Source organism: Choloepus didactylus, chromosome Y (genome assembly GCF_015220235.1).
Source record: "Choloepus didactylus isolate mChoDid1 chromosome Y, mChoDid1.pri, whole genome shotgun sequence".
Classification (NCBI taxonomy): domain Eukaryota; kingdom Metazoa; phylum Chordata; class Mammalia; order Pilosa; family Megalonychidae; genus Choloepus; species Choloepus didactylus.
The window spans coordinates 42210745-42353361 of NC_051335.1; the positions used below are offsets into that span (position 1 = coordinate 42210745).

The window sequence follows — 142617 nt, forward strand, 5'->3', positions numbered from 1 at the left end:
AGAGATTAGGAGGAGTCCTTTGCTTCCCAGCTTGTCTTCCATGGCTACAGTGAGTCTTCAGCTATGAAATGAGGAGATGGACATCTGGAAGACAGACAGCAGCTCCCATCCTGCTTTGAACACCAGCAGATGAGAGATGGTTACTCTGTTCTTCACTCTTTCAGGTGTGACTTCCTTTGAGCTAAATACTAAGAAGCAATCTGTTCTCTTGTCCTAATAATAAAATGACTGAATCAGGGAGCAAATGTTCTTGTTAAATTATTTGAATATGTATTTTCAGTAGTTATAATATATATCAAAAAGTTTGTCAAAGAAATTATGTTAAATGTATACTTCTCCATCTCCTTCCTATTTGAGGGAGCCTTACTTTTTGTGAGAGGTAACTCTCACCATCCTTACTGATACTTTTGTCCGATGTCACCTTGTCCTTAAATCAAATCATAATCACTTCCATTAGGGGTCAGCAAACTTTTTTTTGTAAAGGGCCAGATAGTAAATAGTTTTAAGCTTTGCAGGCCATGTGGTCTCTGTCACAATTACTCAACTCTGCTGTTAATGCCAAAGCAGCCATAGACAACATGCAAGTGAATGAGTGTGGCTATGTTCTAATAAAACATATTTACCAAAACAAAACAAAAAAAAACATTATCTACAAAAACAGGCGGTGGGCTAGATTTGGCCCTAAAACCATCCTTTGCCAATCACTGACTTAAACTGCTTATTTTTTTGTTTGAGAAATTAAAAATAAGTTGTGTTTGAATTATACTCCATTTTGGTTGACAGCCATATTCAGAAAGAATTATTTATGTGGTGACGTTGTATCTGTGCTCCAAATACAATTCCAAAGCATTTAATGACTAGCAGTATACTAAATTTTAGAGCACACATTCATCAAATTAGCTTTGTTAACCACTCTCCTGTGAGGATGCACCTGAAGTCCCAGCAATGTCTTTCCACTTTCCTTTCCTTAGCTTCTGTGGCTTTCATTCTGTCTTCAACCAAATCCTGAGGAAGGCCAGCAACTAGGGTTTGGAAGCTAGCACCAAGTCCGTTTTTCATCTTTGTTTTTACTTTTTGTATATTTAGGAATATTAGAACACCTGTTCCCTTATATTCCATTTCTTTTCTGTTTTTCAGGAAGTAATGCATTCCAGTGGTTCAAAATTGAAAATGTACAAAATGGTATTTGGTGAAATGTCTCTCCCTCCCAAATGCCAGTTTCTTTCCCTGCAAGCTCCCAATGTTATTAATTTGTTTATTCTTCCAGAGGGTATATTTTATGCATATATAAGCATGCAAATATATATATATATATCTTGGATTTGACTTTAGCAACTTTAATATTTCTCCACTTTTATGATGATCCTGAGGCCAAAGTAGTATGGAAACTCCTTTCTGGAACTCTTGCATGTGATAGGGATAAAAGCACTTGTAGACTTATCTGGAAGCAGGTTGTGGCTTTGTTGACTATTAAGAGGGCTCTTTCAGCCTTTGACTCTGATTGTCTTCTAATTTTTTCCTGCCTCAATGTCTAATTATAGAGCATGACACACAGTAATAGGAACCATCAAGGATGAGGGGGGATTGTGAATTGTGGCACAATGGGCTTTAGAGGAATTTTGCTCAAAGAACATCAGAGTCAAATGTTCAGGATTAATTCACTTTATTTGCTATGTGCAAAGCTGACATCATGCTTATTACTCAGGAAGTGATGGTAACAATAATTCAGATTATACTGATTATGCTTTGTCTGTATTGGTACAGTTTACATAATACGTAAGCACATAGAATCACCTGGAAGGAACTGCCTCGTGTCTGCATAGCTGCGTGTTCTAGGAAACTTGTAATTAGAGAAAATGGTTAAAACAAATCCCCCCAAATAGAGTACAATACATTTTATGTCCAACTCAGCCTTCCTTTAGGTCTGCTAACTGCTAAAGAGGAGGGGTGTGCTCGATTTTTATGAGGTTTTAGAAATGTATTAAAGTAGTTTAACAGGCTACCCATGAAAGAGCAATTGGATGAACATTTCAGTGGAAAGTCTCTAACATCCTCAAAATGCATAAGAACTAACACACTGCAGCTTTAATCTGCCACATCACACACATCTGTATGGCATTTGGAATAAACAGGGACTTCTGAGAAATTGGGACAAGGGATTTACCTTTTTATTCCTGGAATCTAAAGGAAAATTCACACCCCCTTACTCATCCACCCCTCTCTCTGCAGCCCAGGAAAAAGGACTGCGGTTCTCATTTCCTTTTATAGCCTTGGCCACATTTGTTGCATCCTCTGCTCTACTTTGGACCAAGCCAAGTTCTGTCTCTGGCTTGGGATAGAGCCAACAAGGAGAAATTGATTTGTCTAGAACCTTTTGAAATTAATGAGCACCTCTAGAACTGCCAGTCGTCAAGACTCCCTAAGTAATACGGGATCTGGTCTTGCTCACTTCTGAAGGAGTCAAAGCTCACCCTGATCCACTGGCTGGTACCTCATTCCAGTTCTGTTGCCTTCCTAGACACAATGGGCTACCTTGAATGGTGAGGGCTTGGCCTACACAGACTTCAGCCATCCACTAATGTTCAGCCAGATATTGTTTGTTGTTTTTTTTTTTTTTTTTGGTAAGGTGGCAATGTTGGGTTCTGGTTTAAGTCAAATAATGTGTGGTGACCCTTGGACATGACGAAATGACTTATTCGCTATTGTGAAATTCTGTCTGATTAAGACAGTGAAGAAAGCTAGCAGTCTTAAAAGAGTGGTGGCCCAAGTCTTTCTGAGGTAGCCAAAAGTAGTCGTGCAAACATCCAAATCAAATGGTAGCACCAGGTTGAATGAAATGGGACAGCAGACACAGCAGGGTGGGCCCATCTATCGGGCATGACGGGGTGACCAATGTCCAGTGTCCAGCCCAAACGAGGCTGCAAAGTAAAACATGACAGATGGGCAAAAGGGCACGGGCCCTCCTTCTTCAGGCTGCCCAGGTTTGTGAGGTGACCCCTGTGAGGCGGGGGGCAAGGGGTAGAGTGGCAGGTGCCACTTCACAGGCTTTTCATACGCACCTGGCAGCGGCTGACCCGGGTGTGGAGCTGTCCGGCTTTCAGCGTTTGAGATGCAGGCTCCTCCCCAAACTGCTGCCTCTCTTCCACTCTGGTGAGCCAGAAACTGTACTTATTGGCAAAGTAGTGACAGGTGCCCCAGGCACCACTGCACTCGATGAAAGGAGTGACCCGAAAGTCCTCTAGGCAGGAACCAGGTGAGACCAGGGACTGGCCTCCACCCTCCGCACCAGCAGCAGTGTGCTGAAATAGATAGGAGGTTGGTGTTTGGGGCTGCGCCCACCAGGGCCTGACATGGGGAGACGATGGGGCATTTGGCTACTACAGGAGGACGTGCATTTCCATTCTCAAGCACTGGTCTCTTGGCTCAGCCCCGGCATCTAGCCAGCAAACCAAAGGCTGTGTTTTACTAGAGGGGGCTGCTCATCCTCCCCTGGAGCAGCCTTCAGGGCCACCGGTGGCCCCCTGCAAGCTCCCTCGTGCTCTCCTAACCCATTATGCCCCAGCAGTGACTACATGGAAACCAGCGTTTCCCAAATTGCAGCTATCCCATTGAGTTTGGAGGTGTGTTAGGTGTCAAAAAAAATGTTTCTATGGACAAGTAAGTCTGAGAAAGGCTGGATTAAGGAAAAATCAATAGGTTTCTGACTGCAGCTCTTCTCAGAGCCCTTGTCTAATGTGCATTGTACTCTAAGAAAGGGAAAGGGCATGCAGGATTCACAAACTGGTTAAATGGTAGAACCACTCCTGCCCCAGCCAACCTATTAATAGCTCTTACTCTGAAGTTACCCTTATTAGAACTACTTTTATTTTTAACCTGTACCACACCTTTTAGAGTGACATATAGTGTTTGCTACCTGCTGAGTAAAAGTGGGCTGCATTGTATTTCACCTATATGTCCTGGCCCTAGCTTCAGAGGGCTTTCTCAGCACTAGATTTCAGGATTTCCCCATCAGTGCTGTTTTTAAGCCTACAGTCTCCAGTCACTCTACCCATAGAGAGCCAGCCCCCATCTTGCCATATCCCCATCCACTCTCTTCACCTTAGCTGGATTATTCTCTGGACCACAGGAGGTGGGTAAGAGGCCTAATATACAACCTGGGTCAGCGCTTGGCCAATGGAACAAATGCCCACACTAGACACATAGGGCCACCTGACTTTGCAGAACTTCAGGAGAGGAAGAGTCTCTGTATAAGTGACCTTTTTTGATAACTGAGGCATCAAAGTTTTTCTCATTTTTGATCCTCAGACAGGAAATTTGCTAAAATGAACACCATATTCCAGTACTTTATGAAACAACACTTATGGTGTCTTTTAAACTCTACAAGTTGCAGCCCTTGGTATGGGGGTCTTGAATAATCACCCAACACAAAAACGCGTTCCTGATGACAATCCTGTGTCATCTTGCAGGGTTCTTGGGCCTACTTTGAATAGTTTCTCCTTTTTGAGCAGGCATGTCTCATTGCTTTTAGGTGCCTTACCACACAGTTCAACTGCCCACCCTTTCACATTTTTGGGAAAAGCAGATATTCTAGTATATTAGAATTGCATGTAAATTAAGAGTAAAGAGATTCTGAGTGAGGGCTTAAGAGCTCTCCCATGAGCAGAGCACGTGAGATTTAGTACACGGCTTTTGTGCCTTTTCTTGTGGAAGCTCAGCGGCCTTTCTCCTTATTTTCTGGTCTGAGTGGTAGAAAGGACAGAATGCTAGGTGAGGAGATTCTGTATCATATTAGCATAAACTGCCCAGTTCACAAAGACAGAGCCAAACAAGGAAGTCCTTTACCCCAGGTAGGTACACTAATGTTAGGAAGTGAGTGGCTTTGGTATTGGTAATTGTTCAAAGACACCCCCTCACCATCACGCCCCTGCCCTGAAGATTCAGGGCCAGGATCCTTGCAATTCAGCAAAGAAGCTTTTTCCCTGGGAGTTATTCTGGCACTACACTGGACCTTTCATTTGATGCAATATTCCCAGATATTCACTGGATATCATGTAAGGTACCTGATGCCTCCTTGGCCTTACAGATGTTCTCAGCTCTTTTCTTAGCAAGACACCACATGCCTGGCCACTGCCTTCCCACTGAAATGGAAGGGCAGCAAAACTCCCAGCAAGGACATGGAAACACTGAATCTTTAGGGAGGAGATGGCAGGTAGCCAGAGAGGCCTGGAAGGGCAGTGGAACAGCATGGAGTACCATGCCCAGCCTGACCTATGAGAGTACGTCCTGGCCTTGAGTGGGGATAGCCCTGACCTGTTAGAGTACACCCACGCTCACGCTCTGGCCTGGCATTCCAGGCCTCCCTCACTGCCCACCCATATCACACCATGTTTCCTCCTTCCCTTGGTTGTGATGTAACTGAAGCAAGCACAGAGAAGACAATGGGGCCTTTGGCTATGATTCACACATATATGCAACCCTGAACCTCCAGGTGCAAACTGTTCCCTTCCACTTATACCCACAATGACCTGTCCTTGCAGAACTAGGCCCTCTGATCTTTAACTGAGCCCAGGCCAAGCACTAGTTTCCTGCCTTTCGAACCCTGTGATGTCCACCCCACGTCCCTTGAACCTGAGAACCAGTTAGAGGGGATCTCCCAGAGGGAGGGGAAGGGGAAACGCAGGGCCTCACCATAAGGAACAAGTACCCAATCCAGAGGCTGCGCCAGCCCAGGGGGCACTGTGGGATGGTGATGTCCTGGCTGTGCACAGCAATGGCTTGCGAGGGTGCCTCACACACAGAACAGCGGCTGATGTACTGGGGAATCTGGGCCTGGCCAATGGGCATCATGGGGATGGGGGCGGTAGTGGAGAGCCAGCAGGATTTATCATTGCACCTGGCATAGTGGCACACTTCGTTGATGTTGCAGTAGATGAAGGACATGGTGCTGAAGTGAGGCAGGCAGGAGCCAGCAAATCCTGGAAGGAGAGAAGGTGGGCAGGAAGTGGGCTATGATGATCTCCAGGGTCACTCGGGACTGGACTAGAAGGTGGCTGGGGTGTACATCCAACTGCATATACCAGACCAGGGCACTCCTCTCCTTAAAATCCTCTAACCCTGAACACATGCTGTGGTCTGTTGATTCAAGCTTTTTTAAACTGCACCAGGGAAGTTTTGATTAATGAACAGAATCTTCTTATAAATGGAATAACAACTCCCTAATTGATCTGCTTTGCAAAACCAGTATTTAGTAGACTGAGCCTGTGTTCAAGGGTCAGCACACCTGCAGACAATACAAGTAATTCTTGGGTAATCGTCATCATCCTGCAGACCATGGTATTATTACTAAAAATAACTGCTAACATTGAATGGATGCTTAATTTATGTCAAATGTTGTTCTAAGCATTTTACATTCAGTCCTTCGTTTAATCCTCACACTGCCCTCTGAGAGAGGCACTAGGATTAGCCTTCTTACATCAGGGAGGAAGCTGAAGTTTAGAGAGGCTGAAATACCTGCCCAGGGTACACAGCTAGTAAATGGGAGAGCCAGGGTTGGAACCCCAATCTGCCCGACTGCAGAGCTGGTGCCCATAACCCACTATACAACAGTGGGCCCACCAAAGGGTGGTAGGGGAGACAAGGCTGGCTCTTGATCCTTGCGGGGAATGGATGGCCAGGGCTGGTGGTCAGAACAGGTTACCTACCCAGGTTCTGGTTGTGGGCTTTCTCCTGCCCCTCCACAAACAGCAAGCTGTAACCCACCCACAGCTGGCTCATCCCGATGGGACACGGGCACCTGCTCCGACTGGCTGTGCTTCACCAAGGTGTAGCCCACGCTTACACCCTGGCCTGGCATTCCAGGCCTCCCAAATGGGCCCTGCTTTCCCGGAGCTCCTGAGAGGGAGAGAACATAAAAGAGATGAGCCTGAGGCAGCTAAGAATAACATCAGCTCCTTGCTTTGTGCCAAGCCTTGTGCAAAGCTCATTATATATGAGCTTTATCTCACTCATGCCTCACGAGAAACCTAGAAGATGGTACCACTAGTTTGTAGATCAGGGGTTGGGTATTTGGCTACAGAGTCTCCACTATAAACAAGTACACTCTCCTCATTCCTTCCCACAGCCACCTGGCCTTGGATTGTGTGAGTGAGGATGAGAGTATAGAGTAAGATACTTCTCAGGCCCTCATAGAGGATAACTAACTACCTGGAAATTTAACCAAAGGAGCAAAAAACAAAGTTAAGATTGGCAGTGGCAAAATCATGCCCTCCTCACCTGCCTGTGGCAGACATAACGAATCTATCACAACCCTCTGCTACTGAGCCTCAGAATGTTCTCTACTCAGGATAATTGATTTGCCATCTTGATGTACAGAGAGAGGTGAGTAGCAGCAGTATAAATAGCCATACCTTCTCTCAAATTTTGTTATCCTTTGAACTGCCCCCTTCCAATCCACGTCACATTTCCTGGGTAAAAAGGTGAGGTGTAGGGCAAGGGGCCACACTGTAGTATAGACTCATAGATCCTAAGAGCTGGAAGAGAACTCAGAAGAGGATTTGGAACAAGCATTCTTTCCCAGGCTCAGAGGGTGATGGGGGGTGACTGGGGTCAGAGTCCGGTTTTCTAGCCTCCTCATGTGCAGGTCAACTACCAGGTTAACTGATTCTCAGGTTCGAGCTCTTGACTCATGCCCAAGCCTCAAACCCTCACAGCCGCCCTCTGCTCCCTAGTGCTGACATCATCAGACCTTCAAATCCTGGAGGGCCCTGCAGTCCAGGAAGACCAGGATCGCCAAGAACCCCAGGAGGGCTGGGAACCCGCTGGGGCCATCTTTGCCAGGGATGCCAGGTAAAACTTTAGAACCCGCAAGGAGAGAAGGGCCACAAAGGGAACTCAATGTGGAGGATCTCCGGGAGCCCACCCCGGTAAAGGGAACTAGTGTGTCATGCCTGGGACTCACCAGGAGAGGGCACACTGGCTGTCAACTTGGTGAGCACACTGAGCTGCAGGGCTGAAGCCTGCCTTCTTAGTTCATGACGGGAGCATCCCTGCCCTGCGACAGCACTCTGAACTTAGCCTTTCTGAGCCACTTTGCACCATTTTCTTCCCCCTTCCTTTCATGTTCCCCACCACCGTGGGAAGTATGCAGGGCAACTGATAGCATCCCTTATCAGAAATGACAACACTGAGGCCCAGAGATACTCCTAACTCACTCTTGTTAGTGCAAAACCAGGACTAGAAGCCAGGTTTTCTGTCTCCCAGCCCAGGGCTTTCTCCATGGCCTCATGTGGCTCTTTAGCCACACCCCATATGCCCTCCATCTGCTCGGCAGCACTTTAGAGAGGGACAAGCTTTCAGGAGTAGCTCTTAGACTCTGCCCATACCTTCTCTCGATCCAACTGCAACCACTGCCCTGCTTGTCCTGCTGGTCCTTCTCCTAGGCAAGAAGCCTGGGAGCTTTGTGAAGGAGTAAACACCTGATGGAAGTGCCCCTTTGGAGCTGGGGTTCCAAGCTGATTGCTTCTACCCTCTCGACCAAGGCTGTCTCAGCTCCCCAAGAAGTTATTTTTATCTGGTGCCCCCCTCACCTTGTAGGCCTACAAGGCCTTGAACCCCAGGGTCCCCTGGGAGGCCAGGGATTCCATCGATGCCCGGAAGGCCCAAGGATCCAGGAGGAACCTGGATGGCTTCTGCAGTTGGTATTTGTCCAGGAGCCCCTGGGAAGCCAGCAAAGCCTGCAGGCAGGGGGGAAAATGAAAACATCAGGCTGAGACAGAGGAGGATGTCAGGGTGGGTCTTTCTGCCCAGCGATTGCCAACTTTTTGCCTTTCCTGTTTGTCCCCACAGTTCCCACTTGATACCTTCAGGATAGCTCTCACCATCCTTTAACATGATGCCCTCTTTACCCATCTATCTCACCAGTGGATTATTAGTATCTCCTTGAAGAAAGGGGCTAGGTCACATTCATTTTGCCTCCTCAGGACCCAGCATAGGGCCTGGTACATGGTAGGTAATCGGGAAATGTTTGTAACTAAGATGGTGGGCTGAGCCTTTGCTCAGGGCCAGGGCTCTTGGTTGATTCACTTTGGTCAGAATACAGTGCCAAGGAGTCTGAGAGATTCAGTTGGCATCACAACCTAGGATCTCAACCCCAGCTTACTAATGGAGGCTGAAAAAGCCAGTTTGCTTACTAATTCACTGAACAAGCATTTCTTGAGTGACTATTATGTGCCAAGCCCCTGGTCGATCTGGGAGTAGAGCAGTGAACAAGACAGACCCTTATGGAGATTACAGCCTAGTGCAAAGAGGAAAAATGCATAACTTGACAAACACCACAATCTCACTGCAAGTTATGAGAAGTGCCATGAAGGAAAAAGTAGTGCAGTGACAGTAGGGGGGCAGCAGATGGCAGTACGGGGTAGGGTAACTTGCTTTAGAGTGATCAGTGGCCTCTCATGAAAGGTGACATTTAAACTGAGACCTTTAAGGAGCTAGAAAGAGCTAACCATTCAAAGAGGAGGCAAGAGCGTTCCAGGAAGTAGAACTAGCATGTGCAAAGGCCCTGTGGCACGATGGGGCTTGGTGTATGGGGATAACCAAAAGAGGCCAGTGTCACAGGAGCACAGTCAGCAGCAAAGGGAAAGGATGATGAGGATGAAGACGAAGGCATCACATAGGGCTCTGTGGGCCATAGTCAGTTTATTCCTGTGTCAATGAAAGCCATTGGATGATTTCTGCTCTTACAAGATCTTTCTGGCTGCGGTGTAGAGGACTTACTTTGGGGGATGGGGTGGGAAGGTGCACAAGGGAATCAGGTAGACCACTCTGCAGGCCATTGCAGTGGTTCACATGAGAAGTGATGGTGGCTTGAACCTGGGTGGTAGTGGTGGAGGTAAGGAGAGATGAGTGGATGCAAAGCACCTTTAGGAGGTAGAATCCACAGGGCTTGTCAATGGATTGTGTGTACGTGTGTGTATACAGGGGTGTTAGTAAAGGATGGTTCTTCATTTCTGGATGGAGTGAATGGGAGGCTGGTGATCTGAGTGCAAACCCAATCCCCACTGACTCAGAAATAATGCAGACAGGGAGGTCAGTGGTGGGATCCTTGGCAACAAAGCATCAGTGTGACCTTCGGTCTTGGGAGCTGATGGAGGCAGAAGTATCTCCGAAGTGGAGAAATCCCTCCCCGGAGTTACCTTATCCAGTGGCATCAGACACCCAGGCTTTCTCATAGTGGTGACTCCTGAAGGAACCTTACCCACATGCCCCTTCCCATGAGCTCAGGGCCAGCCCAGCACATGCTCTCAACTCACCTCTTGGACCTGACTTCCCCTTCATCCCGGGAAATCCTGGATCTCCAGGTGGCCCAACCTTGCCTGGGGTCCCCATGAGGCCAGGCTAACCTAGCATGCCTGGCAAAGTCCAAAGGAAAGCAAGTCAGGGCCTGGCATGGCGGTGGGGAGGGCTGAGCAAAGGCAGAGGCGAGGTAGGCAGGAGTACGATCAGCTGGCCTCTCCTTCCAGGGCTGCAGGGAGGAGCCAGCTTTGCCTATGGAATGGAAAAGGGCCCAGCATCTGACCAAGCAGCCATACCTTTCAGCCCCAGTTCTCCAGGGAGGCCAGAGAAACCTGAGATTCCTTGGTCTCCCTTGGGCCCTTGAGAGCCAGGAATTCCAGGGAAGCCAGGGTCTCCAGAGTCGCCTTGATCTGAGGATGGCCGCGGGGGCCCAGGGGGCCCAGGAGGGCCTGGGCGACCTAAGGAGAAGATCAGAGATGGATGAGGGCAAGTGAGCAGGCAGTGACCACTGCTGAAGCCCTGTGGAATGACAGGAAGCCAGAGCCTGTCCCCAGTGCCCAGACTTTCCCAAACCCTTTTAGCAAAATGCAGCCAATACCCATCTCCTGAGGGATTCCCTACTGGGAGAAGTGATGTGATGCCAAGCAAGTATGTGCATGACCAGCAATAGAGACTGAGCTGTAAACAGGACCTCCCCAAACTCTAGACAAACGGTCTTGGCCAACCCACTTCGGGGCTTCCTGTCTTTACCTCGCTCTCCATCTAGGCCTGGTCGCCCGGGGTTGCCCGGCTGTCCTATGACTGAGGGCAAGGAAATGCCTGGGGCACTGGGGAGACCAGCCGGGCCTTGGAGACCTGGGAAGCCTGCAAAGAATAAGTAAATAAAATGGATGGGCTTTGCGTGCCCAGCAGAGGGCTAGCCTCTCAGAGGAAATGGAAATTCAAACAGAGAAAATAGAAGTTGTTAGGTAGGAGCCAGACCAGAGAATACCAGCAGAGGGCTCCTCTCCCCTTCATCCTACTGTCCCATCAGACAAACACAACTGACAAGAGCTCAGAGGCTCCCGGGTAGCAGCAAGGGCTGCATTATTTTATCAGGAGAGAACTGGGGAAGATTCTTGCTCCCCAACCTCATTGGTAATGGAAATGGTTGAGGCTGCTGCAAATTTCCCCCAAACCGGAAAGGAGAGTAGGCTTGACAGCAGTGCCTGAAATTTAAGCTTCCCAAAGTGCTTGTAAACCTACAGTAACCAGCAAAAAACATTTCAGAAGTTAGCAAGCGATGTTTGATGCTGCTCAAAGGTTATAGATAGAGGTAGAGTGCAGGCCCCGGCCAGTCACAACACTCTCCAGCCCCATCTAAACTGAGGCCAGCAAGTGTGTGCCCGTGTCTTCCAGAGTTAGAGGCAAACTAGTAAACCATTTGTCACAGATGATTCAAGATATTAGCTGAACGAATGCCTTCCAGAAAAAGTTGCCTATAAAACAAATTTCTCTGTACTAAATTCCCCCCTTTTTGACAAAAGAGAATAGCCATTTATTAAAGTAGATACAGAATACTTGTTTGCTCAAATCTTAACACTGTTTTACATGTTTTATATTTGCGGAACAATTTCTATTATAAAATATTCTATATTTGTGGAACAATTTCTGTTTTAATATGTTCAAAACCAAAAATTTCAGCTGATTACCGATGTATTTAATAGTCACATGTCAAATGCATAGGTGGTGATCTTGATGGGAAAATACATCAATGCATATATACAAATGTAGACGTTCATATTATACATGCAGCATGGAAGAAACATGTTGATTACTTTTACACATTCTAGGAAACATTCAAATGAAGATAAAGAGATTCAAACCGGTGACAAACTGTTCTGGTGGTTGAGTCTTCATTTTATTTTGTGAACGCAAATCCAAAACATACTAACGCTGAATTTTCTATCTTATGGTCATGTAAAAACACAGTCTCCAAATCCACAGAAGACGGTTAATTCAGGTGTCTTTTTAAATAGTCTAGTCTCTAATTAATTGATTGCTAGGGAAATCAAAGAAGGAAAAAAATAAAGTTGGAGGAAATTCTCCTGATTATTAAGGTCTAGAAAAGAAACAAAAGAAAAATTAGTTGCTAAGCCACACAGTGCTATTTATAGCATCGTCAGTTATGTCCTAATGAACTTTTGGAGAACTTTCCTTTTTCACAAAGGTAAAAATCTGAAAAGAAAAATATATTGTATATTCCTCCCCCCCCAAAAAAAAATATAGCTTTACGCATATATAACATACATATCTACATAAGCTGAAATTTTGCAAAACCAATAAACTCACACCATATATAGTAGAGTAAGTGTGGGCAGTATACAGGTTATAAAAAGTTCCATGGCAGTATATGGAACCTCTTCTCCATTATCTGTTTCTTGATCTTATAATGACACTGATATATTATCAAACCTGAAATAAAGGCGCTAGAGACATCAAGAAGTGCAAAAAGCTCAAGTATTTCTTTGATTAAGAATAAAACACCTCAAATGAGCAGATGAAAATGCAAGACACCATTCTTTTCCAACTCATTACAGGTAGAGGTGAATATGTTAGCCAAAGATAGTCTACATATTCAAGTGCAGCCTCTAAACATTTAGTGCACACATGAAAATTAGTAGCATAATTTAAAGTTATTTAGATAAAGGCATTGGAAGGACAGGGATTGCTCTATGAAGTTTTGTTAGGGGTAAATCTTCTTTTTACACTGACTGCCATTACCAAATCAGAGACAGATTCCTATGGTTGGGGGGTGGGGTATGGTATTTGTTGTCCTATTTTTAAACAAATTATTTTAACCAGATATTGAAAGGACACAAGAGAATGTTTATGTCATATGTAAAGAATAGTCCAGATACCACTCAACTGAAGATAGAGAAGATTAGCATTACCTTTGAATTTCCCTGTGAGCCCTTCACAGATTCTATTCCCTTCCCTCTGGCTCAGAGGCAACCACTCCTGAAGTTTGCCTCCATCATTCCCTTCCTTTTTTTTCATAGTTTGGCCATGTGTATTTGTAACCCTAAATGATCTATTGTTTGGTTTTGCTTATTTTTGAGCGTTTAGCAATGGAATCACACCCAACGTATTCTTCTGTGACTTGCTTTTTCTCCCCCCTCAACACAATGTTCTTGAAATTTATCCATCATGATGTGTGGTTCTTACTGCATTTGTAGTTGTTATTTTATTACCTCAGATAGCTAAAGGAAATGAATAATTTAAGGACCAGACACTCAAAGTCAAGCTTTGAAAACAGAAGAGGAAACGCCCCTTTGCTTCTATACATTCGCCTCTTCTCTGTCTCCTGTGAAAGAAACCACACAACCTTCCTGCAGGCTTGGACCCTGCTTTGAGCCCTCCCTCTGCAGAAACTGCTGGCTTTCATGAAAGAGCCGGTTGGCCAGATCAAAGGAAAGAGTAAACACAGAAACAGCAGATGCATCAATTTAAACTACTGCAGGAAATGAATTAACATATGAATACAGTTCCTGAAAAACACAGGAACATTATACAAACATAGGCCTAAACAAATAAGGGGTGGTGAGATCTCAGGCTGCAGAGCTATGAGGAAAGGAACATTTTGTAAATATGGTATCCCCAAGTAACATGTAATAATGTAATAGCCACCATTTCTTGAGCACGTACTATGTGCCAGACATTGCAATAAGTGCTTTTTATATACATTATCTCACTCCTCATTGGTTCCTCCCCAAACCTAATAAGGTAGGTTCCCTTATTATGCCCATTTTACAGAAAAGGAAAACTAAGGGTTCATCTAAGATAGAGGGACAAGTTAGTTCCTTGTTCAAGGTCATATAGCCAGTGAGAAATAGAGCTGGAATTTGAACCCAACTGGTGGGACTTCAGAGTTCATACTCTGAACCGTGACACTGCACTGAATTCATTTCCTATGTATACTGAGTGGGATATATATGGGTCTTCAGGACATTCCTAAGGAAAAGAAAAGAATCAGAATTCATTCCTATTATTTGATAGGTGGGAAAAGGGAGGCTCATAAGGGACTTCAGGTGATGTGGTGAGTCAGGGGAAGAGATTAGGGTAGACCTTGTTTTCCAGTAAAACCAACAAATACTGAGTGTGTGCCATCTGCTTGTCCTAGGGAGACATTTATCCTCTTAATCATGGATTTCTTCCAGCAGCCACAGTTTTCCCAGGGCCCAGGCCAGTGCCAACTACAACGGATGTGGAAGAAATTTTGGCAAACTTCTTGTTAAGTGGAGAAGCCCTGTCCCTGAGGACCATTAAACCCAGGCTCTGGTCAAGAGTGCAAGAAAGTCCCCAAGGTTAGTATAAAAGAGGGGAGTGAATTTGGAGGGTAGAGGGGACTTGAACTGGTCCCTGATATCCACTCACAGGAAAGCCCTAGGAATTGCCTACCGTCCCTTTCTCAGCAGTCAGTTCCACTGGGTTCTGAAATTCCCAGAGGTGTGAAGACAATGCACATGAATCACATGAACCAGCTGAACCCCAACCCTGGCTCCCCCAGCAAGGCCTCTCTTAGCTTCTACAAGGCCTGACTTGGGCTTACTTATCTCGGCCACCTTTTTGTCCTCTTAGACCTGGTTTCCCTGGGGCTCTGGTGTCTATTCTTGGAGAGCCCTTCTCACCTTTGGGGCCAGGCAGGCCGGCAGGCCCAGACACACCAATTATACTGGGTCCTAGGAGGAGATGCAGACGGAAGGGGACAGAATTCAGTGGGGGTGAGGCCCTCGTGTCTAATTCATTTGCTTGGGGGTCCAAGGGGCCTGCCCAAAAGACACCAGAGGCTGAGTACCGAAGGAACAGGAAGGAGAGCTCATTCAGGTAGGACAGACCCCATTCTCCTTCCTCTTCACATCAAGGGATCCCAAATTGAGGGTTGTTGAGGAGATCAACGGACTCAAAGATAAGGGACACACAGCAGTTGAGAACTCATGGCAAGCCCTTGCCAGGCTTCTAGAAGAGCTGTTGTTCTCTTCCTCATCTTTGGGGGTCTTCTTTACCTGGAGTGCCATGGGCACCCTTAGTGCCTGGAAGCCCATTCAATCCCTGTAAACCAGGAAGTCCAGGGAAGCCTGAGGGGAGAGAATGTCAGAATTGGCTTTAGCAACTCTGAGTTACCATGAAGCAACTTGCTCCAAGGACATTGCAAAATCCTCATTTTAAAGGTCATGTAGTCTTTCTTGAGGCATTACTTAATGTTCTAAGGTATAACAGACCATCCCTAACCTTCTTCCACTCTAGGTTCTCATAACTTTTATTATAGACCAATATAGCTTCAAGAGTAGAGCAATGATGGCTTCCTCCGGACTCGGGCAAGATGGCGGCATAGAGAGGAGTGGAAGCTAAGTAGTCCCCCTGGAACAACTACAAAAAACCAGAAACAACTAGTAAATAATCCAGAATAACTGTGGGGGGGACAAACGAGACCATCCACTCATCATACACCAACCTGAATTGGGAGGAATGCCCGAGAACACAGCATAAAATCTGTAAGTAAAACCTGCGGAACCAGGTCAGGAGACTCCCTCCCCCATAGCCTGAGCTGCAGAGCCGCGTGGTGCCACAGAGAAGCTCTCTCCCAGCAAGCGAATACAGCTCAGCTGAGCTCCTACTGGAGTTTTAAGTAGCAAGTGTGAACTGCTCACTACAGGTATGTATCCCCAAAAAACAGAGGCTTTGGGTGATGACTGACCTTGGAAAGCCAGAGGGTCACCTTGGACTGGGTCTGAAGGGGACTATCTGTTTCTTTTTCAGCTCAGTGGAGAAAGCCCCAGTCATATTCAGTTTCCAGGGCTGTGACTTGGGGAAGGGTGGAGACAGCACAAGCACAGAGCGAGACCATTGAAATGCTAATGACCTCCACCTGGGGGCTCTGTCTTCTCTAGGAGGAAAGGGATGGGGCCCTTTCCATTCAGAACCAGACCCCAGAGCCTGGGGGAGCACGGCCACACCTCCTCACACCAGTCAAGACTTATAGGCTAACAGGCATCACCTGCTGGGCAGAAAATCACAGTGACCTGAGGCATCAAAGGGTGGAGCAATTTTCTAAGACACACCCACAGGGAAACCAGATACTGAATATTTCTTCCCTCTGGGACCTGAGCCTGTTCTGGTCTGGGAAAACCTGATTTGGATAACCAAGGAAACCATGCCTAGACAACAGAAAATTACAACCTACGCTAAGAACAACAGAGTTATGGCCCAGTCAAAGGAACAAACGTACACTTCAACAGAGATACAGGAATTTAAACAACTAATGCTAAATCAATTCAAAAAGTTTAGAGAAGATATTGCAAAAGAGATAGAGGCTGTAAAGGAAGCACTGGACATGTATATGGCAGAAATCAAAAGTTCAAAAAACCTACTAGTAGAATCTATGGAAATGAAAGGCACAACACAAGAGATGAAAGACACAATGGAAACATACAACAGCAGATCTCAAGAGGCAGAAGAAAACACTCAGGAACTGGAGAACAAAATACCTGAAAGCCTACACGCAAAGGAGCAGATGGAGAAAAGAATGAAAAAATATGAGCAACGTCTCTGGGAAATCAAGGATGAAACAAAGTACAATAATGTACATATCATTGGTGTCCCAGAAGGAGAAGAGAAGGGAAAGGGGGCAGAAGCAATAACAGAGGAAATAATCAACGAAAATTTCCCATCTCTTATGAAAGACATAAAATTACATATCCAAGAAGCGCAGTGTACTCCAAACAGAAGAGATCTGAATAGGCCTACGCCAAGACACTTAATAATCAGATTATCAAATGTCAAAGACAAAGAGAGAATCCTGAAAGCAGCAAGAGAAAAGCGATCCATCACATACAAAGGAAGCTTAATAAGACTTTGTGCGGATCTCTCAGCAGAAACCATGGAGGCAAGAAGGAAGTGGTGTGATATATTTAAGATACTGAAAGAGAAAAACCACCAACCAAGAATCCTGTATCCAGCAAAGCTGTCCTTCAAATATGAGGGAGAGCTCAAAATATTTTCTGACAAACAGACAATGAGAGACTTTGTGAACAAGACATCTGCCCTACAGGAAATACTAAAGGGAGCACTACAGGGTGATAGAAGACAGGAGTGTGTGGTTTGGAACACAATTTTGGGAGATGGTAGCACAACAATGTAAGTACACTGAACAAAGGTAACTATGAATACGGTTGAGAGAGAAAGATGGGGAGCATGTGAGACACCACAGGAAAGGAGGAAAGATAACGACTGGGACTGTGTAACTTGGTGAAACCTAGAGTATTCAACAATTGTGATAAAATGTACAGATATGTTCTTTTACGAGGGAGAACAAGCAAATGTCAACCTTGCAAGGTGTTAAAAATGGGGAGGCATTGGGGGAGGGATGCAATCAGCATAAACTAGAGACTGTAACTAATAGAATCATTGTATTATGCTTCCTTTAATGTAACAAAGGTGATATACCAAGGTGAATGCAGATAAGAGGGGGAATAGGGGAGGCATGTTAGACACTTGACATTGGTGGTATTGTCTGATTCTTTATTCTACTTTGATTTAAGTTTATTTTTCCTTTTGCTGCTTCCTAGCTGTCATTGTTTTTTCCTCTTTCTTTTGCCTCTTTACCTTCTTTGACTCTCCCTCCTGCCTTGTGGAAGAAATGTAGATGCCCTTATATAGATAGTGGTGAAGGTGGTGAACACAGAATTGTATGACCTTGCAGAGAACCATCAGTTATTTACTTGGGATGGAATGTATGGTGAGTGAACAGAACCATATTAAAAAAAAATGGGTTGATGACAAAACCTCGAGGGCAATATACTGAGTGAAATAAGCTAGACACATAAGGACAATTATTGCAGGGTCTCACTCATAGGAACTAATTATAATGTGTAAACTCATAGACATGAAATATGTGGTATCAAGATATAGGATGAATCTTAAGAATGGGGAGTGGTTGCTTAATATGAGGAGAATGTTGAATTAGGATGAACTTAAATGTTTGGAAATGAACAGGGGTGTTGGTAGCAAGATGTGAGAATAACTAACAGTGCCGAATGGTGTGTGAATGAGGTGGAAAGGGGAAGCTCAGAGTCATATATGTCACCAGAAGGAAAGTTGGAGGTCAAAAGATGGGAATGTATAAAACTGAATCCTATGGTGGGCAATGTCCATGATCAACTGTACAAATACTAGAAATCCCTTCCATGAACCAGAACAAATGTATGACAATACAATTAGAAGTTAATAATAGAGGGGCATATAGGGAAGAACTATATACCTATTACAAACTATATACTACAGTTGGTAGTATTTCAACATTTTTTCATAAACAGTAACAAACGTACTATATCAATACTAGGAGTCAACAATTGAGAGGGGTTGGTTAGGGATAGGGGAGGTTTAGAGTTTCCTTTTTTTCTTTTTTCATCTTTCACTTTATTTCTTGTCTGGAGTAATGAAAAGTTTTTAAAAATTGAACAAAAATTAAGTGTGATGGATGCACAGCTGTATGAGGGTACCCAGGGGCAAATGATTATATACTTTGGATCTTTGGATAATTGTATGGTATCTGAACAATCTCAATAAAAATGAAAAAAAAAAAGAAGAAACCAAAACTCAAACCAAAAAAAAAAAAAAAAAGAGTAGCAATAACTAATTAGTTATTTTCAAGAATAAATCAGTGGCAATGCCACGACCTACCAGTTATCAGAGACTGGTTCTAGAGATTCACTGTCGTATTTCTAAGTCAGAGAAAGTCTACACATGCCAGGGCAATGACCTTCCTGTGAACTCTTCTCTCCATGGAGTCTATGTTCTTCTTTTCCCTTTCATACTTGTTCTTCTTCCTTCCTCTATTCACCCTCCCTTCCTTTTCTTCTTTACCCATTATCCCTCATGCAGCCCAGTCAGTGTTCCTGTTAATACCAGCTAGTGTCTCTTAAGATAAAGTAGCTGCTGCCCTTTTTTGAGGGAAGGACACTTTTCCCCCTTGCTGGATTGCAAATACACATAACTTTGTGTCCTAGTAGGCCAGGGGCTCCCTGGGGCCCACTTGCTCCGGGATGACCAGGAGAACCTGGAAGCCCTGGGTCTCCTCTAAGGCCAGAAATCCCAGGGAGACCTAAATGTGAAACCAAGACAGAAGATCAGAATGGGGAATGGCTTGATGCTAATCCTAATGCTTTCTGAATAAAGTTGTCATATGGCATGGTACCTGGGGCGCCAGAAAGGCCAGTATCTCCAGAAATACCAATTTTCCCATCTTCGCCTTTGTTTCCAGGGAAACCCGCATCACCATCTGGGCCATTTTTCCCTTTCACACCTACAACACCAAGAAAAATATTACCTGTTCAGGCCACATTTTGGGCAGTACATTCCCTCCTCGGGAGTGGGTGAACAGGAAAGTGAAACTACTTTGCACTGCTGAGGGAGCTAGATCTAGGGCTATTCAACCCAATGGAGAAAGTCTGAAAAGGATCATGGCAGCTGTATTCACATTTGGTAGGTGCCACCCAATTGAAAAGTAAGTGAACTTGTTCTGTGTGCCCCCAGAATGGGGAGGAGTGGGTGAAAATGTTCAAGAAGCGGACTTTAGACAACAATAAAACTAAGGGGGAGGACACCATTATCCAAAAGGTCTCTGCAGCCTAGGAGTCTTGAAGGAGGAGCAGGCTGGTTTGCTTGGGGGAAACTCTGGGCTGCCTGTGCATGGACACATTTCAGGTGGAATTTTTCGGCATTAGATGGAAATTGTAGAACTTAGAGTTGACCCCCAAACTTCCTTCCAACCCTCAGTGTGGAGGAGTGGGTTGGGGTCAGAAAGGTGGGCAATGGGGGCATTTCCCTTTGCTAGCAATGGAGGTCCTTCCCCGGCAGAGAGACAGACTGAGGCACACTTACACTTTCTCCTGGCATCCCTGGGAAGCCTGTTATCCAGGGGGACCTGGCCTTCCAAGAAGTCCTTTGATGGTGCTGGGGAATCCTGGAGCCCCAGGGAGGCCTGCTGGCCCAGGGCGGCCAGTCTCTCCTTTGTCACCTGGGAAAGAAGCAAAAGGGCTTAGAAAACATCTGCAGGCAAGAGAAAAGTTGCTTGCCAGGATGCAGGTCCTCTGGCTCACAGGCCAAGTATGGGCTTGGGGCAGTTTGCTGGGTGTTGGAGAGTGTGGGGTGGAGGGGAGAGAGGAGATGCCTTCAGCCTTATGGTGCACTGCTCAGAGCCAGCCCAGCTCCAACCTTGGGAAAGCAGCCTAACACTCATGTCCCACAATGGACCAGGCCCCTCCAGGGAAGCCACAGTCTGTAGTTCCAGAACTCAGCTCCACAGTGGCAGGCAAATAGTAAGCTCAAAGTCCAGGCACCCCAAGGCCCCAGGGAAGGCAGCCTCCATGGACTCCCTGTTGCCACCCACACTGCTGCTCTGGGGCGGCCTTTTTTCAGGAAGGAAGCTGAGTTTTGTCATACAACCTTTCTTGGCAATTCTCCTGCCCATTCCCTGCCCCAGCACCTCTGGGCCCAGGAAATCTATCTGATCCTGTGGAGCCCCGAGAGCCTTTGTCTCCTTTGAACCAAAGGTTCAGCATTGGAGGTTCTGGGCTGGGTATTCCAACTGGCCCTGGATCACCTCTGTCTCCTGTAAAGAGGGAAAGCAAGAGATCAGCATGTGAGAGCACTTAGACCCAGGCTCAGGTATGGGGTGACCTTCCATACCAGTTCTTCTCCTCACTCTTTTTCTGAGTCTTCAATTTTCTTCCCTTCCCCCAATCCCTCAACTTGGCAGTTCTGTTTATGCCTTCTCCTTCTACAAGCAACTTTCAACCCTTTAGACCCTACTCAAAACCCTCCTCCCATGATCATCTGGGAATGTATAGACAAGGCTTCTAACATGCAGTGTTAACTCAGAAATGACTGGACCTTTTGATTTAAAAGCACCTAATTCAAAAGCCAAAAATCTTACTATCTAACAGAGGGTTGGTATAAGACACAGGAATGACAGTCAACAAACAAAATGTACCTTTGGAAGCATGAGTGGCAGTTCCAGAATTCAATTCCCCAGCTTACCTTTTTCACCAGGGCTACCAAAATATGCAGATGTTCAAACTCTTCCTGCTGAACCAGGAACTCCCTTCAATCCATTTGCACCAGGAATACCAGGGAGACCTGGCATCCCTGGAAAACCTATCAGTCCAGTAGACCCCTTCTCGCCTGTTGAGAAACAAGAACTTCTATCATTATCCCATTTTATGCACAAAGAAATGGAGGCTCAGTGGAGTTAATTAACTTGCCCAAGGTCACACAGCTAGGAAGTTGAAGAGAAGGGATTTGAACCCAGGTTTCTCTAACTCCAAAGCCCATGCTCTTAGTCATTACACATTATGTCACTTCCCTAGACAGAGACGTGGCAACGCAAAAGAAAGAAGAGATAGGCACCTCTCTTGTGATTTGCCAAGTTAAAGCATGGGTGTGGTACAAAAATAAAAGACCAGGGCCAGGAGGCAGGGAGCTGAGCACTAGTCTTGGCTCTCCTGCTAACCAGTTGTGTGACCTTGGAGCAGTCACTTCTCTCTGCATAAGATGGAGATGCCACCTTCCCAACATCTGATAGACAGCAGGGTGATCACAGGAAGTGAGAGCTAACAGACTCCATGGCAAGGGTTGTGCAAATGAGTAAATCCACTGTGGCTGTTACTATCCTAGGCTTTACTGACCATGACATTCAGCCCAGTATTCTACCCAGCAAGCAGTGAGGATGACTCACCTTGGGTGAGGATGCTCCTTTAGTGATAGCTTTGTCCAACTTACCTTGCCACAAAAAGCCCTACCCACCTCCCTCCCTATTTCCTGTTCCTTGGCAGAGAGGAGGGGGCAAGCTGGGCAGCTTGGATGCTCCTTATTGTCACCCACTGGTGCCTTCCTGATCACTTCACTTACCCTTTGGACCTGGGAGGCCTGGCAACCCAGTGCCCCCTGGTAAGCCTGGGTTCCCCAGGGGGCCCATTAGCCCTGGAGATCCATGAAGGCCTTTCAGCCCAGGCGGACCTCTCTTTCCAGTTGATCCTGGGTGACCTGTCTCACCTCTTGGACCTTTCTTTCCAGGGTTTCCTGATTCAGTACAGGAGACAACCGAAGACAGCTGTCATGTGAGGCTCTGGTCAAATCTGGGCCACTGCCCATTCCCATGGCTTCTGGTTGGTTGGCTTGCTAGGCTTTGTAAACGGCCCTCTAATAATGGAATGTGCAGGCTGCTAACAGGCAGAGTTCCTGGTGGGTTGAAGCATTAGCACCTACCACCCAGAGTGCCACGCCAGAGGCTACTGCCTCCAATGTGGCACAGGAGCTGGCAGGTATAGCAAACCCCTTCTGATTACACCTTCTCCCTTCAGGAATGTGGTTCACACTTTAGCCTCTGAATGGAGCCCTGGGAAGCCAGGGTGGCAACCGGATTCCAGTTTCCTGATACTTCCAGTCTGAATCACTCCACAATGGTTGTTTCCTGAGCCATCCATGTAGTAGAGGTTAAAGCTGAGCTGTTGTTTCAGCCTCCCAGGGAGCCAGGGATACAGGGCTGCCCTTTTAATCCCTCATGCAAGCAGTTAAATCAGCCAGTTCTTTGGCATTAAAATTGAAAGACCCCGTAGTGCCAAACACTGTAGAAATCTCCAATGCCCATTTGGTTTCCTAGGTATTCATTTGGAGAAGTCTTCCTCACCACGCTTGAAGTTAGTCAATGGGATTAAGCTCCTGAGCTGCTGCCAAAGTGGAATGTTCAGGTACAAAGCAAAGAAATTAAAAAAACAAAGGATTAAATCAATGACAACAGAGGTATTTGGGCCCCCAAGGACCTAAGTGAATGACCGACTTGGCCTTCTATGGATTGAAAAGCATCAAGTAGCTGCAAGCCCAGGGATTCAAATGGGAGGCTGAGAAGGGGACCCCTGCTACAAGGGAAGGAAATTCAATGGAGCCAACCCCACGACATGAGTTCAGGGATGCCTAGCTTTGGAGGCAAGGCAAAGTTATAGTATATAGTCAGATAATTCTCCATGCAGCAAAGCTGGGAGTGTTAGCCTGTGAGCTGGTGTGCTGTATTTTCTCACTGGATGGCCTAGGTGAAGACCCCAGAATCACAGAAGGATCAAGTGGAGAAAAAGTACATTAGCATCTCAGCAAATAACTCCATTTCAGCCACTTGGCCAGAAAGGGGGGGGCGGGGTGGGATTATGTTGTCACTGAGGCTGAGTGAGGAGGGTGGCCATGGGTCCTCAGAGGCATGCTCATCCGAGAGACAGGCCACCAAGGCACCCACACTCTGCTCAAGTTCCTCCCCCAACCCAAAGTGGGCTCCCTTCTGCCCCACTGAAAGCAATGGAGACTGGGCTAGACTCATCTCAATAAGGGCAGCTTCTCTTAACTGGGGAAGGCAGGAAGGAGGCTGAAGCATGAAAAGGAGAAGTGAAGCTAGGGAAGAGAGGGCAGAGTTATTTGCTGTAATATTCTGTAAACAAAACTGCAGAAGTCTGTTCTGCTTGGCGTGGCAAGGGTGACTTGAGAGGTTAGGGAAGCCAGCTCTCATTCCAATTCTGATAATGTCACACTGATGCTACTGCCGCTCAGGGTGTCTGGGCCCAGAGCCTAGATTTTGTCTGTCAAGCTGGGGCTCCTCCTCCAAAGGACATACCTGGAGCACCTGGAAAGTCTGCTGCTCCTGGGAGACCGCGTTTGCCCGTGATGCCGAACATACCACCAGGGCCTGGGGGGCTTGGCTGTCCCATGTGTCCCGGTGTTCCAGGGCTGCCCTGCTCACCCTTGGGACCCAGCAAACTGGATATCCCAAGCAAACCTAGTGAAAGGAAGGGGCAGATGAACATAGCCTGGATCGAGAGCAAGGGCTGGGTCACCAAACCAACTTTCAACACAAGAGCTTGGCTCAGAACTCATCCCAGGTGCCACTATCTTCTCAGCTCTAGCCTTGTTGGCACTCCCAGCAGTGAACCAGTGGCTTTGCAAGAAATTTGACTATCGGTTATGGTCACTTCTGGAATTATTAAGACAGGAAAAATGGACTCAGAGCATTTAAGGAAAATTTCCAAAAAGGGAGGGACAGTACAAAACAGCATTTAATTTTAACCTCCCCTTCAGCAATCCAGAAGTCCCACTTCATGCAAGTATATCAGTTATACTGACAGGCTTTCTGTAGATTGTTAAATAAGGGGACAAAAGAGTCACCCTTGGGTCCTGGAAAGCCAGAGTCTCCAGGAAATCCTCTGTCTCCTGGCAATCCCTGGAGGCCTTGCTTCCCCAGAGCACCATTTTCAGCACCAAAGATGTCACCACAAGCTCCCTTGGGACCTGGTAAACCTGGACTGCCAACCTTCCCAGGCAAGCCATCTTTTCCAGGGAGCCCAGGAAACCCAGGCAAGCCCTTCTCCTCACGAGGTCCAGGAAATCCTAAACATAAAGAGGCAAAAATAAAAGGCCATGGATGTTTAGAAGCGATTTGTCTGAGTAGAGAACTCGAAGATTTTTCTAAAACAAAAGCTAACATTGTAATAATGTGTGTCACTTCTCTTGGAGAACAGGAATATCTGGTCCTGAGAGGCCTTGCCCAAAGGCCTCGGGAAGCTTATGTTACAGTGAGGCCCAGACTTCAGGCAGAGCTCAGCAGCCTGCTCCTGGGGCTCCCTTCTGGAGTTGCCTAAACTCTGCTATGATTCCTCCTTTCCTTCCTCTTCTTGGATGGGGAGAGGTAACTGAGGCTCCAATAAAACCCAGAAGTAGGTGACTCAAGAAGAACCTGCTGTAGAGCACTGGTGCTTTTTTTAACTTGAGCTTTTATTGGGATCACCTGAGTTGGTGAGGGGGCCTGCTAATTAAAACACAGATTGCTGGTTCCTACCCCTAGAATTTCTGACCCAGTAGTTCTTGGGGAGGGTCCAAGAATTTGCATTTCTAACAAGTTCCCAGGTGCTGCTGTTGCTGCTGGCCCAGAGGCCACACTTTGAAAACCACTGGTATAGTATAGAATAATAAGGCTCAGGTTAGAACAGCAGGATGTGAGAAAACGGGCAGAAATGGACAACTTCTCTCTCACTTACCTAAATCTGTTTGTCTGATCTTTAAGGATTTGATCCAGGAAACTGTCACAGGACTGGGAGTCAAACAACCTGGCTCCTAGTCCTAGCTCTGCCACTAGTGGCATCAGGGTCTCATTTTCCTCATCTTAAACATAAGGGTTTGTCCCAGCTGATCTCTAATGACACTTATTGCTCTGATACTCTGTCATTCTCTGGCTTTAAGATCTGTTTTGCCTGGGTATGAAATCAAACTATCCCATTTACACCATAAAGCAAACACAGCTTCCTGTAATTGGTGGAGGGCTACCACAACTCAAGCACATGCTTACACTAAAGGAGAAGCAGGCAAGGAGGAGCTCCTTTTCTTACCTGGCAATTCAGGGAACTGAACCAATCCTGCACTTCCCGGCTCTCCTTTAGCTCCACGCAATCCAGTCTGGCCTGGAGTCCCTGGGTAGCCACGTGCCCCTTTAGGGCCTGAAAACCCAAATGTATATAGTGAGGGGAAAGGAAAGCCAGTGTAGCTAGGTAGGATTTACAATGTTCTGTCAAGAGTCCTAGTCTCTTGGAGGGCCCCTTTGCCTTCCCCACACTGCCCTCTCTGGTGGCCATTCTATTTCCTCAATCCCCAAGACAGCCCTCTCAGGAGGAACATGGATTCTGAAATGCTGCTGGGCCACAATCAGCTTCCTTTGTCTTATGGCCCTCACAAGTCTGCTTGCTGGCTTTTTCTCTGACCCCATTCCATACCTGGGAATCCAGGAGCTCCTGGGAAGCCTGATGGACCATTTAACTCAGGAGTAATACACAGCAAGGTGATTCCTGTAAATGGTAACATGTTAACATCCGGTGAAGCCACGAAGGCAGGGCAGATTTCCCCCTTGCATGTTCCTTTACTTCCATACGATTCCACTTAATGGAACAACAAAGGTCTTCTCCCCACCCAGCAGCTGGGAACCCAGGTAGAAGAGTCTTGGCATTAGAAATTCTTGGGAGTTACTCCTAGTACAATTGTTTACAGAGGAGAATGCCTACAGTGTTCAAGTGCCAGGGTGTCACTTCCCAAATCATTGGTGACTGGTGGGCAGTCACTTACACGGTGGATGTTACCTAACAAGGTTTCCTAGAGGTAGCAGCAGCAAATGGCAATTTTGTCTGCTCACCCTGCCCTCAGACAGAGTCTCTCCCTACGATACGTGCTTGGGGTTTGTCCTAAGGATCCATTATACCTGTATGACTAAATTGGAGGGTTTAAAGCCAAGACCCCTTAGGTTCATGGAACTACTCTGTTCTTAGAGTGATGCTTTTCCGAAAACACTGGGCACTTTTGACACACTGCATCTGCAGTCTACTGAAAGCTATTGATTGTCCTTGGTCAGATGTCTCTGTATGTTTGTACCAGACAAACACTGAAGGCCACTCTCTTAGCCATGATAGACAAATAGTAACCTTCCCTCAGCTCCTCATGTGAAATTGTCAATTCTGTTACTCAGGGAGAAGGAGTAGTTAATTTTAAGGGTCAGGATGTCAAATCTGACATGCACAGAATATAACTGGTTCCAGATGGTGGGGCGAGATGTTTCAGGGCCCCATTCCCCGAAAGAAGCTTGGAACAGCCAGCAAGAACTAGCAGGAACGTCTTTTTCAAAGCTCCAGGAGAAAGTGGACTGCAGTAACAGGGCAAGCGCTGAATCAAGAAAAAGGCAATTTAAAAGTGGTAGGATCTCCTAGCACCCTACCTAGACCCTTGCCTGCCCCCCACCAGCTCAGTGTGGATCTGCCCTGCACTCCCAGTGCAGATCCTTGGTCCTGGTTCTGGAGGGGGCAGAGTAACCGTTTTGTATATACTGAGAGCATGTATGTCTGACCCAATCTGTCTGGTGGTGGCCTGAGGAACTCAATATCCCAGAACTTGCTCTGTGTGTAGAAGGCAGCTGCCGGAACTGTCCTATAGTGCTATGGTAGAGCAGTTTCTTAGGGAAGAGGGGACACTCATAGCCATGTAAATGGGGGAATTCCTAGGGCTATGTGCTCATGTCCAAGATAAGTTGAGTCCCACCAACAGAAAGGATTGGGGAGGGTTCTGCACTTTGGCCTGGAGCTATTCTGCAAACTCATTGTATGGATAAGCCTCAAGAAGAGCACATGCACAGGTCAATCTGCAAAGACTGGGAAAGGCATTTTCTTTCTTTTTTTCCCCTTCTTTTTAGCTCCTGACAATCAAGGAAATCTCTGACATAATACTAACTGGATACAAGCTTAAGGAATAGATGCCTCTGAACAGACACCTCTGAGTTTACATTCCACCAATAACACATTAAAATATCAAAATGTCCAGGTTTCAACAGGTCACAAAACATACTAACAAACAGGAAACGGTGGCCCAGGCAAAGGAGGAGTTTAAAGCATTAGAAACTTCCACAAAGAGGAGGAGACCTGGGGCATACCAGATGAAGACTTTTTTAAAAAGGTCCTAAATATGCTCAAAGAGCTAAAGTAAAACATAGTCAAAGTACTAAGGGAAATCAGAAAAACAATAGATGAACATAAATAGAATTTCAGTAAAGACATAGAAATTATAAAAAGGAAAAGAAAAGCTAATGACCACAGTAACAGAAATTAAAAATTCCCTAGAGAGGTTCAACAAAAGTTTGGAGCTGGGAGAAGAAAGAATCAGAGAACTTAAAGATAAGACCATTGAAATCATTCAGTCTGAAGAGTAGAAGGAAGAATGAAGAAAAGTGAAAAGAGACTGAGGAACTGTGGGATACCATCAAGTATACCAATATACATATTATGGAAGTCCCAGAAGGATAGGAAAGAGACAAAGGGGCAGAGAAAATACTCAAGGAAATAATGGCTGAAAACATCCCAAATTTAACAAAAGATATGAATATACACAAACAAGACACTCAACAATCTCCAAACAGAATAAGCCCAAAGAGACCCTCATAGTGGCATATTATAAGCAAACTGTCAAATGTCAAAGATAAAGAGAGAATTCTGAAAGCTGCAAGAGACAAGCAACATGTCACGTACAAAGCAGTCTCAATAAAATTAGGTGGCAATTCCTCATTGGAAATCATGGAGGCAAGAAGGCCAAGGGATGACACATTTAAAGTGCTGAAAGGAAAAAAAAAACTGCCAACCAAGAATTCTTTATCTGACCAAACTGTGTTTCAAAAATGAGAGAGAGATTAAGACATTCCCTGATAAACAAAAGATGAGGTGGTTTGTCACCATTAGACTGGCCATACGGGAGATGCTAAAGAGAGTTTTGCAGGTTGAAAGGAAAGAGCAAAAGACAATAGATCGAAGCTGCATGAAGAAATAAAGATCTATGGAGAGGGTAACGACATGGGTAAATACAAATGCCAATAATAATTGTATTTTTTGTTTGTAACTACACTTTTTACTTCCTACAGGATCTAAAAGGCAATGCATAAAATTTAATGATAAATCAGTGGTTTTGGACTCAAAATGTATAAACATGTGATTTGTGACAGGAACTACATATAGGTGAGGAGAATGGAGGGGTATAGCAACATAGATTGTAAATATATTGAAGTTGTCAGTATCAAAGCAACAAGGTTGTTTTAGATTTAGGACAAGTTTAAGTCACATGGTAAAAACAAACAAACAAAAAACATTGGAGAATATGCAAGCTCACAGAGGTGGAATAATTAGAGTACAGGTTTCCAGGCATGGGGGCAGGAGAAATGAGGAGTTAATGCATACGGGGTGCAGTGTTGCTGTTTGGGGAGATGGGGAAGTTTTAGCAATGGAAGGTTGAGAGTTCAGCAAAATTGTAAATGTGATTAATCCCACTGAATGGTATCATTGGTTTGGTTAAGATGGGAAAGTTTATGTTGTATATCTGTTCCCTCAATTAAAGGAAAAAGAAACAGCAACTAAAGAGACAATGACAATTAAAAGCAATACATGAGCCTGGATGGAATCTGACAAGGGAGGAGAAAAGGCTCAAAGGGACATTACTGGGACATATGAAAGAATCATAATATAGACTGTAAGCTCTATATCAAAATAAAGTTCTTGGACTTGATAAGTGCACTTAAGGTGGCTACACAGTAAATATCCTTGTGCTTAGGAAATGTACATGGCAATATTAAGTGTTCAAGGAATATGATACACACAATTTACATTCAAGTGTTCAGGAAATGGATGGATAGATAGATGGATGGATACATAGATGGACAGACAGATGAGTAATATGGCAAATGTGGCAAAATGCTCGAATTGGTGATCTGGGTATCTGGGGTGGGGTATACTGGAATTCTCTACATGGGCTTTGTATTATTTTTGTAACTGTCCTGTAAGTTTGAAAGTATTTCAAATTAAAAAGTTAAAAAAAAATAAAAATTTACTGACATGGTCCTTTCCCTAGCAAATTCTTTCTTGCTCATTCATAATGCAAATAAAAAGTCTGTAAGATCACAGTGGGGAGCTTTAATAAAATACTAGTGAACAAATTGTTTATTGGTTCCCTCAAGTGCTATTTATAAACAATTGCTATGCTAATTAAAATTAGTCTTGCCTATTCATTAAAACAATCCCTTCAGGTCTGCTTTAAGCCACAGAGCCAACAGTTCTAGTAAACTGCTACAGTTTTGCCTGTGCTTATATGTATATAACCTATGGTTCTTACTGTTTACTCAACTGGCTGGCATTCATCTTCCAACCGCACTTCCATTTTGCAGTATGAAGGCTTAATGGTATGTTTAGCCCTCTTGTTCCAATCCTAAACCAAGATTGGGAATTGAATAGTATAATATATTGGTTAACATGATGGGCTCCGATGCCAGACAGACCTGAGTTTGTATGCTAGTTCTGCTACTGACTAGCTGGGTGGGCAAGACACCCTCTCTGAGACTCATGTGTAAAATGGGAACTACCTATCTCATGTGGTATCTGTGAGGATTACATGAAATAGTGCTAATAGCACTTAGCCTATTGTCTGGCACTCTAGTAAGCACTCAATGAATAGGCATTGTTATCATCTTCCTTGAGGAGGAGTATTCAAAAGAGCTTGAGCAAGTCAATCTCCTGGTTTCTCTGTCAGTCAAATTAAGGACAGTACTTTGTAGTCTGGGCAGCAACTTTCTGCCTTCTAGACCTCAAGTTTCTACAGTCATATTTCCACAGGCAGAGAGACTGCCACAGGCCTGGATCTTCCTCCATAGATGGTCACACACCCCTACCTCCATCCTCCCAGACTTTGAGACAACAAACCTATTCCTGAGAGTTTTTCCCTTCTATGTACAAGCTCTAAGTGCAAGCACCTCATGGTGAGATGCTTCACCAGGGGAAAGTTTCTAACCCCATACGCAGTTCTGGCCTGAGTCCTCTGGACTGGGCTGAAGAACTGCCTCCATTGATAGTGACATGGAGAGGGACCCTGCAGAAAGACTCTCCTGCTCCCCAATATCTCAACATCCAATGTGCCAAACTTCACCATTGCAGTTCGATTGCTTTATGTTAAAAAAAAAAAAAAGAAAGCTGGGCAAAATGCAAATATCTCTGGGCTAGGTCCAAACATAAAGCCATCCTTCCTCAATTTATCAGAAATAGATTTCTTTTCCTTTGTGACAGCCTGATAAAATAAAGCCTTCAGAGGATGGGCCAATGACAGGCATTTGGAAAGGTTCCAGGACAGGAAAGATGATGATAAAAGGGAAGATGAATAGAAACCAGAGGCATTTGAGGACTTACTTCCCTTCATAACTTTGTAACAGGCCAGTCCTGTACACCACATCAGATTTGTGTAATACAAGCAAAGGGTCAAAATGGAGAGAAGGTAAGGACTTCAAGTCACACTGGTATGAGCTCTTCTGCTTTGTTGAGCCTTCTCCTCAACAAAGTAGTAATCAGCTCTACCCACGTTCTGTTGTGGAAATGAAATAAATGACCTAATTATTTACAATTCTCCCTTTTAATGCAAAAAATCATCTTCAGAATGAAAAGAAACTTTAGTTATCAAGCTTCTAAGGTCTCAGTTTGCTCTGGATCCAATGAATAAAGATCAGATATGCCTGGATCCTGCCAGGTACCTCTCAAAGTCAAGTTATGGCTCCAGTGAAGTTCAGAAAATGAATTTGCTTAAGGTAGAGATGAGGCAAGCCATCGACATGCATTGTGAGGGAAATCAGCCACTCTAGGAGGCTGCATGCCTACTTACTCCTGCACTACCCCCATGAGGTATGTGTTAAGGAGCCTCCAAAGCAATGTCAGTGTCAGCCTTTGCACCCCAGCCTCAGGATTGCCCCTACCCAACCAGGGGCTCCTGTGTGGTGCTCAGGCCAGTTTGAGTGTCTGAGACAAAGGTGAACCAAAAGGAAGGGGTGTTTTGCCAACACTATTGTCTGAGATCCTCTAGGCCTAGCTGGCTCTGAACTCCTTCTGTGACTGAGACTCCTTTACCAGCCTTCTCCCTGCAGTGGCAGTCACCTAGACCAAGCAAGTAAAGACGAAAATTAAATCAAGACAGAAGTTCCTTGAGGCCCAAGAGAAGTCCAGACAAGTCCACCAATCAAATTCTCTGTCTGGATCAAGGGGAGAGGGCTGGCACCCATACCGGACCAAGCACACAGTAGCTGTTTCAGTAATAAACAGGGTGACTGATTACTACCAGCATCTGGAGCAGAGCCTCTTTGGAAATAGCAGTTGGCTGCTTGCCCAGGGTTTGTAATAATTCACACCACTAGGTTGAAAGGCCTTTAATGACTGCATTCTTTTTCCTGGCAATGCACCTGTCCGAGCCTGGGTCGCCACTAGTTAGAGAGAGTACATTTAGGGGAACAGTGTCTTAAATCTTTCAGAGATTATCTGTTTTTAAAATTGCATGGAAAGGAAGCTAGGTTTGGTTGCAGTCAAGAGAAAGAGGAAACTAATGCTCTTAATTAAAATAATTTTTTGAAAGTTTTGGTACTGCAATAAGAACATTTCTGGCATAAGGCATCTCCCAGAGGATAGCTTACTATGTCACTATATTCCTAGAATTTTTTGTGCCCAGGAACTAGTGAAGTTTGGGATAAAATGGTCTGACAGGCTTCCATCTGTTGACTTAGCCTGTTTTCAAGCAGTCAAAATGTTGATTATATCCATATCCAGAAGATGTGGGGTGTGTTAAGTTTATCAGTGCCATGTTATTATAACTCAGTCAAACACCTGGTTGCCTGCATAATGGGTTGATGTAAAGTGAAGACCCAATTGGCAGAGGGGCAGTGGAATTGACCATAGGTGATGTCTCTGGGAACCGACAGAACTGGAACCACAGCTATAGCTTACAAGGACTTCCGAAGGGCTGAATGACTTTGATAGAATTCTCAAAGCTTTCACAGGAATTTATGAAATGAATTGTTTTAGGAATCTGAAATCATTTGTTTTTCACCTGTATCATCATACTTATTATACCAATTCATTAATAAGTAGATTTTAAAACAAATAAAATTTTATACGACCTAATATCCTAGGTCTTGTTTTTGTATCTTCTTCTTTTAAAAAAAATTAATTATTTTTTTTTTTTGGACATGATGGAAAGAGGAAAAATGGGTCTGAGAAATAGTTCCTTGGTTATCAGGAAGGTCCTTTCTTTTGCAAGTATATATTAGTCTGCTATGGAATACTGCACTATGCTAGGCATGTTGAGAAACACTGAGAAATATTACTCACTTTTCTTGCTATCAAGAGGCTTATTATGTAGTTGGAAAAATTCAAAGAATTAATGGAAGGAAATCTATAATTAGGTAGCAATGACATACTGTGGAGGTCAAGGGAAGGCTTAATGGAAGAAGTGGAACTTATGTTGAACCCTGAAAGATGGATAGGATGTAACTACACAGAGAAAAGAGGAAGAGAATTCCAGAAAAAGGCAACATAGGCAAAATCTTGGAGTTGGAAATGAATGTATTGTGCTTGAGGACAATGAAGAAGACTGGTATAGTAGGTCTTTTTTTTAAAAAAAAAAATTTCATTGTGTATGATACGATTGAAAAGGTTGGTTGTGTTTGGCAACTTTTGAGTTCCATTCCAGGCTTAGAAGTTTGGACATTATCCTCCATTCATTGGAGACCATTGGTGGCTTTTGGATTAGGGGAGTAACATGATGAAATTGGCGCAGAGATTAAATTGCAGCAGTGTGCATAGTAAATTTGAGTGGGGGAAAGTCTGGAGGTAGGAAATGAGAAACTATTCAGGAAGCTGTCATTAGCTTACCATCCATTTATTTCAACAAGCATATAGGAATTTGATAAGCTAAGCATGAGATAACAAAAGCTTAGTAGCCAAAAAGGAAGGGAACAATATAAGAGGCACTGCAAAAGAAAAATAAGAGATAAATCTCAGGTTTTTAAAGTTCAGATGACTAGAAGTGTGGCACCACTAACAGAAACATAAGTATTGGGATGAAAAGCTGTTCAGGCTGTATGGAAGAAGACGGGTTACTAGCATAGCACCCTTACAATCTACAAGGCATGACCACTATTCATTATAAATCCTGAAATTCAAGAAGAATAAAACGTTATATAAAGGGGAATCTTAAGGTATCAAATGGGGATTAGATTAGAAACAACTAGGTCTCTTCCCATTCTGAGATTCCATGAATTGAGAAAAGATTCTTCCCTGCTGGAATAATATTACCATTCAATTTAGAGGACACCTCGTTCAATCTCCCACTCATTGTTTTTTTACGGCATTTTTAGTAAATGGTCATCCAGCGTCCGCTTGAACTCTTCCAGTGATTCTGAACTCGTTTCCATCCAAGGCACCCTGTTACATTTTCAGACAGGTCTGTTAGGAAGTTCTTCACTAAGAAGAACTGAAATCTATACTGTTCTGCCCTCTAAGCTTACCCTAACACAATTATGAGCCTTTTCCCCTATGAAAACCCTTAAGAAGATTGAAAGTAGTAATTATAGCCAGCCAAGTCTCTTCTTGTGACATCTTTCACATATTTGGATCATCTACACTCTACAAGGGGTCAGTTTTCCATACCCAAAGCCATCAGATTCCCTGACTCACCTGGAGGCCCAGGGAGACCTTGTTGCCCTGGTAATCCATCTATTCCTTTCTCTCCAGGAAGCCCATGAGATCCAGGAGGTCCTGGCAGTCCAATTCCTGGGGGGCCAGTTGGACCATGATGGCCTTTTTCACCAGGAAGTCCTGGGAACCCCTTTTTTCCTGGAAAGCCGTGTACACCATCACCCTAGACAATGAACAAAAAAGAATTTGAACCAAGGAAAAGAGGTAACCAATGTGACTAACACTTTAATTTTCGCTAAAATTCTTCTCTATATAATACTCTATTCTATCAATCAACCTTTTCTGACTTTAATTAGTGGGAATGAACCATGTCAGCCCTGGGTGATTTAATAATGGAGAAGGTTGGAGGGCAGGAAACAGGAGGAGGATATTAGTAATCCTAGAGTTTTCAGAAAGCAGCTGAATTACTTGAAAGGAAAAACCACCAGGAAGCTGAAGCATTTTAAGTAATATAGTCAATTGTTATTAGAATTTATCAAATGAGGCCATGACCCATTCTTATAAAAAAGATTCCCATTTTACTGGAAGAACAAGCACAGAGAAAAAAGTGTCCTGGGTGTCTTAATGAGTCAGTTAGCACAGGCAGGAAAAGATGTTTCAGAATTCTATTCTATCCTGCCTCATGGTCCAGGATCCATGGCCCCTAAATTAGATGTGAAGATAATCGAGATAATAACACAGGAACGAGAAACTTACCAGAGGCTCTGGCAGACCTGGTAAACCTGGTATTCCATCTTTGCCTGGGGCTCCTATCTCACCAAGGGGCCCCTGAGGGCCAGGATCACCCGGCTCCCCTGGCACCCCTGATCCTGTACCGAGAGTTGGTTCTCCCTAATCTCCTTTGGGGCCCACAGAACCTGGAGGCCCAAATAAACCCTGACAGGAGGAAAAAAAAAAAAAAGGAATAATCAGGAGATGCAGACTTCATGGAATTCTGGCACCTAGTGTAAGATCTGACCTAAAGCAGACACTTGGTATATTTTGGCAGTGTCTGGGCCCTTTGTTATGTTGTCGTCTTGGATTATAATTGCCTATTTATTTTCTAAAATTTTGAAGTCTTTGAGGACAGGAATGTAGTCGTAATTCTAATTTTATTATCAGGGCCCATCACAAGGCTAGGCACATGTAAACTATACATTTTGTGGGAGGAAGAAAGGAAGGGCAACGGGTAGGGAGGGATGGTGTGAGGCAGTATAGTTAGGTTAAGGCAAAAACAGACTTTAGAGACCATCTAGTCAGACCTTTTCCTATTACAGATTAAAAACGGGAAGCTTTGTTTTATCCCCATCTTTTGTTCAAGTGCTTTACAAAAGTGACTGGTGGGGAGGGAGGGGGACTTGAAAGCTCTTATTGCTCCCTAAGGTCCAAAGTTGGGCAAAACTTACTGGATCCCCTGCTGGGCCCTCTGTGCCCTCAGAGCCTGAATCTCCTTTGTTTCCTTTAAGGCCTGGTAGACCCATGAGACCCGGTGGCCTGGGCAGGCCCGGTTGCCCAGGTGGTCCAGTGTCGGAGACACAACCATCACAAGCACAAAAACCTGAGTCCCCTGGAGAAAAAAAACAGACAACATGTAACAAAATAGGATGGCCTTCTAAGAAGAAGGGAGACCTGATAATAGTAATCCGTGACTTGAAAACCCTCGTGGAGGGAATTAAAAGGCCTTCAGAGAACAGATAAAATGAACCAGCTTCATTCTCCATCAAAGTATGTCTATACTAGTGATTCTGATTTCATTTGTCTGGGATGGGGCCCAGCCATTGGTACACTGAATGTGTGGAGGTCAGAGAACCACTGACCTACACTAACCAGGCTAAGGGCTGGAATCCAACCCATTCAAAGTTTCTCTTTACCAAAATGTCTTTTTTTCCCTGATTCTGTACGCTTGAGACAAATGCCAACTAAATTAACGATAGGGATTTCAACAAAGCACCTTTGAAGAGGTGTTAAGGAGTCATTAATGCTGTAACACAATCACCTACATTTTCCATGCCTATGATCTGGAAAATGAGAATTGGTGCCAACATAGGTGACTCTGAGGTCCCTTAAAATCCTGCAGGGTCTCTTCCTATTTTTAGAAAAGTATTAATCCTGAAACTCTGAGAGAACAATCTGTTCTCCAGGTCAGTGTTTCTCCAAGTGTGTTCCTGTGATGCTTGTTATAAGGCAGACTGCTGGGCCCCATTCCAATCCTAGTCAATCAGACTCTCTAGAGGTCAGACCCTAAAATCTGAATTTTAATAATCTCCGCCTAGGCAATTCTCATGTACAGTGATGCTTGAGAATCACTATTCCAAACTTTGGGAAAACTTTCTGGCCCCATGGAAAGGGATTAGCATTGTCCCTGTCTTAGGAGGGAAAATGGTATTGAGAAATATACCAGCTCTGCAGTGAGTCAAAGAAAGGCCAAGATTAACATCCTAAAGTCCAGACTTGTAATTTAGTGCTCTCTCCCCTCAAATAGTCTTCCTTGGCTCTGAACTGCAGGGATAGAGCTTTCAGAAACTTCTGAACTAACTCCAGGGCTTGGGTAGTAAATTTCATGACAGTGCAATGAGAATGGAGTAAGTTAGTACTTAAGTTAGTACTTCTGTTGTGAAGCTGTTAATTCCCTGAGGGAAGAGGAGAGATCTCAAATACCCAAAACCCATAGGCCATCCCCACATGTAGTAGTTTCCACCTCTTATTCCATTCTGGCCTAGGCTGCAACCATATTGAATTGATTTATTTGAGCTTTAGCATCTTCTCCTCAGAGTAAGGAATAGAGGAATGACCCAAAAGCTGCAAGGAGACAGAGAGAAGCAGTGCAGCCAAAGACTTGGGTAATCAATCAGTTCTTCAACATCAGTGAGGACTGGAGTTGTTTTCTGTGAACCAGCTGGCTTTTTCAGAGAGCCAGGTTTGACCTATTCAGAGTCCTTTCCTTCTGCCTCTAGGTGATGATAAATGACTTCCAGCCTTGGTCTTGCAAACTGGGAGGGATTGGAGTGTGTACTGGTTAACACCCTGGGCTGCCAGCACCAGTTCTGCAGAACAGGGTAGGAAGAGTAGCCTGCAAGCCACTTTGGTTTATGTGATCTCAATTGCCAGCCTCAGTCTTAAAGCCCCAAATACAGCCCTTCCAGCAACCTTATCAAATCCCCATCAAGATCCAAAATTGCTTCTGACCAAGACTGCTGTTGGTCTGCTCACACCCCATAAAGCCTTCTCTGAGGACTTTGGGAGGAAAAGAAATTCAAGGGGACAAAATCACCTTTTACTCCTTTGAGGCCTGGGTTTCCTTTTGGACCTCGTTCTCCTCGGAGACCAGGGAACCCTGGCTCTGTGTCCTGTAGGGTTCCAATCTCAGATGCTGGACCTTTGGGAAAAAGAAACACAAAAGATTGGCACCTTACATGAACCTGATGACTCACACAACTCAGCACAGCAGCTCAGTCACCAAGGTCTGAGTCCTTGTGGCTCAACAAACAAAGCAGAGACAAAAAATCCAAGATAGGGACCCCAAGTATGCAGCAAGGGGCCAATACAATCCCCTATTGGCTTGATTCATTCTACTAATATGTACAGAATGCCTACTATGTTCAAGGCACTGTACTTGACACTGGGGATACAAGAATGAACAAGGTTGCTTCAGCAACTCAACAATCCCTGCACCTGCTCTAGAGTCCCCTTAGGACAAAAGAGGAAATTGTATAAGTTGCAGTGGACACGGGATTTAGGTTACAAAGAATCATGCTGGGGAATATTTCCAAAGTCAGTGATGGCCAGCCTTTCTCTCAGAAAACAAAATACTATACTCCGGTAGAAGATCTCAGAACAATCCCTGTGCAGGCTCTTAGCAGTCATCTTCCACACTGAGGATCCAGGCTTGCCTTCTCCTTTCTCAGACTCTCAACCCACCCCATTAGAATCTTGTGGACCAGGAGAAGCTTGAAGGAGCCAATGTTGCTTCTTCAGGAGCTAAAAGAGCAGAGGCCAGGGGGCTGAGAATGGTGAACAGTAGAATAGGAATGGATACAAAATTCAGAAGGTAATCAAGTACCTAGGAATAAACTTAACCAAAGATGTAAAAGACCTATACAAAGAAAACTACATAACTCTACTAAAAGAAATAGAAGGGGACCTTAAAAGATGGAAAAATATTCCATGTTCATGGATAGGAAGGCTAAATGTCATTAAGATGTCAATTCTACCCAAACTCATGTACAGATTCAATGCAATCCCAATCAAAATTCCAACAACCTACTTTGCAGACTTGGAAAAGGTAGTTATCAAATTGATTTGGAAAGGGAAGATGCCTCGAATTGCTAAAGACACTTTAAAAAAGAAAAACGAAGTGGGAGGACTTACACTCCCTGACTTTGAAGCTTATTATAAAGCCACAGTTGCCAAAACAGCATGGTACTGGCACAAAGATAGACATGTATGTCAATGGAATCAAATTGAGAATTTGGAGATAGACCCCCAGATCTATGGCCAATTGATCTTTGATAAGGCCCCCAAAGTCACTGAAATGGGTCATAACGGTCTTTTCAACAAATGGGGCTGGGAGAGTTGGATATCCATATCCAAAAGAATGAAAGAGGACCCCTACCTCACCCCCTACACAAAAATTAACTCAAAATGGACCAAAGATCTCAATATAAAAGAAAGTATCATAAAACTCCTAGAAGATAATGTAGGAAAACATCTTCAAGACCTTGTATTAGGAGGCCACTTCCTAGACTTTACACCCAAAGCACAAGCAACAAAAGAGAAAATAGATAAATGGGAACTCCTCAAGCTTAGAAGTTTCTGCACCTCAAAGGAATTTCTCAAAAAGGTAAAGAGGCAGCCAACTCAATGGGAAAAAGTTTTTGGAAACCATGTATCTGACAAAAGACTGATATCTTGCATATACAAAGAAATCCTACAACTCAATGACAATAGTACAGACAGCCCAATTATAAAATGGGCAAAAGATATGAAAAGACAGTTCTCTGAAGAGGAAATACAAATGGCCAAGAAACACATGAAAAAATGTTCAGCTTCACTAGCTATTAGAGAGATGCAAATTAAGACCACAATGAGATACCATCTAACACCGGTTAGAATGGCTGCCATTAAACAAACAGGAAACTACAAATGCTGGAGGGGATGTGGAGAAATTGGAACTCTTATTCATTGTTGGTGGGACTGTATAATGGTTCAGCCACTCTGGAAGTCAGTCTGGCAGTTCCTTAGAAAACTAGATATAGAGCTACCATTCGATCCAGCAATTGCACTTCTCGGTATATACCCGGAAGATCGGAAAGCAGTGACACGAACAGATATCTGCACGCCAATGTTCATAGCAGCATTATTCACAATTGCCAAGAGATGGAAACAACCCAAATGTCCTTCAACAGATGAGTGGATAAATAAAATGTGGTATATACACACGATGGAATACTACGCGGCAGTAAGAAGGAACGATCTGGTGAAACATATGACAACATGGATGAACCTTGAAGACATAATGCTGAGCGAAATAAGCCAGGCACAAAAAGAGAAATATTATATGCTACCACTAATGTGAACTTTGAAAAATGTAAAACAAATGGTTTATAATGTAGAATGTAGGGGAACTAGCAGTAGAGAGCAATTAAGGAAGGGGGAACAATAATCCAAGAAGAACAGATAAGCTATTTAACGTTCTGGGGATGCCCAGAAATGACTATGGTCTGTTAATTTCTGATGGATGTAGTAGGAACAAGTTCACTGAAATGTTGCTATATTATGTAACTTTCTTGGGGTAAAGTAGGAACATGTTGGAAGTTAAGCAGTTATCTTAGGTTAGTTGTCTTTTTCTTACTCCCTTGCTATGGTCTCTTTGAAATGTTCTTTTATTGTATGTTTGTTTTCTTTTTAACTGTTTTTTTCATACAGTTGATTTGAAAAAAGAAGGGAAAGTTAAAAAAAAAAAAAAAAGAAAAAAGACAAACAAGGAAAAAAAAAAAAGATGTAGTGCCCCCTTGAGGAGCCTGTGGAGAATGCAGGGGTATTCGCCTACCCCACCTCCATGGTTGCTAACATGACCACGGACATAGGGGACTGGTGGTTTGATGGGTTGAGCCCTCTACCATAGGTTTTGCCCTTGGGAAGACGGTTGCTGCAAAGGAGAGGCTAGGCCTCCCTGTATTTGTGCCTAAGAGTCTCCTCCTGAATGCCTCTTTGTTGCTCAGATGTGGCCCTCTCTCTCTGGCTAAGCCAATTTGAAAGGTGAAATCACTGCCCTCCCCCCTACGTGGGATCAGACACCCAGGGAAGTGAATCTCCCTGGCAACGTGGAATATGACTCCCGGGGAGGAATGTAGACCCGGCATCGTGGGATGGAGAACATCTTCTTGACCAAAAGGGGGATGTGAAAGGAAATGAAATAAGCTTCAGTGGCAGAGAGATTCCAAAACGAGCCGAGAGATCACTCTGGTGGGCACTCTTACGCACACTTTAGACAACCTTTTTTAGGTTCTAAAGAATTGGGGTAGCTGGTGGTGGATACCTGAAACTATTAAACTACAACCCAGAACCCATGAATCTCGAAGACAGTTGTATAAAAATGTAGCTTATGAGGGGTGACAGTGGGATTGGGAATGCCATAAGGACCAAACTCCACTTTGTCTAGTTTATGGATGGATGTGTAGAAAAGTAGGGGAAGCAAACAAACAGACAAAGTTACCTAGTGTTCTTTTTTACTTCAATTGCTCTTTTTCACTCTAATTATTATTCTTGTTATTTTTGTGTGTGTGCTAATGAAGGTGTCAGGGATTGATTTAGGTGATGAATGTAAACAATCGAAAGTACAATTTGTTTTGTATGACTGCGTGGTATGTGAATATATCTCAATAAAATGATGATTAAAAAAAAATAAAAGATACCATTTATAATAGTATCAAAAATATCAAATTCTCAAGATAATTCTTATTAGACTCATAGTATAAGCTTAGTAAGCTGTAGCTTTCTTTTCCATCCCCCCATCCAGTACAACCTCTGCACCTTCCTAAAAAACACACATGATTGAGTGGTCCCTTTGTTTAAAATCCCTCATAGTTTCCAAGCTGTGTACAGTTAAAGCCCAAACATCAAACTTCAAAGCACAGTATATAAGGGTCCATATGGTTGGTCAATCTACTTTTTCAGCAGCATCACCTCTCTTCTTCTATAGCCCCCTCCCTCTCTCCCCATCCACCCCCTGCCACTCACAAACACACACACTTACACTTTGGCACACCGTACTCACTCCACAGCTAGTATTGTTCTTGTTATTAATATTTATTGTTTTGATCATTTCACTAAGTGAGTTTTTCCCCTACAAAAGGCTGGAGGTTAGAATTTTAAATGGATAATAGCTACAGATGAAATTGGAATCAGAAGATAAAGGGTTATGTATGTCACTAGAAGGAAAGCTAGAGGATAAAACACGGGACTGTATAACGCAGTGAAGCCTGTTGTGGATGATGACTGTGGTTAATAGTACAAACACAAGAATGTTCTTCCATGAACCCGAACAAATGTATGTCACTATTACAAGGTGTTAATTATAGGGTGGTCTATGGGAAAAATACAACTAATGCAAACTATGGACTATAGCTAACAATAATATTGTAAAACTCTTTCATCAGTTGTAACAAAAGTACCATACAAATACTAAGTGTCAAAAATAGGGGGGTATAAGAGGTATGGGATTTTCTTTTTGGAGCAATGAAAATGTTTTCAAATAGTTGTGGTGGTGAATGCACAATCTGTAATTATACCGAGAGCCATTGTTCATACACTTTGGATAGATTGTATGGTGTGTGAATAAAACTGTTAAAAAAAAAAAATTCAGAAGGTATTAGGTAGCATTTGGTCATCAAGATGGCCAAAGTTTGCTTGTTCCTTGATAAATAAGAACACTCTGCTATAGTTGATAACTGTATCAGTATCAGTACAGTAGTTGATAACTTTAGAGCCAGGACTCTGAACAAGGATGGGGCTTTCATCACTGCCCCTTTGCAGTTAGCATGTATCCTGGCTTAGCTGTCTCACAGCTAAGTGAGATGCTCCTTCAGCAGTCACTATTCTGCAGTCTGGATCACACCTAAGTCTCAAGACCAATGCTAGAAAGGAACAACTTACCAGGAGGTCCTCATGGGCCTGGTGGGCCTGACAAACCATCTCTTCCTGGGAGGCCAGCTGCCCCTATTGTGGAGCAGCCTGGGTCTCCTTGGTCCCCCTTCAGGCCCAGAATACCCTGAGACCCCAGTGCACCTGGGACACCTAGAAGGAGAAAGCCACACAAAAATGTTCATCGTATCATTCTATTCTTCAAAGGTGTTCCAAAACAGTGGCAGCACATTGAAAACTAACCCCTAGGGAAAACGTGGGAAAGAATTTACCCTTTCTTGCCTCGAGTTAGAAGGGTCCTTAGGCATCATCTAGCCTAAACTTTTGGGAAACTGAGGCCCAAAGTAAATAAGGAAACATGGTCAGGGGCTTCTTGGTGGCAAACCTGAAATGAAAACCTGTGTTTCCAGCCTCCCATTTGTCAATTTTTCTACCTTGGGGCTAGGCCAGCAATGCCTCCTCCAAATGGCTGCTTTAAGAACACAAGTATCTTTACAGACACCCATCTCCAAGGAGTTTAGAAACTTGCGCATTTAAAAGTAATGTCTGAGGCTTTATGTCTGTGACACCACTGCCTCCCCGAGTCTGGCATGCCCTTCCTCTGCTTGAACTATACAGTGGCTTTTGGGTATGTCCCTCTGAAGTTGGCTCGGGATGTCACCCATTGGATCCTGGCACCATTTAGCACCCAAGTTAAGCATAGAATAAAGGCATGGGTATAAATTTTCCTCTGGGCTTTTGTTAGCCTCTCTGCAAACATCAGCTGGGATGGCACATTCACAGAACAGGGACAGGGCTCCAGCAGCCCATCCCAGGACCCCTCTGGTTGCTGCAAACTGCTGTGGTAGTCTCAGGTTGCCTGTCTAGCTATCACATATTACTTAGGCTAAATAAAAGCTGCTCACTCAGGCCCCACCCCCACGTACATTAGCCTTGGCTAGCAGTGGGAAACTTACTGTCTATAGTCTACCTTTCCTTTGACTTTGGCTAGGTGTATGTCCAGATCCAGAGGTATAGAAGGGGATGCTGGGTGCCAGAATAGATAGAGGACTGATTAATGCAGAGAATGGGTTAATTTGTTTCACCTGGAAAGAGAGCTGGGGAGCCAGGACTGCCAGAAGGGCCAGGCAGGCCCTGGATGCCTTCATCTCCTTTAAGAACTGGGAGGACTTGTGCACCTGGGTCTCCAGGATAACCTGGCATTTCGATGAAAAAAAAAAAAAAAAAAGCAGTAAAGAAACTCAGAGGAGGCCCACAAATGTTACAAAGTGCCCAGGAAGAGATGCAGTTTGCTGCCCTGGGTTTATAAGTACCTTTTTGTCCTTCCCAGGTCTCACATTTGCTGATGGCCTCACAGGCAGTGGGCCTACCAGAGACAAGTCTCCATTAGTGTTCAGAATTGGTTTGGCCAGGGTTTGCCTTCCTTGATAAGATTTGATAAGAGCAAGGAAGGTTTTTCTATTACTGCTAATCTGTAATGCCTCAAATGCCCACTATTTGAGTTAAGGTATTGACATCTACTACACATGTGTAGATTTCCTGGGAATGGAACACAGGAAGCCACTGTCAGTGTCAACGAGTTTACCAGACAGGGCACGGGCCTGAAGTGATGAGACCACCCAGGCCTTATTGAAACCCAGATGGAAGAGACACTATAGTAGAAGCCTTTAGTTGAGCAAGAAGTAGCTGGAGATACTGGGCAACTGGATCTCTGGGGAAAGCAAAGGGAAGAGTTGAGCACACACAGTAACTAGGACAAGGAGAGATGAAGATAAGCTTTCTAAACATCACATAGTATTGTTGAGGGGAGTGTCAACCACCGGTTCCCTTAGCCAAAGATACTTTTCCCATTTCTGTTAAAATTGTCAAGCTCAAGAATGCATAGGATCATCTAAATGAGACCCTGAGTGTCCCACAGCATCAGGCTGAAGTCAGCCCAACTTGGGAGTTTAAGCATGACTAGGAGAAGCATTTGCCTCAAATCCAGGCCCAGGCAGATCCAATTCCTAATCTTGCTGGACCCAACCCAAAAATGGAGTGCTGGGCTTGGCCTCTCTACCCAAGAGATGGGAGATAGCTTCATTCCCCAAGCTCAGGACCCATGAAGGATTCCTGGTCTTCCTTTGAAGACTTGGCACTTGGACACTTGGGAGTGCCGGGTTTAGCAGCAATCCAGTGGCTGAAAAAAATACCTTTTAGCAATTACAGGGGATATAGAATTTAACTCCCTGCCTTTTCTTCTTCACTCTAATCAGTGAAAATTTGCACCTGAGATCACAGCACCATCTGTGTCGATGAAAACTTCTGGGCCTGGCAGGCCAATGCCACCCTTTTCACCCTGCAAAGATTAATTCATTAAATAAAAACATTGTCATGACCTCATCACCAAAGATCTATGTGCCCTCAAAGCCAATACCCAGGAAAATGAAAGATTACTTCTTATGTAGGGTCAACTAGTTCAATAACTTTCCAGGGTCAACCACTCCAATAAATTTCGATGTCCAAAAAATTTGAGGTGTAGGCAACACTCAGTGCCGACCTGAGGCCTGACAATTGCAAACTTGTCAAGGACAAGGGATCTCAATTTTTGCAATGCCACTCCAAGACAATCTGCTTCTGGGCCTGGGGAACATATTACAGGCACAGACAGCATAGCAATACCCAAGAGGTCCTAAGAAGGGAGAAGAGTTTCAACTTTATTTTTTTACTCTCAGGAGGCCTGGAAGTCTGCTACTGTCACTGTCCTTGTCAGTGGATGATGTCAGGCAGAGGAAGTCAAAGGAGTCTTAATTGTCCAAAGAGGCACTCAGGCATATCAAGAGTGGGGTGGTGAGGGCTGTCTGCCCCCAGTGTAGGCAATAAAGGAATGCATTGTCTGTAAAGAATTTAAAAACTACAATAAAACCTAAATATTGATCATTCTAAACAATGTCAATAATCAAATATTCCTCTTCAGAGGAATGGACTTGCTCCCATCAGCCCCTGCCCTTTGGCCTGCCATAAATCAAGTAGCATCTAAAGAAGGCTTATCACCTTTTTGTGTTCAAAGTAGGTTGCATGTGCATTTCTTACGAAAAGAGTGACATCTAAACTCTCAAAATACTAAAAATACCTCATCTCATATGTAGGCATTTATGATAATATTTCACCCTTCAACCTCCCCAATTCTGGATTTTCACTTTCCAGCAACATTACCTTAATTCCTGGGAATCCATTAAGCCCAGGGAAACCTGGGGATCCCTTCTTGCCCTGTGACAGAAACATGGTTATCACTAAGCTGAATGTCTAAGATCATAGGAGGGGTTGATCTTTGAGTTAGTCCAGGGGAAATCGCACAGGAAACTTGGCTGGCATTCTACGATGTGGCTTCTACCTGACTCTGGAAGCTGTAAAGTCTTCCAGAAGGCAAGATGACTCTAGGTATCCAATTTGCATTTTAGGAGTACAAGGACCACAAGGCTAGAGTGGATACAAGAAGACAGGCCTTGCTAGGCCCTGATAATAAGTCAAGAAATATGACCACAACATGGCCTGACAAGGCACTGATTTGACACTGGCTTCACATTTTCTTGGGTGAAAAAAAAGAAGAGTGGCTAAGATTATAGGGAGATAGACAATTAATCCTTTTGGTGTGATGACCATGTTATGTAAAGCAAAGGGACTCATTGACTAGGGATTTGCACCCCAAGCCTTTAATGAGGTTAAACAAAATACCTGACTCCCTGGAGGGCCTTGGATTTCTTCCAAACCCATGGGACCCTGTAAAAAGAATAGACTTTTGAAAGAGAATAGACTCACCTTCAAGAAAGATTAAGAGCCCACACTAGAAAAAGCCACTGCACTTAAATAACAAAGCTATCCAACCGAGTTCAGGATTTAACAGCTCCTAAAATCAGGTAAGAGAATGTTCCTAGACCTGGCTTAATGACTTCTTTATAAGCACTAATCCATCAGGCTGAATAGCCTCATGGAGCATTTTTTAAAAGTGCTAAATAAATGGAAACATTTTAAGTACTAGGCAGAATTTGGTAAAAGGTTTGGATGGTATTATACTTAGTCTGCATTAATTCCAAGTCAGGAGATTTCAAAATAGATTACGGGAGGGCCTCTTGTCTCCTACTCCAAATGCATTCTTTGTTGGTGATCATGTATTTTCGAGACAAGGGAGTAAAGAAAAGTAGAGAAAGAAAGAGCAGGTTAATGGATGAATATACCTGAATACTTGTAGGACACTTAACAAGCTTCATGACCATACACAATTTTCAAAAATGTTACTTCTTTAAGGTTAAGATTGGTCAATTGCTTACAGCCTGAGACCTCAGTGTCTGAAGCTAGGAACCAAAGAGGCCAATAGTTATTTCTCCATTTGAAGTGAGATTATTACTGGAAACTGTTGAATGCAAACATCACCCACTACGTTCTAAAACTTCCCAGGCTTGTTTTTATCCTATAAAGATTGCACTTGCCCTCTTTTTCCCATTCCTGCACACCCCCTGCCTCCTCCTGGCATTTCCTGGGAAAAAAAACGGGATGTAAGCAAGACAACACTCAATCTTTAGCCCAGAATATTATTATACATGAAAGCAAGTGGTACATTATTCCTTATTAAAGGGAGCCACTTGGTCAAGGGAATGGGGCCAAGTGGAGAGGAGATGGTTTTAGGGGTCTATCAGAAGGTTGAAAGAGAGAAACAAGAGAAGCTTAGGTGGCCACCAAGCTATATAATGGAAGGAAGCAAATAGGGAAGAAAATGGACCAGGTGACTTGGCAGTCCCAGGTGAACAACATTCCAGGTTCATACCCTAGGTCCTGGCAAACCAGGGATTCCCTTTTCTCCTTTTTCTCCAGTGGTTCCAAATCCCTAAAGGAAGAAAAGAAACTACAGGTTATAACATTCCTTTCCTCATAGGTCTCCTGTCTCCATCCAAAGCACAAAGGTAATTTCAAAATTCAATAGACCAGCTATGCTTTCCAACTACGGAAGCTCACCATGCTGTCTCTTGTCACTCAAGACATAAGATGCATATAGGGCCTGAGAGTAATTTGGACCATTCATTCAAGGTTCCCCTCTGGTTCTAGAAGAAATGTCTTCCTCCCAAAACATAATTACATGTATGTGTATCATCATGGAATAACAGCATAGAAATAATTAAATATCTACCCTCCTTGATTTTACAGATGGGTAAACTAACTCCCAAAAGGGTTAGGCATCTTATTGAGGGTACAGAATCAATGAGAGAGCCAGGTCTTCTGACTTCCATTCCAGGGATCTTTCCATGAGAACAGGCTGCCTTCCATTATCTAGGAGACTGATTGACCACCAAATGTAGGATTGTGTAAATCCTTGGTGATTGACAATGGAGGAATGAGATTTTCTCCTTTGGAGACATGATGACTGAGACATCCTCTTCAGTGGTAGGGAATATTTCTATGTATGCAAGGCCTGGAGCCTGGCAACTCCTTACCAGGATGACAGGGTTCTTGTGTGGGGCACTCCAAAGGGGACTGTGAGATGGTCTCCAGTCCCTCTTGCTCTGCTCACAAGAGGTGAAGGCTTGCTTCTCTTGGGACAAGAGAGTTCCCTCCTCTCTGAATCCAAAGCAAGTATATTCTGGGTCCCCCAAGATACAGAAGAGTTCATTATCAAATTGGATAAAGTCTTTCACAGCAAACTTAACTGAGGCCATTTTGTTGTAGTTGTTGAAAATTGTAGTTTCTGGGGCATGGATTTTGGCAAAAAACATTTAGGCCTATTGTGAGAGTAAAGGAGGCAGTTAAGCCATCTCAAACATAAGCTAGTGAAAGACAGTAAATGTGGTCATGGCACATTTCCTTTTGTCCTCTTGATGTGAGCTGGCCCTGCTAGTGTGAGTTCACTCCTCCAATCCTATCTATAGCTTTTTCTTCCTCTTATATGCTTGGTGTATTCCCATGGGTACTGAACACTGGTTCAATAGCCCTCAGATTTCTCAGCCCAGGGGTTTTTCTTATTTGTTTTTGTCTTAATGTGGGATTTGTTGTTGTTGTTGCTTTTTACTGGGAGGAGGGTGTGTGTGTGGGGGGGGGGGGGTCAGTTCAAAGCAGGCTTTGGTTCCTACTTATCTTTTCTCTTTTCCACATCTATAGTTATTGTGCATCAAATAGTCCAGACCTCTTGCTGAATAGGATTTCTCTTTAAAGGCCTGTGGTTCAAACTGAATACAAGCTTATTTGAAATCTTAGTTTCTGCATCTCACATCAGAAACCAAGGCATGCTGCCACCTGGTGGAAAGTACCTTTTGGTCACTGAAGTCAAAGGCTTCAAGCAGCCTTCCCTATGGCCTGTCCATTAAAGCTATGAGACTCTCTCTTTCCTAAACTCTTAAAGGACTAGGATTGGTTGTATATGAAAGTTTTATAAGCAGAAGTTCTATGTCGTACTCTCTTTTGTCTCCCTCCAAGTCATGTCGCTGCAGGCTGAACGCATACAAGGTGGTGCAGTAAATACTTGCTGAATTGAAGGAATAATAACAGAGAGAACAAAACTGTTACAAAGGGTGAAGGAAAGTGTCCAAAACCATCCCATGCCCTACAGTTTTCTTACTCACAGTTGTAAATACAAGGCAGCTTTGTATTTCTGATCTTCAGAAAGCAGAAAGTCTCTAGATTCTTGCTTTCTCAGAGAGAGAGTCTAAGAGCTTCTGTTACAGTGTGAACAAAAATAAATAAATAAACACAAATTTAAAAACAAAAGAATAAAAAAAAAGTATGTTGGGGTGGGGCTTAAAGCCAACAAAACATAAATGACTTGGCAAGACATTGTGCTGTTGGCTCAGCTTGCCTCCCAGTGCAGGGAGGCCCTGTACAGGGATCTGCTGAACAAGCTGTTCTATCACTATGTCCTGTGACCTGCCCTGTCACAATCAGCCCTTGTCATGGGTTATCCTGCACCTGCTACCTCCACACCCTTTCTTAACCATGGCCAGGAAAGCCTCATTAGAGTTCTAGCTTAGCTGTTTCTAGGCCTTCTCTCCTGGACCCTGTGCTCCTGCTGTTTTTTAGTTCTGGGGAGGCTGAACTGAAGAAGAACCCTACCTACTCAGTAGTTACCTCAGATTCACCCAACAATTACCTCAGGATTTGCCAGTTTCTTCTCTTCTCCATCCCTTCCCTTCTTCCATTTTGCGGTACCCTCTGTTTTCTGGTCCCTTGGACAGTGGGCACACAGGTATATGATTGTCTCTTACAATCTCCACGTGATGAACTGCGGCCTACATGTGTGAGTGTGCTGATGGGGACGATGGGGTAAAACATGTGCAACTGGGACTGAATCAGAAAATCAAGGATATTTGGTCACTGCAGAGGGGGCAAGAGAAAGAAGGTGAGGCATGAATCTGTCATGTTGGCTAATTGTTAGTAGCTCCTGCAAAGATTTAGGCTCAGACAAGAAGGAAGCAAATGGTTAAAGGGAACATTTTGGATTCCCTGGAAATTTCTGTCTTCAGTGCTGTCTTGTTTCTCAGTGAGAACTGATAACTGAAAGTCAATGTGAGGACTTTGGGTTTGAGAAATGCTTCCTCTGCAAAGCCTGGAGTACCTCAAGTACGTTACCACCTTTCTTCTCACAACGTTCTTGGCAGAGGACACATTAGACTACCTATGAATATCTCCATTAAGCAGACAGAGATATTAGGACTTAAGGAGTTACATGATTTGACCAGGATCACACACTGATTTAAGAGACATATCAATCAAAAGCAATGTATGGGCCCTGTTTGGATTCTGATTCAAAGAAGACAACAGTAAAAAATATATCAGCCAAAGTGGGCTGGCAACTCTAGTTTCTTGATTCCCACCCTTTGAAAACACACTGTTCTTATATAATGGGAGGCATTTTCCAGTTTTGGTACCTTTACAATCATCTGGAGTTTCCGTTTTTCACCCCACACTGTGAAACACTGAAAATACTGAGCTTGAAACAGTATTGCAATTTACAACCATGCATTGTTGCCTCTCTCTCTCTCTCTCTCTCTCTTTTTAACAAATGGGAACAGGTTGAAATTGAAGCTGGGGAAATTCTCCAAGGAAGAATGTGGACAAGAAGGGGAGGGAGCATGAGACAGTGACCCCAATAGCACCAGAGGAGATCATAAAATCCCTTCATAGAGATTTCAGAGATGAAAACACCACCACTGCCGTGACAAGAATGAATTCAACTGTAGGGGGCAGTATGGTATGGGGGAAAAGATCTGAATTGGCTAGCATTCAAGAAAACTGAATTTCAGTCTCAGCTCTGGGAATAACTAGCTGTATGACTCTGGGCAAGACTCTTTATCCATTTAGGTTGTGGTTTCCTCATCAGCATGAAAGGCATAAGCCCAGCTCACCTTACCTACCTCACAGGGATGATGCTGGGTGACTAGAATCTATGTGAAACTGCTCTAGAAAGAAAGGTGACTACCTTATTCCTAAACCCACTGGAAAGCACCTTATATCTGTGCTGTACAATAGAAATATCACGTGAGCTACTATGTTATTTTAAGTTTTCCAGTAGCCACATTAAAAAAGTAAAAGCGAAGAGGTAAGATTAATTTTAATAATATTTTATTTAATCCAAAATATCATACATATTATCATCTCAACATTTAATCAAGTAAAAATTATTCATCAGATATTTTACATTCTTTTTTCTATACTAAGTCTTTTAATGTGGTATTTTACATTTACAGCACATCTCAATGCAGACTAGGCACATTTCAAGGCCTTGATAGGTGCGTGTGGTTATCATATTGGATAGCACAGCTTTATACTTTGTAAAGAAAATTCGCATTGCCAGTTGAGCCCCCAAAGTGTAGATTTGATTGTTACCAAGTTTCAAAATTGTATACAGAGAGAAGTTCAGTAATTTTCCCAAGTTCCAGAGCTGGAACTGGGTGTAGAGTCCAGGTCATTCTGCCTCCAACACCAGGGTTCTCTTCCTTTCTGATTCATTAAACAGAGTTGATTAAAATCAAGAAAACTGAACAGACTGAAGTCTATGCCCTTTTGTTTCTACAGAGTAATAGGGGTCACCATGGAAGGAACCTGTGCCACTGGCTCCACTGGCTCTGTTTTCTTGCCAACAGGAGAGAACCAAAGTCTTTCAAAGAACTGTAGGGAAGCATTGGAGCCATCTATCTCCATTATGCCAGCAAGCAGGGGCAGACTCAGTCATCTTTGGTTCATCCATTTCCCTCTTGACCCCTACACCCAATCCATGAAAATCTTGTCAGCTCTTCTTTCAAAACACATCTTGAGACTGAAGAGACTTATCACCCAAAAGCAATGTATGAGCACTGTTTGGATTCTGATTCAAACAAGCCAATTGTAAAAATATATTTATGAGAATCAGATAAATTTCAATACTGACTTGCAACTGATATTAATACTGATAATTCATACCTGATGATGATTTTGTCACTATGTTTTAAAAAGTCTACATCTTCTAGAAATATCGAGATATTTATGATGAGTGATATGTCTGCTATTTGTTTCAGATTGACCATGAGTCAATAATTGTTCAAGTTGGATGATGGAGTTACAGGGGAATCAATATACCATTCTTTCCACTTTTTAATACATTTGAAATGTTCCATAATAAAAAGTTCTAAAAGATTACATTTTCAATCCATCCTCTTGTTTCCATTTCCACTGCTGTCCAAGCCATCACCACCTCTTACCTAGACTGCTGCATGAGCCTCTATGCTTGCTGCCCCCACCAACTTCCTGCTCACATACCACTCCCAGCAGCCAGAGTGATCTTTTTCAAAATACAAGTCAGAGTCTTAGAATGGCTTCCCCTTACATTTAGGAAAAAAAGCCACATTTTATCTACAAAGGTTTCCATGATCTGACTCCTGTCTCTCTGTTTCTTGCCTTGTACATAGCAAGGAACCTTGCTGTTCCTCCAAAATGATGAGCTTTCTTTAAATGTACAAGATTTCTATTCGGAATGATAGAAATGCTTTGGTAACGGATGATGGTAGCGCAACACTGTGAACGTAGTTAACAGCACTGAAATATATATCTGAATGTGATTAAAAGGGGGAAATGCTAGAGTGTATATATGGTAACAGAATAAAAAAATCCATGGAACTACACAGTGAACACTACATTAAACCATGGACTACAGTTAATATTACAATTATAAAAATGTGGTATCATCAGTTGTAACAAATGTTTCACACCAATGCAAAGTGTTAATGATAGGGTGTTTTAGGAGAATTCTGTATTTTATGCATGGTTGTTCTGTAAACTGAGAACTTCTCTATTAAATAAAAATAAAGAGAGGCTGGAAAAAAAAAGGCTGAGCTTTTTCCAACCTCAAGATCTTTGTACTTATGGTTCCCTCTGCCTGAAATAGCTCCCTCATAATATTCAGGTCTCAGCTCATGCATCACCACCTCAGAGAGGTCCTTCTTGACCATTCTGTCCAAAGTAGCCCACCCACTCCCCACCCACTCTCCATCACTTTACCCCATTTTCATCTTCTAAATATCACTTGCTACTATAGCAAATTGTTATGGACTCATTTGTTCACTTGTTTATTGCCTGGCTCTCCCCTCACTTCTCCCTGCCACATTAGAAGGTAAGCTCCTCAAGGACAGGAACTTTGACTTATTTACTGTTGTAGCCTCAGAGTCCAGCAGAATGCCAGACACACGGGGGCCCTCAGAAGGCATTTGCTGAATGAAAGAATCTAATATACAAAGGCAGAACATGAAGATAGGATTAATAAGATTAGCTACCATTTACTGAACAAGTATGTGTCAGGCATGTTTTCAGCCCTTTTCATGCATATTATCTCATTTAATCCTGACAGCCACCCCATTATTATCCCTTTTTTATAGGTGAAGAAACTGAGACTTGAAAGTGTTATGAAAATTGTCCAAGATCACATAGCTAGAAACTGGTCAAGCCTGGGTCTGTTTCAACTCTAGTGCCTGAGCTAATAATCCCTAAGATATGTAGGCTTGTGGGGAACCAGCTATTGCCCCTATGGGTCTGAGAAAGGAGAACATTTCCTTAAATGCCTTCTAATAAGGAAGATGGTAGAATTCTCTGCAATAACCATGAGATGGGGGTTTGGGGTTTTCCTGTTAGGCTTCTACTGTTACAGCTTTTGTCCAATCAGATCCTTAAATATCTGTTGCGCAAGCAGGGACACTTACCAGGAGGCCCAGAGGGCCACTTGTGCCGGGGAAGCCTTGAAGCCCTGGTTCACCCTGGAAAAGTCAATCAAAAGTTATTGCAGGAGAAAGCAGTGAGCACAAAGGAGGGTGGCTCCCTTCTGCTACTGGGGCCAGGGAATGGGGAACTGATGGGGTGTCAGGACTGGGGCTCCAGAGAGTGGTAGTAATTACTCAGGCTCCCTGACTAGTAGCTGCACCAAAATGTCTTAGTTTAGGGAGTCTTTTGTCATGTGGGAAGGACCCAGGCCTATGGCAAGTAAAGAATACTGTCTAAAACAGAATGTCAAATGTCCATGCTAATTGGGAGACAAAGTATAATCCCTTTATTTCATTTTATTTCTGGTGGAAGAAGCTAGTCAATGAGATTTCCGGTTACAAATTACAGGCTGCAAAGAAATCAATGATTTTGGGAAAAAAGGTAACAATTACAATTTGGATAGGGACATATAGCTTTCTAATCTGTCTTCTCATGATATGCTAATTTAGTTATAGCTTAGGTCTCCCTAAGGTTTGGGAATGATCAGGAAGGCAGGCAATCTCTCTCTGCTTCCTGACAGTTCCCAAATCAATGATTACTTCCTGTAAACCTGGAGAGGGCTTGTAGTTGTTGATTCCACAAAAAGAAGAGTAAAGGAACAGGAATAAGCTCATTCCCCTGCCTGGGCCCCATGGCCACAGGAAGAGAATCACAGAATTTAAGGGGATTCCAGGAAGGAAGGGAATACAGGTAAGAGCAATCCTCACTGCTCAGCTGGATAGCAACTGAAAGTTTTCTGCACACCTTAATAACATTCACCCATTCAAACACAATTCTTCTCACAACCATGAACATAATATACACTCACTTAAAAATACAGATTATAAAATCTCTAGATTAAAAAGGTTTACAGCTTAAGCCTTGGTAATTCAGAACAGGTAAATTAGGGCATCAACTGACAATTGGTGACAGTATACTCTATTTGCAGGGTCAAGTTTTGAGGGCAAATAAATTCTTTTAAGAGATAACACAAAATAACAATTAATACTGCACATGTTCCATCACACTGCTTTGGGGACAATATAAACTGTGTGGAGGGGGATGGAATTTAGGAGAAAAAACAACTATTTAATGTTTGTTTTAAGTTACTGAGCATCTTGAAGAATGAATCTGCATAACTGAAACAGAAAACAGCACTTAAATGAACACTCAGAAACCTAGGTATGTACACTCATACCCACATACCAAAAACCAGACTCAGACTTTTTAGAAAGCTTTTCACAAGGATAAAACAAAGATGACCTTTAACCTCATTTCCAAATAAAAATCCATTACCCAGAACCCTTTATTCCTCAAGTATAATCTGGTTATTTGAGTTGAATTCTGGTATTAATAGGAAAGGGCTTATTAACTTTTCCTATTCTTAAGGGTTCACCTACCTTGGATCCTTTTTTGCCTTTGGGAAATCCCATAAATTCCAGTTCCCCAGTGGATGGTGGAGGTCCTGCAGGGCCAGGGAGGCCAACATCTCCCTAGAAGATCCAAGGGAATGTAAAGCAAAGCATAAACCACACAAACCATTTCTCCAGAGGGTGGGTTTATCTTCTGGATGCAATTCACAAGTAAACCGTCCATTGCTTCGACCTCTGCACCCTCACCCTTGCATCAGTGAGGGAACAGCTATCACTGCCACGCACTGAGAATTATAAGAGTGACCAAATGCATTTTGCACCACTACTGCAGAGACAGGAAGCAAGAGAAATGAAAGAAGTCCACAGATTCATGGTTACCATGATCATGCATGAAAGGGTATTTAGAAGAGAGCCAAAAAAAGGTTTGGGCAAGGTGAATGTCCATATCTTGGCAACAGTGATGAAACTCTAATTGGTCCAACCTCTGCCAAGAGCACAAGCAGTGGCAGTGAAGTCCATGTTGGAACACTGGGGGCTGAATGTGCAATGCAGTCCACAAGAGGCAGCCATGAAGGGTGGGGAGGGCAAGCTCCCAGGCTCCCACAAGGCTGCCCAAAACCAGCAAATAATTTGTATGGAGGAAAATGAGGGAAGGAGGGAAGTAAAGGGGGATGATGAAAGAGGTTAAGAAAGAGAGAGAAGGAGGGATGGAGGGAAGAGGAGAAGAGAAAAGGAAAGAGAAGATGAGACAAAATATAAAACAACAGGGAAATACCCAGGTGAAAAAAAAGAGAAGTGAGATATTTTGAGCAAGTGTGTTTTGTAAGACACACACACACTTCACAGGTGGGAAGCAGGGAGACAACAATGTTTTGAAGGAAAAAGAACAACAGCTTATGTGTGGCATGTTGTACACACAGCCCTTAAGAGATCCCACCAGAAGACTGATGTGGGTTAGGAAATGTTCAGTTCCCAAGGGCTAAGATCCAAATCCCCTTACACAAACAGGCACATGCATGTAACCAGAGGCATTTTTTGGAGCATGTGGAATGAAGACTGTATATTCTAAAATCTATTTACCTTGACTCCTTTCTCTCCTTGGAAACCTAACCCCATATTCCCCTGGGGCACAGGGGTGCAGGGAGGAAAAACAAAATCAATTACTAAACAAGTTCCAGGAACTGAGATCATTGGAATGCAGTCTTTTTTGCCATTAAAGTAGGTTGAACCAAACCAGTATGTCTTTGCCAGAGCCAGAGGACTTAGTGTTAGGAGGCCAAATGCCCTAAGACAAAGCATACTTTACCTCAGGACCAGGGAATCTGGGGGGGGGCCTGGAGGACTCTAGATTTAAAAAGAAAGAAAATAGCACTTTTCAGTTACAGCCAAAAAGAGCATAGACATAGTGGAGCCATTGGGATAAAGCTGTGCCCCCTGCCCCCGCCTGACAAACCTCTCTCCCTTAGTGTGGCCTGGCTTTGGTGTTCCAGATTCTAGCTTCCCTTCCCAAAGTTCCTTTTTCTCTACTTTGAAATCTCTCAAATTGACCTGATAACCACATTCATGTTAACGTAGTGGTGATTTCATTTGTCATTCTTTCCAATAGGTCAGAAATTTGTGAATGATGATCTTTGGTGTAGCTGAGCCAAAGTAACAAGTGAGAGGGTTTCATGCACTGGAGGGAGAAAAATCTTGGGAGAGAATTCTCCCGGAATCATGTATATGATTGGCTGTGCACTTCTTATACCAGCTTTGGCAAATAGGTTTGGTCTCAGAAAGATAGGTAGGTAGGTAACAAGCTGCGCCAAGGCACAGTGTTGAGAAGGATTTTAAACCTTCTACTGCGTTCAGGGTGGGTGGTGGTGGTGGTGACGTGATTAATTAGCAATGTTTATCATAGGTGAGGGGGTAGGAGGTAGCAATAGATATGACAGGCATCTGCCATCCCTGATCTCTACTTTAGGCTGAGCTAGACTGGAGTGTTAAGAGGTACAGACTGGATGGTCAGAAAGACTCGGATAAATAAAGACAAGAAATACTTCTAGCAAGGGGATGTTTCACTTTAATCTTCCAATAATGGAGGCTGTCCTCCTCCTTAGGAGGGTCAATGTGAATGTGTTTAAGCCTTGACATGGTGGGGAAAGTAGTGATGGGAGTACTATGATCACATACTCCATGTAAGTTGGTCTTACTTGAAAGCCTGGTGGTCCTATGGCTCCTATGGCTCCTGGTGATCCAGGTGCTCCTTGTGGGCCCTGGAGAGGCAAATTTTTACTGAGTTCATAATGCAAGATGATTTCCCAGAAAAATCAGAATATATATGTCTATAAGAATTGTACGAGAATGTTCATAGCAACTTTATTCATGAGAATCAAAAATTGGAAATGTCCCAGGGGTCCATTGATACACAGAGGGATAAACTGCAATACAGCTATACAGTGGAATAACTACTCAGCAACAGAGAGTAACAAACTACTGAGACATGAAACAACATGAATAAATCTCAAAAAGTTTTATGTTAAGTGGAAGAAGCCACACCCAAAAGGCTACATATTGTATTATTCTCTTAAAGGGAAGTTCTAGAACAAAACTGATCTATGGTGGAAAAAATCAGAATGATGGTTGTCTTTGGGGTAAGGTGGGTGCATCCCAAGGGGGTAGGAAAGGGCAGGAGGGAACTTTCTGAGGTGATGGTAATGTTCTAGATCTTAACAAGGGTTTGGGTTACACAGAAATGTGCATTTGTCAAAACTCAGCATATACACAGTTTAGAGTTGGGTAATTCACTGTATGTAAATTTTACATAAAAAGAAAAATCACAAACAAATATTGAAGTCAAGCTAATGGTAGGCTTTCTATAGTATTTAGGGGGTATGTATATCATTGTCTGAGATTTACTTTGAAATGCATCAAAAATAAGATGGATTATGGATGCACTGATGGAAAGAACTGGCAGAATGCAAGCATAATAAAATGTTTATGGTACAGGTGTTCATTGCAAAAGTCAATCAGCTTACAAATTTTTCGTATTAAAATGCTGGAAAAGATTAAAACTTTAAAAAGAAAGCAAAGAGTTACATTAATATCAGATAAAGTAGACTTCAAGACAAAGAACATCATCAGAGATAGAGGGGCATTTCACAATGATAAAACAGGTCAATTCCTCAAGAAGAGGTAATAATCTTAAATGTGTCAAAATGCTTGAAGCAAAAACTGTCAGAATTGCAAGAAGCAATAGACAAATCCACAATTGTAGTTAGTGATTTTAATGTTCCTCCCTTGGTAATTAACAGAACAACTAGACAAACAAAAAATCAATAAGGACCTAGAAGATCCAAATGACTTTATCAACTACCTTGACCTAATTGATTTATTTTAGATCTCTACGCCCATCAACAGCAGAAATACATATTTTCTTCAAGTGCGTATGGAAAATTCAACAAGCTAGCGCATATGCTGGGCCATAAAACAAGCCTCAGTAAGTGTTCATGAGGTGAAATTACAGAGTGTGTTCTCTTGCCACAACAGACTTAAACCAGAAACGAGTAACTGAAATATATTTGGAAACTTGTCAAATATTTGGAAATTTAAAACTATAGGTGAAGAAGAAATCAGAAGGGAAAATAGAAAATATTTTGACTGAATGACAACAACAACAATAATAAAATCAGGATAGTGAAATATGACAAGAACGATGATATGGAGAAATGTGTGGTCTAGTTCAAATGAGGGAGCAGTAGTAAGATATGTGTCTATGTAAGGGATGGAGGGGCTAAGAGAGCAGACTAAGTGGGGAGGTACAGAAAGTAGGGGTTCAGACTTTCCCCAGGAGTGTGTGATACATGAATACTGCTCGAGAAGATAACTAACAACCTGCGGTCTCCATACGGATCACAAATCTCTTAACCAGCCACCAAATACCCTCTCCCCAAATCTAAGCAGTCTGTGTATCACACTTGCATATGTAAATGAACACTGTAGCTTTGTGGGCAGGGGAATGAATACGTAAGAAGAGAAAAATGAATTCCCAAGAGAAGCCAATACAGTGGATGTCTTTCTACAAATTTAATTAACATACCATCTAAGCCCATTGTGTTTAGTCTCGGGACTTTTATGGCCTGGGTCCTTAGTCATGGCAGTTTGCATATGTGCTTGCAAACATCCTGTTTATGCCTAGCTTTTCTCACACTACTCTCTCTATTCAGAAAGCTGCCTGCCACCGCCAGCCAGTCTAAACAGCATCCACACTTCTCAGAAGCTACCTTCTCTATTTTCTATATAGGTCTTCCCATGATCTAGCCTTACTTGGACAGCTTCTCTTCTAAGCTGCTGTGGAATTCTTCTGCCACATTCCTACTAGTTTTCGGCTCCTGGGGGGCAGGGACTAGGTCTGCATTGCCTCAGGGATCAGTCATAGTAGCACTTTACTGATAGTAGGGGCTCAGTATCTGTTCAGGAATGAAAGAAGAAAGGAAGGGAGGAAGGAAGGAATTAAAAAAGGAAGGAAGAAAGAAGGGGCTTTTCTTAAGTTATTTCAAAGGGAAATGATGACAGTGTGGGTACTCAAGGAAAAAGAAAGCCCTTATGAATACAACTCATGCCCCTTCAGGGAGTTGCTATTATCAAGAGTCCCTAAAAGGAATTTCTGTTTGAAATTCCATTTAAAGAAATGCACTCTACTTCTTTTGTTTTACCCATGGCACTCTGAAAACACATAAAACGCTACATAAATGCCCGCTGAGTGAAAGGCAAAGTCCTTTCTTAGAACATCCCAGGGTATACATACATAGGTCTCTGGCCTAAAAGTCTGAAAGCCTGCCTGTCATACAACCTGAAGAGGACAGTCCATCTTCTCAATACCTTCCCATCTGGAAAAAAGTCAATAGTGTGACCCTTACCACCTCAACTCTCTAGATGTTCCTTGAACGCCACGGAGAAGAATGAAATGGTACCATCAATGATTGTTGACTAAACACTGAGAGCTCAACATAAAAATACCAACTTACTGTGATTCCATCCAGTCCTGGCAGCCCAGGAGCCCCCTGAGAAACCGACAAAAAAAGGAAGACACTGATGAGAATTGGTAAAAGAAGCCTGTAGTATTTCATAAACAACTGATCTACGATTCATGGGGTTCAAAATGTATCGCTGAAGCATGAACCTCCTCTGTCAAGGTCTTGTGTTTTGACATATTCAACAATTTACTTTTCTATTTTCCTAAGAAAAACCTGGACTCTAGGAGACAAATATTATAAGCTTGGTTGAACAGGATTTCATATTTTACTTGGCTTAATTAATTTTTACCTTTGCTGGGAACTTATCAATTAGAAACTGCTTCTGCAGGCTGGTGATTTTCCTGCTCTCTTTGGAGGAAAGCAAAGCTATATCCCCGTGTGCCTTCATCCCCAGGGAATCTGTGCCCATATACATACAATGCAAATTGGACATTTCAAGGGAGAATCAACAAAGCATACAGGCTCTGATTATGGTTTAATTACTTTGCAGCATCTAAGTCACTGTATGAATCTGTAACATAACCATCTTGGGGAAACTGCTTTGTTACACTGGATCCAGAGTCCCTTTTGAATTTTGGCAAAATCATTTAATCTGTGTTTGTTAAGACACTGGCCACATTTTGACACCTGTAGTCTTATTCCACTTGGCTTATGGTCAAAAATCCAGCTTTCTGTAGCATGGAAAAAATACTGCCTCGGTTCAGATCTTCTGTGAACTGCCTGTATGACCCTGAGCAAGTCACATAATCTCAGTATACCTCAGTTTTTCTATCTTTCAAACGAACAGTATGAACCCGACAATCATGAGATCCTTTCCAACTGTAAACATTTCGTTTTCCGGTGTGGTGTCTGTAGTAAAGGTCCCAAGCCACGTTCCTTTTCCAGTTCTCCAGCCTCCCTCCTCCCTCACTATCTTCCAAAGTGATCTTTCTCTGGACACAGAAAGATTCCATCAATTAGCTGTGAGTTTGAGGCACCTTCCCCCTCAGATGGACACACAGATTCCCATCTGCACTAGGGCAATGATGGGCTCCCTTTCCACTCTGCAAGGGAATAGGTTAAATCATTTCCTGAGGCCCCACAGGATACCAGGCCCACAGGATACCAAGATTTCAGTCACAAAAAATACAGAAGGTTCTTGTCAACTCTGGGAAGAGATGAAAGTTTTTAGCTGGCTGCAAAGCTGATGGGCAATTTGTGCAGACAGCCAGGGACTCAGCTAGGGTGATGGGCTGGTATACAGGGCAGAGATGGGCAGGGCCTGTATCCTGGGCCGGTGGCCCTGCAGAAGTGGGCAGAGACATACCAGGCTTCAGACCAAGGCATGCAGACATCAAGGATTCTAGTAGACAAAAGGAATCTGCCTCCAGGAAATGTCTTGGCTTGTCAAAGAAAATGGTACCCATGCAAACTGTTTGTTTGTTGCTTTGTCTCTTATTTTTGGTGTAGATCCCACAAGGCAAATATCTTTGACTGTATAGTTGCAAACACTTTTGTCAATGTTTCCACCACAAAAAGCCCCAGATCATTTTAAATCCAGCTTGGTCTGCTCCTTAAATAGACACACAGATGCGAGTTCTGGAACTGCTTTTATTTGAAGTGTGGCCCAATCCTGGGAAACTTAGCCTACATTAGAGGCTTAGAGGCTCTTACCTTCATTCCTTTGAGACTACCTTGGCTAAAGGCAGGTTCACCTTTAGAGCCCTTCTGACCAGGGCGATCCTGAGTAAAATAATCAGGAAAAAAAAACATGTAAAAGAAATGCACACACATAATCGTTTTGTTAATAGTATGATATGGTTGAATAGAGGATGGATAGAAAAGCCTGAAAATATGGGGCTTATTCTATGGCAGAATTGGCTGTGCTAAGGGGAAAAGCACACAGCCTGAACACTTGCTGTGCCTCAAAGCTGTATGCCCACTCCTCCACCCTCCAACTCAGAGGCCTGGGAAGGCATGGGAGTTAGAAAATAAGAGACTTTGCATCTGTTCAGAGCACTGGGTCTGAACCTCCACATACAATGCACGTGCCATTCACACATCTATAGCTCATCTGCTCCACTCCTCACAGGTGTAAGTCACTGACAGGGCCTTTGACTAGGACAGAGGACACCAAACTTCTCCTGTAAAGATCCAGATAGTAAATAATTCAGGTTTTTGGTGCCACATCTGGTCTCTGTCCCATATTCTTCCTTTTTCCTTTTTGGCAACCTTAAAAAATAGTTAAAACTGGCCACAGGCTGAGGGCTGTGGGAGCCATAGTTTGCAGACACCTGGTCTAGAAGCCATCTACAAAATCTGCTCCATTCTTTGCTTCTACCACGTAACTTCAATATCTGTCTATGAGGCTGGGGTCTCCCATTGTTAACATGGGGAAAAAATTCAAAGTACTCCCGATCCCAGTCTCCCAACCAGATTTTTTGGCTGCCTCAGTGGCAGATGCTGGCTAAGGACTTCTAAATATTGTCTCCCTGTGGAAAATCAATGTCCTTACACCTAAGGGGAAGTTAGGATTAGTATTGGGGGTAGGGCTAAGCTTTGGGGGCTAAAGTGTTGATTGAATGATGAATTCCTTGAGCTCAGGGATGGAAGGTATAATAAAAAAAAAAATGTGGTCCCAGAAGCACAAACTAGTTTCTTTCCTTACACTGTCTGCTATCCCCTTATTCTCTTGGCCACCACTATCATCAAAGAAGCTTTAAAGAAGCCGAAGCTTCAAAGAGGGAGGTCAGCTAGGGGTTCAGCAGGGGGTAAGGTTCAGCTTCGTAAAATAATGCCTGAGCTCCTATTTTGGCTTGAAGTGTGGTGTAGGGACATAATAGATTAGGTTTCTGCCCTTGTCCTTTGTATGTCAGGGGATGTTTATTATCTCAAGATTTCTTTTCTCCCTCTTGGGGGCAGCATCTCATTGCTTTGCTGGATTGATACTCTTAACACAGAGGTGTTCTCTTCTCCTCCCCTGTTGCCATGGCAATATTTGGAGGCCTTTGTGACTCACATGGCTCAGTCTAGTTAGGCACACATCTTTCTCTGACCCCTCTGCAGTATACTGGGTTGATCCTTAGATACCAAGATCCTTTATGCCATTCTGGGGTTTGTGATTTGTCTGTCTGTCTGTCTGACTGACTTTATCACACACATACCCATAACCTTGTTCCTGAAGGCAGTGGTGCTGCTTTCTCAATAAAGCACCAATTAATTCATGTAGCTATGAAATCTGTTTAATGGACAGTGTAACTCCTAGCTAAATAGCTTCACATCAGTACCCTCCTTAGTTTAGATTATTTCAAGTGAGGTTAAGAATGGGCTTGAAAGACGTTATTTTTCTCTTTCCAGCCACATGTAACAGCAGCCTTGCAAGGGCATGGTATTCACTAGAGATCCTTTAGATCCAAATATCTGAGCTGTATCTAGATGAATGGAATTATATAAAAATAGTGACATCAGGATCCAATAAATGCTGTATTAATTTCAGAACCAAGTGTTATTATGGAAAGAGGCCAACCACTGCCAGTAGAGAATAGGGTTCTCCACCTTAGCATTTTTGACATTTTGGGCTTGATAATTCTTTTGGGGGAGGCAATGTCCTGTGCATGGTAGGATATTCTGCAGCATCCCTGCCCCCTTCCCACTAGATGCCAGGAGCACACTCCAGTTGTGACAACCAAAGATGTCTCTAAAAATTGCCAAATATTTCCAGGGTGGTGGTGGGGTGGGGGATAGGGGGCAAGATCATGCCTTTTTGAGAACCTGTCAGATAAACCAGGCTTGCTCAGTCCTATGAGTTCTTGTTAGTGCCTCCATGATCCCATGTAAGCTTTCCAAGTACTGCATTTTCCAGTATTTCCTGATGTGGGAATGTGTCAAATAGCCCAAGCATGTACCAAGCTCTGAAATTTACTATGGCCTTTTGACTATTTTATGAACTCTAAAAGCATCTTTGAAAAAAAAATCCTAAGTAACTAGCATGTATATGGTCCCTGCAACTGGTATTTCTTGTTTAGACATTTATTGTTGGAGTCCTCCAGAGATAGACTACCGTGTTAGACAAGGGGTTGCAGTGGCTTCCCCACAAATGCTTAATGAGGTCTCCAGAGAAGCAGAAAAAGGGTACACTTGGAGGGAAGCAAAGCCATTTGAAATGATGTGCAAAGATTTGTCAGCCTACGGGAGATCCAAGAAGCCCAGGGTAGCCATCAGGGCCTAGAAATCTGACAGTTCCTTGAGTTCCATTGCAGCTGTCCAGGCCAGGTGGGCCTCTGGGCCCTGGCTGTCCAGGGTGGCCCTGTTCAAACAGAAAAGAAAGGTACATGTCAGCTACTTCAATACACTCCACAATGAGAGAGCCCAAGTATGCTGACAAACTTACAGCTCCAGTTCCTTGTCTACTCCGTTAGCCCCATCATGAATGCTCTCATGTCTTTCCTTCACACTCAGGTATTTATAGCTCTTGACAACTCAGTGTTATCCCTCTGAAAAGGATTGATGCTTTAATAGAATCCAAGCTGAAACCAAAGGGATCAAGAATGAACAGATGGGATACCCAAGAGGCTGCAATTTCACCTTCCCTGGTTGCAACGATATGTACAAAGATGGGGCTTCGCTGCCTGGCAGCTGAACTGCAACCAATAGGGGGCCATCCCAGGGGGATTCCTTGGACCAGACTGTAATGTGGGCAGCCTGGCAAAGCTTTTTGCATTGGAAGCTCTGCCTGGGAATCAGTGCTGGATTTTGGTCAACAGAGAAGGGGCAGTTTCCACAGTATCTCTCCCCTGGGAACCTAGTCCTGTGAAGGCTGCTTGGTAAAAAATAAGCGAGTCCTGGAAGAACCATACTTTCAATCTCATTTTTTTAATGATCACATGTCAGGCTACGGCTTCGAATAGGGAACTGTATCTTCTCCCCTTCCCCATACTCACTACTAAGGCTGTTGTTTTGCTGGAGAATTAGTAACTATTCTCAAATAGTTGGTCTGAGTTCAATTCTTTTCCAGAGTTGGAGTTCCTTGGTGCATAGAGTCTAGCTTTTGGTATTGTAATAAGTTTTTTTAATCTATCGAAGCCAAGTGTGTTTTGGGTATGGGGCAAGGACATGACCTGAATAACCAGAATCCTAGATTGGTCAATGAAGGCGGTCACCCCCTCCCCTTTTATTTCCCATTCCTTTTTCTTTCTCGTTCTTTCTTTCTTTCTCTCTTTCTTTCTTTCTTTCTCTTTTCATTTTGAAATACTTTCAAACTTACAGGACAGTTACAAAAATAATACAGGAAAACTCCATCATAACCCTACCCCTCCAGTTACCCAGATCCATGAATCTTAACATTTTGCCACATTTGCCATATCATTCTATCTGCTATCTATCATCTATCTGTCTATCTATCTATCTATCTATCTATCTATCATCTGTCTACTTCCTGCTCCTTGAACACTTCATACTGTCACGTTCATATACTAAGAAAAAGAATACTCACATATGTAACCACTCTAAGTGTAGTTATCAAGTTCAATAAATTTAACTTTGATATAAAGCTTACAGTATATATTCCGATTTTTTTCACAAGTCCCGATAATGTCCCCTTGGGCTTTTTCTCCTCCCTTTCCAGATCCCATCCAGGATTACGTATTTTATCCAATTCTCATTGTCTCTCCAGTTGTTCTTTCTTCTCTCTTCTTTTTAATTGTGTGAACACATATACAACACAAAGTTTCCCATATCAAACTCCCAAGCATACTATTCAATGGGATTAGTCACACTCACAATATTGTGGTACTCTCACCACCATCTATAATTAAAACTTTCCCATCTCCCCAAACAGAAACCTACATCTCTTATGCATTAACTCTCCATTCCCTCTATCCCCCACTTTAGCAACCTTTACTCTAATTTCTGTCTCTATGAGCCTGCATATTCTTCAGTATTTTCTTTGTAGTTTCTATGGGATAAATTTAACATCATAAATCTATAACAATCTCATTTGTTTTGATACCAACTTAACTTTAATGGCATACATCAACTATAATCTTACCCCCCTCCATACCCCCACCTTTATGTAGTTCTTGTCACAAATTACATGTTTATACATTATGAGTGATATCACTGTACTTTAGACTCTGAGGCATCTGTTCGTTCAGCTTGTATACAACTAGTGTTATGACAGAGCTTTTCTTGATTGACGTGCTAAGAAAAAGAAAAACAGAAAAAAAAAGAAAATACCTTTTCTGGTCTTTGCAGACTGACCTCTGTAAATGCTGTCCTTCAGGACTTACCCATACAATGAGCTTAGAGAACAGTTCCAGGCCAAAGTGTAGGGGACTCCCTGTTCCTTTCTGTACATGTGTCTTGTCTTGGGCATGCGTGTGTGTGTGGCCCTATGAATTTCCCCATTTCTGAAAAGTCCCCTCTTCCCTAGGTAACAGTTTCTTCATGGTCCTGGGCACTGTACTGTAGATCCTACAGCCAATAATCCCTTGCCTCAGGCAGCACGACTTGACTGCTCTCACACAGCATTCTGTAAGAGTTCCGTGAGCTGCCTTCTACACACAGGATGAGCCCTTCAGGTTACCGACAGACAGAATCGGCCAGACATACATCCTTCCAATATGTGCACAAGGGATACTTTGCTCCCTCCAGAACCAGGACCAGGTATCCACACCTGAGAGGGTGAGCTGATTGCTTGCTGAACTGGTGAGGAGTTGGAGAGGGGCCAAACAAGGCACCAGGTGATCCTACCACTTTTTTTTTTATATTCATTTTATTGAGATATAGTCACATACCACACAGTCATACAAAACAAATTGTACATTCAATTGTTCACAGTACCATTACATAGTTGTACATTCATCACCAAAATCAATCCCTGACACCTTCATTAGCACACACACAAGAATAACAAGAATAATAATTAGAGTGAAAAAGAGCAATTGAAGTAAAAAAGAACACTGGGTACCTTTGTCTGTTTGTTTGTTTCCTTCCCCTATTTTTCTACTCATCCATCCATAAACTGGACAAAGGAGAGTGTGGTCCATATGGCTTTCCCAATCCCATTGTCACCCCACATAAGCTACATTTTTATACAATCATCTTCAATATTCATGGGTTCTGGGTTGTAGTTTGATGGTTTCAGGTATCTACTGCCAGCTACCCCAATTCATTAGAACTTAAAAAGGGTTGACTATATTGTGCATAAGAGCGTCCACCAGAGTGACCTCTGGGCTTCTTTTGGAATCTCTCTGCCACTGAAGCTTATTTCATTTCCTTTCACATCCCCCTTTTGGTCAAGAAGATGTTCTCCATCCCACGATGCTGGGTCTACATTCCTCCCCAGGAGTCATATTCCACATTGCCAGGGAGATTCACTCCCCTGGATGTCAGATCCCACGTAGGGGGGAGGGCAGTGATTTCACCTTTCAAGTTGGCTTAGCCAGAGAGAGAGGGCCACATCTGAGCAACAAAGAGGCATTCGGGAGGAGGCTCTTAGGCACAAATATAGGGAGGCCTAGCCTCTCCTTTGCAGCAACTGTCTTCCCAAGGGCAAATCCTGTGGTAGAGGGCTCAATCCATCAAATTACCAGTTCCCTATGTCTGTGGGCATGTTAGCAACCATCGAGGTGGGGTAGGCCAATACCCCTGCATTCTCCACCAACGCCTCAGGGGGGCTCTGCATATTTTTTTCCTTGTTTTTTTTTTTTTTTTTTAAACTTTTTTTTTAAATCAACTGTATAAAAAATAAAAAAAATTTAAAAAAAACATACAATAAAAGAACATTTCAAAGAGACCATAACAAGGGAGTAAGAAAAAGACAACTAACCTAAGATAACTACTTTACTTCCAACATGTTCCTACTCTACCGCAAGAAAGTAACCTAATACAGCAACATTTCTGTGAACTTGTTCCTACTCTACCCCTCAGAAATTAACAGACCATAGTCATTCCTGGGCATTCCCAGAAAGTTAAATTTACCCACGATAGCTTATCTGTTCTTATTGGATTATTGTTCCCCCTTCCTTAATTGCTCTCTATTGCTAGTTCCTCTACATTCTACATTGTAAACCATTTGTTTTACATTTTTCAAAGTTCACATTAGTGGTAGCATATAATATTTCTCTTTTTGTGCCTGGTTTATTTTTCTCAGCATTGTCTTCAAGGTTCATCCATGCTGTCGTACGTTTCACAACATCGTTCCTTCTTACTGTCACATAGTATTCCATTGCGCATATATGCCACATTTTATTTATCCACTCATCTGTTGAAGGACATTTGGGTTGCTTCCATCTCTTGACAATTGTGAATAATGCTACTATGAACATTGGCGTGCAGCTATCTGTTCGTGTCACTGCTTTCAGATCTTCCGGGTATATACCGAGAAGTGCAATCGCTGGATCAAAGGGTAACTCGATTATATCTACTTTTCTAAGGAACTGCCAGACTGAGTTTCAGAGTGGCTGAACCATTATACAGTCCCACCAGCAATGAATAAGAGTTCCAATTTCTCCACATCCTCTCCAGCATTTGTAGTTTCCTGTTTGTTTAATGGCAGCCATTCTAAACGGTGTTAGATGGTATCTCATTGTGGTCTTAATTTGCATCTCTCTAATAGCTAGTGAAGCTGAACATTTTTCCATGTGTTTCTTGGCCATTTGTATTTCCTCTTCAGAGAACTGTCTTTTCATATCTTTTGCCCATTTTATAATTGGGCTGTCTGTACTATTGTCATTGAGTTGTAGGATTTCTTTGTATATGCAAGATATCAGTCTTTTGTCACATACATGGTTTCCAAAAATTTTTTCCCATTGAGTTGGCTGCCTCTTTACCTTTTTGAGAAATTCCTTTGAGGTGCAGAAACTTCTAAGCTTGAGGAGTTCCCATTTATCTATTTTCTCTTTTGTTGCTTGTGCTTTGGGTGTAAAGTCTAGGAAGTGGCCGCCTAATACAAGGTCTTGAAGATGTTTTCCTACATTATCTTCTAGGAGTTTTATGGTACTTTCTTTTATATTGAGATCTTTGGTCCATTTTGAGTTAATTTTTGTGTAGGGGGTGAGGTAGGGGTCCTCTTTCATTCTTTTGGATATGGATATCCAACTCTCCCAGCTCCATTTGTTGAAAAGACTGTTGTGTCCCAGTTCACTGGCTTTGGGGGCCTTATCAAAGATCAGTCGGCCATAGATCTGGCTGTGTATCTCTGAATTCTCAGTTCAATTCCATTGATCAATATGTCTATCTTTGTGCCAGTACCATGCTGTTTTGATAATTGTGGCTGTATAATAAGCTTCAAAGTCAGGGAGTGTAAGTCCTCCCACTTCATTTTTCTTTTTTAGAGTGTCTTTAGCAATTCGAGGCATCTTCCGTTTCCAAATAAATTTGATTACTAGCTTTTCCAAGTCTTTGAAGTAGGTTGTTGGAATTTTGATTGGGATTGCATTGAATCTGTAGATGAGTTTGGGTAGAATTGACATCTTAATGACATTTAGCCTTCCTATCCATGAACATGGAATATTTTTCCATCGTTTAAGGTCCTCTTCTATTTCTTTTAGTAGAGTTATGTAGTTTTCTTTGTATAGGTCTTTTGATCCTACCACTTTTAAGTTGCCTTTTCCTTGATTTGGTGTTTGGCCTCTGTGGTAGTGTGGAACTGTATGTACCACAGAAAATCATGTTCTTAAAGTTAATCCATTCCTGTGGGTGTGAACCCACTGTAAGTAGGACCTTTTGATGGGGCTACTTCAGTTAAGGTGTGACCCACCTGATTCAGGATGGGTCTTAATCCCATCACTGGTGTGCTTTATAAACCAGATGAATACAGAGAGGGAGAGAAAACCAAGGAAGCAAGAAGTTGAAAGCCATGAAACCCAGAAGAGAAAGGAGAGATCAGCAGATGCTGCCATGTGCCTTGCCATGTGGCAGAGGACCCAAGGATCACCAGCAGCCAGTCTTCTCAAAGAAAGCATCACCTTGATGATGTCTTGATTTGGACATTCTCAAGGCCTCAAACTGTAAGCTCATAAATTCCCACTGTTAAAAACCAATCCATTTCATAGTATCTGCTTTGAGCAGCCTAGCAAACTAAAACAGCCTGTTACTACATTCCTTTGTTTCCTAAAACTTTGAAAAAGATGTTTCTGTCAGTTCTTGCTGGTTGTTCAAAGCATCTATAGGGGGATGGAGCCCTAAAGCTTTCCACTCCACCATCTTGATCTGGAACCCCTCCCTCCTTTGTGAAGTCAGGATTATATATTTAATGATTTGGGGGAATAATGCTATGTGTTCAGAAAATAACTTTTCCATTTACCAGAAGAAACAATCTTTTGTCAGATTCTTATTCAGAGAATGTTCCATAGAATTCGGTTTCATTTTCATTGTTACTATAGTTGTAGGAGATAGATATATTATTAACACAAAGGCTTGCTGAATTCTGGGTCTCCCCAGGATCAAGTGATAATTTTTAGTTGCACTGGGGAAACTGGCAGCTAACTAGCGTCATGAACTTTTGATTATCCCTGACATAGTTATTCTTGTTTGCCTTAAAGATCCACACCCTACTTTTCCCAAGTTCTGTTCCCTGGGGTTTGCCCTCTTTGAATTATACCACCCGGGTTCCCTTTCCCTCTGTTTCCCAATTATATTTGGCCCCTGGGAAACACAGGCAGGAGATTGGAGGGCAGGAGGAGAAAGAACCCAGGATATTTATTTCCCCATGCCCTCCCTGTCTAGCTGTATTTCTGGCAATGGACACCTTTTTTTTTTTACAGCCTCAGCTCCTGTTAAGCAACCTATTTTGCATGGCTCTAGTTCTCAGTGGGGTTCAGTATTACAATTTTGTCCTTGCCCCTTCAGGCCTAGTTTTCAGTGTCCCTTTTGGTTCCCTTAATCCTGCCCATATCCTTGTAAATATGCCCTTTGTTTAATTCTGTTCAGTTAAACCCACTGAGTTTAATGTCTGCTTCCCGCTTAGATCCCGATCATCACTTTGAAATATCCCAGAAAAACCTGCTAGGGGTTAACTAGAGGTTATCTTTCAGATTGGTAACAGGGATAAGTTAAGACAACACATCAGGCTGGCTCAGTACCAGGGATCTTTCTTGCTCCTGGGAACTTGGTTTTGTTTTATACCAACATCTCTGCCTGGATTCTCACCTCCTGGGGTATACATTTTTTACTTGGGCCCCAATCTTTCTCCTGTTCTCTTGACTGAGCTCCTAATATCTGCTATTTTCAGTATTCCAGAGGTACCTGTTTACTCTTTCCTACACTCACGAATTTTCTAAAATTAATCTCTGACTTCTGATTTATGTTTGCAAGCCCTTTCTCATCCAGCTGCTACCATGCAGTGGGGGAGAGTGTCAGTCAGACTTGAGCTCCAATCCCAGGTTTGCCACTCCCCAGCTTGAGCCTCAGTTTCCTCATCTGTAAACTGGTGATGAATAGTACCTACCTCACAGGGTTGTTGTCAACATTAAAAATGCACGATGCATACCTCATTGCATTATTGTTATAATTAAATTAGACTAAATTTATTAAATAGGACCTGAAAATATGGTAAATCTTCTTTCTCTCAGACAAGTCAGAAAGTAGAAGCCACAGTGTTGTATACTACTTCTTCTCAACTCTCAGTACCACAGCAGTTCTGGCACATTGCCCTTCCTGGCAACAGCTAATGATTTCACATATGCAGGTACCAGCTCTCTGAAAGAGTGTAGTACTGGTTCTATATAGTTACAAAGGACTGGGCACAAAGAATAGGAGGATCTGCTGTATTCCAGGAAAACAACGTTCCTCAGAACCCAGCTTTCAAAGGAAGAAATTTCCATTTGGTGAGTGGTATGTGTTCACTTCGAGGATATAATTCTGGTGTGTTCATTGCCAAGTCTCTAGTCAGAGAAAAGTTTGAGATTGACTCCATGGGAAAAGCTAAACATACAATGCAAAGGACAACTTAAAAACCCCTGCTCCCAATTTATTTGAAAGGAAAACAGTTGACAAACATACACTTCTTGTGGGTGCCAACAAGTGCAACTCATAGTTCTGATATTATTAAAAGCCACAATCCTACCATCCCTAGTCTATGCTGTTCTAATGTTGACTATTTTGATGAATGGTTGTTTGTTCACTCTCCCAAATGGTTGCTATGTCCCTTAGTGCAAAGACTTGTATTATCATGAAATGACTACTTGCCTCCTCTTGTTGAAACTGTCTACATGACAGAAAAAATGAAGTTTTGGAACCCAAACCAGTGATACATATGTTAACAATCATCAAATAATAAAAGGGGAACCAGATGTATGCAGTGATCCAGTTTAGCAAGATGTGCTGGGGAAGCTGTTGGTTTCAGCCAAATTGCTTAATAAGTGCTGCTGAAAGTTGGACAAAATAATTAGTATGAGTGGGCCTAGGGCTTCTGTGTTTTCCTCTGTCTGAGGGAGTCCTGCTAGTCTGAAAACTGTTGCTTGTAGAGGCACTAGATATTAGAGGCAGGTCCCCAAATATTTTTTGAGTTCCTACTATATGCTGAGTTCTGCTCTGGGGGCTCTGGGAACTCTGAGAGGAGCAGTAGACAGCTTCTGTGTATTCGTGGAGCTAGATAAGACTATGACACAACACAATCAATAACGACCATGGGGCCCTATGGAAATGAGGAGACAGTTTGTATGGTGCAGACACCAAGAGCTCCTGGGTGATTAGAGACAAAAGACAGAGGTAAACATTAAACAAAAGATGCTCAATAAATACTTCTTGAATAGCTGGAAGTGAGGGAAGGAAGGAGGGAGAAGGATTTCAGGGATGAGCCTGGAGTCTGAAGCTACAGCGATCAAAAGCCAAAAGAGAGGGAGACAATGAAGATGGCGTCATAGAGAGGAGTGGAAGACTGCTAATCCCCTCTGGAACAATTCATAAGTGACCAAAAAACTAGCAAATAACCTGAAACAACTGCAGGGAGACAAACGTGACTGTCCACTCATCACACACCGACCTGAATTGGGAGGAATGCCTGAGATCGCAGCATAAAATCTGTAAGTAAAAACTGTGGACCCGCGCTGAGAGCCGAGAGCCAAGAGCCCCTCCCTCACAGAAGCCTTGCGGTGATAGAGAGCAGCACTCTTCAAACAACTAGCAGAATCTATGGAAATGAAAGGCACAGCAAAAGAGATGAAAGACACAATGGAAACATACAACAGCAGATCTCAAGAGGCAGAAGAAAACACTCAGGAACTGGAGAACAAAACACCTGAAAGCCTACACACAGAAGAACAGACAGAGAAAAGAATGGAAAAATATGAGCAATGTCTCAGGGAACTGAATGAAAACATGAGGTGCATCAACATATGTGTCATGGGTGTCCCAGAAGGAGCAGAGAAGGGAAAAGGGGCAGAAGCAATAGCAGAGGAAATAATCAATGGAAATTTCCCATCTCTTATCAAAGACATAAAATTACAAATCCAAGAAGCACTGCGTACCCCAAACAGAATGGATCTGAATAGGCCAGTATGCCAAGACATTTAATAATCAGATTATCAAATGTCAAAGACAAAGAGAGAATCGTGAAAGCAGCAGGAGAAAAGCAATCCATCACATACAAAGGAAGCTTAATAAGACCATGTGCGGCTCTCTCAGCAGAAACCATGGAGGCAAGAAGGAAGTGGTGTGATATATTTAAGACACTGAAAGAGAAAAACTGCCAACCAAGAATCCTATATCTGGCAAAAATGTCCTTCAAATATGAGGGAGAGCTCAAAATATTTCCTGACAAAGAGACAATGAGAGAGTTTGTGAACAAGACACCTGCCCTACAGGAAATAATTAAGGGAGCACTACAGACTGATAGGAGAAGCCAGGAGTGAGTCTGGAACACAATTTTGGGAGATGGTAGCGCAGCAATATAAGTACACTGAACAAAGATAACTATGAATATGGTTGAGAGAGGAAGGTTGGGAGCATGTAAGACACCAGAAGAAAGGAGGAAAGATAAAGACTGGGACTGTGTAACTTGGTGAAATCTAGTGTTCAACAATTGCAATAAAATGTACAAATACGTTCTTTCAAGAGGGAGAACAAGCAAATGTTAACCTTGCAAGGTGTTAAAAATGGGGAGGCATTGGGGGAGGGATGCAATCAATGTAAACTAGAGACTGTAACTAACAGAATCATTGTATTATGCTTCCTTTAATGTAACAAAGGCGATATAACACGGTAAATGCAGGTAAGAGGGGGGGATAGGGGAGGCGTGCGAGATGCTTGACATTGGTGGTGGTGTCTGACTCTTTATTCTACTTTGATTTAAGGTTATCTCTCCTTTTGCTGCTTCCTAGCTGTCATTTTTTTCCTCTTTCTTTTTTCTTTTTCTTTTTCCTCTACCCTCTTTGACTCTTCCTCCTGCTTTGTGGAAGAAATGTAGATGCCCTTATATAGATAGTGGTGAAGGTGGTGAACACATAAATATGAGACCATACAGAGACCCATTGATTGTTTACTTAGAATGGAATGTATGGCGCATGAACAAAAAACCATCTTAAAAAAAAAAATGGGTTGATGACAAAACCTCAAGGGCAATATACTGAGTGAAATAAGCCAGACACATAAGGACAAATATTGCAGGATCTCACTGATAGGAACTAATTGTAATATGTAAACTCATATACATGAAATATAAGGCACCAAGATATAGGACGAGGATAAAGAATGGGGAGTGGTAGCTTAGTAGGAGCAGTATGTTCAACTAGGCTGAACTTAAATGTTTAGAAATGAACAGAGGTGTCGTTAGCAAGATATGAGCATGACTAACAGGGCTGAATGGTGCATGAATGAGGTGGAAAGGGGAAGCTCAGAGTTATATATGACACCAGAAGGAAAATTGGAGGTCAAAAGATGGGAATGTATAAAACTGAATCCTATGGTGGGCAATGTCTGTGATTAACTGTACAAATATTAGAAATCTCTTCCATGAACCAGAACAAATGTATGACAATACAACTAGAAGTTAGTAATAGAGAGGCATATATGGAAAAAATATATACCTATTGCAAACTATGTACTACAGTTAGTAGTATTGTAACGTTCTTTCATAAACAGTAACAAATGTACCATACCAAAACTATGAGTCAGCAATTGAGGGGGGTTGGTTAGGGATATGGGAGGATTCAAGTTTCCTTTTCTTTTCTTTTTTTCCTTTGTCCTTTGTTTTATTTCTTGTCTGGAGTAATGAAAAGGCTCTAAAAATTGAACAAAAATTAAGTGTGGTGATGGATGCACAGCTGTATGAGGGTACCGGGGCCCAATGATTGTACACTTTGGATCTTTGGATAATCGTACGGTATGTGAACAATATCAACAACAAAAAAAGTAGTCTTAAAAGATTGAAATCACACTTTTTAAGACATTAAAGCTACTAAACATTTTAATAATAAAATTTTTAACCCCTCATATTCAAACATGGTTGCAGAAAAAAAAAAAAGCCAAAAGAAAACACATAGGACCTTCAGTTAAGGGAAGGGTCAAGGGATTGGGGACCTCTACAGGGAGCAGCAAGGTCATGTGGAGGAGTCTGGCCAGCTGTGACTCATTCTCCTAGGCAATGAAGCCCCAAAGAGAAGTGACCAATTCCTGCAAGTTCTAGGGCTCTCTAGGCCACAAATTGGAGGCAGACAAATCCAGCTGGACTCCGAGGTAGGTTCCAGCTCATATCTGGAAATGGCCTCTGCCTGACAGGATTCATTTCTCTCCAGCTCCCATTAAAAAGGGACAGCATGAGGAAGGGTAGCACACCCTTCAAATCCTCCACTCTTCTCTGGTAAAGCCAGGCCCACAGGATGAATGTAAGAGGCTGGCTCCAGTTTGCTAGCTTCCCTTACCCATTGGCTCCCAGAAGGTATACATTTTGAGTGGAAAATCTGGCTAAATTGTCCACAGGAACACAGCTGTGAGCAAATGCCAGGGGATGTCATAAAAGGACATTCACTTATTTCCCTGCTGGCCCATTTCTAGGCATTTGGCAGATTCCGCAGTTGAATAAAATGCAGAATATAATGGCTGACTTCTTGATACATGCAACAAATATAAGGCAAATGACCCTTCTGTACTCCAAATCCACAAATGTCTACTAGATCTGGGAAGAAAATGGATCAGAAGGTAGCATCTTTGAGGGCAGAGCATTATGCTTCCTCTGTATCCCTATAAGAGTGCTAACACATAGCAGGTGCTCCAGATATACCTATAGATTGGCATAAAGAGATCTGAACCCCCTTTCCTGATACTAGATGATTATACAGTTAAAACAAGAAGCTATTGAGTCTAGGGCTTACTAAACTGTGCTTTGATAGGAGTACAGAAAGAACCCTTCAGCAGATTTTGGAAGGATAAGTGCAGGCTCTAGCACCTCCCCTCAAACAGAGGATCTCCACTTTTTCTGGTTCATATGCTGAGCTTACATGCAAAATTCTGTTATTCTTTTAAACAAAGTTTGAAAACCACTGCCATAGATGAACACAGCCCAGGTTAATAGAGAAGTAGCAAAGGACATAATTAAAATGTGATAGCTAGCGAGTTCCAAATATTGTCATTTCAAACGCTGGAGAAATGTTATTATGGACTCTCTAGCGAAGGGCTAAGTAGGAATATAGGATGAAAATAGAAAAACAAAGGGGTTGATCTGGATGGAATCGGAAAAGGAGATCACTACTGCATCTTTGGAGTAGTTGCTTTGTAAAAACTAAAATAAAGTTTACTCTGAAATGACATGAAGCTGAAGACGGTAGAATTATAAGTATTTTTCCGCATTTCTAATTTCATGTACCATCTTAATTTTCCTTTTATGGGCATGTAATACTTTTCAAATAGAACAAAACAGTATGTTTTAGAAAATAAAAGAAAAACACTAGGGTAAAAGAGCAGGAGATGGGATGGAAGAAGCAGACCATGTTTGGCTCTGGACAGGGTGTGTAGCCTACTGCCTTGTCTTCACCTAATTTAGATCCACTGGGAGCCACCACATGCTCAGTCTTATACACCATCAGACAGGCAAAGAAGAATGTGCTCCTGTCTACAAAGGACTCACAATCTAGTTTGGAAGCCTGTTTTGCCCCTATTGTATCATCAGTGGCTGGCACAGTGTAAGACACAGAGTAGGTGCTTAAGAAATGTTTGTTGAAAGAATGAATGAATGATACACATGAGAAATAGCACAGATTATAAGGCAGAATAGATACTAAGTTCTACATTGCATGGTATAGATACGCTGTATAATAAGAATGTGTGTGTGTGTGTGTGTGTGTGTGTGTGTGTGTGTGTGTGTGTGTAGCAGGGTTTGGCCAGAGCATAAATGAGGAGATCCAGGGTACTCTAATGTGGCAGTATCTTCTACTCTCCAGAACCAGTTCCTCATCCCCAATCAAAGCTTCCCTTAACCCACAAGACCTAACTCATTTTGGTTAGGTATTAATGGTTCCTTATGGCTGCAACCCCCCCTCCCCAATCCCTAACCATCTGATTTAGTGCTGCCTGTACTTGAATCCAAGGAAAACTGTGTGACCACTGCTTTTCAAACTTTACCACACACATCTCAACACTTGACCTCAAGAATAGTTGCAGGAGACAGGATGTTGCTAAGGGAAAAGTGCTTGAGCTATGAGGAGCTGGAGGGTGATATAAAAAATACCTCTGTTGGAAAGTCACCAGATTAAGATGGTGGAATGAAATAAGCTTTGAACAACCAGCACGAACTGACAGAAACATCTTTCTCAAAGCTCCAGAAAACAAGTACCAAATCAAGGAAAAGGATACTTAAAAGTGGTGGGATCTCCTGATGCCTAGCTGGCTCCTCCCCTACCTATGCTCCTGGAGAAAACCCCTGACCAAAGGTCCAGAGGAAGCAGAGTAACACTCCTGCACATATTGGGATGTCCATTCAGTCTGAGGGTGGCCTGAGCGGATTGCTTTCTTAGAACTTGCCCTGTGTGTAGAAGGCAGCTCATGAACTCTCCTACAGAATGCTGTGAGAGAGCAGTCAAATCATGCTTCCTGGGGCAAGGGATTGCTCGTTATAGGACACACAGTGCAGTGCCCAAGACTGTGAAGAAACTGTTTCCTAGGGAAGAGAGGACATTTGGAACTGTGTAAACAGGGAAATTCACAGGGCCACACGTGAATGCCAAAGACAAGATGCATGTGCAGAAAGGATCTGGAGACCCCTATGATTTGGCCTGGAGCAATTCTCTAAACTCATGGTTGGATAAGCCTCAAAGGAGAGCACTTGCACAGGTCAATTTGCAAAGGATGGAAAACACATTTCTTTTTTTCCTTCTTGCTCTTTTTGTTGTTGTTATTAGCTCCTGGAATTCAAGGAAGGCTCAGTCATAACACCAGCTGGATACAAGCTTAAGGAACAGATGACTAAGAGTCTAAATTTTAACAATAGCAAGTTAAAATTTCAACAGGTCCATAAAACATACAAGGTCATAAAACATACAAGGAAACAGGAAGTGATAATCTAGGCAAAAAAGATTAAATCATCAGACATCATCCATGAAGAGGACCAGACTGGGACATACGAGACAAAGATTTAAAAACAAATGGTCGTTAAATATGCTCAAGGAGTGAAAGGAAAACATGGACAAAAGAACTAAAGGAAATCAGAAAAATGATAGATGAACACAAATAGAATATCAATACAGAGATGGAAATTATGTAAAGGAACCCAAAAGCGGTGGAAACCATAGTAACAGAAATTAAAAATTCTCTTGAGGGGTTCAAGAGCTGATTGGAGGAGGTGGGGCAACATGGCAGACTGTTGAGCTGTATGTTTTAGTTACTCCTCCAGGAAAGTAGGTAGAAAGCCAGGAACTGCATGGACTGGACACCACAGAGCAATCGGACATTGGGCATACTTCATACAACACTCATGAAAATGTGGAACTGCTGAGATCAGCAAAATCTGTAAGTTTTTGCGGCCAGGGGACCCGCGGCCCTCCCTGCCAGGCTCAGTCCCGTGGGAGGAGGGGCTGTCAGCTCTGGGAAGGAGAAGGGAGAACTGCAGTGGCAGCCCTTATCGGAAACTCATTCTACTGATCCAAACTCCAACCATAGATAGACTGAGACCAGACACCAGAGAATCTGAGAGCAGCCAGCCCAGTAAAGAGGAGACAGGCATAGAAAAAAACAGCACGAAAAACTCCAAAATAAAAGCGGAGGGTTTTTGGAGTTCTTGTGAACATAGAAAGGGGAAGGGCAGAGCTCAGGCCCTCAGGCTCATATGCAAATCCCAAAGAAAAGCTGATCTCTCTGCCCTGTGGACCGTTCCTTAATGGCCCTAATTGCTTTGTCTCTTAGCATTTCAATAACCTATTAGATCTGCGAGGAGGGCCCTTTTTTTTTTCTTTTTAATCCTTTTTTTCTTTTTCTAAAACAATTACTCTAAGAAGCCCAATACAGAAAGCCTCAAAGACTTGCAATTTGGGCAGGTCAAGACAAGAGCAGAACTAACAGAGCTCTGAGACAAAAGGCAATAATCCAGTGGCTGAGAAAACTCACTAAACACCACAACTTCCCAAGAAAAGGGGGGTGTCTACTCACAGCCATCATCCTGGTGGACAGGAAACACTCCTGCCATCACCAGCCCCATAGCCCAGAGCTGCCCCAGACAACCCAGTGTGATGGATGTGCTTCAAATAACAGGCATACACCACAAAACTGGGCATGGACATTAGCCTCCCCTGCAACCTCAGCTGATTGTCCCAGAGTTGGGAAGGTGGAGCGGTGTGAATTAACAAAGCCCCATTCAGCCATCATTTCAGCAGACTAGGAGCCTCCCTACACAGCCCAGCAGCCCAGAACTGCCCTGGGGGGATGGCACTCACCTGTGACATAGCACAGTCATCCCTCAACAGAGGACCAGGGTGTGCAAGACCTGGAAGAGGGACTCATTCGCACCTCTCAGGAGCCACACGCCACTACCAAGGACTTGTGGGTCAGTGGTAGAGACAAACTGTGGCAGGACTATACTGAAGGATTAGACTATTGCAGCAGCTTTAAAACTCCAGGATCAACAGGGAGATTTGATTGTTAGAGCCAACCCCCATCCCTGACCGCCCAGAAACATGCCCCATATACAGGGCGGGCAACACCAACTACACACGCAAGCTTGGTACACCAATTGGACCACACAAGACTCACTCCCCCACTCACCACAAAGGCAAAGCAGGGGAGAACTGGCTTGTGGAAAATAGGTGGCTCGTGGACGCCACCTGCTGGTTAGTTAGAGAAAGTGTACTCCACGAAGCTATAGATCTGATAAATTAGAGATAAGGACTTCAACTGGTCTACAAACCCTAAAAGAACCCTATAAAGTTAAGCAAATGCCAAGAGGCAAAAAACAACAGAAAATTATAAAGCATATGAAAAAACCAGATGATATGGATAACCCAAACCCAAGCACCCAAATCAAAAGATCAGAAGAGACACAGCACCTAGAGCAGCTACTCAAAGAACTAAAGATTAACAATGAGACCATAGTATGGGATAGAAAGGATATCAAGAAGACCCTAGAAGAGCATAAAGAAGACATTGCAAGACCAAATAAAAAAAATAGATGATCTTATGGAAATTAAAGAAACTGTTGACCAAATTAAAAAGATTCTGGACACTCATAGTACAAGACTAGAGGAAGTTGAACAACGAATCAGTGACCTGGAAGATGACAGAATGGAAAATGAAAGCATAAAAGAAAGAATGGGGAAAAAATTGAAAAAATCGAAATGGACCTCAGGGATATGATAGATAATATAAAATGTCCAAATATAAGACTCATTGGTGTTCCAGAAGGGGAAGAAAAGGGTAAAGGTTTAGAAAGACTATTTTAAAGAAACTGTTGGGGAAAACTTCCCAAATCTTCTAAACAACATAAATACACAAATCATAAATGCCCAGCAAACTCCAAATAGAATAAATCCAAATAAACCCATTATGAGACATATTCTGATCACACTGTCAAACATGGAAGAGAAGGAGCAAGTTCTGAAAGCAGCAAGAGAAAAGCAATTCACCACATACAAAGGGAACAGCATAAGACTAAGTAGTGACTACTCAGCAGCCACCATGGAGGCAAGAAGGCAGTGGCACGATATATTTAAAATTCTGAGTGAGAAAAATTTCCAATCAAGAATACTTTATCCAGCAAAGCTCTCCCTCAAATTTGAGGGAGAGCTTAAATTTTTCACAGACAAACAAATTTTGGGAGAATTTGCTAACAAGAGACCTGCCCTACTGGAGATACTAAAGGGAGCCCTACAGGCAGAGAAACAAAGAAAGGACAGAGAGACTTGGAGAAAGGTTCAGTATGAAAGAGATTCGGTATGGGTACAATAAAGGATATTAATAGAGAGGGGAAAATATATATGACAAACATAAACCAAAGGATAAGATGGCTGATTCAAGAAATGCCTTCACGGTTGTAACATTGAACGTAAATGGATTAAACTCCCCAATTAAAAGATATAGATTTGCAGAATGGATCAAAAAAAATGAACCATCAATATGTTGCATACAAGAGACTCATCTTAGACACAGGGACACAAAGAAATTGAAACTGATAGGACAAAAAAAAGTATTTCATGCAAGCTACAGCCAAAAGAAAGCAGGTGTAGCAATATTAATCTCAGATAAAATAGACTTTAAATGCAGGGATGTTTTGAGAGACAAAGAAGGCCACTACATACTAATAAAACGGGCAATTCAACAAGAAGAAATAACAATCTTAAATCTCTATGCACCCAATCAAGGTGCCACAAAATACATGAGAGAAACACTGGTAAAACTAAAGGAAGCAATTGATGTTTCCACAATAATTGTGGGAGACTTCAACACATCACTCTCTCCTATAGGTAGATCAACCAGACAGAAGACCAATAAGGAAACTGAAAATCTAAATAATCTGATAAATGAATTAGATTTAACAGACATATACAGAACATTACATCCCAAATCACCAGGATACACATACTTTTCTAGTGCTCACGGAACTTTCTCCAGAATAGATCATATGCTGGGACATAAAACAAGCCTCAATAAATTTAGAAAGATTGAAATTATTCAAAGCACATTCTCTGACCACAAGGGAATACAATTAGAAGTCGATAACCATCAGAGACTTAGAAAATTCACAAATACCTGGAGGTTAAACAACACACTCGTAAACAATCAGTGGGTTAAAGAAGAAATAGCAAGAGAAATTGCTAAATATATAGAGACGAATGAAAATGAGAACACAACATACCAAAACCTATGGGATGCAGCAAAAGCAGTTCTGAGGGGGAAATTTATAGCACTAAACGCATATATTAAAAAGGAAGTAAGAGCCAAAATCAAAGAACTAATGGGTCAACTGAAGAAGCTAGAAAAGGATAAGCAAACCAGTCCTAAACCAAGTAGAAGAAAAGAAATAACAAGGATTAAAGCAGAAATAAATGACATAGCGAACAACAACAACAACAAAAAAAAACGATAGAGAGGATAAATATCACCAAAAGTTGGTTCTTTGAGAAGATCAACAAGACTGACAAGCCCCTAGCTAGACTGATAAAACCAAACAGAAAGAAGACCCATATAAACAAAATAATGAATGAAAAAGGTGACATAGCTGCAGATCCTGAAGAAATTAAAAAAATTATAAGAGGATACTATGAGCAACTGTATGGCTGCAAACTGGATAATGTAGAAGAAATGGACAATTTCCTGGGAACATATGAACAACCTAGAGTGACCGGAGAAGAAATAGAAGACCTCAATCAACCCATCACATGCAAAGAGATCCGATCAGTCATCAAAAATCTTCCCACAAATAAATGCCCAGGGCCAGATGGCTTCACAGGGGAATTCTACCAAACTTTCCAGAAAGAACTGACACCAATCTTACTCAAACTCTTTCAAAACATTGAAGAAAATGGAACACTACCTAACTCATTTTATGAAGCTAGCATCAGTCTAATACCAAAACCAGGCAAAGATGTTACAAAAAAGGAAATCTGCCAGCCAATCTCCCTAATGAATATAGATGCAAAAATCCTCAACAAAATACTTGCAAATCGAATCCAAAGACACATTAAAAAAATCATACACCATGACCAAGTGGGGTTCATTCCAGGCATGCAAGGATGGTTCAATATAAGAAAACCAATCAATGTATTACAACACATTAAAAATTCAAAAGGGAAAAATCAAATGATCATCTCAATAGATGCTGAAAAAGCATTTGACAAAATCCAACATCCGTTATTGATAAAAACACTTCAAAAGGTAGGAATTGAAGGAAACTTCCTCAATATGATAAAGAGCATATATGAAAAACCCACAGCCAGCATAGTACTCAATAGTGAGAGAGTGAAAGCCTTCCCTCTAAGATCAGGAACAAGACAAGGATGTCCACTGTCACCACTGTTATTCAACATTGTGCTGGAAGTGCTAGCCAGGGCAATCCGGCAAGACAAAGAAATAAAAGGCATCCAAATTGGAAAAGAAGAAGTAAAACTGTCATTGTTTGCAGATGATATGCTCTTATATCTGGAAAACCCTGAGAAATCGACGATACAGCTACTAGAGCTAATAAACAAATTTAGCAAAGTAGTGGGATAGAAGATTAATGCACATAAGTCAATAATGTTTCTATATGCTAGAAATAAACTAACTGAAGAGACACTGAAGAAAAAGGTACCATTTCCAATAGCAACTAAAAAAATCAAGTACCTAGGAATAAACTTAACCAAAGATGTAAAAGACCTATACAAAGAAAACTACATAACTCTACTAAAAGAAATAGAAGGGGACCTTAAAAGATGGAAAAATATTCCATGTTCATGGATAGGAAGGCTAAATGTCATTAAGATGTCAATTCTACCCAAACTCATCTACAGATTCAATGCAATGCCAATCAAAATTCCAACAACCTACTTTGCAGACTTGGAAAAGCTAGTTATCAAATTTGTTTGGAAAGGGAAGATGCCTCGAATTGCTAAAGACACTCTAAAAAAGAAAAACGAAGTGGGAGGACTTACACTCCCTGACTTTGAAGGTTATTATAAAGCCACAATTGCCAAAACAGCATGGTACTGGCACAAAGATAGACATATACATCAATGGAATCGAATTGAGAATTCGGAGATAGACCCTCAGATCTATGGCCGACTGATCTTTGATAAGGCCCCCAAACTCACTGAACTGAGTCATAATGGTCTTTTCAACAAATGGGGCTGGGAGAGTTGGATATCCATATCCAAAAGAATGAAAGAGGACCCCTACCTCATCCCCTACACAAAAATTAACTCAAAATGGACAAAAGATCTCAATATAAAAGAAAGTACCATGAAACTCCTAGAAGATAATGTAGGTAAACATCTTCAAGACCTTGTATTAGGCGGCCACTTCCTAGACTTTACACCCAAAGCACAAGTAACAAAAGAAAAAATAGATAAATGGGAACTCCTCAAGCTTAGAAGTTTCTGCACCTCAAAGGAATTTCTCAAAAAGGTAAAGAGGCAGCCAACTCAATGGGGAAAAATTTTTGGAAACCATGTATCTGACAAAAGACTGATATCTTGCATATATAAAGAAATCCTACAACTCAATGACAATAGTACAGACAGCCCAATTATAAAATGGGCAAAAGACATGAAAAGACAGTTCTCTGAAGAGGAAATATAAATGGCCAAGAAACACATGAAAAAATGTTCGGCTTCACTAGCTATTAGAGAGATGCAAATTAAGACCACAATGAGATACCATCTAACACTGATTAGAATGGCTGCCATTAAACAAACAGGAAACTACAAATGCTGGAGGGGATGTGGAGAAATTGGAACTCTTATTCATTGTTGGTGGGACTGTATAATGGTTCAGCCACTCTGGAAGTCTATATCTTAGAAAACTAGATATAGAGTTACCATTTGACCCAGCGATTGCACTTCTCGGTACATACCCGGAAGATCGGAAAGCAGTGACACAAACAGATATCTGCACGCCAATGTTCATAGCAGCATTATTCACAATTGCCAAGAGATGGAAACAACCCAAATGCCCTTCAACAGATGAGTGGATAAATAAAATGTGGTATATACACATGATGGAATACTATGCGGCAGTAAGAAGGAACGATCTGGTGAAACATATGACAACATGGATGAACCTTGAAGACATAATGCTGAGCGAAATAAGCCAGGCACAAAAAGAGAAATATTACATGCTACCACTAATGTGAACTTTGAAAAATGTAAAACAAATGGTTTATAATGTAGAATGTAGGGGAACTAGCAATAGAGAGCAATTAAGGAAGGGGGAACAATAATCCAAGAAGAACAGATAAGCTATTTAATGTTTCAGGGATGACCAGGAATGACTATGGTCTGTTAATTTCTGATGGATATAGCAGGAACAAGTTCACAGAAATGTTGCTATAGTAGGTAACTTTCTTGGGGTAAAGTAGGAACATGTTGGAGGTAAAGCAGTTATCTTAGGTTAGTTGTCTTTTTCTTACTCCCTTGCTATGGGCTCTTTGAAATGTTCTTTTATTGTATGTTTTTTTTTTTAATTTTGTTTTCATACAGTTGATTTTAAAAAGGGAAAAAAGTTAAAAAAAAAACAAAAAACAAAAAACAAGAACGGAAAAAAATGTAGAGCCCCCTTGAGGAGCCTGTGGAGAATGCAGGGGTATTCGCCTACCCCACCTCGATGGTTGCTAACATGATCACAGACATAGGGGACTGGTGGTTTGATGGGTTGAGCCCTCTACCACAGGTTTTACCCTTGGGAAGATGGTTGCTGCAAAGGAGAGGCTAGGCCTCCCTATATTTGTGCCTAAGAGTCTCCTCCCGAATGCCTCTTTGTTGCTCAGATGTGGCCCTCTCTCTCTAGCTAAGCCAACTTGAAAGGTGAAATCACTGCCCTCCCCCCTACGTGGGATCAGACACCCAGGGGAGTGAATCTCCCTGGCAACGTGGAATATGACTCCCGGGGAGGAATGTAGACCTGGCATCGTGGGACGGAGAACATCTTCTTGACCAAAAGGGGGATGTGAAAGGAAATGAAATAAGCTTCAGTGGCAGGGAGATTCCAAAAGGAGCTGAGAGGTCACTCTGGTGGGTACTCTTATGCACACTTTAGACAGCCCTTTTTAGGTTCTAAAGAATTGGGGCAGCTGGTGGTGGATACCTGAAACTATCAAACTACAACCCAGAACCCATGAATCTCGAAGACAGTTGTATAAAAATGTAGCTTATGAAGGGTGACAATGGGATTGGGAAAGCCCTAAGGACCACACTCCACTTTGTCTAGTTTATGGATGGAGGAGTAGAAAAATAGGGGAAGGAAACAAACAAAGAAACAGACAAAGGTACCCATTGTTCTTTTTTACTTCAATCGCTGTTTTTCACTTTAATTATTGTTCTTGTTATTTTTGTGTGTGTGCTAATGAAGGTGTCAGGGATTGATTTAGGTGATGAATGTACAACTATGTTATGGTACTGTGAACAACTGAATGTATGATTTGTTTTGTATGTCTGCATGGTATGTGAATATATCTCAATAAAAGGAAGATAAAAAAAGCAGATTGGAACTGGTAGAAGAGAGAATCTTGAAGATAACTGAAATCAGTCAGAGGAACCAAAAGAAGAATGAAGAAAAGTGAACAGAGTCTGAGGAATCTGTGGGACACCAACAATATATGTATTGTGGAAGTCCTAGTAGGAGAAGGAAGAAACAGGCAGAGAGAATTTTCAGAGAAATAATGGCCGATAACTTCCCAAATTTAATGAAAGCCATGAATACACACGTCTAAGACGCTGAATGAACTCCAGATAGGATAGCCCAAATAGAACCTTGCTGTGGTATATTATAATTGAACTGTCAAATGAAAGAGATAAAGAGGGAATTCTGAAAGCTGCAGAGAGAGAAGCAATGTGTCACATACAAGATTAAGTGGTGATTTCTCATTGGAAACCATGGAGCCAAAAAGGACATGGGATGACATATTTTGAAAGGGAAAAAAGTGCCAACCAAGAATCCTATATCCAGCAAAATTGTCTTTCAAAAATGAGGGACAAGATTAAGACAAACCCAGATAAACAAAAGATGAGGGAGCTTGTCACCACTAGACTGGCTCTACAGGGGATGCTAAAGAGAACTCTGCAGGTTGAAAGAAAGGACAATAGATAACAGATTGAAGCTGCATGAAGAACTAAAGATCTCTCGTGAGGGTAATGATATGGGTAAATATAAATGCCAGTACTATTGTATTTTTGGTTTGTAAGTCCGCTTTTTACTTCCTACAGGATCTAAAAGGCAAATTATAAAATGTAATCATAATCAATGGTTTTGGACTCATAATGGGTAAACATGTAATCTGTGACAAGAACTATGTAGAGGGGGGTGTGTGGAGGGGTGTAGATTGTAGTTTATGTATACTATTAAGGTTAACTTGATATCAAAGCAATGAGAGTGTTATAGATTCAGGACATTAAATTTAAGTCCCATAATAACTACTAAGAAAACATTGAAGAATATGCAAGCTCATAGAGACAGAAATTAGAGTACAGGTTGCTGGAGTGGGGGATGGGGGAATGGGGAGTTAATGCATAAGAGGTATAGGTTTCTGTTTGGGGAGATGGGAGAATTTATCAACAGAAGGTGACAAGGGTACTGCAACATTGTGAATGTGATTAATCCCATTGAATGATATCACAGGGAGTGGTTGACATGGGAAAGTTTAAGTTGTGTATATGTTCCCATTATTAAAAAAAAAGAAAGAGCAACTAAAGAGACAATGACAATTAAATGCAGTGCATGTTTCTGGATGAGATCTGACAAGGAAGGAAAAAAGGCTCAAAGGGACATGTTGGGACATAAGAAAAATCGGAATACAGACTGAAAGCTTTATATCAGAGTTAAAGTTCTTGACCTTGATAACTGTACTTAAGGTGGTTATATAAGTGAATATCCTTGTTCTTAGATACACATGGTAGTATTAAGTGTTCAAGGTGCATCATGTATATAACCTGCACTCAATATTCATAAAATGGATCGATAAATAGATGATAGATAGATAGATAGATAGATAGATAGATAGATAGATAGATAGATAGATAGATAGATGGAATGATATGGCAAATGTGGCAAAATGTTAAAATATGTGGATCTGGGTTTCTGGGGGTGGGGTTAAGAGTATGTTGGAGTTCTCTGTATGGAGTTTATATCATTTTTGTAACTGTCCTGTACATTTCAAAGTATTTAAAATAAAAAGGCAAAAGATTGCCTCTGTAGACATTCTCACCAGAATCCCATTGATGCCAGTGAAGCCAGGAACTCCCATGGGACCCTAAGGAAAGGGGCAGGGAGAGTAATGTAAGAGAAAATACAATTGATTTCCATTAGGTTCAGGGGACCTGTTTCCATGATTCAATGAGCTAAGATGTTAAGAAGTCCACTGTATCCCCCTTTCAACATTCTATTGCCTTGATCCCTACTCCAGTTTCATGTCATCATTTGCTTCTGTCTAAGGTCTTGGGCATTCTGTATACTGAGATCGGTTCTTGTCTTCATCAGGGAACACGAAGAGCTACTAAACTCAGCCAGCCAGCCATCAGGACATTATCAATGTCCTTTTTTTTGCAGCTCTTTCCCTGAATTTGTGGTGCAGATTGCTTCCAAGCATCCTGACTCCTTGCTTCCCAGTCTTGTTGCTTGGATTCCTGATCTCTACTGCCCAGCTGATTGGACCCATGCCTGGTTCAAACCCATGTAACTTCCCGTTACAGTGAGCCCACTTGTTTAGCAAGTAGCTAATCAATTCACTTTCTGCCTTGCCTGCCATGGAAGTCTCTTCCAAAATGGGTTGATCCATTGGCAGCACATCACCCAACTGCCTCTTTAAAGCATATAGCCTGGTAGTAAGGTTTACAGGTATAGTATTATTTTCATAAATGAGCAGAACTGACTTAGAACGCCTTACCTTCATACATATGACCCTTGCATTAATGGAAAATCAAACTCTGATGCTCTTACCTTATCTCCTTTTGGCCCATATGGTCCCAGAGAGCCTGGGGAGCCCCTTTCTCCTTTCAACCCTGATAAACCACCAGGGCCACTGAAGCCTTGAGGACCTGTTGGACCTTGAATTCCAATTGGTCCAGGTCGCCCCTAAGAGAGACAGGAGTGCAACTGTCAATAGAGGACTTCACATCAACACTTCCCTTCCCATTTTCCCATGCACAAAGAATACTGACATTACTTCACTAAATAATTTTGGCTTAGAGATCTGTGAGGCATGCCAAAGTTCCAGACAGATCAGAAAAGGCTATTTTAGGGGCTGCTAAACTTATTTGGATGGAACACATTTTATAAGCACATTTAATAAGACTCATGTGCAGCAAGATCCTTCAACTTTGTACTTCTCAGGAGATTAGTTATTCAGGCTGGATAATGTCCTCTTCCTAGTTAATGCCAGACCATTCCTCAGTCTGTCGAAATAGTGAAAGAATAGAATGCTGGAGAACATCATGTCATTTTTTTTTTTTATAACTCACATACAAATGGCCAATCACATGCTTGCAGTGAAGCCCAGGGATGGCTGTGTCTAAAGAACAATGCCCAGAAGTTCAGAAAGGAGAGAACCAACCTGTCGGAGCCCCACTTTGGTGGCAGATCCCAGAACCCCTTTGGTACACCTGGAAACAGGAACTCATGGGAAAACACACCCACCCCCCCACCCCTACATAAATTGTTTATTAGCTCTCCTTCCCTATCCTGCTTTCCTTTTCTTTTACACCTCCCTCCCCAGCATCTTGTATAAAATACAAGTAACCTGAGAGGATCCATTAACTATCAATTACGATATCAAGAGGGAGCAGTTCTAGATCTTGAATACCCTGGTTGTAAATGTGTTGGTAACAATTAAGTCTGAGTTCAGACTGTCATTTTAAAGCCAACTGACACAGGGAATTAATCCCAGTGGGTGCAACAGAGGAGGGCTAGTCTGTCTTTTAGAACAAATCCCAATAGCGACTGATTTTCTTGGCAGAAAAATGAAAACCATTAGTAATGCGCATTACCTCTCAGAGAATACAACACCATATCAGGTAGAGAGCCTATTTTCAAAAATGCTTCCCATCTCCACCTCTTGGCCCCTTTCCTGACTGTCTCCAAGTCTCCTACAGATTTGTGAAAAACCCTGAAAAAGGCCCATAAATCATGCCCTAAATTATTCACCTTCAAGGTTCACTTTTTACAAGGCTTAAAACAGGACAGATGCTTTATGCAGTGGTTAGAGTCACATACTGGAGATTAAGTGGCTACCAGTTGTGTGGGTCCTTTGGGGCATCAATTTCAAGTGTCAATCTGGCCCACAAAAACCTAGGTCTCTTGCAAAGGAGTAAGAGACACTGCCCAAAGAGAGGCAGTTCTCTGGGGCAAACACCCAGCATTCAACCTTCCCCCAACACCCAACATGCACTCTACAAAGGGTACTAGGCTGCAAACTGTTTAAAAGAAGTTACATCTGAGAAGTAGGAAAGAGAGGGGTGGGGAATGAGCTTTTGTTTTTTATCACCACCCATTGCTGGACTTTTGTTTACAATGATTCTGTTTATATTCTTGTAATTTTTACAAAAGCAATATATAGAAAGAAGCTGAAATGAAAAAGAACAATAATTAAAAAAAATATCGTTGGGGGGCTGTAGAGGATTAATGAGGTCATCTAAAAATGTGGACCTGGCTTTCAACACAAATGTACACAAAACCATAGCAAACAGTACAAGACCAGAACAGACTGCAAGTGCTGCAGGAACACAAAGGAAGGGTTGACTGTGGAGGGTTTGTAGAATGTTTACATCTTGTACATGGCTGGGAGAAAACATGGGCCAGACTGGAAATGCCGATTGGGCCCCCACTGAAGTGGGCCTGGAAAGCAAGGCAGAAACATTGAAGACTTGATGTGGTAGGAAATGGGGAACCCATACAGGTTTTGGAACAGGGGAGGATGTGAAGAAAGCAGTGTTTCAGGGCTGAAACTCATCAGCAAACATTCAGGGGAACATGTGTGTGTCAGCATGAGGCCGGGGCAGCCTGCCTGAGGCTGGAACAAGGGAGGCAGATAAGAACCAGCTGTTGGGGAGGAGGGGACTGCTTGGTGGGAGGATGGGGGGCAGGATGGGGTTACTGAGGTCATGTTATTACTAGCAGAGAGGATCCAGTCAAGGCATTGAATGCTTGACCGAAATCGGAGACCTGCCAAAAACTTCCTTGCATCAAGGGAGGGGGAGTGGAGAGCATATTAAGACATTTAACAAATACTAAGAGAATGGATTGTGATGTGCCCCAATTCCCATCCTGCTCATATCACTAGAGGAATCTGAGCAGTGGCCAGGGTGGGAACATGGGCTGGCACACTCCAGCTCTGATCCCTTGCCTTTGAGAGTGCATGCTCAGAAAAGATAATCAAGGAGATTTAACAGTGAGGAAATTTTAGGACTGGGCTTAACAGGATATTTGACTATGTCCAGAAAAGACAGGGTTCCATGGCCTGCCTCCTTTCTCTTGGCTGGGTGGGCATGCTGAATTTGCCACATAGTTCCCTAGCACATTCTTCTGTCCCAGCTGTAGAGCTTGACGTGAGCCTCTTAAAGAACACGTGGAATTTTTTTTTTTTTTTGATTCCTACTCTTTTTCCAAAGGGGCATTTTAGAGGGTGGATATCCTTTGGAGGAATATGCATTTTTAGGCTGGCCCCAGGTATTTGGGTTGTTGGGTATGTCAGCAGTCCAGCTAGAAACCTCTGGGTCTGGCCTATGGGCCAGAAGCAGGGACTATGAGATGTCTCAAGGCCTCTGAAGAATTAGAGGCTGGCCCGGAACTGCTTGCCTAACGTGGTGCCAGGCCATTCTGGAGCCTGCAGTCGTTAAGATATGAGAAAAGGTGCCTTTTCACCCACTGAAGTCTTTTCATACAGTGTTGCAGAGCACCTTGAAAAAATGAAGATGGCAAAGAAAACAAAAAGAGAGACCCATTTATTTTGTCGGTGGTTTTGTCAGCCATCCCTAGATAAGCTTACTCTATGCTGATAGCTGTATGATCTTTCTCTTTGTCTCCAATTCACAGGGTTTCTGTCTAAGTGCCCAGTGTACTGCTGAAACCTAATACTAAAATCAATGATCTGCTTTTTTCCCCCTTCCAAAGCTATTGGCAGCATTTTTCTTAATGGCCAGCAGAGGACAGTATGAGTACACAGAGGCTACAGATAAGCAGGTGGGAGGGTGGACCTCTCTCCTACAGAGAAAAATAAATCAAACCCGTATCAGAGAAGTCACAGAATGTTCGAGAAGGAAGGGCCCTTAGAGCACATCCATCTGGGCTTTTATACATGGGGTATAAAAGGAGGCCAAGAGAGAGGGAAGGACTTGTTTGGGTCACATAGTTAGTGAGGAACAACATGGGAGTCAATAACTAGGCTGCCTGCTCCCAGTGTGAGGCTCTTTCCCTGGGACAGATGTCCTAGAGGATCCTTGAGGCTGCCCCCCAACCCAGAGTCTGCCCCTGAGACTGTCCCATCAGCAGGCTGTAGCAGCCAGATGCTCAAACATCATTTCTCTCTCCCCAAACCTGATCATTTCACAGAACCAATCTGAAACATTATCACTGGGCTGCTAGCAGAATTTCACTGGGCTTGGACCAATGCCCTGCCCTGATGCAGGTCATTTATTTCAGCAAATAGACCCAGGCAGGACAGAAGAAGGGACCTCTCCAAGTCTTTCCATGAAGCTATCCTGCCTCCATCTGCTTGGGGTTTATAATATGCACATCAAGATCTAATTCTCAAGGGGATGTGCTGGGACTTGTTTCTAAGGCCAGACACTGCAGGTTCGCAACAGCATCCCAGGCTGGCTGCCTCCTGCTGACCTCAGGAGTTTAAGGTCACCTTTGATCAGACCACACCCACAGCCTCAGCTCCAGATAACTGAGATAGAAATGTCTGTATATAAAGCAGTATGCATGTGCAGAAAGGGGATCGAAGAATCTTAAAAAGCACATTCCTCAGATTAAGTCGAGTTGTGAAATCAGTGGAGGGGGCTGACTTTTCATTACTGGGTCCTTTTCTGCCTTTTTATCCCTTTCTCAAGGTTCCAGTTTCCTTCTCCTGTAAAATTAAAATTTGTTCGTTCCATGAATCTGAAACCCACTCTCGCTGAGGCATAAATGACTGACAACAGCTTAGAGCCTTACTTCTCTCAGGGGGATTTTGAATTTTAATGGAGAGCAAAGCATTAAGCTAAGGGGATTCAAGTGATGTTTATGAAGCAGGGAAGGGGGAAGGGGTGTGCACAGGGCTTTCCTAGAGATCCAGTTATATTCCAGGATGTTGTTCAATGCTGGTAGATAGTATCCTGGTGCAATTTCTGGAGTCGGGCAGACCTGGAGTCAATTCTCCTCACTGCTATTTAAAACCTGTGTGATTTTGGGCAAGTGACTAAACCATTCTGAGTCCCAAGGGTTGAGTGTGGGCTTATTGTGAGCATTTAAGTGAGTTAATGGATGAATGTAACACACCTAGTAGATAGCATCATTTGTAGTAAAATGGAGAAGTGATAATTGTGTACTTAATCTTTCTTTCCTTGATGTTTAAGTAGGAGATGCACAGGCTTCCTATTCTCATGAACTCCATTTTTCTAGAGGCTTAACACTGAGAAAACCCTCTTCAGGCAGAGATCTGCACCCAGAAATATGTATGTATGCCAGCACTCTACAAATGTGAGAACATTTTCCCCTTACTTAGTGGCGGCAATCCTGGCTCTCTTGGGTACTAGGCTCTTCGGTGTCTGCTCATTTTCCTCAAGGGAACTCATCTACATGCTAATAACTCCCAATTCTGGATCTCCAGCCCTGATTTCTCTTCTGAGCTCTAGATCCTTACTAAACCTCTCCACCTGGATATTCCAGCTCAAACTCAACATGACCAAAGCTGAACTTCTCCCTGACCCCATTCCCCAAACCGGCTCCTTCATCCTGAGTTTATGGAGTTAACTCAGGGAATGGCAGTACATCCACAAAGTTGATCAAGCCAGAAACACTGGGTTCTCCAAGACCCCTTCCTTTTCCTCATCTCCTACAGTAAAGAGAATCAATTCAACCTCATATATATATATTATTAAATTCAGTTTTATCAAAATACATTCACACACCATACAATCATCCATGATATACAATCAGTTGTCCACAGTATGATAACATAGTTTTGCATTCATCACCACAATCTATCTCTGAACATCCAAAATATATTTTAAACCTGTCCATTTCTCTCTATCTCCAGGGCCTGAGTTCAAGTCTTCCTTACCTCTCCCTTGGAGTATTGCCACAGCCTCCACATTGGTCTGCCATTCTCCAATCTTGCTTTACTCTCTCCTGTCTTTCTGCTTCAGGGCCTTTGAACATGCTATTTCCACATTGCTCTCTTGGCTAGCCTCTATTCATTCTTTAGGCCCCAAACAAAGTACAGACTCTTTCAGGGAACTTCCGTAATAAACCCCATCCCATAGAATGGGCTAGGTTTACTGTTTATGTGTCCATACCCATCCCATCCCTCAAAAGACTGAGGTCCTTAGGACAGGGCCTGTGTTTTACTCCCGACTGAATCACCTGTGTTAAGCACAGTACCTGGTACTCTGTAGGTGTTCAGTAAATGTTTGCTGAAAGAATGGAGAAATGAATGAATGAAGAAGCCAATGGCACAGGTACAGCAATATCTTCTTTGGAAGTCTAGAAAGTTGCACTAGAGTGCAATCAAGAACCATCTGATCATAAAAACACAGCAAAGAGAGCTGCACAAGATATTGGAAATCACCCAGTTCACAACAGGGAAACTGAAGCCTAGAAAGGGAAAGAGACTTACCCAAGTTCATAAAATATCAACTCCCGACCTCTTAAAACATGGTACCATGATACCTTTCAAAGCCTTTAAAAACGGAAATGGTCTTCATGTGACATAGTTTCCGGGCATTCTCTATTCCCTGAGATCTCTGAGTGAAACTGCGTTGGTTCCTATCCTGACTGGTACCGATCCATTCAGCAATTATTTATTCAATACCTACTTTGTTCCAGGAAGTGGGATTATGATGGTGGGTAAGACAAACATAGTTCCTGCATTCTCAACGCTTATAGTCTCACTGTCCCTTGAAAATAAGTGTTGCATGGTCCATCAACAACCTAACCTGACAATTTTCATCTTGTGCTTAGTAATTATGTATAAAGGCTGTGTTTGGGGCAAGGCAGGGAGGAAGGGAATACACAGAAAGACACTGCATGGCCCATGCTCTCAAGAAACATTTACTGTTTGTTGGGGGGAGATAAGACCACATCATAAGGGGCAACCGGAGATAAGATCATAGGCAATGAATTTTAAAAACAGTATACTGTATACACCATAAGGGCAAGAGGAATTCAGGGATGTGTGAGCTCACAAGTGGGCAGAGAAGTAAGGAGAGGGCTCTCATTAAGTGTTAGGGAATGCGTTCCAAGTATGGAGAACAACACATTGGTGGGACTCAGTAAATTATGTAAGCAAGGGACAGTCTGAAGCCAGGCTAGGCTGAAGCAGAGGCAAGATCTCAGGAAATGGGTGAGAAAGGGCAGCTGAGGATAGCCTGTGAAAGTCTTTAGATGCTAAGATGATTTCTCTAGCTCACTATCTATGTTTTGTTTAAAACTTGAGTTTGGCTCCCAGTTTGGCTCCTAGTTCATAATTTAGTGAGACAGCCTGGTGTAGTAACTAAAGATGCAGGATTCAGAGTCAAAAAGTCCTGGATTCAAATCCCCACTCCACCACTGTGGGACTCTGGGACAAATGACAGCCTCAGTTTCCTCATCTGTCAAATGAGAGTAATAGTACCTACCTTATGGGAGTAATTATGAGGAATGAATGAGATAATTCATGTCGACCGTGACTTGCACTCTTTAGCATGCATCAGAATACTCTGGAGGTAATGTTAAAACAGATTGCCAGGCCCCATCCCCATCCCAGGGTTTTGGATTCAGTCAGTCTGGAAAGAGTCCAAGAATTTGTATTTCTAATAATCTCCCAGGTGCTGATGTTACAGGTTTGTGGACCACAGTTGGAGATTCGCCATGCTAAAAGCGCAGGGTCTAGCACATAGAAAATGTGCTATAAAAGTTATTTGCTTTTATTGGTATTATCTTTATTATTTAGCAAATGATTATGGCTTGTCCAGGTTTTAGTTCACAGTTTGAAAACGGCCTTCAGCCTTCCTTTCTCATAATGGCTCAAGGCACACACACACCCCTTCCTTTTTATTATGACACATCACAAGAAGAATTTATTGGATGAGGCAGCAAGACAAGAGACCAGGAGCCCAGTGAGGAGGCTGTGACCTCCTGGAGAGAAATGACAGTCATCCAGACTAGGTTCAAGGCAATGGAGATAGGGAGAAGGCAGATTTGAGAGATATTTCAGAGGTTGAAAACTATAAGACTTGGCATGAGGTTGGAATTGGTGGTTGAAATAGGAGTTGCAAAGGATGACTCCTAGATTTCTCGATGGGGTGACAATAGAGCCTCTTCACTGACATGAAGTAGCCTGGGGAAAGAAGTGTCTTGGTGGGAGATGAGGAGTTCATATTTGGACACGTGGAGTTTAAGATACTTGGGGAACATCCAGGGAGATGTTCAGCACTTGTCTCTCCCACTAGACTATAGGGTCCAAGAGGGCAGGAAACTTGGACAGCTTTGTTCACCACTATATCTCCAGAGACTAGTGTAGTATCTGATGTGTAACAGATACTCAAAACCTAGTTGTGGAAAAAAAAACATAACTGTGGAATGAATGAAAAATAAGAAATTAAATATGCACTTGGGAATCTTTGTGAAGGCTGCTTACATCATAAGCTAAGGGGCCAAATGAGAGTAAAAAACCTTGTTGCTATCCTTAAAAATCCTAAAAAATTCTATCCTAAAAAATTCTCTGGTGGCCTTTGGAGAAGGGGACCAGAGATCCCTGATCTCCAGCCTGGGGATTAGGCAGCTTGAGCTCTACAGTTCCTCATTGCTTTACAACTGGAATTCCTATCTCAGATTTGGGGAAGGGAGGGATGCAGGAAGTCAATGGTTTCTGGCTTAGGTAACTAGGGTCTCACCCTATCCATGAAATATGTGTTGAGAACGATACTAAATGAAAACACCCCCAAGGGCAGAATACTTAAGAAACTTCAGAACACTTTTGCTTTCAGTGATCCTTTGGATCATTGCATTACACCTGTGAGATAGGCCTGGCAGGGGCTACTGTCCAATTTCACAGCTGAGGAAACTAAGTGGCAAAGCAGTTAGCTAGTGGGGCCTGTCTAATGTCACATAGCTTGCCAGTGGCAAAGCTGATATCAGAGACTCCCAATCAACTTTGTGCTCTTTCCGTTAGAACAAATGGAGACAGGCTTCCATAGAGCTTGTAACAGCACTAATGGACTAACCTTTTTTGCACAAGTGAAAGAGGGAGAAAGAACACCAGTAGCTGAAGAATATATCTCAGGTATGGCAGATAGAGACTCATATCATGCAGAGATACAGACCCATTTTGTGGCCCAGGGAGCCCTGGTTCACCTTGATAATGTTAGCATCATCTATGAGTTGCTAGCAAGGTCATCGTCCCCTTTCAGTTACAAGAAAAGGTTGATCGGTGTCTAGCACAGAGTGAACCCCCCAAATTTGCAGTGCTTGCCACAGCTAAGGAGCAGTATTGGAAGCTTCCTCTAAACATGCAAATGGAAACACATTTTGTTTCTAGTTCTTAAGCTATAATCAGTGTTTGAAGCAGCCAGCCCAGGCATGAAGACATGCATCTACATGTTTTGTTTGCAAAGACACACACACCTATTCCACTGGCTACTGTCAGCATGTTGAAATTTTTGGAAAGACACCTCATAGAGTTTGACAAAGTTAACTCTTGCTAGGCAACACTCTGCATCCCTCCCTTCTAGCTCTTTATTCATATTTCTCCCATAAAACATAATAGTGACTTTCTTTCACCAAGAACTTATTAAGTGCCAGACACTATACATAAGTCATCTCCTTTAATCTTCTGACATCCCCAACAAATGGGTATTTGAAATCATTTTACAAGTGAGAAGGCTGAAATACAGAGAGAATAAGTAACTTGCCTGAGGCCACAGTGCAAGAAATTGGTGAAACCAGAGGTCAGACCCAGGTCTGGCTGATACCAAATCCTCTACTTACTCCCCCTAAGCCACATTGCCTTTCTATATTAAAGAATGCTCTGCATGTGGAAACACAAACCCACTTGAAGAGAGGCAGTAGGAACTACTCTGGGTAGGAAATATTGTTTTCATTGGTGCCAGAACAATTTATCTCAATCTACCCAAACTTTTCAATGGAACAGGTACTACTTAATAGAAATTCACTTAACGGAATTAGTAAATTAAGTCATAAATGTACTTCAAGAAATGATGCTCCCTAGAACTTAAAAAGATGGGGGATTTCCTACTTTTTATTCCACAATTAAAGTGACCTCCTAAACTGTCTATGGACCATGGGCAGTTTATGAGGCTCTAGAAGATAAATTCTAATTTGATGGGTCCCTAATGCTTGCATATTAACTTAGGGGTAAAAGGAGGAATACAGGCACAGTATGCTAATTTAATGATTATGCTGAGCAGAAATTGGAGAATTTGGTTTTTAAACATGTTATATTTTCCCTGTCTCCTGGAGAATGTCAATCATTTGTTAAAACAGGCAGAAGCAGAGATGTGTAGATAAAGGCAAAAAGTTGATGAAAAATTTTCGGATCTCCTTTTTCCCATAATATGTTCATAAAATTACATAAAAAAACTAGAACAAACTTTCCTTTTATGATAATATTATAATTCGGGGTTGCTTTATTAACCAAGCACCGATAATCAAATAAAACTGTAAACATGACCAATAGCGGCCATAAAAAAATAAATAGAATAACCAATCACTGCTAAACATTACAAATGGTTGAATGAGCCTTCCTCCACCCACCCTGAATGGGTCTGTGGCCTACACAGTCATTATACAAAAAGCCCTAATGCATTGTGAAGTGTTTACTGTGTTTCTAGACGGCATGACAAAAATAAATACAGCTCTACTTGGGAAGAATTTGACTTCAAAGTAATATACCTGATGTAAAAACATTAAATACTTAATTGACCATAATTTTGTTTTCCTTCTTAGGATTTAGAAGGGCAACGTGAGACTGATTTGATGGCACAGGCCTCTTTAAAAAGCTTTGTAGCACGCTTGGATTGATGTTGCCCTTGCCTCTCAGAAAATTCTCCTATTTGAAGCAGAATCATAAGATTTAAATTCTATTTCCATTGTGTGATCTGGAGAAAGCAGATTAATCTTTAGGCTTTAGTTTTCTCATCAGCAAAACAGGATATTTCCCCGGGTTGCATTGAGCATCAGTTGAGACTGTACTGCATGTGAAGAAGGGCTATGGGGTTCATTCGATAAATAAAGATTTGCTTTGGGGGAAAAAATCCCAAATAACCAGACTCCATTTTTCCAAAAATACATAAATAAATAAACACCTTTTTTGTGGGGCTCATACAGAAGAATGCTCTTAAATGATTGAAGACTCATGAGGAGGAAGTTTCAGTAGAAAAAAAGTGGATGAAATGAGCAGCAGAATTTAAAGCTATGAAAGGTGGGGGAAAATTGACTGTCTAGCACAGGATGCTCATTATAGTTTAAAAATTATTAGACCTACACTATTATCCTATTTTTTGTAGCTCAAAAAATGTGGTTTATTTTAAAACATGAGGTTTAATTAAAACCTGGAGCCAATCTTTTTCTTTCAGTTTTTCTAGCAAAACATAGCCATGGGTTTATAGTGAAAATCAAAGTGAAAGAGGATTTGCCAGAAATTCACTTTACAGCTATTATTGCTGTAGCATATGTATTCCATTAGGCAAGGGATTCCTGTGGTAGTTTTCCCTGATGTAATAAATTACATGGCATTGAGGTACTGCACAACCTTTGGTCTAATACTGAACTGGTGTGAGCTGACTGCTTCTGGATCAGTGTTGTCTTCCTCCATTCTCTGGTGAGGAGCCATTAACTTTTAGGAGTGGTATGCAACAGGAAGTAACCGACTAGTACTCCTTATACATAAGGAGAAAAAGAAGGGTATTATCAAAGAAATTCTCCTTCAGGACCTCCTTGACAGATAACTCAGGGCAGCTCTAAGAGAGGTGAGAAGGGTAAGGAAGGGAGGGAAACAACTTATTGGCATGGTGTCACTGTTGTTCCCCTGCAAACCCACACCCCTGGATGCATTTAGAACCAGAGGAGCATTCAGACCTGCATCCAAGCTCATAAACAGATTCCAACCCAAATACACATGTCGACAGGCACAGGATTCTGCTAACATGGTAGGGCCTGCTGACACTCTGGCAAGCCCATCATACACCACCCAGTCAGTCAGGGATTTGAATTCAAGAGATTGGATGACTCATGTCCCTCCACACCCAATCCAACTGCACACAGAAGTTCCTAGGGACAAGTAAAGCCTCCTGTAGAGAGACCTGCAGGCTAAAAAGGAGATGGGAAGGGGATCTGGGGGGCAAGGGTTCCATATTTCTGGTATCTTTTCCCTTTACGTGATGGAAAGTTGGAAGTGCAAATGAAATCAAAGGCTGTGTGTAACAGGAAAGATGGGCTGTGGTAGTGGTGGCAGCTGTGGTATAGATGAAAAACAGAAGTCCCAGAGCTATTAGTGGTGTTAAGAATAAGAGGTACAATTTATATTGGAAAAGTGCTTCAGATGGCAAAGTGCTTTCACATCCATGACTCTGTTTAATACTCATAATAACCCTATCCTCTATACACTAGAAGAAATAATTGGGATCCAGAAAGGGTAATTAACTTCTCCACGGCCACACAGCTTATGAGTGACAGGGCCAGATCTTGTTATTCCCAGGCTAGGGCTCTTTCCACTACTCCCTTTATAGTGGATCAAAAATTCCCACTAAAATGTCATAATCCCATAAAAATCCTAGGTCTGGAGCTGACTGAATCCTCCTGATTCAGTCCTTCATCCTTCTTGCTGGTCAGTGTCACCCTTATTAAGCAGTTAGGCAGAGACACAGAAGACAAGTAACTCAAATCCATCTACTTGGCCCCCTCATAACTCAATTCAGCAAGCATTTATTGAGTGCCTACTATGTGCCAGCCATGGGACTATATGTTGGGAACACAGAGATGAATGTAATGGGCCTTGCCTTTGGGAAATTCTCAATCCTGTGAGAAAGATAAGCTATGTACACACATGAGTATACCTTAAAGCAGAGGAAAGCAGGAAGGATTATGATTCAGAATCCAAGAACTGTAGATGAATTTGCCTTGGAGATGGAAAAGGACCTTTTATTTCTCCATACTGGAGAGGAGAGTAGGCTGTGTAAAGACAAAACCCAGGACAAGTTTTGGTAAATAGGAGGAAAATAGAGAAAGCCCATTTCAGATTGACTTCAATTTTCTCAATAAATGTAGAAAGCGAGGTCACAATAAACCATCAGAGTGAAGGTGGTTGGGGTTAAGGAAGTCTGGAAAGGGCTGGGAGGAGATGCTGTGGAGGACACAGCAGGAAGTCAATTGATAGAAAAATGGGACGGGTTGCTAAGCAGTACTGAGAGCTCAGCTGAGACTACAGAATATGTTTTTGTGGTGGAAGCTTCGTCAAACAATACCTGACAGCCCAGAAGCAAGAGCAGGCAAAGCATATGGTGGGGTTTCCCCAGGGTTGGACATCGGCAAATACATCAGAAGTACTGGGGGCAAGGGTGGGGGTGAGGGAGAGGGGTAGTTCAAATGGGAAGATTGTGAGAAGACAGTTGAAATAGCTGATCTTGGGAGGCCATGGTGAACAGTGAACCAGAAGGGAGCTAGCAATTCCTGATAAACCAATGATTTACTAGAAAATTTGGCCTTACCCAAAGTGAAAAATCTAAACTACTTATAGATATAAATTATGTGCAACATTTAGTACTTGAGTCAATTCTTTAAATACCAGTCTGGAGCCAGAAAGAATGACCTGGGGATCCAAACCTGCTAAGAATCCACCAAACTGTTAGTGAAGCCAACCACATCTACCCCAGACTGAAGAATGCATAACTTGGTCTAGTATCCAACACAGAAAGATGGTTTAGGCTGATGCAGACACAATAGTGTTAACTCACAAATCAGAGTCAATAGCATGTGTAGGGAGGCAAGCAGGTAGCCCACGTGTTCCCAGGTCACTGAAAATTCATGTTTTGTCAGAGTTCTTGGTTCTCTGGACCTTCCCCACTTCCACACTGTCATTTTACATTTTTGTTTTATCTCATTCTGCCCAACTGTTTGCTTAGAGTTAGTGCCAATGAAAACATTATGAACAACTTAAGAGAAATTTATCTGGTTCCCAGAGAAAGCAGACCGGGGGATAAATCAGGCAACTATCCTGACAGGAATCCAGGTGGGAAATTGGGGAGGAGGTGGTGGAAGCTAGAAAAGGAAGCAAAACAGGCCAAACACTAGGCCCTGGGGGACAAAAGAGATGAAAAGGGAGCTGGCTCCTCCAGGGCTTTGGCACAGGAGGTTAACCGGGTGGGGAGCCCCATGACTCCCAGGTCTCCCCATCCATCACCACTTTTTTCATTTTCTGGTTTTATGAGCATCTTAAATCTGGTATTGGTAATCTTTCAGAAAAAGTTAACACAAATAATTCTGTAGTGGCAAAGTCCCCAGTGAAGCCAGCCACAGCCAAGAGTAGCAACAATTGTCCCATAAAGCTGGCTGGTAAGCAAAACTTCAAGTACTCTCCCCTTCAAGGCTTTTAGTGCTTCAGGTCCTTTGGCCTGAGAAGCAAGCAGCTACTTGTTTCTCCCGACTTGCTGACTGACAAAGAGGTTTCTTTGTCAGTCTAGGTTCAACCTGTCTCCGGAACCCAGGAGAAGAAAAAGAAAAGCGAGGCGGTATAATGGGAAAAACAAAACTCTACTAAGTTCATCTGGGAGAGGCAATATCTCCCAAAGGCAAGGTGAAGGAGCACTATTAGGGAAAAGAATGTAATTCAAGGTACAGCAAGCCTAGTTTTCAATGAGCGTCACAAGTAGGCTGCTCCAGAGCTCAGAGGAACCCTTCTACCCTTGGGACCACATTCTGGTAACCATCTAGCCCCTCTCCTTTATATCTTCAGGACTGGTTGCTTTCCTTTGGTTTTCAAAACATGCTCTGTTCTGCTTGATACTAGAAAAAATCCTTCCTCTGACACCCTGACTTCCCTTCCCCTCCCATGACCAGCACCCATGTCATGTCTCTCCACCACCCTGCTAGAAATTTCTTGATCAGCTGACCAACACTCACTGCCTCTACGTATTTATTATTAATCTGTCTTTGTAGCCCCATCTTAAACTGTAGTAGGCAGGTGTCTCATCTATTCCTTTTCAAAATTGACTTAGATATTCATAGACATTTATTCTAATATGTACATTTTAGAATAAGTTTTTCAAGTTCCTCAAAATATTCTGCTGGCATTTTGATTGGAATTGTATTAATTTATAGATGTGGGGGGACAACTGGCATCTTTACAATGAGAAGTCATCCCATCTATAAGCATGGTGTATCTTGCCATTTATTCAGATCTCCTGTCTGTTATAATTTAAATGTTTTTCTGTAAAATGTCGAATACAGTTTTTGTCACATTAGAAGTGTTATGTTGTGAATGGTAAATCTACCTATAGTACATTGTACCTCTATTGTTATATTCAGAGTGTGCCTTGTACTAGAACTCTATATCTAAGGCCTGTTTCCCTATTTACACTTGGAGGACTTAAAGGACAGGATTTTCTCCAGTTCTCCTTATTTTCCACTACTGTGCCTTGCCAACATAGGTGCTCATATAATACTGGTTGAACTGAATTGAGAGGACTGTGAATTACTTCAAAATGTTTTGGAAATTACCATCCATGTAATTTTCTGACAAAGGGGTCATGTGATTCTCATTTAAAAATAGATGAGCCTTGTTACTTCAAATTAGATACTGGAGGAGAGAGAAGGAAGAAAAACAGATTACTAACTAATGCATCGTTTTGACCTTTAAGCCACTTTAATATTTTACATACTAAAAAATTAAATTATAAAAAATGTGGGAGGAATCCCTGAAATTGAATAGAATCAGAAACAAATGGAATTAATTGTGGTGGGTAATAGCTAGGAAGGGGCATATGGGAGACTTCTAGGGTGATGACAGTGTTCTATATCTTGACCTGGTTGGTGTTTACATGGGCATGCCAACTGTAAAAATTCTTTGTGTTGTATACTTATGATTTGGACACATTATGTATATAATATAATTTAAAAGTTTGTAAAAATTTCAAATGGTTCACAAGCAATATAAATGTACATTAAAAATGTAATATAGTGCTTCTCACATAATATCACCCAGTACTTAAAACTGTAAGTCAGGCCTATGTTAAGACCTCATAAGATGTTCTCATTTAATGCTCAGAAAAGCCATACGAAGCAGGTACTATTATCATTGTTACCTCATATGTGAGGGAAACGAGGCAAAGAGAGGTTAACTACCCACAGTCATACAGTTGGAAAGTGTTAGAAGTGCCATTCAAACCCAAGCAATCTGACTGCAGATTCTGCACTCTTAACCACTATCTACTCAGGAAATAGTAGCTATTATGATTCATTGTCTTTAGTTTTTATAGGTTAGAACCATGAAAGAAAAGTACCCTCTGACTAAGCCACTTTCAGAGTACGATATCTTGGTGAGGGATGCTCTGTTGCTCCTCAGTTGCCAACTTGGAAGCTCTGGGGGAAAAAAAAAGGATTCTAGCTCTTGTTGTCTTCTTCCAGATTGTTCTGCTGTCCTCCCTACCTCCTTCCCAAAATGTTGGGTCAGAGTAGAATCCATTTTTTCTCTTTTACTTCTATTTTGAAATAATGTTAAGATTTCTAGAAAAGTTGCAAACATAGTACAGAGTTCCCATATACCCCTCCCCCATCACCTGATTTCTCTAGACTATAATATCTTACTTAATTATGGTACATTTGTCAAAACTAAGAAATTAATATTGGTATGAGATTAACTAAACTCAAGACTTTTTTCAGATTTCACCAGTTTTTACACCAATGCCCCTTTGCTGTTCCAGGATCCAAACCAGAATCTACGTCACATTTAATAAAATGCATTTTTGTAACAACAAAGAAAACCTATGGTACAGAGTAGCTGGAGCCAAAGAGAAACTTTTACTACCAGGCAATTTACATCTAAGTTGAGACAAGACCAGACAAAGAGATTGATTTTTATGGAAACCATGGAAACAGCTAATTATGAGCAGTACATATAGCAAACATCTAGATTGGGCTAGTGGTAAACACTCAATCAAAAAAGCTGGCAATAATAAGCTAGGCATTTGAGTGAAATCCACAGCCTGAACAAACAGTAATAAGTGAAACAGAAACGTGACTAGTAAGAAGCTGCAGATGAGTTTGAGAGAAGACAATTCTATGATACCCCTAAAAGCAAACAAATCACCAGAAAAACGAGGGGGCTGTACCTTTGTTTTCAGAAGAGAACCTAAAGCCAGTCACTTGACTAACTGCCCGGCAGTTACCCAACAATGTGCACAACGTCTGGGTAAGTGACTGGACATCCAACCTGGATGTCTCTGGTGGCCCTCTCAAACCTACCAGCACACTGCTTCATGTACTCTGTACTGTCAAGCAACTGTCAGAAGACTGTATAGTCAGGCATCTGGTATTGGAGACATTACTATTAGCAGGTAAATCGCTACCTGCTATACAACATAGCAATTGTTGCAAGTGTTAAAATCCACAAGGAAGGAAGAAGAGACTTTAGAGTAGAGACTAGTTATATGCTTTCAGTGGCACTTTTCAACTGTAATGTGCATACAATCACCTGGGGATCCTACTGACATGCAGGTTGTGATTCAGGAGGTCAGAGGTGGGACCTGAGATTCTGCATCCTAATGAGCTCTTCCAAGTGATGTTGATGCTGCTGGTTCGTGGACTGCACTTTAGGGTAACATGACTAAATTAGTAGTTCTCAACTTGGCTACATATATTGGAATCACCTGGGAAGCTTTAAAAACTACAGCTGCCTGTGTCCCATTCCCAGAGAGTCTGATTTAATTGGTTTAGGGTTTGGCCTGGGCACTGAGAGTTTTAAAAGCTTCCCAGGTGATTCTAATGTGCAGCCAAGGTTGAGGACCTCTGCTCTAAATAGTGGTTGAATTGAATTACTTCAAAATTGCTTTACTCAAGCACCTGTGTGGACACAAAAGCTACCGGATATACTTGGCCATACATCAAGCCACAGCACCAATCCATTACATACAGGAAGGCAGTGAGTTCCTCTCAACTCAAACAACTTAGTCATATACATCAAGGACATGAGTGCATTACCCAAAATTTGGGGTAGCTCATGTGACATTTATGAAATGACAGCAGTAATATTTTCATTTTGGTTTCTTCAGAAGAAAGGTGTGAACCATGTTGTGATTTGCATTTTCTGTTTGTGGACTTAATTAAGGCATATGATCCTCTTAGTTGAGTGGGCATATGGGATATCCTCTGAAGAATTTCACAGGAGAAATCCTGGGAAGAACTTTCAGATATGGTCATCAACATTTTTTGCTTCCTTCACAGGAGAATGATAGTGAGCTATCAAAGACTAGTTTCTGATTGCACCAAGCAAGCCTTCACTGCCATAATGTGTTATTTAGTGTTCTCTTTTAAGCAGCATTCTCAGGGTTGGGGTGCTCAGAATTAACGTTGAGTTTGGCCATAAAGGAATGGATTTAATTTGCAAGATGTTTACAGAAAAATCAAAGGATTAAGGGACATAAATCAAAGTCTTTTGTTGGTCAGTTACTGTGAATTGGTGGCCATGGATCATAAACACATGCAACTGTGAGCCTAGCTGAGTTAACTCTGCTGCTTCTTGGGCAGGCCAATAGTGCCCCAACTCCCCAAGTCCCAGGCCCTGGGTGCCCAGAAACACACACCCAAGTCCCTGACCTGCTGAATGGCACAGCTGCCGATTCCTTATCTACAGGGCAGCCCCTAATCATCAAACTTCCACTGTATTGTTGTGAGGGTTAAATGAGAATCTTAGATGGGAAAGTGCTTTGGAAAAGGTGTAAGTACTAGGTGAACATGATCATGGCATGGTGGTTAGGTTGTGAGAATGTTTGCGGGTGCTGAGTTGGTTGAGATGAGTAAACCGTAGATTCAACTGCCCTTGCCACCACTCCTTTCCCACATGCATATAATCAAGAAATAATAACGAAAATTTTGGGGTTTACTCTTTTGCTGGTTAGCTCCGGGCACTCATCTGAAAAAGAGCCAGCTTGGATGGCTATAGAGCCGAATTTGATCCAGAGCAAAGACATGTCTGTTTTCAGACACCAGTCAAATGTTTCCTGTGCACATTAACAGAGAGTAAAAAGAAGACATTCCTGGGGACCAGTTATGTGCTATAAAATATAGGGGCCTCAAAAATTCTCTTCCAATGAACAACTTGGCAGGAACAGGGTTTTCTTCTTTAACTGGCAAAGAGAGAAATTTACTGGGGTAAAACCACAGAGGGAAATACTCAATCATTACATGTGACAAGACAAAGAAACTCACCCACAACTAGCTTAGACAAAGTGAACTATTTTCCCAGAAGCGTGCACATTCAGGCATGTATGCATGAACAGGTCAGTCCAATAACGCTCCAAAAGCCCTTTTGTGAGAGCTTCCTTCACCACTCTGCATTTTAAAAATCTTCTTTCCAATCAGAATCTTCCACCAGAAGGCTCACTGTTGTGAGATGTTTACTTGCCAATTAAATGGTACACTGAGCAGTGGGAACCATGTTATTGTTATTGTCAGCATTTACAGGAGTCACACCAAAGAAACTCTGGGCCCTGCGGGTAAAGCTGAAAAGCTGGATATGCTCAAACATCCTCCCATCCATTCCCAAAATGCTGTGGTATAGTGGCCAGTGTCTTTTGCATTTAGCAAAGCAAAAACTTCAGACTGCTGAGCACAGTGCAAAAGTGAACATCTGCCCCAGCTATACAGAGAGCATCAAGGGCTGCCTATAAAATAAGCTTTTGTGGTCATCTGCACAAGAGCTGTCTCAGAAGAGAGTACAGACTACACATTTCAATTCAAGTCATTTCAATTCAATATTTAATATGATCACATATACTATTGCAGGCACTTGGAGAAAGCAGTGTGCAAGCCTTATTCCCTGTCCACAATGAATGCATCATTTAGCAGGGCAAACAATGTGGTACTCTGGCTACTGTCATCTGGCTCCGGTATAGGTCCCAGTGAACTGGAAGAAGAATTCAAACTCCGTAGCCTAGTATGGTTCTGGGCTGCAACTCTAATGTACTCTGGATTTCTCAGCAGGCAAATGGCTGGCAGAGGATCCAAGTATTGCCAGGTCAGTGTAACCTTTCAAAAGAGGTTCAAACCAACATTTTAGTAGTCTGCACAGAAGCAGCCAAGGGGGAGATAAACACATCAAACCCAAGCTGCCACTATCTCTATTTCCTTTTCCTCATTCTTTCCATGGCACTCATCACTTTGTTGCCTCTGAACGACTGAGGGGAAATGACTTTCTTTCTGTTGCTATCGCCAAAAAAGGTCTGGGACCACTCACTGCCCCATCTCTCTTTTCTTCAATTCTTTCATGTATGACAGAGTCAGACAGATATGGGTTGGAATTTCAGTGGTGTCACTGACTGGCTGTGTGATCCTGAACAGACAACATAACCCCGCTTTGTCTCAGTTTCCTTATCTTCAACACAGGGTTAACAGTAGCACCTACTTGTCAGGGTGGTTCAAAGAATTATATGAGATAATCCATTTGTATCAGCTAAGGTTCTTGGCTGTAAGCAACAGAAATAAATTTTGCATATATTAAGCAAAAAGGGATTTATTGGAAGGATATAGAGCAGGAGTAGGCAAACTTTTCTGTAAAGGGCCAAATAGTAAATATTTTAAGATTCACAGGCCATACTGTCTCTTTTGCAACTATTCAACTCTGGCATTGTAGCATGAAGGCAGCTATAGATAGTAGGTAAACTAATGGGTGTAGCCACGTTCCAATAAACCTTTATTTACAAAAACAAGCGGTGGGCCAGTTTTGTAGTTTACCAATCCATGGTATAGAGACTTCCAGATGGAAAGCTGAAGACGCCTTTGAAGGCTAGATAGCAGGAGCAATCTGGTCAGAGTATCACAGCCACAGGCACCGACAGCCACTGTGATTGAATTCTGTCTCATCATATTGGCTTCAGTTGCTCCAGAATGAAAATTCCACAGAATGTATCCTATTGGCCCAGTCTAGTTCCTGTGCCCATACTCTGAGCTACTAAGGAGCAGGGAAAGGGGGTATATGCCCTCCTTTGGCTTTCACAGTAAGAGGAAGGCCCTGCCTCACATCAAGGCTCATACAATGGGGATTCTCTTCAATTAGAAAAGGCATTTGGATGCCAAGTGATTAAAAAATGGCAAATATCCACCATTCCCTGTAAAGTGCTTGGCACAGTGCCTTGCACATAGAAAGCTCTTGGTGATTATAATTATGCTGCTGCTGATGATTATTATTACTAGAGCATTGGCTTGAGGCCTAGTCCATGGTGGGTGCTCAATAGATGCTAGTCCTTTCCTCTGCTCTTCCTTTTCTCCTGTCATTTGTGGAATTTCCTAGTCACTTATTTCCTACCCCTGTATTTTTTTTTCCCCTGGATTTGGGATGTCACAGCCTCAACTGCAGCAAATTCTCATCAACACTTTGCGGGGTTTTTTTGTTTTGTTTTGTTTTGTTTTTAATAAACTTTATTTTTAGCAAAGTTTTAGGTTTACAGAAAATTGTGCAGAACATACAGAGTTCACATATACCACATCATACATGTAGTTTCCCCTACTATTAACATCTTGCATTAATGTGGTACACTTGTTATGAAGAACCCATATTGATACATCGTTAGTAACTAAAGCTTATAGTTTGCATTAGGGTTCACTCTTTGTGCATACAGTTCCGTGGGCTTTGTTAAATGTATAATGTCATATTCCAGCATTACAGTATCATACAGAATAGTTTCACTTCTGTAAAATGTTCTGTGCTCCGCCTATTCATCACTTCTCTCAACCCCAACCCCCGCCCCCCGCAACCACTGGCAACCACTAACATTTTTCTGTTTTTTCACAAAAAACACTCCCCCTTCCCATCTCCCCCCCATCCTCCCCCTCCTCTTGTAACCTCTAATCTGCTTTCTATCTTTGTGAATTTGCTATTTCTTATCAACTGTTATAAGTGATATTATACACTTTTTGTCCTTATGTATCTTGCTTGTTTCACTGAACATGGTGTTTTCAAGGTTCTTCCTTGTAGCAGCATGTCTCATAACTTCATTTTTGCTTATGGCCAAATAATATTCCATTGTGTGTATGTACCAAAATTTTTTCCATTCATTTATTGATGGATATGTGGGTTGTTTCTAGCTTTTGGCTATTGTGAATGATGCTGCTATAAATATTGGTATATAAGTATCTCTTTATGAACCTGTTTTCACTCTCTTTGGGTGTATATCTAGAAGTGTAATTGCCGGGTCAAATGGTAATTCTATATTTAGCTTTTTGAGAAACCATCATTTTGCTTTCCACAGTGGCTGCACCGTTTTACATTCCAATGAGCACTGCAGTAGAGTTCCAATGTTTCTGCATCCTCTCCAACGTTTGTTATTTTCTGTTTTTTTTTTTTTTAATAACAGCTGTCTTTTTGGGTAGAAAGTGGTATCTCATTGTGGTTTTAATTAATGACTAATGAAGTTGAGCATCTTTTTATGTGTTTACTGGCCATTTGTATATCTTCTTTGGAGAAATGTCTCAAGACCTTTGCCAATTTTTTAATTGGATTGTTTATCTTTTGTTTGTGAGATGTAGGTATTCTTTATATATTCTGGATATTAAACCCTTATCCAGTATACGGTTTGAAACTATTTTCCCACCCCTCTACTCTTGAGAGCCATCATGGCAGGGGGCACAGATTCTGAAGACTATGTGGATTTGAATCCTTTCTCTGATCCTTCCTAGCTGTCTGGCCTTGGGTAAGCTGCTTTCCCTGTGTCCTGCTTATAAAATGGAATGATATTAATAGCATTTACCTCAAAGGATACTGTAAGAATTTACTGAATCAACTTATGCAAAGCACTTAGAACAGTGCGTTACATGTCAATAAGTGCTTACTATTGTTATTCTGTCTTCTTATAGCTGTTCTACTCAAATGCTTCAACTCCCCATTCTGTATCTCCTGTCCAACTGATGCCCCAAGCTTCATCCTTACATTTCCCACTACCCGCAGACCATTTCTATTGGGATGCTGCACTGTCATCTGAACCACTTTATAAATCCAACTAATCATTGCCCTTCCCCCACTCTCCCAAACTTGAGGCCTCAGAGTCACCACTGATTCCTCCTCCATTTGCTATTGATCCCTGAGACGTGCCCATGCTTCCTTTAAAATGTCGTTTGTATCTGTCCTCTCTTTTCCATTGTGAAAACACTTTCACTTCAGGCATAAGTCTTTGAAATAGACTACTACTTGCTGCCTTGCTTCTACCATTTGACTCCCCTTTCCCTGGCCAATTCATCTTGTGTACAATCACCAGATTCAACTTCCTAAAAGATTAAAGTTTACAAGCCATTAAGCTACTGAAAAGCCTTCAGTACCCTTTTACTGCCTTGAGAAAAGTTTCTTAATCTGGGGTCCAAAAATGGGCTTCAGAGGGTCCATAACCACCCCCCCACACAAAATTATTATGCAAAAGTTCAGCATCTTTGCATGGATTACCGGGGATAGGAGAAGATTTGTAGCTTTCATCAGATTCTCAAAGAGTTCTGTGTTCCCAAAATGTTTAACTGATACTCTAAAGAGTGGAGACACAGGCACCCCAGGGGGCATGCAGGACAGTTTTATGGGGTGTGAGAAGAAAATAGTACAGTATTTTTGTTTATTTTATTACATATCCATTATAATTTTTGTATATGCTTCATAATGTATTAGTGCAGTAGTATAAGTATATAATTTATAAATAAATTCACATATATGGGTGTGCTCATGTATTTTTCTGATAGGAGTATATGATCAAAAAGGTATTGATGGCACTGCTTGTTTTAGTTTCCTGGCTGCTAAATCAAATACCATGCAATGAGTTGCTTAAACAATGGGCATTTATAGGCTCATGGTTTGAGGCTAGGAGAAGTCCCAAATTTCAAGATGTCATCAAGGCAATGCTTTCTCCCACAAGTCTGTGGCATTCTAGGGCTGGCTGCCAGATATCATGGTTCCTTGGCTTTTCTTTCACATAGCAATGCATATGGCAGCCTCTCCTGGTTTCTCAGTTCTGTTGACTTCTGGCTCCTTCCTGTGGCTTTTGTTATCTGTCTGACTTTCACTGTGCTTATAAAGGACTCCAATAATCTGGATTAAAGCCAAGTATGATTCATTTTGACCACACCTTAACTGAAGTAACATCTTGAAGAGATCTTATTTACAATTGGTCCATACTCACAGGAATGGATTAAGTCTAAGAACATGGTTTTCTGAGACACATAGCTCTAAGCCACTAAACTCTTCTAAAGGATCAAATCAAAATTCCTCAGCTTTTCACTGTCTGCTCTGAAGCTATTTTCTTGCCCTTATCTCTTTTATATATGAACCCTGCAAATACATTTATAGGCTCATTCCTGCCTCAGATGGTCCTTTTCATTCTTCTCTCCGTGTTCATTCTTCAAGGCACCAGGGAAAATCTCACCTCCATCAAGAAGCTGATCCAGACTACTCCAATCTAGTTACTTCACTGCTATAAAACTCCCTATCTGAAGCACTCATTATGTCACTTAAGCAGATGGCTCATATATGTAGATATTGATTTTATTGACGTATCTCCCTCAAATAGAAAGCAAGCTCCTTAAGGGAAGACTTATGGAAGTATTTTTCATCTCCTCTATAGGACCTAGCACAGGGCTGGAACTAGTGTTTAAAAAAGATTTATAAATCTTTATGAAGACAAAGCAATAAACTCTTTGGGATACATTGGGATGTAGAGTCCTCTAACAGTTCTACCAATGATAAGGTTGTTGTTTCTCAGATGTTTCTACATTGGGATGTAGAGTCCTCTAACAGTTCTACCAATGATAAGGTTGTTGTTTCTCAGATGGGTGGACTCACTTCACTTGCTGATGATCTAGAAACCAGGTATCAAAAGGTAAAAAACTTGAGCACACAGAATCCTCTTGTCACCCCAGAAAGCTTTATATTTACAGTCCATGTCTCCAGGGGTCCCAATTTTCTGTTAAGACTAATTTGATAAATATATTTGAGGGTGACACATTAATGACTAATAATACATTTAATACATCACCCTTTCTCAGGTTATGGCTGTACTCAGAGTGTAGGAACTAACAGGATTGGATGGGGAGATCTGGGATTGGGGTTTCCTAATGTTCTTCACATCACATCCCAAAAATGAGTAGGAAGAAAATGAAAAATGGAGCATCCGGCTTTTTTTTGTTTTGTTTTTCTCTGATAAAAAAGTGAAGTGCCTGAGGTCAGTGTATGCCCTGATCCCTCCGTTCCTCTCCAGTGCTATGTGCCTTCCATGACACTCCACTTCCTCCATTCAACGAACCTGCAGTGCATAGCACAGAATCTATGATTAAAATATTCTCTATTGCAAAGTTCAATGTAGGTTTCAGTGACATTAAAGACTTGGAGCTTGAAATACCTCAAAATCCAAATAACTCTAATTTTGAGGGCAGATTTATTACGGTGGTGTCAATCTCCCTCAGGCTGTAGAACTGTGCAAATGAAACTCTAGGAACACTGAATGGCATCCCAGTCCCATCTCTGTTGGGCAGGAAGTTTGGAGGATCAGAGAGAAAGCCAGCCGGCCAAGCCAGGAAACTGTAAATTTCCAAACAGCTTCCAACTAGCTTTAAAGTATCTGATCTCTATAGAGCACTGTCATTTATTTCAAGTCTTTGGGTGGTGGCAAAGGAGCTCTGAGAGCTGGAGGCAAAAACTGAGAACTCCCAACAACTTCCTGAGAAGGGACTGAGTGAGAAAAATGGCTCTTGGTTGTTAGAACTTCCCTCCATTACAAAGTGTCAGCTGTGCATTGGGCAAATACCTAATTTCAAAATTCCTCTTGGCTAAAGTCTATGAAATAATTAATTCCAGCCCCCTTGTCATCACTTACATGATCTAGAGAAGTTCATGGGCATTGATAACAAGGCTGTGTCAACCCTCTCCCTAAAGCACCATTCCTTTGTGTGCACGGGCTCCCCTTCTAGTCTGCTCAATCTCTGGAGGACAGGGGCCTTTGTCTCCAAAATATCTCCCTCACAATACAATCAGGGCTTAAGTGACTCCCTGGGTCTGTAGAGCCAGGCACAATGCCCCATGCTTCCTGTCCTAAGAGCCCAGAATTCATGACCATGCAGATAAATGAATTACACACTTGGCCAGAGATTAAGCCTGGTCCTTTGTACAGCAACCTCTGAGGTCTGGGGGAAGATTTGACCTGTCAGGATCTGTGTTCATTTTGCCTTGATGAGAGGCAGAGAAAAGCGGTCCTGACTGTACAATCCACACCCGGGGTGTGATAATCAGCAAATTGCAGACGAGGAATTGGCTATTGCCCCATTCTCATTGTCCAACGTCCAGGCTGAACAGTTTAGTGGCTGGCAGGCTGTCTTTCTGACTCCAGATGGTGGACTGTCTCTTGCCGGGCAAGCCGAGGAAGAAGAGTCTTCTGAGCTAAGGTGCCAGCCAGAAAGAGGTCACAGAGGAGTTTCAAGGGGTCAAACACACAGAGCTGAGTCGACCCAGAATCCTACATGGGGAGCTGAGTCAGGAGGGAAACTGGTCTGAATTCTGTTCCTTAGCATTAACCCAAAGATTTATGTATCGCTGGGAGACTGAAAAATCTTTTGAATAAAATAAACACAAAAATTGACACTTCAAACTATAAACTATAACTATAAGCTATACTAAGAAGCACAGTCCATAGTTTACATTAAGTTTCACTGTTTGTGTCATACAGTCCTATGGTTTTTTAAAAATTTTATTCTGGAAACACATATAAACTTAAAATTTCCCCTTTTAACCACATTCAAATATATAACTCAGTGCTGTTAATTACTTTCACAATGTTGTGCTACCATCACCACCATCCATTACCAAAATTTTCCATCACCCCAAACAGAAACTCGGTAGCAATTCAGCATTAACTCCCCATTCCCTACCCCGACCCTGACCTCTGGTAACCTGTATTCTAGTTACTGTCTCTATGAATTTGTATATTTTAATTATTTCATATCAGGGAGCTGAAGAGCTATCTTAATAAAAGAATCACCCTGGAGATAGGACTGTAGCAGAGCAAGGACAAAGCACGGCGTCCGGTTTAGAAGCTACTTCAATAATCCAATAAAGTGATGATTGTTGCTTGGATTACAGAGGTAATGGTGGAGGTGGTGAGGAGTGGTCAGATTCAAGATGTACCCTGAAGGTGCCACCTACAGGATTTTCACCTAGAATGGATGTAAAGTTGTAAGAGAAAGAGAGAAGTCAGGGATGACTTCAAGGTTTTTGGCCTGAGCAACCAGAAGGATGGAGTCACCATTTAGTGAGCTATGCTTAACTTCTTTATTTTCATTGTCCCTCCTTTCCACAATGAACAATGTAAGCAACCTTGCCTGTCTGGATTATCACTCTATCTTTAATACCTAACTTGGTGCTTGAAGCAGAGCAGTCATTCAATAAATATTTATTATAATGCATAAATGAATGATACCTAGGAGAGGAAAAAAGTCTTTTTTGCTAGAAACAGTACATTAGGGAAAGGAAAGAGATTGCTGGGGTAGGGCTTGTTCCTTGGAAGGTCTTTGTTATTGTATGGCCTGTTAGAACTATGCTGACCCTTGACAGCAAGTAACTAGTCTACTTAGCATACCTCACAGAAAAACAAAGATAAGTCAGACCCAGGCTGTGCATTCATTCATTCATTTGAAAAATACTGAGCACCTACAATGTGTTACATACTATGCTTGGAACTAGGGGTTCAGTGATGAGCAAGACCAGGCAGGATCTCTGCTTTCATGGTGCTTATGGTCATTTGGCCCTATGACCACCAAGTTCTGTGGTACAGAAGTCAATCTTCTAAAATTTTCCCTATGAAATTTAGCCGTCTTACATTCTGGGAATGAAGATGAAAACTTGTGGTTCTCTAATGCCAGAATCTTTGTACTTGTAACACGTCCTTGATAGTTGCAGCTCAATGAATGGACAACATAAAGGAGATAGGGAAGTCATGGAATAGGGAACTAGAAAGGCATCTCCAATTAGGGGCAAGACCTGCTGCTCCACTGAGTCAAATAGCAAATAAAGACCCAAACATGAATTTTTATGCCCCCAAATTTTTGCCTCAAGTCTTACACTGGTAAATACATATCCTACAATGAACAGCAATGAACTAATTATGTTTCTCTTTTTATTTCCAGTTCAGGTAAATTTGATCTTAACCCATAAGAACAAAGTGGTCATCGGCAAAGGAAGTAACTGCCCCTAAAGCTATTTCTACTCAGTATTAAATTAACAAAAAATGCTCACATTGCATGATGCTTATACGTCTATAATAACATTTTTCACTACGATTTCTGATTGTTAATCTCCCGGTCTCCTATCACTGGGTTGAGCTTCTTGAGGGCAGGGACTATGTTCTACTCATCTTTATATCCCTAGAATTCAGCCAAGTGTTCAAAAAATATTTGTTGAAATGAGAATCCTGGAGCCGTATCTTAGGTACTGAGACCACTGATGTGATTTCCATGTAAATGCTCAGGAACCAAGTAAGAATAGAGGGTGCATCCAGTCCAGTGGAGATGAAGCCAGGATAGAACAGGAAAAAAAAAAAAAACAGTTCTTTCCCAAGTTGGAGAAAGCACCATCGAATTCACAGTCCTTTCCTCAACCCTTACAAGTTTTGTTCTAGTACTTGTGGGTTATTATGGACCCCACCTTTCAGAGAGTCCATTAATTTATTAATGCCATTTATTAGCGATCATAGCAAATATTTTATGTAATGGGGACTCTTGGGGAATGGATTGTGCACGCTTACAGAAATGTTTGAGGTCTGACGGGAAAACCTTTATTGGTGAAGATCTTTCTTAATTGTCAGAGGCAACTTTCCTGGCTTACAAGATACAGTCAAGTGGAGATGACAGAAAGTCTTTCTTTGATGTTTGAGGATTATCTGGGATTCCAAGTTATTTTCTAGTAGCTCATTTCCCACTATCTGAGACTGTAGGTGTAGGAGGTATAGGAGATGGACTAAATGAGTAGAGATCCCAGGACACTACCTAGAGGTTGCTATTTTTTTTTCTTTCTTGGTCAAATCCTTTCTCTCTTCTCAGTTTGTTTATCCTATCATATATGATTCCTCATAAAAGAGAAATGCCATAACCATCCCAGATATCAAAGTTTCTGGCCTATCAAGATTTTACTGAGCATTTCATTAGGACATCTGCAATCCTATAGGCACACTTAATTTAAGGGTAGTGACTTTCACTTTAAAATCTCCTTTCCTAAGATGGCTGAAATAGGGGTTCACAAAAGCACTATTGGACCGCTGGTTTCTAGAGACTCTTGTAATTTTGTTTGAGTCAACACACTCCTAGCCCCAAAGAACTTGATGTGTTCATTTGTTAGGATCCAAGGAGAATAGTTAACTCCTGCCTAGGGAAGGAATAAGTTGAAATCAACCAATTGTACGTTTTTAAATGCATTTTAATTTGACACTGGGATGTCCATTTTATACATCTCACAAACTTCTCTAAATCTTTTATTAATAGATTTTGCAACACCAATGGGTACTCTGAACATACTTACCTCTATTAGTTTTGCTAATCTTGGGAGTCGGAGGTGGTATGTACCAAGATCATGGGGGTCAAGGTAGAGTAATGGGGGTGGGTTGGGGAGAGGGGAAGATAGACTGAGAGAAACCACTAGCGAGGTAAAGCATTTTGTTTACTTAACTTTATCCAGGCAATTCCTGAAGTTCTTAACTCTAGAGACAGAAAAAAGCAACAATGGAAAACGGTGCCTCAGGGAAAAAGCAAACCCTGACGAAGCTTTGTATAAACTCTTCCCTAAATCTGCCAGGGAAAGATTCTAAAAGTTGGAAGCTTTAAGAAGGCTCTATCCCTCTTGAGAGCACACTTACAAAGAACCTCTAGTGTTGGTTTTGCTGAATGTTCAAGCCACACTGAGTCCCACAAGGGATAGGAAAATAGAAGGGTACCCCTGAATGGAGTGGGGGGTGGACTACTTCCTGAAGAGAGGTACTTGCAAAGTTCTGCTCTGATAACCTGCTGTTTCTATTGGACCAAAGAGAGGGTCTGTGTTATCTAGAAGAGTCTGTTAGTGCTCACTTACACTTCACTGGCTCTAAAATGTAGAGCAGCGTTTCTCAAAGTGATGGCCAGTATACCCTTGGGGCCAAAAGAACTTGAGAGAGGACTGATGCTTCAACAAGGAGACTCAGTAGCAAAACACTTCTCCCTTGATGCCCATGGCCGCTGCAGACAATACAGCATTCAGAGGCTCTTTCCGCTACCTCAGTCTTCTACCTTCTTTGCCCTAACTTTGTTCAGATCCAAGTTCTGTATGTTTCCTGAATCTGTTTTTCAGTTCTCTCATCAATGTTTGTGCCAACCTCATCCTGTTAACCAACCCTGACTGTGCTTGCCCTTATTCATTTTTCACACTTCCTCCTAATTATCTGGCAGCCAGAATATTCAGCCTTCCTTTCAACTTTAAGCTCTTATGACAATGATCAACCAGGCCCCAAACTCCTATGAAGTAAGAACAGATGGCTTCAAAACCAATAAAATTAGGTTAAGTGACAAACTTGGACAGAAAATTTAGTATCTTTAGTACGAGAAATGCTATAATGTCATCATAAGACGAGAGAAGGGGATAGTAGGGCACTTCTTCCAAGAGGTAGTATGGAAAGCATAGTAGGCAAGGATTTAGGAGACCTGGTCTCTGCTCTATCATCAACTTGCTGTGATCACAAGTGAGTCCCTCCTTTTCTCTGGACCTCAGTTTCCTTATTTGAAAAAGAAGGGTTATGAGAGAAAGCAGTGCTTTTCTAAATAGGGATACCCAAACCACTCTGGTTAGAGATGGTTTTTAGTTGTAAATGGATAATCTTTTTTATTCTTATAGCTTTGTATTCATTGTACTTGACATTAGAAAAACACTGGTTTCCCATTTTTCAGTTTCACTTTAAAATAAATTTATTTAGGTAAAAATGTGAACCAACCTAAAGAAAAATATTTAGTAAAATAGTAAGTACTACAGGTAGTAGACAGGTATACAATAGGTATATACATGGATATAGCAAAAATGAAGGCTTATGTAAATTTTAACTTGGGTTTGGTGAACAACGGGTTAAATGACCCCTCCTCACTCTAGTATTCTGGGTCAATTAAACAATAATAACTAACACTTTACAGCATTTATTATGTGCTAGGCACTGTTCTGAGCACTTTTTATATATATTAAATTATGTAACTTCACAGCACCCTTATGAAGTGGGTACTGTTTTTATCTTTCTTTTACAGTTGAGGAAACTGAAATATATAGGGGCTAAGAACTTGCCTAAGGTCACAGAGCATAAGAGTCAGAGACAGGATTTGAACTTGGACAGACTGGATCTAGAAGTCACACTCTTTAACTGCCACATCAGTGGTTCTCAAAATGTAGTTCCTGGACCAAAAACATCAGCTTCACCTGGGAACTTAGAAATGCAAGTTCACAGCCCCCACCTTAAACCTACTGAACTTGAACTTATGGGGTGGAGCACAACAATTCATGTTTCAAGCCCTACTGGTGTTTCTGATGCACACTGAAGTCGGAGAGCCACTATATTACACTATACTGAACCAATGGCAGCAAGTATGGAATGACAGGAAAGTGATCTGGATAACAAATTGAGGTTGACTAAAGGTTTATTCCATACCAAAAAACATGCATACATTTTATAGCAGAAAGGAAAAGAGCTGATTTAAGATTATAGAAACAGGGAAGTGGAAGAAAGCAGAATAGCTTTAGGTCATGAAGAAAATAAAAATGGCTAAATCTCAGAGGACCAGAAAAGATGGAGATGGACCCAGGGAGGAAGAAGCTGATTGTGTGGATTCACCACCCATGTAACAAAAGACTGATCAATAATTCTGAATGATGGTGGAGGGGAACCAAGCAATGACCCATTCAAACAAACTGACGTGGTGAAATAATACTTTCTTACAGTGCTTAGGTCAGAGTAGTAACTGGAGATGAAGATTTTCCAATGAACCAAGCCCAGCTATCAGGGTTTTGTGGCAACCATGAAAATGTGCCACTCAGAGCAATTATACTTTGGGGAGTATAACTGATGGATGAACTCCTGAATCCACCATTGCATGTGATCTGAGGCCACACTTCCAACGAGCTCTTTCCATGACTGGCATGGTAAGAATACTAAGGTAGGCCCATTCCTGTGGGACAGGGAACCTTTTGTTGGGTGACTTTGGCTTGAGAACTCCCGATTGGCCTGTGCTGCAATCTGAGACTGTTTATCCTATTCTCTTTCCTTCCCTTTCTCCTTCACAGGGGTCAGAACTGCACTGTGATCTGCCAACTCTCCCCCCTCCTTTGGCCCTTTCTCTATCACAGGTTCCTCCTTAAATAAATCCCTTGCACATCTAATGCCATGTTAGCATCTGCTTTACCAAATTAATACAGGGTTATTCTCCAACCATGATTTGCTGTATGACTGAAGATATGGAAGTATTCTAGGGTTAAATGACTTGAAGTTAAGAGTAACACATGTGTAAAGGGGGCTAGAAATGGAGATTTTGACAGCATTAATCCTAGACTCTTCCAACAGGGCACCCACTTCATTTAGATTCCCTCAATACCATAAAGATGAAGTTCAGGTCAGGCATTTATGAAATTTGCATTTGCAAAGCTTGCCTTTACACTGCTTCTAGTTTCTGGGAAAATCTCTGATACAAGGCCTTGAACCTAGTAATATGGCAGAGTCAAAGATCTGAATGAAATGGATGATCCTAGTATGGGATAATATACTCTTCACCCTTGAATGATTGGCAGGTGTCTGATTCCATGTGAAAATGAAGATGGCAGTGACAGCAAGACTGAGAAAGAATGATTTGTTAGAAGTTGAATGGGCTAATGTTGATAGTTAGATTTTACAGTTAAAATACAAATACTCATTGGGAGGAACCTGTTTCACACAAAATATTCCTGACAGAAATAACATGTTAGGAGGCAACATCTTAGTGATGATCTGCAAAACAGAACAGAGCTATTGAGCTGTGAACAAAACAAACTTTCACAGCTTTACTTTTTCCACTCTTGCCCTGGTGGGGAGCATGCTCACACACTCTTCTTTGCCAAGGAATCCTGGGTGTCTGGCCTGCTTTTTCCAAGTCCCCAGGATATGGAAAGAGACAAGTCAATCTTGTGAAGGAAATGACAGGTGTAAGTCACTAGCTGAAGGGTGCGTCTTTCAATGGAAAGTGGGGCATTAGTTTACTCTTACTCATGTCTTCAGAAAAGCTGGGTAGCTCCAATCACATTGAAATTCAGTTCATTTAAAGGATTATAGGGAACCAGTCGCAAGGAAAAGAATGGGATTAGTTTTTGAGAAAAGTTAATGAATAATTAATTTTTCTGTAGGTTGACAGAGTTTTAAACAGCAACAAAGTACATAATAGTGGAAAATTGGCACAGAACCTAGAAGCATTTTCAATCACAGTGAGGCCGTCCATGCTTTATTTGTTCAAACCTTGATGTCCATTTTCTACTGACCAACTTATAAAAAAACCCTATTCTGACCTTAACTCTCTCTCTCTCTCTCTCTCTCTCTCTCTCTCTCTCTCTCTCTCTCTCTCTCTCTCTCTCTCTCACACACACACACACACACACACACACACACACACACAGAAATTCCTCCTTTTGATCACAGTATGTTGAGCCAGTATGTTTTGCTTATTCAAATTTATGGTACCCCTTTCTGTTTCATTTCAGGTTAGAAGTGGGAAAAAAAATTCAATTATAAAGGAATACATCTATGAAGGGGATCTTTTAGACACAACAAAGAGTTAAAAAAAGGAGGAAGTTTCCCTAATACAACTTGCTGCTTAGTGGGAATGTGAAAGAGCAGGGGAAACTTTAGGATATAAACCCATTTTCTAAACAGAGGCACTGAATGTTTGTTTGTTGCCTACCCAACTGGGTAAGCAACCCCCTCCTACGGGAGCAGCATATCACTCGAAAGTATGCTTCTAGCTTATGCTATGATTGGTACCGCTGGGTGCGAGGCAAAGCACTGCAAAGGAGGGCCAAAACACAGTCAAAGGCCGTTTTCGAGCTCCTTGAGAAGTACGCCTCACTTGCATAGGGGTTGTTCTGCACAACATCCCCCTTCCCAGGAAAACAGAGCCACAAGCAGCTTGGGAAGTGAGGCCTCTACTTCCCCCAGCAGGTTAATGCCAATGAAATGCTTGATCGGCATTTCTCTCTCCATCCTTTTATAAAACAAAGGGAGGAGATGTTGGGGACGCTTGCACCTTCAGCGATGCCGGAAGCACAACATGGCCTCTAGAGCTAAGGATAACCTTGAATAGCGTCAGCCTTCTTTACGGAAGTAGCAGTTCATGCCAAGAGTTCGCGCCTAAACAAGTAGCCACCCATCTACCATCCACCCCAGCAACAGCTGCCACCAATCCCAGACCGCCACCTGTCCCTATTAGCTACCCCCTCTCCCTCCAGGGCATATATACCCTGCCTTTTCAATAAAGCTTTGCAGCTTGATCAGAATACTTGTCTTGCTGTCATTCTTCGTGTCTCTTGTCCCATACCATTCCTCCCTCGCAGGTATCGAAGTCTCCGTTGATCGTCCCGCGGGCCGGGACATTTGTTCAGAAACAGATGCATCTGGCAGATGAGAGTGCCAATAACCACAATTATACCCTTCTCCTGATTGTTCATTTACAGTAATTATACTATTTAATAAATAATAATAGTATTTCTCACTTTGAAAATCATTTAACATTGCAAACCTAAAGATCATTTAGGTCACAAAGACAGTCTAAAAAACCAGTAACCAAGACTCCACAGGTTCCTGCTGCTGCCCTGATTAGAACAGCAGGCTTGTCTCCCCTCCGTTGACACTGCAAGGGCTAACGGCTTAGCTCCCGCCTGACAATCATATCAATGTTATCACTTTTAATAAATGCCATTTTGACAGAGGAACAACCCCTATTGAGATCACAGCCATAGGAGGAGCAAGTTACTAGGCGGAGCCCAACATATTAACAAAGACAAAGATCCAGGAATTTGCTAATTATCACAATAAAGATTGCATTTGTTAATCAGAACAACACATTCCAGCAGATCTTGCTAAGCTAGGATTGGTCATTTCAATTGATGAGTTGCTATTTCCTTCTTCCAATCAGGTAGTACTGAACACAGATGTGTAAAAAGCATGTAAGTTCAACTTATGGGAAAAAAATATACCAGATAATCCTACAAATCAACAGTTTGACCCGATTTAATAGCTAGGCCTACAGAGCCTCAAGTGTCTGAACAAGTAGACATGATTTCCAGTAAACTCAAGAGTGATGATAATTCTGCCACAAATATCCAACGTGAACTAGAGGTGGTGGTGCGCTGGGTTCTGTCTGAGTCAGGAGGCTGGGAGCTAGTACTATTTTTTGAAAGCAATTGACTATGTAACCTTGGACAACTTCCATCCTTCCTTTGGGCCTTATTCTTCTCATCTATAAAATAAGGAAATTAGACTGAGTGCTCTCTCAGGTCTCTTTCTACTTTAGTGCTATATGTATTTTACTGTGTTTTTGCCTCTTACAAATTGGTAATGTCAATACAGCAAAGATTAGAGAGGGCAAATAAGCTTCATCTTAAATGTCGTCATTTAATTGTCTTAGTTGCTTGATAGGGCTGTCTACAGCACTGTGTTTAGATGTTTGACACTAGGTCCAAACTCAACAGAAAGGAATGTCGAGTGCCAAATAAACTGTGGGGAACAATGGCATTCATGCCATAGATGTGCCATTCCAAACATATATACTACCTCTTGGATAACCAAGTCATTTTAAAATTTTCCATTCTAACCAGTTTATGGAACCAGAGTTTAGTATTTTTAAAAATACTCCCCAAACTTTTTCATGAGTGCTGCATGGTTCTTTAAGGACTATGATTGAAAAATCTTGACCAAGTAATAATAATACTTATTATTGTTTAGTTCTACATCTACTACTAATGATAATATTAATAAATATTTATAAACATTATTATTTACTACTTTACTACAAATAAAGTAAATTTATAAGCAGTAAAGTTAAGTCCAGGAGCAGCATCTCTTTTCTGGCCCGTAACTGATTTTCAACTCGATGAGTTGTGTGACAAGGACCCCTGCATTAGTACATTAGCCACTGTTTTTAATTCAGACAGGCTGATAACTCTCTGTAGTCAATATTAAGGGATATAGATCAATAAGCTATTAAGTGGCAAAGAAATATTTTACAAATTAAGCAAACACTTTTTTGTATGAAAAATGTGTAATCAATGTAGGATGATGGAAGTTGACTCAACCACATTTTTCATATTAGCTGCATGTGTGTAGTGGCTACTGTATTGGATACCATAGATACAGAACATTTCTATCATTGTAGAAAGCTCTATTGGATGGCATTGCTCTAGAAAGCACAAGTATTATACCTGGACTGGCTTGGGATTCCAAGATGGCTTTAGAGCAAGCTGCCATAAAGACTTAGAGCTGGAATAAGTCTTAGAAATTCAAATTCAAGTATCCTCATTTTACAGATAAGGAAACTGAAGCCCAGAGAAGGTGACACAGTTCATTTGTAACAAGAGTTGGGACTATAATTCAGGTTTCCTGATTCTGAGGCCTCTGCTCATTCCATGAATCTGGTAATATTCCTAGAGCATTTTCCTGGTTATTCTACTAGCCCAGGCCTATCTCCCACTGGCATCATTAGCTCTAGTCCATGAGCCAGGCGTTCCATCATTTCTTGCCCACCCCATTTATATTTTAGAGAGAAAATATCAGGAGAACACTGGATGGGATTGGAGGTGGGGGAGAAGTATGCAATTATGGAAGTAAATACCTAGCTCCAGAATTAAGAATAAACATTCCAAATGATCTATAAATATTTAACCAAAGTCATACATCTGGGCCCCAAAGAAGTAGGTTTGTTCTCGGCATTTGCAATTAAAATGGATTAATCCCCTGACACAATGTTAGTACTAACCTTTCTTGACTAAAAACACGTCCCAGGATACTTTGCAGTGAGTATAAATGTATAGGAACAGATTAGTCACTGGACAGCCAGCTCTTGGCAAAAACACAATAGTCTATTCTCAGAGCAGAGGGATGAGGACATTGCATCAGCTAGGGGTTTGTTGGGTCCCATTTTCCGTGGGGGAAAAGGAAATGGTCTTGCTTACAAGAACAATTAGGCTGTTCTCCAGAGGTTTGGCTGTTGGATTGTTTGATGGTTTGAAGCTGTATGTACCCCAGAAAAGTATGTTCTTAAAGTTAATCAATTCCTGGGCATGTGGACCTATTGTAAGTAAGATCTTTTGGTGAGTAGGATCTTAAGTTAAGATGTGACCCATCTCATTCAGGGTGGGTCTTAATCCTCTTTCTGGGGTCCTTCATATGAGAATGAAATTCAGGAAAAGAGAGAGAAAGCCACAGAAGCAGAAAGCTGAAAGCAATGAGACCCAGAAGAGAAGGGAGAGACCAGTAGACACCACCATGTGCCTTGCTCTGTGACAGAGGAGTCCAGGATCATCTTGATGATACCTTGATTTGGACACTCACTATAAGCTTGTAAGCTAATAAATTCCCATTTACTAAAAGCCAACCCATTTTATGGTATCTGAATTCAGCAGCCTAGCAAACTAGAACAGGTTGCATTTGGATAGGTCCAAGGCTGGATCCAAAATCATCCATAACAGTTCTAGGATGTTACCTTTTCATTGGCCTCTATTCCCTCCACTATCCCATACTACATACAGGTGCTATGTGAGACCTTGGGGCTATAGAGATGACTAGGTTCAGTTCAGTGCTTTCACGTGGCTTCTCATGGGACTGCACTTTGAACTGCAAGACTCGAAAAAGGTTACCTCTGCAAGAAAGTCCTGAAATAGAAAGGACAAGAAAAAAGCCATTTGCATTATTAGGAGGAGTTGGAACTTTAAGACCCTCAGTCTTTGAGAGGTCCTTTTCACTATTCTTCTAGAATCATTTCTCCAACAAGACAATCATGACTCTCTTTCCTCAGATGCGGTCGCAGTTGATTCGTCTGGGGTGGGGGGGCGGCCGGTTGCTGAACCCTCGGCTCTCGGCGTTGCTCGGAGGGTACCGGCGGCGGGGGCTCTTTCCCGGAGGCGAGGGCGAGGCGGGGGACTGGGCCCAGTCCCCGGCGGAGGCGTGCAAGGTGTGGAGGGCGGCGAGAAGGAACAGGCGGGACACGTTTCTTTGAGGGTGAAGAAGCCAAGAGAGTTTATTAGGGGTGAGCACAGGTTATATAGGCTGGCATAGAGGGCGGGGGTTGTTACAAGTCAATGCTGAGGGGATAAAGGCTAGGATTGGTTCTGAGAGGGTGCGGAGGTTAGGATTGGTTCTAAGAGAGCACGGAGGTTGTTTGAAAAGGGGCGGGAGTTGCTCTGGCAACGGTGTCTGGCAACAATGTATGCGCACTGGTGGTGATGGGAGTTGCACTGGCAACGGGGAGTGTCCGGGCAAGATAAGGGGGTGGGGAAAAGGCGGTTCCCTCCGGCAAGCCTCCCCTAACGGTGGTATTTTGGGTGAGGAAATGGGGCCTGCCTCCGGCCTCACTTTCCCAGGCCCGGGGGGCTGTGGAGGGCGCTGTCACCCGTGCCCACCACCCTCCCCAGGGGCGGATCCGGTCCCCTGGCCCAGGCCCGCCAAGTTGAAGCACGTAATCAGTGTCCCGCACTCAGAGTATTGGATATATCAGGTACTTAACATTTTACTTCTGCTTATACTTTAAAAAACAACGATTTGAAGAGGGAATGTTTAAATCAAATATATTAATCACTAAGGTAATATTATATAATGTGGAAATTCGAGCATAAGTGAGACAGTACATACAATTTCTAAATCTGTTTTGAAGAAGAGGGGGAGTCCTGCAGGATTCTGTAAGTCTATCTCTGGTGTGATCATCTCTGCATGGCTGACTGCCTGTTGTTGTCTGACCGCCTTACACAACCAATGTGAGGCAGATGAACACAGAGGCAAAGCTTCCAAAGGAAAGAAATGGTATCTCTTCCATTTGCTTCAAAAGAAACCAGCAGGGCCAATCATGGATTGTTAGTTAAGACATTAATTTGCTGCTGCTAATTCACAATGAGGGGCCTTGCAGGCCTCTAGCCTCAGACACAGCTTGGTCTTTACAAAGCCTCTGTCTCTTAAGAGCATCATTTCATTTTATTCTCCTTCATTTGATTTTCTAAAAAAAATAAAATAAATCTTCCTCCTAAACCCCTCTTCACACATGTAGAAGATATTGGAATCCACATTTTATAAACACTCTTATACATTCAGTAACTATGTATTTACAAAATGAATGAGTAACTGCAGCTAATGTTTACTAAGTACAGTAAGGCCCATAAGAGCACAACCCTTATTAATGATAGAATTTAGTGGGTAAACAAGGTTCGGGAAAGAGAAGCAGTTCCGCTATCTAGTCTCAAGCCAAAAGTGGCTAGGCTAAGTTAGGGACTAAATCCAGATAAAAAGAGAAATAAAAACCACCTGATGATAGTTTCAAGTGAGATTCCTGTGCCCCACTCCCTACAGCAGTGATTCTCAGTTTTAGCTGCACTTTGGAATCACCTAGGTTCCACTCCAGAGGTTCTGATTTAATTGATCTGCAGTTGGACCCAGGCACCATTTTAAAAGCTTCCCAGGGGATTCTGGTGTGCAGCCAGGATTGAGAATGTAGAGCACAAAGTTCTGCACAAAGAACCTAGAGCACAAAGCTATGCTCAAAGTTCTCATTCATCTGAAGGATTAAGGATATTTTAGGGTTGGCTAAAAAGTGCATGAATAGATGCTCGACATCATTAACTATTAGGGAAATACAAATCAAAACAATGAGGTATCATTTCACACCTACTAGAAGGGCCACTATTTAAAAAAAAAAAGAAAATTACAAGTGTTGGAGAGGATGCAGAGAAATAGGAACAATCATTCACTGTTGGTGGAAATGGAAAATGGTGAAGTCGCTGTGGAAGGCTGTTTGATGGTTCCTCAGGAAGCAAAGTGTAGAATTGCCATATGATCCTGCAATCCTGCTACTAGGTATATAACCAGAAGAACTGAAAGCAGGGATGTGAACAGACATTTGCACATCATGTTCATAGTCGCATTAGTTAACAATTTCCAAAAGATGGAAACAACCCAAGTGTCCATCAACTGAGGAATGGATAAACAATATGTGGTATATACATACAATGGAATATTATTCAGCTGTAAGAAGGAATGAAGTCCTAATTCATACAACAACATGGTTGAACCTTGAAGGTACAATGTTGAGTGAAATAAGCCAGACAAAAAGGACAAATATTGTATGGTCTCACTAATAGGAACTAATTATAATGAGCAAACTCATGAAGTTAATTAGAATACAAGTTACCAAAGATGGAATGAGGACAGAGAATGGGGAACTGATGCTTATTTTGTGCAGAATTTATTAATAAGTTTGATTGTTAATGTTTGGAAATGGATAGAGGTGATGGTAGCACATTACCATGTGTGTAAATAACAGCACTGAATCGTGTGTGATTGTGGTTGAAAGGGGAAGTTTAGGGTGGTGTATGTCTCTAGAAGGAAAGACAGAGGATAAAACATGGGGCTGTATAACACAGGGAACCCTGCTGTGGATGATGTACTGTGGTTAATAGTACAAATATAAGAATGTTCTTCCACAGATTATAACAAATGTATGTCACTATTACAAGGTGTTAATAATAGGGTGGTATATAGGAAAAATACACCTAATGCAAACTATGGACTACAGTTAACAGTAATATTGTAATATTCGTTCATCAGTTGTAACAAAGGTACCACACCAAGGCTAAGTGTCAATAATAGGGGGTAATAACAGGTGTGGGATTTTTCTTTTTGGAGCAATGAAAAGGTTCTCAAATTGATTGCGATGATGAATGCACAATTCTGTGATCATACTGAAAGTTGCTAACTGTACACATTGGAAGGACTGTATGTGTGTGAGTGAAACTGTTTTATTATTTTATAATAAAAAAACTTTTAAAGAATATTTTAGGAGTGAGATTCCCAAACCTGACTCCACTTATAAGAGTCTTAAAAATTCACATTCCTGGGTTCTACCTCATACTTATTTCCAAATTAGGATTTTTAGAAGCTGGTCTCAGGAATACACAATTTTACAAGCTGCTCAGAAAATTCTTATGCAGCCAGGTTGGCAGGTCCTGGTTGGAGGAAATGCATTTGGGAAAAACTGAATTAAGTCATCTGTGTGTCTGCAATGGTGCAGAGCAGAGGCTCACAATCCTCTGTGCTCAAATGTCTGAATCTTACCTCCAGAGTCTAAGTTAATTGGTCTGGGGTATTTTAAAAAGCTCCCTGTAATTCTGTTGTGCGTTCAGGTTTAGGAACTATCGGCTTGGAGCAAGGATGGCAAAAGTGTGACCCATGTGCCAGCCTCTCCATATTTTTATGTCTATGACAGACATTGCTAATCAGTTCTGGCACTGTTTCATAATGCCTCGTAAATTCTCACTACTTTGTTCTAGGCCACTACTCCTGTGCATGGAGACAGCATGCAACTATTATTTGCTTTCTTTTTCTTAGATCCTGCCCGGCAGAGATCTAATGACCTCTGGAGAGCCCTTCCTGGCTTTTCTCCCCCTAGATGTGATATGTTAATGCCCAGATTATTGTCTGTGAGGATATTGATCTGAAGTAAAGGAAAGTGGAAGCCAGAGGTGGGTGTAATAGGGAGATCCATCATCTAGTTACTTCTACTATCCAGGGAAGCACTTTCAATCCCAGCTTCTGCTGTCAGTAAAAACCCTTCTGCCGAGTAATTTATCTATTCATATCAGGTTAATGGAGGGCCTCTGTATGACCTCCTAAGATCAAGTGTACAGGAAAGGCCAAGTGCAAAGGGGAGTTCATTCAGTTTAGTCCAAATCCCTGAAGGGAGCACTTTTTGTAAATCACAATCCATTTTTCATAAACACTCCATCTATTGATGGTTGTCTTATCTCAGGGCTCATACCCAGAGCACTTCATCTTTGTCCTAGGCTATGGTATGCAGGGGAGCCCTTGAGTTTCAGAAACTGTCTCTTGCTGTGCTGCTTCCTGCTTTGGAGGAAAGGAAGGGTCAAATAAGCCAGAGTTTCAGCAGTTTCTTCTGTAGCTGATAATTAATTTAGTATGTGTGGAGGGCAGAAATAACATTTTTTTCTTCTAACAAAGAGCCTCTTTCCCTGGGGCCTGTTGTTTCAACAAATGCAGAACAAAGAACTGCTGGAAGATAAGGCTTTTCCCCTTGGTAACCTGCAATAGAGTACCTTAAAGGAGCAGATCATAATTCTGATTAGGACTGGGGAGGTAAGCGCACACTGAGCTGGCCAAGAATCCAGAAGTCTGCAAACAAGGATGCTCTGTGGGAGGCAGACAGCTTGGGGTTAAGGGAAGGAGCATGTATTTTGGAGTCAGAATTAAGTTGAATGACTCTACCATTTATGAGCTGTTTTACTCTGGGCAAATTATTCAACCTCTCTTAGCCTCAAGTTACTCACCTGCAAAATGGGGATTATAATAATACCTTCTTCATTGGATAGTAGAAAAGATTAAATTAGATAATAGTAACTTTCTGTACAGCCTTAGTACAGATTAGTGCCTGAGTATTATTACTTGAGCAGGCCACTACATTGCTTTGACATCCACTTCAAAATCCATGTTAGCTTTTCTCAAAGGGTGATTCCTGGATAATTTGCATCAGAACAACTTGAGGAAGTGTGTTAAAATGTAGGTTCCTAGGCAACAATCTGGATCTAAAGAATCAGAATTGCTTCGGCTTGGGTTTGGGAATTAGGCATTTTAGCAAACAATGTGGGTGTTTCTACTTCACATTTAAGTTTAAGAACCACTGATCCATATATAGGGCTAGTTATATCTAATTTGTTTGCCTCACAAAAAATATGATTAAATCATATGGAGAAAATACAAATACAAGAATTTGAGGCAAATGACAGTATAGACATTTTAAGTGTTATTAACTAACATCATTTAGATGACAGGAAAGTATGTAGAGTGAAACACACTTTCGGTGTTCAGGGGGAATCCTGAAACACAAGGAACTTCCTCTGCCTTCACTGCTTCCCTCTTTATCTATTAGTGGCATAAAAATTAGTAATGGTGTGTCTTGTCTGGATTCCATGAAAAATCCAGCTGACATTCTTTCGATTAAAAATTTTTTGGGCATACTATGAGCTTGGCACTGTGTGATACAGCAGCGGTGAATAAGACAGACAAGGTTCCAGCCTTCGTTGAGCTTACATTCTAGTTGGAGGAGATAGACGGTAAACGATTTAAAAAATTACAAATTGTGATAAGTGCTATGAGGGAAGAAAACACAGTGCAGAGGTAAAAGAATAATGGGGGAGGGTTTTTTCAGAGAGCATAGTCCTTCCACGACTAAAGGATCATTCATTCATTCACTCACTCTCTCTGTTTTTCAAAACGCATGGAGCTTATATCTACAAGAAGACAAAAAAATCTAAGTAATTACAAGTGTTATGAAGGGAGGCCTAATACTCTCACTTTTATAGAGAATGATGCCTGAGTTGTAAACTGGAGGGTGAGCAAGCCAAGTGGAAAGATGGGGGTGAGAGGGGAAACAGTTTATGAAGGGCATTTCAGGCAGATTCAGTAGGGAGTTGAAGGTCCAGAAATTGGAAAGAACATGATGCATTTGAGGATGTCACAATGGCTGCAGAGGCAAGAGAGGGAGAGAATGGTACACAATGAAAGTGGGGAAGAAGAAAAGGCTACTAGATCCTGAAGAATCAGAGCACCATTGTGCTGGTTTGAATCTGTTATGTACCCCATAAAAGACTATGTTCTTTTAATCCACTCTTATTTGGACAGAACTACTGTGGTAGGATCTTTTGATTAAGTTGTTTCCATGGAGATGTGACCCACCCAATTGGGGGTGGGACCTTTTTTTTTTCTTTTTTTTTGTAATCTTCATTTTATTCAGATATATTCACATACCACGCAGTCATACAAAACAAATCGTGCATTCGATTGTTACATAGTTGTACATTCATCATCTAAATCAATCCCTGACACCTTCATGAGCACAGACACAAAAATAACAAGCATAATAATTATAGTGAAGAAGAGCAATTGAAGTAAAAAAGAACACTGGGTACCTTTGTCTGTTTGTTTGTTTGTTTCCTTCCCCTATTTTTCTACTCATCCATCCATAAACTAGACAAAGTGGAGTGTGGTCCTTATGGCTTTCCCAATCCCATTGTCACCCCTCATAAGCTACATTTTTATACAACTGTCTTCGAGATTCATGGGTTCTGGGTTGTAGTTTGATAGTTTCAGGTATCCACCACCAGCTACCCCAACTCTTCAGAACCTAAAAAGGGTTGTCTAAATTGTGCATAAGAGTGCCCACCAGAGTGACCTCTCGGCTCCTTTTGGAATCTCTCTGCCACTGAAGCTTATTTCGTTTCCTTTCACATCCCCCTTTTGGTCAAGAAGATGTTCTCCGTCCCACGATGCCAGGTCTACATTCCTCCCCGGCAGTCATATTCCACATTGCCAGGGAGATGGACTCCCCTGGGTGTCTGATCCCACGTAGCGGGGAGGGCAGTGATCTCACCTTTCAAGTTGGCTTAGCTAGAGAGAGAGGGCCACATCCGAGCAACAAAGAGGCACTGGGGAGGAGGCTCTTAGGCACAATTATAGGGAGGTCTAGTCTCTCCTTTACAGCAACCGTCTTCCCAAGGGTAAAACCTATGGTAGAGGGCTCAACCCATCAAACCACCAGTCCCCTATGTCTGTGGTCATGTTAGCAACCATCGAGGTGGGGTAGGCCAATACCCCTGCATTCTTCACAGGCTCCTCAAGGGGGCACTACGTATTTTTTTCCTTGTTTTTTTTTCTTCTTTTTTTTTTTTTTTTAACTTTTTTTTCTTTTTTAAATCAACTGTATAAAAAAAATTAAAAAAAAGACAAAAAAAACCATACAATAAAAGAACATTTCAAAGAAAGCATAACAAGGGAGTAAGAAAAAGACAACTAACCTAAGATAACTACTTTACTTCCAACCTGTTCCTACTTTACCCCAAGAAAGTTACCTAATATAGCAACATTTCTGTGAACTTGTTCCTACTATATCCATCTGAAATTCACAGACCATAGTCATTCCTGGGTATCCCCAGAATGTTAAATAGCTTATCTGTTCTTCTTGGATTATTGTTCCCCCTTCCTTAATTGCTCTCTATTGCTAGTTCCCCTACATTCTACATTATAAACCATTTGTTTTACATTTTTCAAAGTTCACATTAGTGGTAGCATATAATATTTCTCTTTTTGTGCCTGGCTTATTTCGCTCAGCATTATGTCTTCAAGGTTCATCCATGTTGTCATATGTTTCACGAGATTGTTCCTTCTTACTGCCGTGTAGTATTCCATCGTGTGTATATACCACATTTTATGTATCCACTCTTCTGTTGAAGGACACTTCGGTTGTTTCCATTTCTTGGCAATTGTGAATAATGCTGCTATGAACATTGGAGTGCAGATACCTGTTCGTGTCACTGCTTTCCGATCTTCCGGGTATATACCGAGAAGTGCAATCGCTGGGTCGAATGGTAACTCTATATCTAGTTTTCTAAGGAACTGCCAGACTGAGTTCCAGAGTGGCTGAACCATTATACAGTCGGGTGGGACCTTTTGATTAGATTAGTTCCATGGTGATGTGAGCCCTGCCCATTCAAGGTGGGTCTTCATTAGTTTACTGGAGTCCTCAAAAGAGCTCAGGGAGTGAGAGAGAGAGCTCAGAGTTAACACAGACCCAGATGCTTGGAGATACTGACAGAAAGGACATTTGGAGATGCTAAGCTAAGAGATGAAGCCCAGAGTTTGCCCTGGAGAAGCTAAGTGAGAACACACAGATGATTAAAGAGAAAGCCACCAGAATCAGAAGCTGAACGGAACCCAGGAGCAAAGGACCAATAGATGCCAGCCATGTGCCTTCCCAGCTGACAGAGGTGTTCCAGATGCCATCTGTCTTTTCCTCAGAGAAGGTATCTACCCCTTGATGCCTTAATTTGGACATTTTCATGGCCTTAGAACTATAAATTTGTGAACTAATAAATCCCCTTTATAAAAGCCAATCAATTTCTGATATATTGCATTCCAGCAGCCTTAGCAAACGGGAACAACCATGATGAGGAATTTGGACTTTATCCTGAGGGCAGTGGGAAACCATTGAAGGAGATTTTTGGTTAGGGAAGTAACAAAATGCCTGAGCCACACATGACAACTAGAGACCCAAATGACATAGTAAATAAGGGGCAGGATGTGTGGCTCAGAACTGTATGCACTACAGAGACACGAGCAAGCTGCTAGGGCTGGGGAAAGCACTGTGGAAGGTAGATATGAGCTGTACATGACAAATGGGAGAGACTTGGATTTGATGACGTGGTCCATTTTAGATGGGAGAAAACATCTGAGTAGAGTGCATAGCTTAAAATGAACATGGAGACATGGGAGAATGGAGCATGAGGGAACTATCCTCCTCTTTCCTTGGTGGAAATATCTGTTTTGTTGCTGGTATTTTGATGTTGGAAGATTGTAATGACAGTATTCTGGAAAATCACTTGGTGGGATGGGGGAATGGGAGAAAGAGGAGATACCAGAGTCATAAATCAAAGGCAATCTGAGGAAAGGGTTAAAGGAAGAATGGCATGAGTAATGGCTCAAATGTTTCTTGTTTTCCAAACGACCAAAGAAACAGAGGTGTTCTTTAGCCCAGAAACAGGAAGGTATTGAGAATCATTCTCCCTCCCTAAAAGTAGAGGTTTTGAAATGGGAATAATGAAAATAGCCTGAGAGCTATATGTAAAGAGACTCTATATCTGTGTTGCTCACCAGTGTGGCCTCAGCATTTAGCATACTGCCTGGCAAATGGAAGAGACACCGTAAAGATTGATTGAATGGAAAAGATTAAAGGAAAGGAAGCATCTTCTCTCAGGACAACATGGGTGCTACCAAGACTAGACAAAGATGTTAGCGTAAATCTTGTGTACCTGAAAGTATGAAGGGCCTGGGTTTCCTATGAGCACAGTTGGGGAAATTATTAGATAGGTTTTGTTGTTTGTCATTAACTTGGCTCAAGTTCTGTGTTAGTTTCCTATGTCTGCTGTAACAAATTTAACACAAACTTAGTGGCTTAAAACAATAGAAATGTACCTTTTTGTATTTCTGGAGGCAGAAGTCTGAAATGGTCTTACTGGGCTAAAATCAAGTGTCAGCAGTGCTGCATTCCTTTCTGGAGATTTTAGGGAAGAATCCCTTTCCTTTTCTTTTTCAGCTTCTAGAGGCCACCTGCATTCCTTGGGTTGTGGCGCTCTTCTTCCATCTTCAAAACCAGCAACATTGGGCCGAGTCTTTCTCACTTCACATCACTCTAATGTTCTCTCTTCAGCCTCCCTCTTCCACTTATAAGGACCTTGTGATTACATTGGATTCACCCAGTAATCTGGGATAATCTTCTCTTCTCAAGGTCAGTTTCTTAGCATACTTAATTAATCCTTGCTTTGTAACCTAACATATTCATAGGCTCTATGTCGTTCAGTAGGAATGAAAAGCATCAACTTATTCCACCAAGTCATTTATGGGGAGGTCAGTGAGGAGAGCTTTTACTACATTCAAAAGTGTTTACTAAAAAAGGAACAATCAGTAGATACCACATAGTCTCAAGGTACTCTCATAATCAATTCCTTCTTGAAAATCTCCCTAATGTGCATCAGCTAGTATTAAAAATGCTAACATTTATTTAGTGCTTACTTATGCACCAGGCATTGTGCCAAACACTTTATAAACATTATCTTATTTAATTGTCACAACAACCATGTGCGACAGGAAGTATTATGACCATGATATAGATGAGGTAACTAAGCTTTAGCATTAAGAACCTTGCTGAATGTCACACATCTAATGAGAGTCAAACCCAGGCAGTCTAGCTCTAGAGCCCAGACTTACTACTAATATATTGTGTTGCCAGCCACCAGGCAAGCAAGTCAAGAGTCATAGCACAAGGTGCCACACCTCCAGCTGCCTCCTTGCTTCCTCTCCAAAGTGCAATGGTGGATTGTTCCAAAATAGAAAGCACAAATATCTATGGTAAAGCCCCTAGCCATACTTTTCTGCTTCCTTACCCTCTCTGACATGATGCTTGTATCTCTCTCTCCCCATGGGGATGAATCAGTAAGATAATCAAGGGCCAAAAGCAGACCTGTTAGTATTTATTGAGTAGCAACTATTTTTTTTTCCAGCAACAACTGTTGTTTTCTTTAATAACCTTGTCCCTGTTTACCTTCCTTCTGTATTTAGCTGTCGATTCTGGAGGCTCATGGACAACCATCATTGTCTCTTGGTTCTTCAACTACTGAGGCAGCTTACTTACCTTCTGCCCCTAGAAATTGATGCACCTAATATGTCTTCCAGTCTTCCAGAGAAGTAGGGGAAAGAGATCAGAACTCAGCCTCCTTGCTGTAGCTGAGTCACATTAGCCCTTAGAATCGAGAGAGAAGGTGGAACAACACTGAATGGTAGAGGCCATCAGCCATATCAACCAGCTGCTGAAAGTTATGTGCAGAAAAAAAGATCAGGAAAGAGAACTGAAAGAAAGAAAGAGAAAGGGAGGGTCTTTCAGAGACTGGGGCAATGGGGATCTCGGTCTAGAAGTTTCAAGTGAGACAACCACACTGTCAGTGCAGGCTGACCAAAAGCCCAGAGAAGGATGCTAAAGGGCAGATTTAGTAGTGCAGTGTATTGAAAGTCAGGGACATAGGGTTGCTATGGAGACTCACATCTGAAAAAATTTCACAAACTGTATCAGAGATACCAGCTCAAATCTCTTCAGGCTGGGTTTGAGCAGCTTGGTTTAAAATTGTACTCAGACCTCATGAGTTGTACAGAGCGTCCATTTGGGATGATTGTAAAGTTTTGGTAATGGATGGTGGTGATGGTAGCACAATATTGTGAATGTAATTTAAAGCACTGAACTATATATGTGAATGTGGTTGAAAGGAGACCTTTTAGGCTGTATATATATTATATACAAAAAAAAAAAAGCAACATAGGACTTTTCAACACAGTGAACCCTACTGTAAATGATGGACTATAGTTACTAGTACCATTATGGTCAATAGTACAATCATAAAAATGTTCTGTCATGAATTATAACAAATGTAGTATACTAATGCTAGGTGTTAATAGGGAAGGATATGAGAACATTGTATTTTATGTATTTTATACATGATTTTTCTGTAAACCTACAATTTCTCTAATAAAAAAAATTCTACCCAGACCAGACAATCAGGAAAAGGCTAAGAGAAAACTAGCCTGGACCCATTACTATCTAAGTATTAATAGTCAGAAATAAGAATGTTGACAGATTTCAGGTGTTTATAATACCCCCATTTTTACAAAGTACTGTAGTATGTTGGCATTTAAAGGGACCCTAAGAGGCCATTCTGATCCAACTATCATTTAATGTTTGGATTAAAAAAAACACACCCCTATCTAGTTTTCCTAAGAATGGAGAGAGAAAATATTTCTTTCAGGGACAGGAAAGTATGTGTATGTAAGTAGGGGGATCTTCATCCATCCCCAACCCCAAAGCAGGGCCAAATGAAAGAGGGAAAAAAATGGTGGTGGTTGTAAAGAGGACCAATGGGACAAATCCCTGGGGCATAAAGGAGGAAAAGGATCAGAGCACAAGGAGTCACCCTGCAAAGAGCCACGGAGCTTTAACTGGCCGATACGGCACACGCTATGGAATCTTGGCATTCAATGTGGCAAAAAGCAGAGAAATTTAGAAGTCACGAGAACTGGGTTTGCTAATCCCAGCAGTGTCCCAAATTTTCTGTGTGACCTGAGGCAAATTATTTTAACTCTCTAATCTCAGGTCTCTCATCCATAAAATGGGGACAACCGTATGGGACTGACTTACCTACCTGTAAGTAGTGGATTGCATTTTTGACTCCACTTCTTTGCCCCTTCCTTTCTTCATGCCATTTCTTCCATAAATGGAATGGAGTAGATTTCCCACGCATTGGTTCTAGGTTTGATTATATAACTTTGGCAAATAGAATGATGTGGTAGTAACAGTGAGCCAGTTCCAAGTCTAACCCTTAAGAGGAATATGTTCCTGTTTGCTCTTGTGTCTCTGCCTTAGCCATGAAAAGAACATGCCTAGGCTAGCCCACTGGCCCCAGGAGAAGGATAAGAAACATGTGGAGCAGAGCCATCTCCAAACTCGATCAGTTGCTGCCAAGCAGACTTGCAGACCAGTAAGGATCAATGTTGTTTAATCTATTGAGTTTTGGGGTGGTTTGTTACATGGTGACAGCTGATTGATATACTACCTCATAGAGGTGGTATGAGTCTCAAATATAATACATTTGAAAGTATTTTTTCAAAACCTCCAAGATTTTTACAAATGCATTGTACTGTTCTGAGAGTGGCTAAGTAGGCTGATGGCCTGGAATGCTAAGGTAAAGTTGGATTTGGTCTTGTTCTGCTTCTTCAGGTTTTAATTGAAAGAGTTCACTTTACCACAAGAAAGCCACTCCAGTGGAACCCCAAAGTTCCACTCCAGTGACCTTATTCTGAAGCCATGGTTTCCCACAAGTCCCTGGTTCAGGCACTTGAGGAAGGTCAGTCACAACAAAGCCTAGAGCAAAAGAGAGACAGAAAAAGGATGGCTTGATGAGAAGATTTCTAGACTTCTTTAGTTTAAGCAGAGCAAGATAACAACAGCTCTTTACTCTTACCTCTTCAAATGCTTGTTCTGTTCATTGAGTCAGCCATAAAATTTACCAGTGCTAGTACAGTCTTGTGGACTGTGGCCAGCAGGCTTGCTGGGCAATAATTCTGTCAGCTCTCTAATCTAAGCAATGGTCTCTGAATGCTCCAGAAGCTAAACACAGGAAAACCACACCAGCCACAGGACTCATTAAACAATAAACCCTTGATGGAAAGCAGGATCACACACAGTTGTTTCTGGTACAAAATTGCCCCAAGGGAGGGGGCCTGTTAAAAATCCCAGTGGGCTGGCTAAAGATGCTCCTATATTTCATGATTTACTTCAGTATTTGGGTCAGGCCAGTATTTCTACCAATTAAATAAATACCAGAAGGGATATTTAGAAGACCTTGGCAAGGAAAATATAAATAAATGTAAGAGCACAGGCAGGGTTATTTTGAGAAGTAATATTAACTGGGCTCAGTGGAATTGAGAGTAAATTATTTATAGTCCTAAGGATTCAGGGCAAACTCAGCCATCTAAGAGAGGGAGGAACAACCATCTGTTGCTCCAGCTTCAAGTGACCAGCTTACACATTGCACATCAAGACCTGAACCACAGCCAAAAGTATGAACTACAACCAGACACAGCCCCAGAAAGTTCCACCAAGGGGTCTGTAAAAGAAAAAAAAAAATTGTGTACTCTCTCTTTTGGCAGCTGGAATTGCTAATAGTTCCCATTTCATGCAACTGTCCAAAGGGATTTCTCTCCTTTACAGAGGGTGAGGAGCAAGCAAACTACTTTAAACTACTTTATTTCCTTGATATTTCCCTTATGAAATCCATCTCTTGTCTACCCAAGGGAGAGTCTACAGTAGACGAATTCCTTATAATCCAACTGCGTTCAGGCATATCCAAAAACATCGGAAATATAAGTTTAGCCAATTTACTCTTTCTCTTTCTACAAAGCCAAAATAGATAGCTTGTGCTCAAATTCCTTATTACCATCCTACCAGCCCCAAAGCTTGCAACCCTCCCATTCTTCACCTCCATATCCCGTAGGTCCTTGCAGATTGCCTTTTCTTCTGGTGAACCTCTTGATTTGTCCTTATCCTCTCCCCTTTCACTGCTCTACTCTAGACCTGGCTCCATTCCCTGTAAGCTTCCTGGCCTTTTTCTAATTTTTTATCATACTGCTACTCAGGTTGCCATCCTCAGCAACCGTTTTGAAAAATGAGCTCCTCTCCCTTCTTTTCAAGGAGTAGGAATGACTGTTGGATTCCTATGGTATTGAAGTCTGCATGGCAGCTCCATTACTCTAATTTCAGTCACTGTGCCAATCACAACTTCAGGCTGGTACCTGGCACACTAATTCCCACTTTTGAGACTTTGCTCGGATCATTTCCTTTGCCTGGAATGCTCTTCATGGACCTCCTCAACACTCCTACCATTCCATGAAAGCATAGCCAGCCTCTAGTTTCTATCTCCCAATGAAAATTTCCCTAACAATACGAATGAGTGGAAAGAAAAACAAACAAAAACAAGCAACAACAAAAACAAAATCAAAACAAGCCAGAGGATCCCTAGTCTTCTTATTCCTGGCTTCCTCAGCAATGACTTTTGCACCCAACCTTCCTTTTCTATTTCAATAGAAGCACTTAGTTCAGGATGGCACTCTCTACCTCTATCTGCCAGTGGTTGTCAAACTTGGCTGCACTTTAGAATCATCCAGGGATATCTCAGAATTCTGGATAGCCAAGTTATACCAAGACTAATTAAAAAATCTGGGGGTGGTGGTGGTGGTAGGGAGGTGGTGGTAGTGGTGGTAAGTTCCAGGTATCAGTATTTTTAAATTTGTTCCAGGTGATTCCAAAGTGGAGAACCACCAATCCAGATAATCACTATAACCTCCTGCCAGGTTTTCCCCCAACTCTTGCTTCTCTCATCCATCCCACATTTTACTGCTGTCTAAATGCCCAGCTCCAAGTATGTCATTCCCCTACTCAAAATCTTTCAATGGCATGGATATATATATATATATATATACACACACACACATATATATATATATATATATATATGTATATGTATATATGTGCGGTCGGGGTTACTGCTTCTAGGGGGAGTGGCGGCCGGTAGCCGAGCCCTCAGCTCTCGGGGCTGCTTAAAGGGTACCGGCGGCGGGGGCTCTTTCCCGGAGGCGAGGGCGAGGCGGAGGACGTGGCCAAGGTCCTCGGCGAGAGGCGTGCAAGGTATGGAGGGCGGCGATAAGGACAAAAACCCTCTTCATCCAGTAGGAGTATGCGCCAAAGAGATTTATTCAGGGGTGATTACAGGTTATATAGGCTGGTAAGAGGGGCAGGGCTGGAAAGGAGGTGAAGTAGCCTAAAATGGCAATATTGAAGGGAGAGGGGCTAGGATTGGTTCTGAGAGGACGCAGGAGCCGTTGCAGCGGGCGGGGGTTGTTCTGGCCACGGTGCATGCGCGCTGGCGGTGGCAGGAGTGGCCTTGGCACAAGGGAGTATGTGGGTAAGATAAGGAAGTGGGGAAAGGGCAGTTGGGAGAAAGGCGGTTTCCTCCGGCAAGCCTCCCCTGCCAGTGGCATTTTGGGTGAGGAAAAGGGAGCTGCCTTGACCTCGCTCCTCAGGCTCGGGGGGGCTGCAGAGGGCACTCACGCCCGTACCTACTACCCTCCCCAGGGGGTGATATCAAGTCCCCTGGCCCAGGCCTGGTAAGTCGAGGCACAAGCTCAGTCCCCGCAATTCCCCTTTCTTTTCTAATTAGAGGAAGAGGCTTTACCGGAGAGGCCGCTAAGGGTGAGGGAAGGGGGAGGTCAGGGAAGGGAAAAAGGGGTTGACGGTGGCTCAGCGAGGCTGGAGCTCAGTGTTGGTGTGGTGCCCGGGCGCTTGACAATGGCTTCGCTGCAGCGGGTTGGGCGAAGGTGAGGGGTTTAAAGTTCAGGGGTTTAAAGTTCAGGGGTTCAGAGAAGCTGGAACTCGAGGCGAGAGCGATGTTCAGGTGATTGGGAAGGGCCTCGCGGTCGGCGGGTTGACCGGTGGCGTTGAGGTCGCGGAGGGTTGGCTGTCATCTTGGAGTGGGGGGCGTCAGAGGTGGCGAGT

General features: G+C 42.2%; 4 protein-coding genes and 1 long non-coding RNA gene across 5 annotated transcripts; all 5 read right to left on the reverse strand.

The window, feature by feature from the left end:
- Positions 1–1646: 1646 nt before the first annotated feature.
- LOC119524109 (collagen alpha-6(IV) chain-like) lies at positions 1647–8318 on the reverse strand. Its single transcript, XM_037822760.1, is given in 6 exon segments — positions 1647–3299; positions 5689–5975; positions 6702–6790; positions 6792–6891; positions 7958–8045; positions 8211–8318. Coding segments are annotated over 6 exon segments (933 nt in total). The 3' UTR covers positions 1647–3038.
- Positions 8319–14842: 6524 nt separating this feature from the next.
- LOC119524110 (collagen alpha-6(IV) chain-like) lies at positions 14843–20229 on the reverse strand. The gene is made up of 5 exons (XM_037822761.1): positions 20211–20229; positions 19529–19660; positions 19328–19435; positions 15339–15410; positions 14843–15014 (listed from the first exon to the last, which is right to left on the reverse strand). The coding sequence occupies exons 1-5, from the start codon at positions 20227–20229 to the stop codon at positions 14881–14883; spliced, it is 465 nt and encodes a 154-aa protein (XP_037678689.1). The 3' UTR covers positions 14843–14880.
- A 16-nt stretch (positions 20230–20245) lies between these two features.
- Positions 20246–21394, reverse strand: LOC119524259. The gene is made up of 3 exons (XR_005214771.1): positions 21373–21394; positions 20819–20944; positions 20246–20350 (listed from the first exon to the last, which is right to left on the reverse strand). It is a non-coding gene; the product is annotated as an uncharacterized LOC119524259 (long non-coding RNA).
- Positions 21395–23957: 2563 nt separating this feature from the next.
- Positions 23958–35176, reverse strand: LOC119524111 (collagen alpha-6(IV) chain-like). The gene is made up of 6 exons (XM_037822762.1): positions 35156–35176; positions 34422–34605; positions 26136–26207; positions 25755–25862; positions 24538–24759; positions 23958–24151 (listed from the first exon to the last, which is right to left on the reverse strand). The coding sequence occupies exons 1-6, from the start codon at positions 35174–35176 to the stop codon at positions 23958–23960; spliced, it is 801 nt and encodes a 266-aa protein (XP_037678690.1).
- LOC119524112 (collagen alpha-6(IV) chain-like) lies at positions 35150–94563 on the reverse strand. Its single transcript, XM_037822763.1, is given in 22 exon segments — positions 35150–35318; positions 35828–35988; positions 37693–37797; positions 42576–42716; positions 43649–43759; positions 44832–44901; positions 45759–45812; positions 46278–46322; positions 47365–47424; positions 53753–53806; positions 55190–55282; positions 56243–56284; positions 56469–56506; positions 57202–57256; positions 57355–57417; positions 60169–60204; positions 61831–61899; positions 64346–64462; positions 88469–88513; positions 89200–89334; positions 89813–89861; positions 94520–94563. Coding segments are annotated over 22 exon segments (1632 nt in total). The 3' UTR covers positions 35150–35273.
- Between the last annotated feature and the right edge of the window lie 48054 nt (positions 94564–142617).

Bases quoted from the DNA above. Each gene is read 5' to 3' on its own strand.
- LOC119524110 (XM_037822761.1), bottom strand. The intron at 19,436-19,528 runs GTACCATGCCAT...TTTCACATTTAG, and splicing joins TGGCCTTTCTGGCGCCCCAG to GTCTCCCTGGGATTTCTGGC. The intron at 15,411-19,327 runs TTATGTGTATTT...CTCTCCCCTCAG, and splicing joins TGGCCTACTAGGACACAAAG to GCTTCCCTGGACTTCCTGGT.
- LOC119524111 (XM_037822762.1), bottom strand. From the start codon at position 35,176: ATGGAATACCAGGTTTACCAG. The intron at 24,760-25,754 runs GTAAGAAAAGGA...CTTTATGTTTAG, and splicing joins TCAGTTCCCTGAATTGCCAG to GATTTCCTGGACCTCGTGAG. The intron at 24,152-24,537 runs GTGACTCTTTTG...TCCTTTCACTAG, and splicing joins TGGCTTTCCAGGACCCAAGG to GTTTGCTTGGGATATCCAGT.